The sequence below is a fragment of the Salmo trutta genome, chromosome 25 (genome assembly GCF_901001165.1).
Source record: "Salmo trutta chromosome 25, fSalTru1.1, whole genome shotgun sequence".
Taxonomy (NCBI): Eukaryota; Metazoa; Chordata; class Actinopteri; order Salmoniformes; family Salmonidae; genus Salmo; species Salmo trutta.
Window position 1 is genome coordinate 5,196,282 of NC_042981.1, and position 142,782 is coordinate 5,339,063.

At 45.1% G+C, this 142,782-nt stretch overlaps 4 protein-coding genes across 11 annotated transcripts in view; all 4 read right to left on the reverse strand.

The window, feature by feature from the left end:
• Positions 1-1,602: 1,602 nt before the first annotated feature.
• Positions 1,603-18,044, reverse strand: LOC115161903 (protein salvador homolog 1). Its single transcript, XM_029712721.1, has 5 exons — positions 17,506-18,044; positions 16,557-17,063; positions 4,036-4,306; positions 3,311-3,466; positions 1,603-2,029 (listed from the first exon to the last, which is right to left on the reverse strand). Exons 1-5 carry the CDS (start codon positions 17,597-17,599, stop codon positions 1,807-1,809), a joined length of 1,251 nt encoding a protein of 416 aa, XP_029568581.1. The 5' UTR covers positions 17,600-18,044; the 3' UTR covers positions 1,603-1,806.
• Positions 18,045-19,676: 1,632 nt separating this feature from the next.
• On the reverse strand, positions 19,677-81,781 carry LOC115161896 (ninein). Of its 6 annotated transcripts, none has more exons than XM_029712708.1 (29): positions 81,442-81,781; positions 66,189-66,398; positions 63,643-63,736; positions 60,960-61,102; positions 57,549-57,594; positions 57,172-57,347; positions 56,659-56,805; positions 56,109-56,267; positions 55,697-55,833; positions 54,783-54,923; positions 52,397-52,559; positions 48,160-48,270; positions 47,863-47,952; positions 47,526-47,664; positions 45,990-46,114; positions 45,067-45,303; positions 43,430-44,910; positions 42,987-43,085; positions 40,647-40,716; positions 40,116-40,283; positions 38,753-38,869; positions 38,373-38,486; positions 37,727-37,873; positions 36,861-37,019; positions 36,546-36,686; positions 36,192-36,284; positions 30,433-30,531; positions 22,579-22,695; positions 19,677-21,854 (listed from the first exon to the last, which is right to left on the reverse strand). In XM_029712708.1, the coding sequence occupies exons 2-29, from the start codon at positions 66,375-66,377 to the stop codon at positions 21,639-21,641; spliced, it is 5,118 nt and encodes a 1,705-aa protein (XP_029568568.1). In that variant the 5' UTR covers positions 66,378-66,398; positions 81,442-81,781; the 3' UTR covers positions 19,677-21,638. The 6 variants fall into 6 exon arrangements, with proteins under 6 accessions (XP_029568568.1, XP_029568566.1, XP_029568567.1 ...); XM_029712706.1 differs by having other exon boundaries at positions 21,506-21,854; positions 81,316-81,781; XM_029712707.1 differs by lacking the exon at positions 81,442-81,781 and adding an exon at positions 77,001-77,022 and having other exon boundaries at positions 21,506-21,854.
• A 9,154-nt stretch (positions 81,782-90,935) lies between these two features.
• LOC115161899 (glycogen phosphorylase, liver form) lies at positions 90,936-118,099 on the reverse strand. The gene is made up of 20 exons (XM_029712716.1): positions 117,817-118,099; positions 116,168-116,269; positions 114,530-114,608; positions 112,731-112,834; positions 108,130-108,261; positions 107,549-107,660; positions 105,236-105,318; positions 104,026-104,163; positions 103,840-103,932; positions 102,468-102,614; positions 100,579-100,742; positions 99,971-100,085; positions 99,747-99,848; positions 97,950-98,097; positions 97,573-97,631; positions 96,727-96,868; positions 93,597-93,804; positions 93,023-93,157; positions 92,647-92,713; positions 90,936-91,527 (listed from the first exon to the last, which is right to left on the reverse strand). The coding sequence occupies exons 1-20, from the start codon at positions 118,057-118,059 to the stop codon at positions 91,339-91,341; spliced, it is 2,562 nt and encodes an 853-aa protein (XP_029568576.1). The 5' UTR covers positions 118,060-118,099; the 3' UTR covers positions 90,936-91,338.
• Positions 118,100-132,212: 14,113 nt separating this feature from the next.
• Positions 132,213-142,782, reverse strand: part of LOC115161900 (E3 ubiquitin-protein ligase TRIM9-like) — an 83,335-nt gene continuing 72,765 nt past the window's right edge. For 2 of the 3 annotated variants that reach the window (XM_029712718.1, XM_029712717.1), the window contains 4 exons: positions 141,963-142,101; positions 139,682-139,985; positions 135,385-135,547; positions 132,213-133,770 (listed from right to left, as the gene is read on the reverse strand). In XM_029712718.1, coding sequence (XP_029568578.1) covers positions 133,690-133,770; positions 135,385-135,547; positions 139,682-139,985; positions 141,963-142,101 — 687 coding nt within the window. In that variant the 3' untranslated portion in view covers positions 132,213-133,689. Of the gene's footprint in view, positions 133,771-135,384; positions 135,548-139,613; positions 139,986-141,962; positions 142,102-142,782 lie in introns of those variants that run through there. The other variant, XM_029712719.1, reaches the window with a different exon arrangement.

Below are 142,782 nucleotides of genomic sequence, written 5' to 3' on the forward strand. Positions count from 1 at the left end.
GGTCCTCCAGTACCCCCAACAGTACACCAACCTGGTCCTCCTGTACCCCCAACAGTACACCAACCCGGTCCTCCAGTACCCCAACAGTACACCAACCCGGTCCTCCAGTACCCCAACAGTACGCCAACCCGGTCCTCCAGTACCCCCAACAGTACACCAACCCGGTCCTCCAGTACCCCCAACAGTACACCAACCCGGTCCTCCAGTACCCCCAACAGTACACCAACCCGGTCCTCCAGTACCCCAACAGTACACCAACCCGGTCCTCCAGTACCCCCAACAGTACACCAACCCGGTCCTCCAGTACCCCCAACAGTACACCAACCCGGTCCTCCAGTACCCCAACAGTACCCCAACAGTACACCAACCCCGGTCCTCCAGTACCCCCAACAGTACACCAACCCGTCCTCCATTACCCCCAACAGTACACCAACCCCCCAGTACCCCGGTCCTCCAGTACCCCAACAATACACATTGGTATTGTAACACCTATAACTTGTCAAGCTATCATCAAGCCCTTAATGAGGTGTGCTTGTCCAGGGCAACAACAACGTGTACTGTTGGGGGTACTGGAGGACCAGGGAAACACTGCCCTATGTAGTGCACTACTTTAGACCAGGGCTCTTAGGGAATAGGGTGTAATTTGGGCTGAAGACATGTTTCCAGTAGCTTATGTGTTTTTATAATAAAACAGGTCATATTATAATAAGGATATTGTGATTGAATTCATTAATTATGATGTATAGTGATGCACAGAGCCAAGTTCCTGACATGTAATGCTGTAGTGTATCCTACAAAGCGTCAGGTCTTCATGAAGACCTATTCCATATCAGAACGTCAAATTCTTCTGTAAGACTATTACATACGTTTTAGAGGATTGTCTTATAAAAGGAAGTATTGATGACAATTACAATATATATCACATGAAATTGTTGAAAAGTTCAATAATATCCTTTCTGTTTTATGGGGCGGGCTACAAACACAATTTAAAAAAAAAACATTTATGAAGCAGAATTCATATGGAAACGAGTTCCTAAGGCAACGCTGCTGGTCCTGCTCTCTTTAAAATTCATTTTTAATATCATTTTACAAAGAAAAAAAATAACAGGCAAGTGCTGCTTCTGATGAAAAGGCACAATATCAACCTGCCATCTCATTATAGTCATTTATGAACATTCAAACAAGCAGATCTGTCAGCCTGTAATTTTCCTGTCTTCAGAAAACACAGCCAGGAGCTTCCCTACTGTAGGAACCTACTGCAGCCCGACCCTCAGAGGGGGGGTGGAACTCCCTACAAACCTCAGGGGAACAAGGCCAAAACCTCAGGAGAGCTCAGTACTGTAGTAACCTCAGAGGAGGAGGAGAGCTCAGTACTGTAGTAACCACAGAGGAGGAGGAGAGCTCAGTACTGTAGTAACCACAGAGGAGGAGAGCTCAGTACTGTAGTAACCACAGAGGAGGAGGAGAGCTCAGTACTGTAGTAACCACAGAGGAGGAGGAGAGCTCAGTACTGTAGTAACCACAGAGGAGGAGGAGAGCTCAGTACTGTAGTAACCTCAGAGGGATGGGACAACAATTCACCAGGGCTGAACTTCATATGAACAGTGTAGAATGAGAGTCCTTGAAGTTCCTATGTCGAGCTAACCACAGAGTCCATTCCTCCGTCCAGTCAGTTCAGGGTTGTATTCATTAGTGCATACCGTAACAAACTGTTTAGCAACAACCAACAGGTTTATTATTGGACAAATTCAGGTAGGTCCTTCCTTGTTTTGTCCCCGTTTGCTTCCTAGTGAATTACGACCCAGTTCACATGTTCCCTGTGAAGTTCTTGCCTGACTGCTGCTGGGCCTGAGCGTACCACTGCTGCCTCGGTTTCCTTTGGTCCACCTCGGACAGCAGGGCGTGACGGTAAGCCTCGTAGGACTTGACGATGCGCTCCAGTTCCTTCATGAAGAGCAGCTTCAACATGCCCTGGTATGTGTCCAGATCCACCAGCTGGAACAGCTCCCACTTCAGGATGTGGTCATACCTGGCGGAAGAGAGAGGTGTGTGTGCACCTGAACATCCTGTCTGCCCACATCCTTATACCTGAACATCCTGTCTGCCTCCTCACTGGCCACATCCTTATACCTGAACATCCTGTCTGCCCACATCCTTATACCTGAACATCCTGTCTGCCTCCTCACTGGCCACATCCTTATACCTGAACATCCTGTCTGGCCACATCCTTATACCTGAACATCCTGTCTGCCCACATCCTTATACCTGAACATCCTGTCTGCCTCCTCACTGGCCACATCCTTATACCTGAACATCCTGTCTGCCTCCTCACTGGCCACATCCTTATACCTGAACATCCTTATACCTGAACATCCTGTCTGCCTCCTCACTGGCCACATCCTTATACCTGAACATCCTTATACCTGAACATCCTGTCTGCCTCCTCACTGCCCACATCCTTATACCTGAACATCCTTATACCTGAACATCCTGACTGGTCACATCCTTATACCTGAACATCCTGTCTGCCTCCTCACTGGCCACATCCTTATACCTGAACATCCTGTCTGCCTCCTCACTGGCCACATCCTTATACCTGAACATCCTTATACCTGAACATCCTTATACCTGAACATCATGTCTGCCTCCTCACTGTCCACATCCTTATACCTGAACATCCTGACTGGTCACATCCTTATACCTGAACATCCTGTCTGCCCACATCCTTATACCTGAACATCCTGTCTGCCTCCTCACTGCCCACATCCTTATACCTGAACATCCTGACTGGTCACATCCTTATACCTGAACATCCTGACTGGTCACATCCTTATACCTGAACATCCTGACTGGTCACATCCTTATACCTGAACATCCTGTCTGCCTCCTCACTGTCCACATCCTTATACCTGAACATCCTGTCTGCCTCCTCACTGGCCACATCCTTATACCTGAACATCCTGTCTGCCCACATCCTTATACCTGAACATCCTGTCTGCCTCCTCACTGTCCACATCACAGGGAAGTGTAATCATAATACATAAGATTTGAACAATGCTCGTTTAAAACCCAAAGATGCTTTACAATAAACGCAGCAACAGTAAAATCCCTTTACAATAAACGCAGCAACAGTAAAAGGAGACAATAACCTCTAATATAGCCATCACTAAATCAATAAACACAATAACCTTTTCCAGAATATTTAACCAAGTTGTTAAGTTATGAGAAAGAGTACAGTATGGAGCCCCACTCCCCACTGCCTCAGCCATGGAAACAAGTATCGGAGGAAAGCCAGGTGGATGTTACTCACTTGAGTGGGGCGCGGGCATACACCTGTAGCCAGTCAGGGATCTCTGCCGTGTGGTACGGGTTGGCTGGTACCATCACTGGATGGTTCCTCTCTGAGGGGCGAGGCTGGTATACTACCGGAGGGGGCAGGGGAGGGGGCTGGTCATAACGAGGCACGCTGGAGCAGAAGGAGGGGGGGTTGGACAGTCAGTATGGACAGAGGCTAGGGTTAGGAGTCGAGCTAAATCACGTCAAAAACAAAATGGTTTTAAAAAAACAAAAACAAAGAAGAAGTCTACATTTCCTCCCTTACCTAGGGGCACAGGGGCGCCTCTGCCGCCTACCTAGGGGCACAGGGGCGTCTATGCCGCCTACCTAGGGGCACAGGGGCGCCTCTGCCGCCTACCTAGGGGCACAGGGGCGCCTCTGCCGCCTACCTGGGAGCACAGGGGCGTCTATGCCGCCTACCTGGGAGCACAGGGGCGTCTATGCCGCCTACCTGGGAGCACAGGGGCGTCTATGCCGCCTACCTGGGAGCACAGGGGCGTCTATGCCGCCTACCTGGGAGCACAGGGGCGTCTATGCCGCCTACCTGGGAGCACAGGGGCGTCTATGCCGCCTACCTGGGGGCACAGGGGCGTCTATGCCGCCTACCTGGGAGCACAGGGGCGTCTATGCCGCCTACCTGGGAGCACAGGGGCGTCTATGCCGCCTACCTGGGAGCACAGGGGCGTCTATGCCGCCTACCTGGGAGCACAGGGGTGTCTATACTGGGCCCTCTTGTTGACGTGGTCCACGTAGTAGGTTCCAAACTCAGCCGACTCCACCTTCTCCCAGCCAGGGGGCAGACCCTCTCTCTCCAGGGGGTGGGACCAGTGAGTGGTGTTGGTGTTGTGGTCGATGTAGTACTTCCTGCCTCGGATGGTCCAGTCTACCGTCCAACCACGGGGCAGGGGGAGGTCCTCGCCGCTCGGACTGGACAGGTTCCCCAGAGACTTAGCCTGCATCCGACCGATACCTGGGGACCCAGAGGAGGAGAGAGGAGGAGAGCAGAGGAAGAGGAGAGAGGAAGAGAGCAGAGGAGAGAGGGCAGAGGAGAGAGGAAGAGGGCAGAGGAGAGAGGAAGAGGGCAGAGGAGAGAGGAAGTTAGGAGAACAGTCAGGCTGTGTCCCACTCCCAAATGACACCCTCTTACCCAGAGCAGGGTTTCCCAAACTCGGTCCTGGGGCCCACTGGGTGTACGTGAAGGGTTTGTGCCCTAGCACTACACAGCCCATTCAAATAACCAACTGATCATCATCAAGCTTTGATTATTTGAATCGGCTGTGTAGTGCTAAAAAGTCTAATAGTTTGCCAAATTTCAGTTTGTGACAAAACCATTAAAGTGTAGAGAATCATTGTACCACCTACACCGCTGAGAAATATATATATTTTCCATAATCAAAACCATTGTATTTTCAGCTGGTGGTGTACAAAACTAAAAAGATGCAAAAAAACAAACAACTTAACAACAGGAAGCATAGAAATAGAGCACATTTCAATGAGAATTACTATACCACAAATTTCGATGGAAATGGTCAGGTTACCCCCCCCCCCAAAAAGTACATATTGCAGCTTTAAATGCATACTTTAAAATTGTGAGGCTAAAAATGAAAAACATATCCTTAAAGTGCGATAAAAAAAAGTACTTTTTTTTTAATCTAATGTTACTGTCCCCACTACAACAAAAAATGCATTTTATTTTGTCCTTTATTAACATTTATTAACATTTATTTTTTATTTTATTTTATTTCACCTTTATTTAACCAGGTAGGCCAGTAGAGAACAACTTCTCATTTACAACTGCGACCTGGCCAAGATAAAGCAAAGCAGTTCAACAACATACAACAACACAGAGTTACACATGGAGTAAAACAACATACAATCAATGATGCAGTAGAAAAAAAATAAGACTATATACAATGTGAGCAAATGATGTGAGATAAGGGAGGTAAAGGCAAAAAATGCCATGGTGGCATTTAAGTGAAATACTGTAGAATTCCATTCATTTCTATGGAGGACTGCTCCTAGAAAGCCTCTCAGTGGCCAATACATAACATCAGCAATCCAGGTGTTTATATACGCACACGTCATTGGTTGGTGCTCATGGGTCCGTTAACATGGAAATGATCATTACATTTTACAGGCTCAAATGAGAACTGTAGCATCAAAAAGAGAGAGCAGATATTTTCAGCACATTTGGCAGCTGGGAATCTGATCAACTCTGCTTGGGAGTGATGGACGACAACACGATTGGTGCTCTTAGCCGGTATAGTGAGTGAAAGACTGAAATGTGCACACGTTCCACAGAAATACACTGCTCCGTCCACAGAGAGGGAAGCATTGGTTCAGTCTGTTACAGAGCATTGTCTGAGAGGAGAAATGTACTGGCATAACTAGTAAAATCACCAAAAAGCTTCAATCTATACTAATAACAGTACTGGGAGTAGCCAGCCACCTAGAAAAAGTAGACAGCCAGGACTTCAAAACATTTTGCCCAACTATCAATATTTTTGGTGGCCTCTGGTACATTCTAATGCCTCGATTCCATCCAAAATACACAGCGAAACTATTGAATACTTAATCAAAATTGACCTCCCAGATTAGAAACATTAGTTGTGGTATTGGTGTGTAAAAGGACGAGACTTTACAATTTAAAATAACTGAAAATGTATGAATTCTGTCAATTTAAAACAAAAAAGGTAGGGGAGTGGATCAGAAAACCAGTCAGCATTCTCGTGTGACCATCATTTGCCTCATGCAGCGCGACATCTACTTTCACATCGAGTTGATCAGGATGTTGATTGTGGCCTGTGCAATTTTGTCGCACTTCTCTTCAATGGCTGTGGGAAGTTACTGGATATTGGCAGGAACTGGGACATGCTGTCGAACACGTCGATCCAGAGCATCCCAAACATGCTCTATGGGATTCTCTGCCTCTAACCCCATTATGAGGGCTGAGTCACTGGCTTACTGGTGCTCTTCCATGCCGTCCCTAGGAGGGGTGCTTCACTCGAGTGGGTTGAGTCACTGTAGTGATCTTCCTGTCTGGGTTGGCGCCCCCCTCGGGTTCGTGCCGTGGGGGAGATCTTTGTGGGCTATACTCGGCCTTGTCTCAGGGTAGTAAGCTGGTGGTTTGAAGATATCCCTCTAGTGGGGTGGGGGCTGTGCTTTATATCCTGCCTGGGGGTAAAGTTGATTGATATGGTGAGTATGCAGGCCACGGAAGAACTGGGACATTTTTAGCTTCCAGGAATTGTGTACACATCCTTGCGACATGGGGCTGTGCATTATCATGCTGAAACATGAGGTGATGGCGGCAGATGAATGGCACGACAATGGGCCTCAGGATCTCGTCACGGTATCTCTGTGTATTCAAATTGACATCAATAAAAATGCAATTGTGTTTGTTGTCCGTAGTTTATTCCTTCCCATACCATAACCCCACCTCCACCATGGGGCCCATACCATAACCCCACCTCCACCATGGGGCCCATACCATAACCCCACCTCCACCATGGGGCCCATACCATAACCCCACCTCCACCATGGGGCCCATACCATAACCCCACCTCCACCAAGGGGCCCATACCATAACCCCACCTCCACCATGGGGCCCATACCATAACCCCACCTCCACCATGGGGCCCATACCATAACCCCACCTCCACCATGGGGCCCATACCATAACCCCACCTCCACCATGGGGCCCATACCATAACCCCACCTCCACCATGGGGCCCATACCATAACCCCACCTCCACCATGGGGCCCATACCATAACCCCACCTCCACCATGGGGCCCATACCATAACCCCACCTCCACCATGGGGCCCATACCATAACCCCACCGCCACCATGGGGCCCATACCATAACCCCACCGCCACCATGGGGCCCATACCATAACCCCACCTCCACCATGGGGCCCATACCATAACCCCACCGCCACCATGGGGCCCATACCATAACCCCACCGCCACCATGGGGCCCATACCATAACCCCACCGCCACCATGGGGCCCATACCATAACCCCACCTCCACCATGGGGCCTATACCATAACCCCACCGCCACCATGGGGCCCATACCATAACCCCACCGCCACCGTGGGGCCCATACCATAACCCCACCGCCACCATGGGGCCCATACCATAACCCCACCGCCACCGTGGGGCCCATACCATAACCCCACCGCCACCGTGGGGCCCATACAATAACCCCACCGCCACCATGGGGCCCATACCATAACCCCACCGCCACCATGGGGCCCATACAATAACCCCACCGCCACCATGGGGCACTCTGTTCACAATGTTGATATCAATTTCTCTAAAACGACTTTGGAGGCGGCTTATGGTAGACAAATGAACATTAAATTCTCTGGCAACAGCTCTGGTGGACATTCCTGCAGTCAGAATGCCTTTTATTGTCCCCAGCGCAAGGTGCACCTGTGTAACAATCATGCTGTTTAATCAGCTTCTTGATATGCCACACCTGTCAGGTGGATGGATTATCTCCGTAAAGTAAAAAATGCTCACTAACAGGGAAAAATCAACAAATGTATGCACAACATTTGAGAGAAATAAAACTTTTTGTGCGTATGGAACATTTCTGGGATGTTTTATTTTAGCTCATGAAACATCAGACCAACACTTTACATGTTGAATTTTGATGGATTCTGACTCCTAAACTTGGAATAGTGTTAATTATTATTTTATTTAACTAGGAAAGTTCATATTTCAATAGGATACATGATCATTTGAGTGCCGTAGTCTGGTTTCTACACCAGAAGTTAACGGGTATGTGTAAGAGGAATGTATACGGTGGAGGCAATTAATCTGGAATGTACTGAGTAAAGGAAAGATAATCACATGGTTGCAGGCACTGATAAGGACGGAGAGATGTGGGTTAGTGAGGAATGGAGGGCCGAGGTCAGGTCACTGATATGGGCGGAGAGATGTGGGTTAGTGAGGAATAGAGGGCCGAGGTCAGGTCACTGATAAGGGCGGAGAGATGTGGGTTGGTGAGGAATAGAGGGCCGAGGTCAGGTCACTGATAAGGGCGGAGAGATGTGGGTTGGTGAGGAATGGAGGGCCGAGGTCAGGGCACTGATAAGGGCGGAGAGATGTGGGTTGGTGAGGAATAGAGGGCCGAGGTCAGGGCACTGATAAGGGCGGAGAGATGTGGGTTAGTGAGGAATGGAGGGCCGAGGTCAGGGCACTGATAAGGGCGGAGAGATGTGGGTTAGTGAGGAATAGAGGGCCGAGGTCAGGTCACTGATAAGGGCGGAGAGATGTGGGTTAGTGAGGAATGGAGGGCCGAGGTCAGGGCACTGATAAGGGCGGAGAGATGTGGGTTAGTGAGGAATAGAGGGCCGAGGTCAGGTCACTGATAAGGGCGGAGAGATGTGGGTTAGTGAGGAATAGAGGGCCGAGGTCAGGTCACTGATAAGGGCGGAGAGATGTGGGTTAGTGAGGAATAGAGGGCCGAGGTCAGGTCACTGATAAGGGCGGAGAGATGTGGGTTAGTGAGGAATAGAGGGCCGAGGTCAGGTCACTGATAAGGGCGGAGAGATGTGGGTTAGTGAGGAATGGAGGGCCGAGGTCAGGTCACTGATAAGGGCGGAGAGATGTGGGTTAGTGAGGAATAGAGGTCCGATCAGGTCACATTAAGGGAGAAGGAACCGTTTATTGCCCCGCATCACTTAATTTCTTGCCTTGCAACAGAGATGTAATGTTTAGCGAGAAAGAGGATGTCACCCAAATTGGCGCATATATATATATATATATATATATCCACACTACCACTGGTGGAGCTGTGTCTGTCTGCCTGCAGCTGTATGACCCAATCGGCGAATAAACTTGGTTAGAGCTTTACTAATCTTCTGTGAAATTTTATAAGGTTAATTTAGAACCTAACAGTTAGTGTGTGTGTTCAGTGTAGTTACTCCACAATACTAACCTAATTGACAGCGTAAAATGAGGGAAGCCTGTACAGAATACAAATATAAAAAATATAAAAAATGCATACTGTTTGCAACAAGGCACTAAAGTAATACTGGCAAACAATGTGGCAAAGCCATTAACTTTTTGTCCTGAAAACAAAGTGTTGTTGGATTTGCCCCAGACATACAACATATTATTGAGTACCACTCTCCATATTTTCAAGCAAAGTGGTGGCTGCATCATGTTATGGGTATGCTTGTACTAGTTAAGGACTGGGAAGTTTCAGCATAGAAGCGGAATAGAGCTAAGCACTGGCAAAATCCTAGAGGAAAACCTGGTTCAGTCTGCTTTCCACTAGACATTGGGAGATTAATTCGCATTTCAGCAGGACAATAAACTAAAACACAACGCAAAAATCTATGCTGGAGTTACTTACCAAGACGACAGTGAACATTCCAGAGGGGCCGAGTTACAATTTTGACTTAAATCTACTTCAAAATCTATGGCAATACTTGAAAAATGGTTGTCTAGCAATGATCAACAACCAATTTGACAGATCTTGAAGAATTTAGAAAATAATAAATGGGCAAATGTAGCACAAACCAGGTGTGGAAAGCTCTTAGAGATTTACCCAGAATGACTGGTGCCAAAGGTGCTTCTAACATGTATTGACTCAGGGGTGTGAATACTTATGTAAATTAGATATTTTTGTATTTCATTTTCAATAAATGTGCAAACAATAAAAAAAAGATTTTCACTGTCATTATGGGGTACTGTGTGTAGATGGGTGAGAAATGTTAAATTCAGGCTGTAACACAACGTGGAATAAGTTAAGGGGTAGGAATATTTTCTGCCTCCAGAATGTATTCATACTTCAGAAAGTATTCAGACCCCTTGACTATTTCCAGATTTTGGTAGGTTACAGCCTTATTCTAAAATGTATTAAATTGTTTTAGAAATTGCTAATTTACTTTTACATAAGTACCGTGCCATTTTGTTGAAGCACCTTCGGCAGCGATAACAGCATCGAGTCTTCTTGGGTATGACGCTACAAGCTTGGCACACCTGTATTCGGGGAGTTCCTCCCATTCTTCTCTGCAGATCCTCTCAAACTCTGTCAAGTTGTATGGGGAGCGTTGCTGCACAACTATTTTCAGGTCTCTCCAGAGACAATTGATAGGGTTCAAGTCCAGGCTCTGGCTGGCTCAAGGACATTCAAGACTTCCCCCACAGCATGATGCTGCCACCACCATGCTTTCCCGTAGGGATGGTACCAGGTTTCCTCCAAACGTGACGCTTGGCATTCAGGCCAAAGAGTTCAATCTTGGTTTCTTTAGACCAGAGAATCTTGTTTCTCATGGTCTGAGAGTCCTTTAGGTGCCTTTTGGCAAATTCCAAGTGGGCTGTCATGTGCCTTTTACTGAGGAGTGGCTTCCCTCTGGCCACTCTACCATAAAGGCCTGATTGGTGGAGTGCTGCAGAGATGGTTGTCCTTCTGTAAGGTTCTCCCATCTCCACAGAGGAACTCTGGAGCTCCGTCAGAGTGACCATCGGGGTCTTGGTCACGTTCCTGACCAAGGCCCTTCTCCCCCGATTACTCAGTTTGGCCGGGTTGGCCAGCTCTAGGAAGAGTCTTGGTTGTTCCAAACTTATTCCATTTAGAAATTATGGAGGCCACTGTGTTCTTGGGGACCTTCAATGCTGCAGAAATGTTTTGGTATCATTCCCCAGATCTGTGCCTCGACACAATCATGTCTCAGACCTCTACGGACAATTCCTTCAACCTCATGGCTTGGTTTTTGCTCTGACATGCACTGTCAACTGTGGGACCTTATATAGACAGGTGTGTGACTTTCCAAACCATGTCCAATCAATTGAAATTTACCACAGGTGGACTTCAATCAAGTTATAGAAACATTTCAAGGATGATCAATGGAAACAGGATGCACCTGAGCTCAAGTTTGAGTCTCATAGCAAAGGGTCTGAATACTTACGTAAATAATGCATCTGTTTTTTTTTGTTGTTTTTTTTTAATAAATTTGCTAAAATTATCAAATACCTGTTTTCGCTTTGTCATTATGAGGTATTGTGTCTAGATTTTTTATTTTTTTAAAATCTATTTTAGAATAACATAAAATGTGTCTTGTCACAACTGATTGTCTTAAACGCATTAAGGAGGAAAGAAATTCCACAAATGAACAACGCACACCTGTTAATTAAAATGCATTCCAGTTGACTACCTCATGAAGCTGGTTGAGAGAATGCCAAGAGTGTGCAAAACTGTCAAGGCAAAGGGTGGCTACTTTTAAAAAAAATCTAATATAAAATATATTTTTTGTTTAACACTTTTTTGGTTGCTACATGATTCCATATGTGTTATTTCATAGTTTTGATGTCTTCACTATTGTTCTACAATGTAGAAAATAGTAAAAAAAAAAAAAAGAAATTGAATTTGTAGGTGTGTCCAAACTTTGGACTGGTACTACATAAATTATTTTACACATATTTATCCACTTTTTTTTGGTTGTTGTGTTGGCACAAAACTACAAATATACTGCTAAAAAAAATAAAGGGAACACTTAAACAACACAATGTAACTCCAAGTCAATCACACTTCTGTGAAATCAAACTGTCCACTTAGGAAGCAACACTGATTGACAATACATTTCACATGCTGTTGTGCAAATGGAATAGACAACAGGTGGAAATTATAGGCAATTAGCAAGACACCCCCAATAAAGGAGTGGTTCTGCAGGTGGGGACCACAGACCACTTCTCAGTTCCTATGCTTCCTGGCTGATGTTTTGGTCACTTTTGAATGCTGGCGGTGCTTTCACTCTAGTGGTAGCATGAGACGGAGTCTACAACCCACACAAGTGGCTCAGGTAGTGCAGCTCATCCAGGATGGCACATCAATGCGAGCTGTGGCAAAAAGGTTTGCTGTGTCTGTCAGCGTAGTGTCCAGAGCATGGAGGCGCTACCAGGAGACAGGCCAGTACATCAGGAGACGTGGAGGAGGCCGTAGGAGGGCAACAACCCAGCAGCAGGACCGCTACCTCCGCCTTTGTGCAAGGAAGAGCCGGAGGAGCACTGCCAGAGCCCTGCAAAATGACCTCCAGCATGCCACAAAAAATGTGCATGTGTCTGCTCAAACAGTCAGAAAGACTCCATGAGGGTGGTATGAGGGCCCGACGTCCACAGGTGGGGGTTGTGCTTACAGCCCAACACCATGCAGGACGTTTGGCATTTGCCAGAGAACACCAAGATTGGCAAATTCGCCACTGGCGCCCTGTGCTCTTCACAGATGAAAGCAGGTTCACACTGAGCACACGTGACAGAGTCTGGAGACGCCGTGGAGAACGTTCTGCTGCCTGCAACATCCTCCAGCATGACCGGTTTGGCGGTGGGTCAGTCATGGTGTGGGGTGGCATTTCTTTGGGGGGCCGCACAGCCCTCCATGTGCTCGCCAGAGGTAGCCTGACTGCCATTAGGTACCGAGATGAGATCCTCAGACCCCTTGTGAGACCATATGCTGCTGCGGTTGGCCCTGGGTTCCTCCTAATGCAAGACAATGCTGGACCTCATGTGGCTGGAGTGTGTCAGCAGTTCCTGCAAGAGGAAGGCATTGATGCTATGGACTGGCCCGCCCGTTCCCCAGACCTGAATCCAATTGAGCACATCTGGGACCTCATGTCTCGCTCAATCCACCAATGCCACGTTGCACCACAGACTGTCCAGCAGTTGGCGATGCTTTAGTCCAGGTCTGGGAGGAGATCCCTCAGGAGACCATCCGCCACCTCATCAGGAGCATGCCCAGGCGTTGTAGGGAGGTCATACAGGCACGTGGAGGCCACACACACTACTGAGCCTCATTTTGACTTGTTTTAAGGACATTACATCAAAGTTGGATCAGCCTGTAGTGTGGTTTTCCACTTTAATTTTGAGTGTGACTCCAAATCCAGACCTCCATGGGTGGATAAATTGGATTTCCATTGATTCTTTTTGTGTGATTTTGTTGTCAGCACATTCAACTATGTAAAGAAAAAAGTATTTAATAAGATTATTTCATTCATTCAGATCTAGGATGTGTTATTTTAGTGTTCCTTTTATTTTTTTGAGCAGTGTATATTTCCAATCCTTTTTTAAAACTGGTACCGGGTTACCTTAAAAACAGAACACCATTGTGTTTGTGAGAGTCTCCCATTCCCATAGTAGGGTCATATTAGTTTGTAGCCCGAACAGTTTTGGACCCTACAGACAGGAGTTGACACGTCAGCGGTAGCGACTTCAGACAAGGTCCTATGGCGCTTGTGGGGGGTCGTATACGCTACAGATATTTGTGAGAAGACGGATTTCCAGGATGTCTCCTGATCTGACAGAGCTGTAGCTCTGCCACCTTCCACTGCGGATGGTGAAGACCGACATAAGCAGTGGCGGTGTATTGAGATGCAACGGGTACGTCAAATCGACTCTTAAGGATTTACTGTACATACAGAGAAAGACTTGTGAAGTCAACATTTGAAATGAAGCAGTCTGGGGATGAGGTATTTGACTTGGGTTCGGGCGGTCCCACTCAGTCTGCAAATTACTAGTTTGCAGCCAGACTACATTTTGAAGATCCAAACAGTGAGGTTTAACTGAAACGGCACCACCCCTCTCTCTTAAGGCTCTATCCAAACAAAAAAAAACAAGGATCTGCTAGCTGAGTACCCAGGAGAATGTAGCAGCAAAGAAATACTTGTTTCTAAGCTGTATTGACTAGTTACAATATAGCTCCATGGCCAATGCATTCATGCTCATACTGAAGAGTGGCAGTCCAGGAATTAACCACATCCAATGAGCAGCAGCCTACTCACCACATCCAATGAGCAGCAGCCTACTCACCACATCCAATGAGCAGCAGCCTACTCACCACATCCAATGAGCAGCAGCCTACTCACCACATCCAATGAGCAAAGCAATGTCAACCTATTATTCCCCATATCCTAGTGGACACAAGGTTGTTTGACTCATCTCAGTCATGAAGAAAAATAACTTTGCAGCCGTTTCTGAATAATAAACAATGCCGTGCTGGAGGTTGGTAACATTAAAATAAAACCCAGTCTTGAAACGAAAACCTAAAATAATTTGTATGTCATATCATAGGAATCACACAGATTTGTAGTGGGCAGTTCATATTTGTCACTTCAAGCCCAAATACATTATACTTTAGACTAAAATGATGACTTGACTTAAATCGTTGTGCAACATCACGGCTAAGCTTCGGCCATTGTCTTTCAGCTGGGAAAACGTGGCTTTTTACTGGTGTGGGCATTTAAGGCCTCAGTCATCATTTTCTTCTTGTTGACTAAACTACAACGCTGCCTTATTACTGAGTCATAGCTTTATTATGCTCCTTTATTAAATATGTATCAAATTTCAAAAAGGTGTATGGTAACAGTTGAATAAGTTGAGAGAAGAAAAAGAAGAAACCTGCACACTGCTCTTTAAGCTTTACATATCATCCTCAAGGCCTTCGTCAGAGCTTTACATATCATCCTCAAGGCCTTCGTCAGAGCTTTACATATCATCCTCAAGGCCTTCGTCAGAGCTTTACGTATCGGCCTCAAGGCCTTAGTCAGAGCTTTACATATCATCCTCAAGGCCTTCGTCAGAGCTTTACATATCATCCTCAAGGCCTTCGTCAGAGCTTTACGTATCATCCTCAAGGCCTTCGTCAGAGCTTTACATATCATCCTCAAGGCCTTCGTCAGAGCTTTACATATCATCCTCAAGGCCTTCGTCAGAGCTTTACATATCATCCTCAAGGCCTTCGTCAGAGCTTTACATATCATCCTCAAGGCCTTCGTCAGAGCTTAACGTATCATCCTCAAGGCCTTCGTCAGAGCTTTTCGAAGACAAAAAAAAGAAAAAAGAAGCTCTGACTAAGGCCGATAAGTAAAGCTCTGACTAAGGCCTTGAGGCCGATACGTAAAGCTCTGACTAAGGCCTTGAGGCCGATACGTAAAGCTCTGACTAATGCCGATACGTAAAGCTCTGACTAAGGCCTTGAGGCCGATACGTAAAGCTCTGACTAAGGCCGATACGTAAAGCTCTGACTAAGGCCTTGAGGCCGATACGTAAAGCTCTGACTAAGGCCGATACGTAAAGCTCTGACTAAGGCCTCGAGGCCGATACGTAAAGCTCTGACTAAGGCCTTGAGGCCGATACGTAAAGCTCTGACTAAGGCCCTGAGGCCGATACGTAAAGCTCTGACTAAGGCCTTGAGGCCGATACGTAAATCTCTGACTAAGGCCTTGAGGCCGATACGTAAAGCTCTGACTAAGGCCTTGAGGCCGATACGTAAAGCTGTGACTAAGGCCTTGAGGACGATACGTAAAGCTCTGACTAAGGCCCTGAGGCCGATACGTAAAGCTGTGACTAAGGCCCTGAGGCCGATACGTAAAGCTCTGACTAAGGCCCTGAGGCCGATACGTAAAGCTCTGACTAAGGCCCTGAGGCCGACACGTAAATCTCTGACTAAGGCCTTGAGGCCGATACGTAAATCTCTGACTAAGGCCTTGAGGCCGATACGTAAAGCTCTGACTAAGGCCCTGAGGCCGATACGTAAAGCTCTGACTAAGGCCCTGAGGCCGATACGTAAATCTCTGACTAAGGCCGATACGTAAAGCTCTGACTAAGGCCTTGAGGCCGATACGTAAAGCTGTGACTAAGGCCTTGAGGCCGATACGTAAAGCTCTGACTAAGGCCTTGAGGCCAATACGTAAAGCTCTGACTAAGGCCTTGAGGCCGATACGTAAATCTCTGACTAAGGCCTTGAGGCCAATACGTAAATCTCTGACTAAGGCCCTGAGGCCGATACGTAAAGCTCTGACTAAGGCCGATACGTAAAGCTCTGACTAAGGCCCTGAGGCCGATACGTAAAGCTCTGACTAAGGCCCTGAGGCCGATACGTAAAGCTCTGACTAAGGCCGATACGTAAAGCTCTGACTAAGGCCTTGAGGCCGACACGTAAAGCTCTGACTAAGGCCTTGAGGCCGATACGTAAAGCTTAATAATGAGCAGTGATACTAGCCAGAGCAGTGCATGGGTTTCTTCTTTTTTCCCCTCATCATATTGTATCCAATTGAAATGGGCTCAACTGATTAAAAAAAATGTTAAATAAAATATTAGGTAAGACTTATTTGGGGTGATTTCTGGGATAGTTTAGAATTTTAAAATTGTCCTTTTTAATCCAGGACTAAGACTAACTTATGTCTGGGGAAACCACCACTTTATGCTTACCTGTTGGCGGTCTGTTGGGGGTTGGGGAAGTGTGTTGTGGTGGTAGTCTTTGGAAGTTTGGATGTTCGTTGTGTTCATAGTATCTATAGTCTTCATGGAAGCGTTCAGGTGCTCTGGGCTGCTGTGGCCTGGGTTGAGGCCGTCTCTGCTGCTGCTGGCTGTCGTAGTAAGGCTCCGGAGGCGGAGGGTAGTAGTAGCGTCCAGCGTCTCCGTTCTCAGCCACGGGACTCACGTCCGTGAGGAAAGACTGCGAGGAGCCACCGTACTCGTGGGTTATATCCCCCAGGCTACGTGGTAGGTATGGAGGGGCTGACATCCTATGGCTTTCCCTCCGAGCCACCTCGTGGGGTGGTCTCTGCACAGGGGCGCGCAGGAAGCTCTTGTTGCGGGCCACCACAGGCTCAGGGCTGGGTCCCGCGGGGTAAGATGAGGGTCCTGGCTCCGGCAGAGGGACCTCTGTGCGTCTGGGAATAGTGGGTCCATGTCGGATGAATGAGGGCATGAGATCTGAAACAGACCAACACGTGTATGTGTCAAGAACATTGGGGGGGGACAGACTACAATTCTGGGCATACAGATTAGAGTAAGGACTCATCCGCGCTCTACCAACATCTTTAGTCGTTGGTTAGTAACTAAAGCCTTTCACTCAACAAATTCATGTTTGGAAATCAACAATGGATGACGCTCGGGACCAGAGCTAGCTAACAAGTTAGCTGAATAGCGCTTGGGACCAGAGCTAGCTAACCGCATATATATCAACTTTGGCAAAACGCTAGCAAGCTAGCTGGCTAGTTAGACATGCAGAAAACATAGTAACTATTAAATATTACGTTTACCAAGCTTCTTATGCTTGGGTATCATCATATGATCAAAAACTCACGACTTGTAAAAAAAAAAGTGAACGAAGAGACATTGCTAACCTAGGTAGCTAGTTAGCCAGCCAACTTACTTCTCAGGACTGGTGAGGTCTCCTTCTTCACATATTTCCCGTGTACCTCCGCTGGTTTCGACGCCTCGCTTTTACTTTTCTTTCTCGAAAGCATAACTCAAAAAGGAGACATCAATGCAATGTAATAAACTCGTGGAAAGTTCCCCAAAAACTACGAGCGTCCCTTCCAATCTGCAGTGTGTACATTTTAGCTAACTAACGTTAGATAGCTAGCTAGCTAGCTAGCAAGGCTAATTAACTAGACTTAGCTAGCTAGCTAAACGTTAGTTAACTTACGCATACCTGTTGCTAATTTTCTGGCAATCTAGACAAAAGCCAAAACAGAACGATTGCTTGTATCAACTAACTCTAGCCAGTTTTGCTGAAGTACACTATTTTTTTTCGCCCAGTTAAATCACTGTTTTTCTTCTCCAAGCCAGTTTGAAGTCGCTTTTCCATTCAGTGGATTTATCCAGCCCATGTCATCACCCCACTCCACACAAACTGCTCAACGCCTCCTCAACTCATTCCAGCCAGCCCGCGGAGGGTTGTGGGATGGGAATACCACAGTCATACCGTAGCTACATATGCTCACACTTTAAAATACAATAGGGAGAAAAGGGGGGGGGGGTAAAAAATAGGGAGAAAAGGGGGGTAAAACGTTTTTTTTAAACTATATATATATAAAAAAAAAAAGGTTTCAAATAAGTTTATTTTTGTATCTTTTACTTTTTTTTTTTTTTTTTTTTTTTAATTTTTTTTTGTGGTTTGAAGGGTAGCACTTGTTTGTAGCCAAATAGACCACTGCACCAACCCAAGTAGCCTCTTGTCAAAGTTTGTTTTGAAGGGTTGACCCAACTGAATAAATACATTACATTACATTTTTACATTTTAGTCATTTAGCAGACGCTCTTATCCAGAGCAACTTACAGTAGTGAATACATACATTTCATTTCATACCTACAAATATCCTCACATCCCATATGAGAATGGGCTGTCATTCAGTCATTCATTGTCAGGAATGTTCTCTGGTACAGTGGTTTAGTATCATAGTAAAAAAGAAAGATGAATGAAAACCTTAAAACAAAAAGGTAATGTATTCTAAAAAGGTAGGTATGTGACATGTGGGACATACAGTACAATGTGTAAATATGTAAAAAGAAACCTGACAATAAGTGAACGTCTGAATAACCCTCAGAGCTGTCCTGTAGCTAGTATGAGAATTAATAAAATAGTCCAAAACTGGAGATAAAATGACAAATTATTTTGATAGGCATGGAATGTCATCTGCTATGTAAGCACTCGTTTTCCTCTATAATTAAAAAAAAAAACACTTTGAAACGTTTCTAAATGTCATAATTAAAATAAAAACATCTGCAATGTTTTCATACTTTAAATGAATAAGAAGCTGGTGTAATACTTTACTGACAGTGGTAAAACAAGTGCTGGTGGTGGACTGGAGAGAACAGGACCAAAGGGGTATACTACATGTTACGTTCCCCAGTTTCTGTGTTGTAGTTTGTATATTTGTGAGTGTGTTTCAGGTAATGGCTTCCTGAAATTCTCCAAGCAGCTGATTGGTCGGCCCCATTGCTGATTGGAGAGCTGACCCCGCCCCCTCGTCAGGACGCAGCTTTCTCCAATTAACAACCCCACCTAAAGCTATATAAGCCAGTGTGCTGTTGCTCAGAGGAGGAGACAGAGAGATATTTCCCGAGAGAGAGATATTTCCCGAGAGAGAGATATTTCCCGAGAGAGAGATATTTCCCGAGAGAGAGATATTTCCCGAGAGAGAGATATTTGCCGAGAGAGGAGGGTGATGGCAGAGGGTTATATATGTTGGTTGTTTCTCAGAAAGAGAATTTGGTATGTACTGAGTTGTTGCTGAGAAACCTTATTATGTTCTGTGTTCGTTTGTTGCTCAGAGAGAGAGCTTCTTTAATGTCCTGAGTTTTTCTCAGTTTAGTTGTGTAATTGTTTGTTATTCTGTTTCCTTTGTTCCCAGGGGGGAAGGGGAAGGCACCTAGGGAGTGCTTAGGCAAGAGGCCCGCGGGCATACATATACCCGTAGTAGTTTACTGTCTATGCACACTAGGAAAGACCTGGGCGGACCATCCCCTGTATTTTGGTTAGTGCACCAGGTGGTGCTAGTTAAGTAGTGGGTAGGTAGGAGAGGGGGCTTTGATATTTACTTGCTTTGGTTCCGTCCAGTCCCTTTTCCCCAACCTTACCGCGTGAAGGAATAAATTCCCTGTTAACGGTATTCTCTGCCTATTTGTCATCCTTGCTCACACCTACACTTCCCTACCTTATTCACAACAAGGAGAGTTAAGTTGTAGCAGGGTGTTGCGTTCCCTCTTTCTAGAGGCGTGCGTAACACTACAAAGCAGGATCGAAGTGTTAGATTGCCAATGTGTTTAAATATTCTGATTATAACGTTTTATTTTTGTAATAACGATAAGCTTGAGATGGGCATGGTCTCATTTATTTAACAAACAAAAAAAAAACATTTCTAGAATTAGCTTTCGCAATCAACCATAAAAATCAAGTTATTTCTGGTTGCTTATCAAAGTTAGATGGCTAACTCATTGATCCTTTTTGTAGTATACCGCTCAGGGTAGACGATAACGCTGTAATGTACAAGTATTGGGGCTTGGGTATGCCACTAGGTGGAATGGTAGTGTAATGCTGTAGTTCCGTCCAATGACATAGATGGTTCCATCCATGTTCAGCTCACACCTGCTACATTAGGAACAGGTAAAGTGGTAAAGGACTGGGGGTAGGGGCTCAGGTGGAATGTCAGTGTAACGATCGTGTTCCATCCCTGTCTAGCACCTGGCTGCTACATTAGGACCAGTTGATGGGTAATAAATCAAATCACATTTTATTGGTCACATACACATGGTTAGCAGATGTTATTGGTCACATACACATGGTTAGCAGATGTTATTGCGAGTGTAGTGAAATGCTAGGGGACTGGGGGTAGGGCACAGGTGGGCTAAGGTAGAGTGTAGTCTTTGGCGGCCACTCCGTCCTACTGTCCTCCTCAGACTCCAACCTTGGAGTGTTACTGGACCCCTCACATTCTCCGACAATAAAAAAATAAAAAATAAAAAAATAGGTCTGCAAAAAAAAATATTATTTCACCTGAGAAACATCACCTGTTCTCTCTCAAACCTGCTGGTTAACTCCCTCGTCACCTACTGACTGCAATGCCCTCCTTGATGGTCTCCCCCTCAAAAAGCATCCACGGGATGCAGATTGTGCAGAACAGCGCCGCACAGGAACTCGGAGATCTGCCCACATCACCCCCATTCTAGCCTCCACTGGCTATCCACCCAATTCAAAACCCTCAATGGCTCTGGTCCCCAATAACTCAGTGAACTCCTCAGCCCCAAACAGTCTTCAGGTTCACTCCGGTCAAATGATCAAAGACTCCTTGCAGTCCCAAAGAAACACCTAAAACACTTCTTCAAACTGTCTTTCACTTTATGCCATCTATGTTGTGTTGTCTGTTGGTGTTACGTTTCAAGTTTTATTGTTCTGTCCTTGTCGCCTCCTTTAATATTCTGTGTCTTGTGTATGATGAGATAGATGTTGTTCTTTGTTTTTATATCTCGCTGTAATACTGTGTTCAACCGTGATGGATCTTGACTAGCCATCTTGTTTCAAGAGGACCACAATGGAAATAAGTCCCAGACTTTGTGTGTTATCCTCCATGATTTAACTCATGTATGGCTTTTTCCACTTTTGTGTGTGCTTGTTTTTTATTTTAAACGATTGAATTAATAAAGTATCTTAATTTCTCACCTAATGTCTTTAGTCCTTTCACTAAAGCTTTTTTTCTTTTAATGGTTTCTCTGTAAAGAGCTTTGGGATTTATGAAAAGCGCTCTACAAATGTAATGTATAATATTATAAGAAAGGGTCAAGTGGTAGGGAACTTGGGGTAGGGGACTAGGTGTAGGGGTGAGGGGACTGGGTGTAGGGGCTCAGGTGGAGTGTTAGGAACAGGTAAAATGGTAGGGCATTGTGGGTAGGGGACTAGGTGTAGGGGTGAGGGGACTGGGTGTAGGGGCTCAGGTGAGGTATAGTCTTAGGAACCGGTCAAGTGGTAGGGTACGGGAAGTAGAGGAGAGGGGCTCAGGTGGAGTGTTAGGAACAGGTAAAATGGTAGGGCATTGTGGGTAGGCGTGAGGGGCTCAGGTCTCTGACTATCTTGTTGAGGCTGGAGATCTTCTCTTCCAGTAGATAGTTCTTCTTCTCTGCTACTTTCTGTCTCTGCTCGGTCATCTCCAAGGCCTTCAGCAGCTGGGCGTTCTCCACGTACAGGTCCTTGATCAACAAATCAGCTTTACCGTTCTTATGGTGCTGGAGACAGAACAGAGTGAGAACATGACCCATCAACCAACCAACCAATCACATTAATTTTATAAAGCCCTTTTTAAAACAGCAACTGTCACTAAGTGTCTAACCTTGATACATTTTACATTTGACATTTTAGTCATTTAGCAGACACTCTTATCCAGAGCGACTTACAGTAGTGAATGCATACATTTCATACATTTTTTTTTTCTTCCCATACTGGTCTCTCGTGGGAATCGAACCCACAACCCTGGCGTTGCAAACACCATGCTCTACCAACTGAGCCACACGGGACCCGATACTGTGTCATCATACATTTACACTGCATCGATTCCATACATTTCTTTTATTTTGTAACAACTTGTAAGAGGGCTCAATAAACAACTCTCATGTGACATTATCCAAGTCCAAATAATTGCTAGGCAACCTCACTCAGTAAAAACCAATATAGAAAAAGTGATAACAGATCCTGAGATAACATCGTAAAGAGACCACTGACTGAAGGCTTTAACAGGGGCAGCAGGTTATTAAGAGTGTTGGGCCAGTAACAGAAAGGTTGTGGGCCAGGAACAGAAAGGATGCTGGTTCAGAGCAGACTAGGTGAAAAATCTGTTGACGAGCCCTTGAGCAAGGCCTTAATTGCGCCTTTAAGTTATTTTGGATAAAAGTCTGCTAAATGACTATAATGTAAATAGTAAATCATATATTTTGCCTATAGATTAAAGTGTACCTGATCTTTCAGTTGGGAGACCTTCTCTTTGAGAAGCAGCTTGACGTTATGCAGCGACAGTTCGATCTCCCTCATACGTCCCTCCATCTTCATCATTATCATCATCGCCCTCTCATCCTGGTGATGGAGAAGAGTTATGGAGATGTTTAATCATCTTTACGCACCATCTGGCATGTTTAACCATCTTTATGCATCATCTGGCATGTTTAACCATCTTTATGTATCATCTGGCATGTTTAACCATCTTTATGCATCATCTGGCATGTTTAACCATCTTTACGTAACATCTGGCACGTTTAACCATTTTTACGTATCATCTGGCATGTTTAACCATTTTTACGTATCATCTGGCATGTTTAACCATCTTTACGTATCATCTGGCATGTTTAACCATTTTTACGTATCATCTGGCATGTTTAACCATCTTTACGCATCATCTGGCATGTTTAACCATCTTTATGCATCATCTGGCATGTTTAACCATCTTTATGCATCATCTGGCATGTTTAACCATTTTTACGTATCATCTGGCATGTTTAACCATCTTTATGCATCATCTGGCATGTTTAACCATCTTTATGCATCATCTGGCATGTTTAACCATCTTTATGTACCATCTGGCATGTTTAACCATCTTTATGTACCATCTGGCATGTTTAACCATCTTTATGTACCATCTGGCATGTTTAACCATCTTTATGTACCATCTGGCATGTTTAACCATCTTTAAGTACCATCTGGCATGTTTAACCATCTTTACGTACCATCTGGCATGTTTAACCATCTTTACGTACCATCTGGCATGTTTAACCATCTTTATGCACCATCTGGCATGTTTAACCATCTTTACGCATCATCTGGCATGTTTAACCATCTTTACGTATCATCTGGCATGTTTAACCATCTTTACGTATCATCTGGCATGTTTAACCATCTTTACGTATCATCTGGCATGTTTAACCATCTTTACGTACCATCTGGCATGTTTAACCATCTTTACGCATCATCTGGCATGTTTAACCATTTTTACGTATCATCTGGCATGTTTAACCATCTTTATGTATCATCTGGCATGTTTAACCATCTTTACGCACCATCTGGCATGTTTAACCATCTTTACGCACCATCTGGCATGTTTAACCATCTTTATGTATCATCTGGCATGTTTAACAATTTTGACATATCATCTGGCATGTTTAACCATCTTTACGTACCATCTGGCATGTTTAACCATCTTTACGCACCATCTGGCATGTTTAACCATTTTTACGTATCATCTGGCATGTTTAACCATCTTTACGTATTATCTGGCATGTTTAACCATCTTTATGAATCATCTGGCATGTTTAACCAAAACTAGAGCCCGCAGGACTTGCTTTTTGGAGTGTGGTGTCAAAAAAGCAGAGCATATCTTTATTACGGCCCAGACCTCTCCCCATCTTCACAACCATTGAATCTATATGTTTTGACCATGACAGATTACAATCTAAAGTGACGCCAAGTAATTTAGTCTCCTCAACTTGTTCAACAGCCACACCATTCATTACTAGATTCAGCTGAGGTCTAGAACTTAAGGAATGATTTGTACCAAAAGAAATGCTAATATATATATATTTTTTATGTTCAGGACAACTCTTTGTTAAGGGTTTCAGTGACTTCATTAGCTGTGGTTGCTGATGCATATATGTTTGAATCATCAGCTTACATGGATAAACATGCTTTGTTTAATGCCAGTGGCAGGTCATTGGTAAAAAATAGAAAAGATTAGAGGGCCTAGAGAGCTGCCCTGCGGTACACCTCACTTTACATGTTTGACATTAGAGAAGCTTCCATTAAAGAAGGTTGAAAGAGGTTGAAAAGCCATAAGACATGTTTTTTCAAAAGGTTATGGTCAATAATGCCAAAGGCTGCACTGAAATCTAACAGTACAGCTCCCACAATCTTCTTATTACCAACTTCTTTCAACCAATCATCAGTCATTTGTGTCAGTGCAGTACATGTTGAGTGCCCTTCTCTATAAGCATGCTGAAAGTCTGTTGTTAATTTGTTTACAGAGAAATAGCATTGTATTTGGGCAAACACAATTTCTTCCAACCATTTGCTAAAGGCTGGCAGCAAGCTGATAGGTCTACTGTTAGAACCAATAAAGGCCACTTTACCACTCTTGGGCAGGGGAATTACTTTGTCCTCAGGCTTGGAGGGAAGCCAAAGACTTCCCTCTAGGCTCTGATTAAATATATAACAGATAGGAGTGGCTATAGAGTCAGCTACCATCCTCAGTAGCTTTCCATCTAAAGTTGTCAATGCCAGGAGGTTTGTCATTTATGTATCATCTGGCATGTTTATCCATCTTTATGTACCATCTGGCATGTTTAAAGTGAAAAGAAAAAGAAATACACATATGGTTTAAAAATCACACAAGTAAATAATTTGGAGTACTGTACTGCATGTCTGGCTTTAAACAACGGGTGGGTCTAATCCTGAATGCGGATTGGATAAAAGCGCATTCTGGTCGGTGTCTATTCCACAAATTACCACCAGCTAAATCTATGAAATTAAAAATATTTACTCTGTTCCATTTGACTGCGCAATCCACTGTCTCATCAGCCCAGCCAGGCAAATTATAAACTTAATATCCACAATAAAAAGCATCTAGACATCTAATTTCTTTTAGGCTAACATTTAGTTTTCAACAGCGGAAATTTGCATAAACCCTACAGTCTCTCAGACATTTGCAACATTGTTTCAATATTCAAATTCAATCTCCAATCAGTCCTGTAGTAATTAACGTGTAAGTGTCAACTCAAACAAATGCATCTACGGTTGTTATTCTGTCTGCACTGTTTGACGTGACTGTAAATTAGCCGTAGCTGGATGGCTGGCTAGGGAGCAAGGGATAAGAACGTTTCCTTCCCGTATGGCAATGGAACGAACGACTGGGTCGCAACGGAACGGAACCAATAACCAGCCGGTTTGGGTAGCAACCCTACATTTGGTTCGGGACTACATCTTGTGGAAGGATGAAAATGGTACGAATAAATCCATCAAAATAACATTAATTAAAATATGTCAATCATTATTTGAATATGTTGATAAAAATAATGCCATCGAAGCTGGTGATTGGCGGATATATTGGCACGGTTTGCTGGCCCTTGACTTCCTCTCGGGCCTAACACCCGTGCCAATTATATCCTCCAACTACGGCTTCTTGGGCATTATCACTTAAGTATGACCTGAAAAATGCTCATAGCTGGCAAATAGGTGTAGAAAACTGATTGTCTTCTATGTGGTAATATATTCTTACAATAACAAAGATGTGTTTCAACAGAACAAATCAGAGAGGAAACCATCAGAGCATGTGATATAATGCCAAGGAAGGCAGCCATTGAACACAAAACTAAACACTTTATTTCTCTTGATTCTTTCCAGTGAAATACATTGTAGTGCATTCATGAAAAAGTGACCTCACAGTTAAATAAAATGGATAAAAACAAATTAATAAATATTAAATTATGTTATCCAACTTGTTGATCCAGAAACATAAAAAACACATTCTACAAAACGTAAATACAATACTCAGTCATGATGATTCTAATTTAAATAAAAATGAACGAAACACACACACACACACACACACACACACACACACACACACACACACACACACACACACACACACACACACACAGAGCAAAAGAGAATAAAACTGTGGTTTGACATTATCTAAAAGACCCGGGATTGTATTATTCAGTCTGGACTATCAAAGATCCTGAAGAACCATAGTGACTATACTAACATGGTTGCTACAGCAACATGACACAAGTGATGGAAGAACATGAGTGAAAGCATTCTGATAAATATCATGAACATTTGTTTACAAATCAAAACTGTCATTGGTCCTTTTGAGTTCAATACGGTTGGTAATGAACTGGTCCAGTTTACAATAACCCACAGTACTTTCAGATATACCGTACCTGTAGTGAGAGGTGAGCATGTTCACCAACAAAAGGTTATTAAAATCCTATGTGACAAAGATGAACAAAAATCAGTTGATATTGATGTTGTGGGTTAACTGCCAAAAAATATCAATATGCAAGTTACCTTGAAAAATATTTCACATAATACATTCTGTTGAAACTAGGAATCTACTGCAATCAGAGCATATATCATGAACCTTTGTTTGAATCAACAGTTAAGAGCTGAAGAAAGCACTTTGATTTGAGGAAAATAACAAAAGACTAGCCTGTTTTACTCTCATAGTCTACCACCTAGTGGATGCATACACTCATTAGACATTCCCTTACAATGAGCTGTTTCTAACACCCCATTCAGATCACTGGTCATCTCCTATAAGGACGGAAGGCAGAGTTACACGCTCCCAGAAGTTTACGTCTTCCAGTGCTTCAAGCAAGTGGGATATGGGGAAATTCAGGGAATTCCTGGAAGATTGGGAGAGGCTGGGGTTAGGTGAGGAGGACAGGTTTGGAGGGAGTTAGAAACTGCCAGGTAGGGGCAATTCAGGGGAGATGAGCCTTGGAGAATCAGATGGGGTTAGGTGATGGCGGACAGTCAGAAAGCTAGGAAACTGGACTAGGGGATGTTTGAAACTGCCAAGCTGCAGTCAGAGTCCACCAATCCTCCGGTAGCTGTCTGCATGAGCGGCCCTCTGTTCTGGCATCGCAGCATCCTGGAGAGAGAAGGCAGGTAGACTTCACCAGGGTTCACCCCTTCCATCCAGGCCTCGAGTCCTTTAAACCTTCTCAACGCTTAGCTCGGCTTTAGCAGTGCAATCTGAGCACCAACCCCCACCAGAATAGAAAGTGACAGACATGGTGAATCTAGAGAAAACACAACCAAACCCAGAATGTTCACTCTCCACACACTACGGCTGTCCCAGACAAAATCATAAATCAGGGTCATCCTGTTCTTACGACCAATCGATTGGTTGAAATGTTTCAACTTACACACACACACCTTATATGTTTGAATAAAATCAACTACATATGCACTGAGCTTGTCTGATACTTTAAGCACACCGTTTGATCACACAAATGGACTCAAGAGCCCGATGGTCACACTGGTAACAAAAAAATTACAGCCTCACTCACTCACTCACTCACTCACTCACTCACTCACTCACTCACTCACTCACTCACTCACTCACTCACTCACTCACTCACTCACTCACTCACTCACTCACTCACTGCAGAGAAAAGGCACCACAGCACAGGAAGTGTTTATTGCGCTGTCAGTGCTGAAGCTGCCACATCATTACAGCCATTTAGTTTCTTACTTGTTACTGACTGAAAAGTTCTGTTACTGAAATCCCTCATTTGTTAAGGGGAAGAAAAAAAAAAGACCCCTATTCCCTCAACGCTCTCTTTACACAAAACATGTAAGCATCGCCTGACCTAACCCTAACCCTATCATAATCACGTCAATAAATAAATTATAACAAAACCTGAACACTTGACAGCAAAATGGACGTGGATGACGTGAAAAAGAAACTCGAAACGGGCGAACGCTCCGGAGGGGAAGTCAGATCTGTGGAAGACATTTGACTTAGTTTAGGAAACTACTGGTGAGCAAGTAGAAAGAGGGTATATGAGGAAGCGTTGTGCGATCAAGTAGAAAGAGGGTATATGAGGAAGCGTTGTGTGATCAAGTAGAAAGAAGGTATATTAGGAAGCGTTGTGTGAGTATTTGTGTGCCAAACAGTTGCTGTTAGATTACAATATTTAGTCCGACCATTTGGAACAGTGTAAACACTAAATAAATACCAGAGAGAACTTGGTTCTATTTGTTACGCGCTGCAAGTCCTGCCTCTACCATCTCATTGGTTTTTAAGAGCATATACCCACGTGGGTGATCGAGGTCCACACTCCAACATGTGTGTCCTCATCGCGTCTGGTGTGGGTGGACCAAAACCAACATGCGTGTCATCACGTCTGGTGTGGGTGGACTCAAACCAACATGCATGCGATGGCAGTCTGGTCAGCATGTTAGGCTATTGATTCTAGACCAAATTAAATTGGGATTTCCTCTTCCTCAATTTTCTTAGACAATTCGGCTAAGGGCTGTTTACTGTACCATCCCAGTAGCCTCAGTAATGGTTTATTCCACTGAGACAGGCAGGTGATGGACTGTGCCATCCCAGTGGCCTCAGTAATGGATTATTCCACTGAGACAGGCAGGTGATGGACTGTACCATCCCAGTGGCCTCAGTAATGGATTATTCCACTGAGACAGGCAGGTGATGGACTGTACCATCCCAGTGGCCTCAGTAATGGATTATTCCACTGAGACAGGCAGGTGATGGACTGTACCATCCCAGTGGCCTCAGTAATGGATTATTCCACTGAGACAGGCAGGTGATGGACTGTACCATCCCAGTGGCCTCCGTAATGGATTATTCCACTGAGACAGGCAGGTGATGGACTGTACCATCCCAGTGGCCTCCGTAATGGATTATTCCACTGAGACAGGCAGGTGATGGACTGTACCATCCCAGTGGCCTCAGTAATGGATTATTCCACTGAGACAGGCAGGTGATGGACTGTACCATCCCAGTGGCCTCAGTAATGGATTATTCCACTGAGACAGGCAGGTGATGGACTGTACCATCCCAGTGGCCTCCGTAATGGATTATTCCACTGAGACAGGCAGGTGATGGACTGTACCATCCCAGTGGCCTCGGTAATGGATTATTCCACTGAGACAGGCAGGTGATGGACTGTACCATCCCAGTGGCCTCGGTAATGGATTATTCCACTGAGACAGGCAGGTGATGGACTGTACCATCCCAGTGGCCTCGGTAATGGATTATTCCACTGAGACAGGCAGGTGATGGACTGTACCATCCCAGTGGCCTCGGTAATGGATTATTCCACTGAGACAGGCAGGTGATGGACTGTACCATCCCAGTGGCCTCGGTAATGGATTATTCCACTGAGACAGGCAGGTGATGGACTGTACCATCCCAGTGGCCTCGGTAATGGATTATTCCACTGAGACAGGCAGGTGATGGACTGTACCATCCCAGTGGCCTCAGTAATGGATTATTCCACTGAGACAGGCAGGTGATGGACTGTACCATCCCAGTGGCCTCAGTAATGGATTATTCCACTGAGACAGGCAGGTGTTTGGTGCACCATGAAAACAGAAAATATACTGCGACTGCTCGGCTAAAGAATCTCGGGTCGACCAACAGCCTATCGACCAGTCGACTAAATGGGGTCAGCCCTACTACACAACACACACACACACACACACACACACACACACACACACACACACACGAGAGAACATGAAGATGGCAAGGCAGTGGGTGTGGTGATGAAACCAGGACAAAAAGTCCCAGCTACAGAACCCCCCCCCCCCCCCCAAAAAAAAAAATAGGCATTTCAATTCTTACTTCTATTTTCAAACATTTATATTCCCCAAAGTGAAAATGGAGGGACATTTTGTAAGGTGTCTGTGGTTCAGTTCCAATAATAATAATAATAATAATAATAATAATAATAATAATAATAATAATAATAATAATAATATTTGTGGTTCAGGTCCCATCAGAGTGTAATAAAAGGAGATCAGAAGAGTCAGGTATTCCCATAATCAACAGGATATGATGCAGAGCTGTAGAATGGACAGTGTATGAAGTGTGATAGCAGCAGTAAATAGCTGTTGAACACAGTGAGAGTGAAGATGCTGTATACTAGGTGCTAGATTGTAGATCACCAGATATGCCAGCTGCATTGATTGATTCAAAGAACAAGGAGATCTGAGGATTGACTTCCAGTTAGAGGTGCGATTCGCCTGCAATAGGAAGGGATGGGTAGCCCTGATCTCTCCTACCTGTATGTTCTCTGGGCTGTGGTCGTTCTCGCAGTGTTGTCCTCGCCCCTCACCAGGCATCCTGCGAGGGGAGGGGGGCAGCAGACCACCCAGCTGGGCCTAGAGAGACAAGACTGATTGTTATAAGAGATAATGAGAGAGTCAGGAGAAAGAGGAGCGACAGACAGGAGAGATACAGTCAAGAGAGAGAGAGTCAGGAAAGAGATGGAGGATTTGATAGGATCTCATTATCCGATGCCAATCAACAAGTCTTATTTGGGTCCGACACATAACGGAAAAGACATTAGACAAGACTTACCAATTTACATACATTTAAAAACATTAACATGGAGTGTGGGTGCGCACGGGGGAAAGGCATTGTGTTGTGAGGTGTTGCTTTATTTGTTTTTTGAAACCAGGTTTGCTGTTCACTTGCGCTATATAAGAAGGGAGTTCCATGTATAATACTGTACATTTCTTGAATTTGTTCTGGACCTGGGGACTGTGCAAAGACCCCTGGAGGCATGTCTGGTGGAGTAAGTGTGCATCAGTGCTGTAATTAAGTTGACTATGCAAACTATTTGGGACACATGAATGTTTCTTATAAAAACAAGAAGTGACGCTGTCAGTTTTTCCTCAAATTGTTCAACAGCCACATTGTTAGAACTTAGGGAATGGTTTGTACCAAATACAATGCTCTTAGTTTTAGAGATGTTCAGGACCAGTTTATTACTGGCCAACCATTCCAAAACAGACTGCAACTCTTTGTTAAGGGTTTCAGTGACTTCATTGGCTGTGGTTAGCACATTGGCTAACCGGGCTATCTGCATTGTGCCCCCCCCCCCCCCCCCTCTTTTTACGCTACTGCTACTCTCTGTTCATCATATATGCATAGTCACTTTAACCATACCCACATGTACATACTACCTCAATCAGCCTGACTAACCGGTGTCTGTATATAGCCTTGCTACTCTTATTGTCAAATGTCTTTTTACTGTTGTTTTATTTATTTACCCACACACACACTTTTTTCCCACACTATTGGTTAGAGCCTGTAAGTAAGCATTTCACCTGTTGTATTCGGTGCACATGATGAATAAACTTTGATTTGATTCACCAGCATACATGGACACACATGCTTTGTTTAATGCCAGTGGCAGGTCATTGGTAAAAACAAAAATAGAGAAGAGTAGAGGGCCTAGAGAGCTGCCCTGCGGTACACCACACTTTACATGTGACAGAGAAGCTTCTATAAAAAAATATTTAAAAAAATCCTCTGAGGTCTACTAGATAGATAGCTCTGAATCCACAATATGGCAGAGGTTGAAAAGCCATAACACATGTTTTTTTCAACAGGTTATGGTCAATAATACAAAAGGTTGTACTGAAATCTAACAGTACATCTCCCACAATCTTCTTATTATCAATTTCTTTCAACCAATAAATTAGTCATTTTGAAACAGCACAGTTACAAATAGATGACAAAAAGAAATCAAAACTGGACGGTCTCCAGGAGATAAGATGGGAGGGGTTGAGGGTAGCTGAAGGATGAGATTCCAAAAAAATTGTTTCCGTGAAATGTATATAGTATGTATAAGAGTTGTTGTCGTTGATTAAATTACTCCAACTACGGGAGGGATGGTAGGGTTAGGGGAACATAAAAATATATTTAAAAAAAGATCTATACACACAGCACCAGTCAAAATTTGGGGTTTCTTTATTTTTACTATTTTCTACATTGTAGAATAATAGTGAAAACATAAAAACTAATGACATAACACACATGGAATGATGTAGTAACCAAGAAAGTGTTAAATAAATCGAAATAAAAAAGTTAACGTGGAATTTCTTTCCTTCTTAATGCGTTTCAGCCAATCCGTTGTGTGGTGACAAGGTATGGGTAGCATACAGAAGATAGCCCTATTTGGTAAAAGACCAGGTCCATATTTTGTCAAGAACCGCTCAAATAAGCAAAGAGGAATGACAGTCCATCACTTGGGTTCCCAAGTGGCGCAGCGGTCTACGGCATTGCATCTCAGTGCTAGAGGCGTCACTACAGACCCTGGTTCGATTCCAGGCTGTAACACAACCGGCCGTGGTTGGGAGTCCCATAGGGCGGCGCACAATTGGCCCAGTGTCGTCCGGGTTAGGGTTTGGCTCATTAGAGTTACCAGCCTCAGGAATTGCAGCCTAAATAAATGTTTCAGAGTTCAAGTAACAGACACATCTCAACATCAACTGTTCAGAGGAGACTGCATCAATCACCTCATGGTCGAATTGCTGCAAAAAAAACACTACTAAAAGAGACTAATAATAAGAAAAGACTTGCTTGGGCCAAAAAACACGAGCTGGTGGAAATCTGTACTTTTCGTCTGATGAGTTGAGATTTTTGTTTCAAACCGCCGTGTCTTTGTAAGACGCAGAGTAAGTGAACGGGTGATCTCCGCATGCATGGTTCCCACTGTGAAGCATGGAGGAGGTGGTGTTGTAATAGTGTCACCAGCAAAGCACCCCAACACTGTCTGATTTATTTTGAATTCAAGGCATACTTAACCAGCATTCTGCAGTGATACGCCAGCTATCTATCACTTGTTTTTCAACAGGACAATGACCCAACACACCTCCAGGCTGTGTAAGGGCTATTTGACCAAGAAGGAGAGTGATGGAGTGCTGCATCAGACGACCTGGCCTCCACAATCACCCGACCTCAACCCAATTGAGATGGTTTGGGATGAGTTGGACCGCAGAGTGAAGGAAAATCAGCGCCTAGCATATGTGGGAAGACTTTTGGAAAAGCATTCCTTATGAAGCCGATTGAGGGAACGCCAAGAGCATGCAAAGCTGTCATCAAGGCCAAGGGTGGCTACTTTGAAGAAACAAAAAATATATTGATTTGTTTAACACTTTTTTGTTCACATATGATTCCATATGTGTTATTTCATAGTTGATGTCTTCACTATTATTCTACAATGTAGAAAATAGTAAAAACAATGAAAAACCCTTGAATGAGGAGGTGTATAAACTTTTGACTGGTACTGTATATATGGGGGATGGGAAATGCAGATAATTACATTGATGGAAGCTACAATCTACCCCATTAAAAATATATACATTTAGTCATTTGTGTCAGTGCAGTACATGTTGAGTGCCCTTCTCTATAAGCATGCTGAACGTCTGTTTTGAATTGTTTACAGAGAAATAGCATTGTATTAGGTCAAACAATTTTTTCCAACCGTTTGCTAAGAGCTGACAGGTCTGCTGTTAGAACCAGTAAAGGCCGCTTTACCACTCTTGGGTAGTGGAATTACCTTGGCTTCCCTCCAGGCCTGAGGACAAAGACTTTCCTCTAGGCTAATATAAAAAAATATGACAGATAGGAGTGGCTATAGAGTCAGCTACCATCCTCAGTAGCTTTCCATCTAAGTTGTCAATGCCATGTTTGTCATTATTGATCGATAACAATACATTTTCCACCTCTCCCTAACTTTACAAAAACAGGTTTAGAAATGTAAAAAAAAGTTTTTTTTAAAGATCACATTTAAATTTAAACTGAAATATTACATAAGTATTCAGCCCCTTCACTCAGTACTTTGTTAAAGCACCTTTGGCAGCGATTACAGCCTCAAGTCTTCCTGGGTGTGACGCTATAAGCTTGGCACACCTGTATTTGGGGAGTTTCTCCCATTCTTCTCTGCAGATCCTCAAGCTTTGTCAGGTTGGATGAAAAGCGTCACTGCACAGCTATTTTCAGGTCTCTCCAGAGATGTTCGATTGGGTTCAAATAAGGGCTCTGGCTGGGCCACTCAAGGACATTCAGAGACTTGTCCCGAAGCCACTCCTGCGTTGTCTTGGCTGTGTTCTTAAGGTCGTTGTCCTGTTGGAAGGTGAACCTTCACCCCCAGTCTGAGGTCCTGAGCGCTCTGGAGCAGGTTTTCATCAAGGATCCTGTACTTTTCTCATGGTCTGAGAGTCCTTTAGGTGGCTTTTGGCAAACTCCAAGCGAACCGTCGTATGCCTTTTACTGAGGAGTGGCTTCCGTCTGGCCACTCCACCAAAAAGGCCTGATTGGTAGAGTCCTGCAGTGATGGTTGTCGTTCTGGAAGGTTCTCCCATCTCCACAGAGGAACTCCGGAGCTCTGGCACAGTGACCATCGGGTTCTTGGTCACCTCCCTAAACAAGGCCCTTCTCCCCAGATTACTCAGTTTGACTGGCCGGCCAGCTCTAGGAAGAGTCTGTGGTTCCAAACTTCTTCCATTTAAAGAATAATGGAGGCCACTGTGGTCTTGGGGACCTTCAATGATGCATTATGTTTTTGGTGGCCTTCCCCAGAACTCTACGGACAATTCCTTCTTCCTCATGGCTTCGTTTTTGCTCTGACATGCACTGTCAAATGTGGGACCTTATATAGACCTTATCCTTTCCAAATCATGCCCAAACAAATGAATTAATTTACCACGGATGAACTCCAATAAAGTTGTAGAAACATCAAGGATGACCAATGGAAACAGGATGGACCAGGGCTCAATTTCCAGTCTCATAGCAAAGGGTATGAATACTTATATAAATAAGGTATGTCTAAAAACCTGTTTTTACTTTGTCATTATGGGGTATTGTGTGTAGATTGTTGTATTTAATCCATTTTAGAATAAGGCTGTAACATAAAATGTGGAAAAGGGGAAGGGGTCTGAATACTTTCCGAAGGAACTGTATAAACGCTATCGAATGTTGGCAAGTTATTGATTTCATGAACATTATTTATAAGGCTACATACATTAAATTGGGTTATTTTCAGCCCTTTCCTGGGTAGCTTATCAGAGACGGACAATATGGAAAAGAGCAAACAAAGCAAGAGGAGAAAAAAGTATATTAAACAGTTGGTGTGTGTGCTGCAGGGTTGAAGCCATGAAGCCATGAAGCCATAGGCTTGGCTCTCATCCCTTCCAGGCTTCTGGGAGGGATGGAGGACAATGATCCTGTCATAGCGGATATAAGCAGTGTCTCCACGCGCTCTGGCAGCTTTCATGGCTGGGTTAAGTTCTTTCCTCTTCTGGTGCACAGCTTAAGGATAGTCCTCGTTGAAGGAAGATGTACGTTCCTCCTAAGTTTTTGGCTCTTCCCAGAACAGCTACCTTGTCCTTGACCCTCAGGAACTTGACCACTATCTGCCTGGGCCGGTCACCTGGGCCGGTGGTGGGTTTTCCAGTCCTGTGGCCACACTTCACCTCAATCTTCCTGTGGTCCACCTTCAGTTTCTCCAAGATCCTTTCCCTCACTTTGTGTTCAGACTCCATCCACGACTCGTGGAGATTGTGCAATTTTGTCCATTATTTTATTAGTTGAATCAACCAGTATCTGGACAACTCAGGAAGCTATTTTCTTGTTGTAACAACTGCTTGTAGAACTATTTTTAGTTTGAGAGAGAGTCGAGAGAGAGAGAGAGAGTCGGGAGAGAGACATGAGAGAAAAAGAGGGAGAGAAGAGAGACAGAGGACATAATGTAGTGTGGGAGGGATAGACAGAGACAGATGGATAGAGGCTGTGTTAAAAAGGGGACAAGAGGGTTGGGACAGGTGGCGCCAGTACTAGGCAAACTTTTATTGTGTTTCTGGAAAATTGTTGCCGTTAAATTTTATTTTTTTTACTATTTATATAGGAAATTACAGAAGAGTAAGGAAGAGGGAGAAATGTGACATTAAAAAGAGGACAGGTGTTTGACAGGTAGATTAAAGTCCAGAGTACAAGTGAGGGGGAAGTTAGGGAAGGTTGGCAGAGAACTGACCTCCAGAAGCCAGGCCTGTAGTGGGACCTGTTGGATCTTCAGCCCCTCATTCTCCTGACGTAGACTCTCCAGCTCTCGCTGAACCTCACACACCTGCAAACCACACCATCACGCCGGGCACACAAGACCATCAGTTAACAAGGAAAGATCCTGTATATAACAGACAATGTCAAAAGCTGACTGCTTCAGAAATACAAGTTTCTTGTGAATTATATGTTGAGGTAAGCTTTCCTTTTCTACACAGGTTGATATTATTGATGTACAGGGAAAGTGTAACTCAACCAATCAATCAGCTAACGCTAGCTAGCCAACCAATCAGAGCAGGTGTAAGAGTAGATCCTCCTGTTAGATTACCTTTTTCTGAGCAGAGAGTAGCTCCTGATGCATCATGTCCAGCTCTCTCTTCAGAGCAGTCTTCTCCTGTTCTACAGTCTTCCCCACGCTGGACTGGCCCTGCTGTTTCTGCTGCTTCACGGTTAAGATGGCTGCCTCCAGCTGTGAGGAGATGATACAGGGTTTGATAGAGGTATTCTCATATGCAGGGTGTACCGCTGTCCTCTAAACCTCAAACTTAAAAGATCTTGAGACATTAAGTCAGATATGATTGTTTATATTTTGTCGAATGGATGAATGAGTCCGTCCCATCCATCCATCCCTCTGTAATCTCACCTTGTCCCTGGTGTGGTGGAGCTCCATGGTCAGCCTCTCGTTCTCCTGCCTCAGCTGCTGCTGCTCCTGTTCCACCAGCCTGGCCAGCTCATCCTGGTACAGCTTCTTATGCTGGCTCTGGTATCCACTGGAGTGCAGGGCCATCTCCAGAACCTGGTTCTGATTCAGGAAAACCCATCAGATGTCACAATAACAAATCAGCTGAGAGATTGAGGATTCTCTGACCCATAGCAATATACTATAAGGGACAAAGCTGCTCAGACCACAGCAATTTGACTGGATGCCCGTTTTAGTATTTCTATACCAACCTAACAACCAGTCGTTATGGTGATTAGAGAAATACAATGACTAGAACTGACCAACCTGAAGCCAGCCAACTACCCAACCAACCAACCTCAAGCCAGCCAGCCAGCGAGCCAATCAACCTGAAGCCAGCCAATCAACTAACCAACCAACCTCAAGCAAGCCAGCCAGCCAGCCAATCAACCAACCAACCTGAAGCCAGCCAGCCAATCAACCTGAAGCCAGCCAATCAACTAACCAACCAACCTCAAGCAAGCCAGCCAGCCAATCAACTAACCAACCAACCTGAAGCCAGCCAGCCAATCAACTAACCAACCAACCTGAAGCCAGCCAGCCAATCAACTAACCAACCAACCTGAAGCCAGCCAATCAACTAACCAACCAACCTGAAGCCAGCCAATCAACTAACCAAACAAACAGAAGCCAGCCAATCAACTAACCAAACAAACAGAAGCCAGCCAATCAACTAACCAACCTGAAGCCAGCCAATCAACTAACCAAACAAACAGAAGCCAGCCAATCAATTTACCAACCAATTAGCATGTTATCATAGTAGGCCTCACCTTATCATTGCAGTTCTGCAGCTGTTTGTGCAGTGACATCACTTCCTGTTTGAGGGCGTCCTTCTCCTGCTGTGTCACGCGGAGGTCTGACTTGAGACGGGCGCTCTGGAGGTTGACAGACTGAAGACTTTCCTCCAACACCTGGGTCTGAGAGAGACCACCTTGGTCATGAATAGGGTTACAAAATTCCCCTAACTTTCCTTAAATTCCCCGGTTTTCCAGAAATCCTGGTTGGAGGAGTCCGGATTTCCTTATAATTCCCTTGTGATTCAGGAATCCTCCAGCCAGGATTTCTTGGAAACTTTACATAAATACTGACTGACACTACAAAGCATATTGACTAAACACACAAATCAACAGGAGTCATAGAATTAGTCAATTTTTGCATAATTAATTAGAAATACTTAATTGTCTTTGCAATGTTGAAATGCGTCTTCGGCTTGACACACACAGAACATACTGTCCATTATAATTGATGATGATATTGAATGAAAGGGGTAACTATTTTAATTGTAGATCACTACTGTGTCATAAGTGGTTGACAAGGGTACATCCCAAAAGGCACACCCCCCATATTCCCTATAACAGTGCACTACTATTGACCAGGCAGTGTAAAAGGTTGCCCGACTGAACAGAGTATCCTTACCCTCTCCTGAGATTTGGCTAGCTGGTTGCGTAATGCTTGGGTCTGTTTTTCCAAAGCCTTGCGTTCCTGCAGGAGGAGGGAGAGCTGGCACTCTACAGCCCCCATCTTAGCCACCTACAGATGGACACAGGGAAGAAGAATGTGGTTTTATGTACCGTATAACCAATTTAACCATAATGCATCTAAACCCCTACATCCATGTGTATCATACTGTATATAATATACAGAAACTGCTAGTAGGTCTCTGCAGGTCTCTCTTGCAAAATACTAAACTAAACTGGATAAATAAAAGTTTAATACAAAAAAAACAAACAAGTGAGTTAAAGGATGATTCTATTAGATTTTTACTACATAATGTTTATCATCTGCTCACATCTCACCTTATCTCTGAGGGTATTGAGTTGTAGCACCAGCTGGGCCTTGCCCTCCTCTAGAAGTACAGTCCCTTCCACAGCGTTGGTCAGCTCCACCTCCAGGGCAGACACGCACACTGCCATCTGATACAGGAAAACAAGTCGTTAGGACCCCAATGGCTTTTTCTCTATTTATCCAGTGCTCTCTATCCTCATCTCCTACTTAAAACACATTGGAGAAGAAAACCAGAGAGCAGGGACATGTAATCTTCTTGTCCAATGCAATTTTGAGGAAGAGAATCGAAGAGGAATCGAGCGAAGATGAATTGAGAAACAGGTCGTGACTACAATCAAAAGCCTTAAAGAGATAGTTTGGGGATTTTGTCAATGAAGCCCTTTATCAACTTGCCCAGAGTGAGATGGACTCGTACCCTTTTTTACTCTAGATAAGCATTTGCTTGTTAACCTACTTCTAACTTATTTCATACTGGACTCAAAGAGGACATAACATTATCACTTCACGCGCCAGACCCCAGCTCCACGAGGGGGCTTAGCCCCCCCCCCCAGCTCCACGAGGGGGCTTAGCCCCCCCCCTGGCTCCACGAGGGGGCTTAGCCCCCCCAGTTGAAACTTGAGCCCCCTCAACTTTGAGTTTTATGTCCCAATATAAAATACGATAGGTTGACACAGACTGGGGGGGGGGGGGGGGCTATGGAAAGCCACTGGGGAGGGTAGGTATGACTTCTTTGGGTTTCCATAAAAAGCAAGAAAAAAAAGAAAAAACGCTTCTCATCTGTGGTAGGCTAAGTGAATAACGTGATAGGCTTCCGCCTGTAATATTTGAATAATAAAAAGGGCGGGGTCAAGTTACCCGTTGAAAACTGCTTCACTCAACTCTGCCTCACCATAAGAGTTTAGTTAGCGTCTTAGCTTAGCTGTAAAAAGCATTAAGTGTTATTAGCCATAGCCTATTTAGTTCAAACAAGCATTATTATTATGGTGTACGGCTGCGTTCACATAGGGTAATTCAACTATTACAAACATCCCATCTTGCAGCATATATTCATGACCAAAATGGCCTTGCTTTGTGTGTAGGGCGCTGTCCATTGTGCTGATACAAATTGACACCAAACTATCATTTCAAAAGCACTCAATAAATGGTCTCGGCATTTGAACTTTGTTTATTGTGGTATAGTGTGATATAAGCAGAATTCAACATAATACCAATGCAACAACCCCCCCAAAATCGTGTCCCTCAACAATTTCAACTGTACCCTTAGTCCCTTTATCCTGGGTTTGCCACGACTTAACCTGACTCTGGGAAATAGATAAGGGCTTAACTGCCAAAATCCTAAACCATCCCTTTAAAAACAACTGTGTCCTCATTTACCTTCATCCTCTCATCCCCCGGTACAGTACGTTGCTGGTCTCTGACAGCTTCCTGTCTCTCGCTCTGTCTGAGCAGTTCACCCAGCTGTTGGCTCAACCCCTCCACTCCTGCTGCGTTCTGGGCGTTCTCATCCTCCAGCTGCTGACTGTGGAGACGAAGCACTGAGATCTACGGGGGGGGGAAAATGCAGATTTAGTGGTCATCCCAAATGGAACCCTATATAGTGCACTACTTTGTAACCAGGGCCTGCACCCCATTCCCTATATAGTGCACTACTTTTTACCTACGTCCTATACAATACCCTACTTTGTAACCAGGGCCTGCACCCTATTCCCTGGTCAAAGGTAGTTCACTATATAGAGAAAAATGGCACCTTCTCTGACACCGATCTAGATTTATTAGAGTTGCCATGTATTGCCCGTGTTAGCACAAAGGAACAACGGTCTTAAGTGCAATGCACAGCCCCTAGAACCAAGTCAAAGGGTAACATTAATATCGCTAATAAAGTCTGTTGGTTTACCCTCGTCCTACCTGTCTCTTGAAACTCTCTGCTTTCTTTTGCGCAGAAATCTTCTCCTTCCTGAAATGCTCCAGTTTCAAGCTAAGATAGGGGGTGAAGAAAAGTGCAAGTTAAACGACCCAATGAAATGAAAAATAAAGTTGTACCATATTACGGGCTTCGATACTCTACATCAGTGTTTCTTAGTCCTGGTGACTTAGTGGTACACATTTGAGTTTTTGCCCTAGCACTAACACACCTGCTCATTCCACTAATCAAAGGCTTGATAAGCTGATTAGTTGAATCAGGTGTGTAAGTGCTAGCAGTGATGTAGTGGTTAATCTCACTAGGGTAGGGGGGCACTATTTTCACCTCCGGATGAAAAGCATGCCCAAAAGTAAACTACCTGCTACTCAGGCCCAGAAGCTAAGATATGCATATAATTAGTAGATTTGGATAGAAAACAAAAAACTCCAAAGTTTCTAAAACTGTTAAAATAATGTCTGAGTATAAGAGAACTGATATGGCAGGCGAAAACCTGAGAAATCCATCCAGGAAGTGGGATTTTTTTATGTTTGTAGTTTTCCATTGACTGCCTACACAGATTCCATTGACTTAGGATTCAAATTGCACTTCCTATGGCTTCCACTAGATGTCAGTCTTTAGAAATTGTTTCAGGCTTGTATTCTGAAAAATGAGGGAGTGTCCTGGACCTGCAGTGTCCCAGAGGTTTTTCATGCGCACGACCGAGAGCGCACCTTTCTTGTTTTCCTTTTATATTGACAAAGTTTTTGTCCAGTTGAAATATTGATTATTATGACTAAAAACAACCTGAGGATTGATTATAAACATCGTTTGACATGTTTCTACGAACTTTACTGATACTTTTCGGATTTTTCGCCGGTCTGTTGTGACTGCCTTTGAGCCTGTGGATTACTGAACAAAACTGTGGTTTTTGGATATAAAGAGGGACTTTATCGAACAAAACAAACATTTATTGAGTAAATGGGAGTCTTGTGAGTGCAACCCAACTATGATCATCAAAGTGATAGACTTTAATCGCCATTTCTGACTTGTGTAACTCCTCTACTTGGCTGGTAACTGTTTGTAATGATTTGTATGCTGGGCGCTGTTCTCAGATAATCTCATGGTATGCTTTCACCGTAAAGCCTTTTTGAAATCTGACACCGTGGTTGGATTAACAAGAAGTTAATCTTTAAACTGATGTATAACACTTGTATGTTTTATGAATTTTTATAATGAGTGTGGTGGATGAATCAGAATTAGTTGGGTAACATAGATAATTAAGATGTTTTATTAGTATAATATGCTTATGTGAGATACTTGTCATTAGAAAGAGTCCTTTGGACTTTCAGGTGCACGTTTCCCTTAGCTGGGGCTCAGTCACTTGGGGCCCAGAGAGGGGAGAGGTCAGACTTGTTTTTTACATGTCTCTGTTGCTATGCAGAATATCAGCAAGAGAGGAGGACAGAATGATATGGTCTTCATATGTGAATGTGTCTTTACCTATTCTTAAACCATGTGAAGGGATGGCGTGATTAATGGGGAACCAATTATTTGTCTCCACAATGTCTGTGCGCAGGTCACTCCCCTCAGTGAGCTTGTCCAGGAGTGGGGTCAGGTGGGGGTTTACTTGAGATGGGAGTATCTAGAGTTGACAATTGATTTATGACATTGGATGAAATGGTGCTTTTGTTCTATGAAGTACCAGGGACGAGATTAGAACCTCGTCATTAGGGACCAAACTGAACGATAATTTATAGCGAATGCTATCTGGCTGTGGATACTCCTTTCTAAAGTATAAGGTCCCTTTGTGAACTGTTCCTAAGATATGTGGTTTGTCATGTCAAAGGGGGGTGGATATTTGCGATAAAATATCTCAGTAGCCGTTGTGTTGACTCTTAACGGGTCATTAGAAATGGTGAATCGTTGAAAGTCAAAAGTGCTTTTGCAAAAGTATCTTAATAATTAAAGATGTAGTTAACTCAGACTGGTGTGTTTGTACCTCTCCTCATTTGGTAATGCAGAAATTAGCCACCACATAAGTATTTATGTTTTTGAATTTGGCGCTCTGCAATTTCACTGGATGTTGGCCAGGTGAGACGCTACCGTCCCACACCCCCTAGAGAGGTATAAAAAAAATGTTTTTAAAAATGAGGTGGATAAACTCTGATCTGCAGTTACAGTGAAGAAAGTTGTGCTCCCTATACTTTCAATGCATTTTTGAGGAAAAGGGTGAGTAACCTGCATTTACTTGCGTTTAACCTCCACTAGACCAGGGAAGATTTCTAGGGTATAAAAAAATAATGGTCCCCAGGAGCAGGAAACACTGATGTACATGAACATCTTACAGCATCTCTTCCTGGCTGTCTCTCAGGTCCTCTTCCTTCAGCGTTGAGATCTTCTGTCTGAGTAAAAGGTTCTCCTCTACTAGACGACCCGCCTCACGCCTACAGCCAACAGAGGAAAACAAAGTCAGGAACAGAAGATCTGTACTATGAAACAGATAAATAATGCTAGTAAAAAGCTGTGGAGCTTAAAGGAAATTTGGGGCAAAAAAGGCAAACTCAGCACCATCTTTCATTACAAAATCCACTGATATTGCTAACTACCTTAATGATTTTTATATATATAGCCTGGCGAAGCGGCTTGATGAGCTGACTGAATGGAAGCTGATAATGACCTTTTTACAGGTTTTTAATGGACAAATAGTCAATGCTGGGACATAAACCTTAAACAATGTAACAAAGGAAATTGTTTATAAGTTGATTCAATTACAGTAAAACAGTCTTACCTCTTCTCAGCGATGTCGTCCCGCAGTTTATCCAGTAGACCGCTGAGCTGTTCTCTCTCCTCATGGTGTTTGGCACTCAGTTCCTGCATGGCCTGTCTGTGGGCCTCCTTTAGGCTCTGCCTCTCCTCCTGCAGCCGCTCCTGAAACATCCCCTCATAGTCCCCCTCCAGCTGGAGTCTCTCCCTGTCCCAGTCCTCCCTCAGCCTCCTCTCAGTCTCCTCCTGCTGCTTCAGGCGCTCCTCGGCTAACCTGGTGAGGAGAGCCGCCTCATGACACTGCTGAAGTCGAGCTCGTTCCAGCTCCCACTGCTCAGTGAGCCTGGCCTCGCTGTTCTGCTGCTCCTTGACTAGTCGTAACGTCGCCTCCTCTAACATGGTCTGTAGCGACTCGTTACTCTGCTTGTTCAACTGAGCCTTCTTGCTCTCCCACTCCTCCATGAGTCTCATCTCCAGCTCCTCTCGCTCCGCCTGGAACCTGACACTCACCTGCTCTATCCTAGCCTTCACTGTCTCCTCGTGGATCTGCTTTAACTCCAGCTTTTCCCTCCCCCACTCCTTTAACAGCCTCATCTCCACCTCCACCCTCTCCTCCTGTAGCTTCCCCCGCTCTTCTTCCATCCTGGTCAAAAGGATCTCTTTGTGCTCCTCGTCCAGCTTGTTGAGTTCCACGGCATGTCGTTTCCTTAGCTCCTGCATCTCTGTGTCTAGGCCCTTCAGCTGCTCCTCCAGGGCGGCAGCCTGGGCCTCTAGGAGCTGCTCCTCCAGGGCGGCAGCCTGGGCCTCTAGGAGCTGCTCCTCCAGGGTGGCAGCCTGGGCGCGGGCCTCCAGGAGCTGCTCCTCCAGGGCGGCAGCCTGGGCGCGGGCCTCCAGGAGCTGCTCCTCCAGGGCGGCAGCCTGGGCGCGGGCCTCCAGGAGCCGCTCCTCCAGGGCGGCAGCCTGGGCGCGGGCCTCCAGGAGCCGCTCCTCCAGGGCGGCAGCCTGGGCGCGGGCCTCCAGGAGCCGCTCCTCCAGGGCGGCAGCCTGGGCGCGGGCCTCCAGGAGCCGCTCCTCCAGGGCGGCAGCCTGGGCGCGGGCCTCCAGGAGCTGCTCCTCCAGGGTGGCAGCCTGGGCGCGGGCCTCCAGGAGCTGCTCCTCCAGGGTGGCAGCCTGGGCGCGGGCCTCCAGGAGCTGCTCCTCCAGGGCGGCAGCCTGCGCGCGGGCCTCTAGGAGCTGCTCCTCCAGGGCGGCAGCCTGCGCGCGGGCCTCTAGGAGCTGCTCCTCCAGGGCGGCAGCCTGCGCGCGGGCCTCTAGGCGCTGCTCCTCCAGGGCGGCAGCCTGCGCGCGGGCCTCTAGGAGCTGCTCCTCCAGGGTGGCAGCCTGCGCGCGGTCCTCTAGGCGCTGCTCCTCCAGGGCGGCAGCCTGCGCGCGGGCCTCTAGGAGCTGCTCCTCCAGGGTGGCAGCCTGGGCGCGGGCTTCTAGGAGCTGCTGCTTCAGGCTGCTCACCTAATATAATCAAATAATGGAATAGACGCCATTTACCACTGACTTATCACTGAGCGCATACATTTTTGTATGGGTGGCCGCCAGCAAGAATCGAACCCCATGATTCCCTGCAAGTGCCATGCTTTAACCAATTGGGTCACACAGTCTTCTACTCACTTCCTCCTCTTGCTGGTGCTCCAGCTCTTCCCTCTCCTCAGCCCGCCTCTGCTCCAAGCCAGCCCGCTCCTCCTCTGCCTGCTCTAGCTGGGCCTGGAGCTCCAGGGCTCTGTTCTGGCTGCTGGACATCTCGCCGTGTAGAGCCTGGATCTCCTCCATGTACTGCAGAGACAAGGCTGCCTTCTGGGTCTCCAGGTCCGTCTTCTGCTCCTCCACCTTCTGGCCAAATTCACTCACCTGTAATGACATGGGGAAAGTCATATCCGGCTATTTCAGAACAAAACAATGCAGTGTGGTCTGTGTGGCCCAGGTGGTCTGTGTGGCCCAGGTGGTCTGTGTGGCCCAGGTGGTCTGTGTGGCCCAGGTGGTCTGTGTGGCCCAGGTTTGTGGTTAGAGCCGCTAACCCTGGCGTGCACACACACCTAGCTACACCATCCCCATCTAGCTACACCCAATCCATCTCCGTTAAAGGAGTGGGGAATTCCCCATCTAGCTACACCCAATCTGTCTCCGATAAAGGAGTGGGGACTGCCCCATCTAGCTACACCCAATCTGTCTCCGTTAAAGGAGTGGGGACTGCCCCATCTAGCTACACCCAATCTGTCTCCGTTAAAGGAGTGGGGACTGCCCCATCTAGCTACACCCAATCTGTCTCTGTTAAAGGAGTGGGGACTGCCCCATCTAGCTACACCCAATCTATCTCCGATAAAGGAGTGGGGACTGCCCCATCTAGCTACACCCAATCTGTCTCCGATAAAGGAGTGGGGACTGCCCCATCTAGCTACACCCAATCTATCTCCGTTAAAGGAGTGGGGAATTCCCCATCTAGCTACACCCAATCTGTCTCCGATAAAGTAAACATGGCACAGTGAAATAGGGATTGCTTTAGGAATTCTGTTGAAACACTGGTAGTTAAGTGTCACCTTGCTCTCCAGCTGAGCCTGTAGATCCTCCATCTCTTGGAGGTGCTTCTCTTTCAGCTGCTCCAGCATCAACTCTGCCTCCAGGCTCATGTTGAACAATGGCTGGCCCTCCTCCAAGCCCAGGCCTGGAGACAATCAAATGCATTTTTTACCCCCATCAGCAGTTGTCACAAAGTAGTTGTTTTTTTACAGATACCTGGCATAAAACATCAAACAAGCAATGCAGAAGCACAGGTGGCAAGGATAAACTCCCTCGAAGGAAGGAAACCTCAGAGGGTTGGCCAGTCCTCTTCTGGCTGTACTGGCAAACAGACAGGAGAGGAACCAGGCTCAGAGGGATGGCCAGTCCTCTTCTGGCTGTACTGGCAAACAGACAGGAGAGGAACCAGGCTCAGAGGGATGGCCAGTCCTCTTCTGGCTGTACTGGCAAACAGACAGGAGAGGAACCAGGCTCAGAGGGATGGCCAGTCCTCTTCTGGCTGTACTGGCAAACAGACAGGAGAGGAACCAGGCTCAGAGGGATGGCCAGTCCTCTTCTGGCTGTACTGGCAAACAGACAGGAGAGGAACCAGGCTCAGAGGGATGGCCAGTCCTCTTCTGGCTGTACTGGCAAACAGACAGGAGAGGAACCAGGCTCAGAGGGATGGCCAGTCCTCTTCTGGCTGTACTGGCAAACAGACAGGAGAGGAACCAGGCTCAGAGGGATGGCCAGTCCTCTTCTGGCTGTACTGGCAAACAGACAGGAGAGGAACCAGGCTCAGAGGGATGGCCAGTCCTCTTCTGGCTGTACTGGCAAACAGACAGGAGAGGAACCAGGCTCAGAGGGATGGCCAGTCCTCTTCTGGCTGTACTGGCAAACAGACAGGAGAGGAACCAGGCTCAGAGGGATGGCCAATCCTCTTCTGGCTGTACTGGCAAACAGACAGGAGAGGAACCAGGCTCAGAGGGATGGCCAGTCCTCTTCTGGCTGTACTGGCAAACAGACAGGAGAGGAAGGAGCTACTAACTAGCTCTCATGTTCTTTAGCTTATCAATGTGTTCTTTAGCTTATCAATGTGTTCTTTAGCTTATCAATGTGTTCTTTAGCTTATCAATGTGTTCTTTAGCTTATCAATGTGTTCTTTAGCTTATCAATGTGTTCTTTAGCTTATCAATGTGTTCTTTAGCTTATCAATGTGTTTGACTACATAGCTGTTGTACTGGGCAACATCACTGATCTAAAATAAATATCTAGAAAATCTCCTTGCATCCAAATAATTAGTGATGTGATTACGTGATCAAGATGAAGGATTCTACATCTTGCCTTGCTCAAGCAGCATCTCTATGTCCAGAAACCCTGCAAACGTCTACTCTGAAAGTCATAGGGCATGTTTGGGGACTTTCAGGGAAGATGTTTGCGGGGTATCTGGACATAGAAATACATATATAAAAGGTTAAAAGAAGTGCACTACATAGGAAATAGGGTGCCATTTGGTACATAAACCCCCCCCCCCCAAATGCTGTATGAGTTCAAACCAATGTTCTGCTTCAATGTACCTGGGTCTGACTCCATGCCAGGACTCATACTCCCCAGCTCCTCAGAGAGCGAGGGTTTGAGACAGGGCTGAGAGGTGCGGCCCAAGTTGTGGTACTCCTGCAGCTCTGCTTGAAGCTCATCAATGCGATCCTGCAGCTCCTGCCACAAACACGTTCACAATAAAATCAGTCAAAACAAATATTAGTCATTAAAAATAAAAAAGAGGCAACCTACCTCTGAAGTAGTATGTTTACAGTTAGTTGATGGATAGTTTTAATGATTACTTGGATTGGTTCCAGTGAGACCCATTACCCGCCCCCGCCTCGCGCCTCTCGGGCGGGCGTGCCCTGTGCTTACCCGGCACTGTTCCTCATAGCTGCTGCGGAGCCGTCCGAGACGCTCCTCCTGTAGGAAGAACTCCGCACTGCCTGGGTCCAGGTCCCCAAACTGAGGAAACAGAACTTCTTACAGACAGATACTTCAGAATAGATATAGATTCTCATTCCATTAGCCAGAACTGAAAAACGTGTGACAGATTACTATGGACATCTACTACAGTAGAGGTATATTATTGAAAATGGGGCCCTTTGTGACTGCTAGCCCTGAAAACGGTTAATGTCAATACACAATACTGTAGGAGAGAATGATCTTTACCTTGTCCTTCAGGATGTTATCCAGATTCTTCTGCAGTTCGCTGACTTGGCTTTCTGCCTCCAACAGTTTCTCAGTGCTGTCCAGCAGCTCCATCTCCAGACGCCTACTTTCCTGAAGTTAGAGTAAGGGTTAACGTGAGAAGTGAGGGTTAACGTGAGAAGTGAGGGTTAAGTGTGTGGGTTTAAATAAAATCTGTATATTTTGTGTCATATTTAGCAAACAACAGGTGTAGACTAACAGTGAAATGCTTACTTACAGGTCCTTTGCCAACGATGGAAAGTTGTTTAAAAATGCCACGGCTATATACAGGAAGTACCAGGTAATGCCACGGCTATATACAGGAAGTACCAGGTAATGCCACGGCTATATACAGGAAGTACCAGGTAATGCCACGGCTATATACAGGAAGTACCAGGTAATGCCACGGCTATATACAGGAAGTACCAGGTAATGCCACGGCTATATACAGGAAGTACCAGGTAATGCCACGGCTATATACAGGAAGTACCAGGTAATGCCACGGCTATATACAGGAAGTACCAGGTAATGCCACGGCTATATACAGGAAGTACCAGGTAATGCCACGGCTATATACAGGAAGTACCAGGTAATGCCACGGCTATATACAGGAAGTACCAGGTAATGCCACGGCTATATACAGGAAGTACCAGGTAATGCCACGGCTATATACAGGAAGTACCAGGTAATGCCACGGCTATATACAGGAAGTACCAGGTAATGCCACGGCTATATACAGGAAGTACCAGGTAATGCCACGGCTATATACAGGAAGTACCAGTACTGAGTTGATGTGCAGGGGTACGCGGTAATTGAGGTAGATATGTACAGTTGAAGTCGGAAGTTTACATACACTTAGGTTGGAGCCATTAAAACTCGTTTTTCAACCACTCCCACAAATTTCTTGTTAAAAAAACTATAGTTTTGGCAAGTCGGTTAGAACATCTACTTCGTGCATGACAAGTAATTTTTCCAACAATTGTTTACAGACAGATTATTTGACTGTATCACAATTCCAGTGGGTCAGAAAATTACATACACTAAGTTGACTGTGGCTTTAAACAGATTGGAAAATTCCAGAAAATGAAGTCATGGCTTTAGAAACTTCTGATAGGCTAATTGACATCGTTTGAGTCAATTGGAGGTGTACCTGTGGACGTATTTCAAGGCCTACCTTCAAACTCAGTGCCTCTTTGCTTGACATCATGGGAAAATCATAAGAAATCAGCCAAGACCTCAGAAAATAAATTGGAGACCTCGACAAGTCTGGTTCATCCTTAGGAGCAATTTCCAATTGCCTGAAGGTACCACGTTCATCTGTACAAACAGATGAACGTATGCAAGTATAAACACCATGGGACCACGCAGCCATCATACCGCTCAGGAAGGAGACACGTTCTCTTTCTCCTAGAGATGGACGTACTTTTGTGCAAAAAGTGCAAATCAATCCCAGAACAGCAAAGGACCTTGTGAAGATGCTGGCGAAAACAGGTACAAAAGTATCTATATCCACAGTAAAATGAGTCCTATATCGACATAACCTGAAAGGCCGCTCAGCAAGGAAGAAGCCACTGCTCCAAAACCGCCATAAAAAAGTCGGACTACGGTTTGCAACTGCACATGGGGACAAAGACCGTACTTCTTGGAGAAATGTCCTCTGTTCTGATTAAACAAAAATAGAACCGTTTGGCCATAATGACCATCGTTATGTTTGGAGGAAAAAGGGGGAAGCTTCCAAGCTGAAGAGCACCATCCCAACCGTGAAGCACGGGGGTGGCAGTATCATGTTGTGGGGGTGCTTTGCTGCAGGAGGGACTGGTGCACTTCACAAAATAGATGGCTTCAAGAGGTAGGAAAATTTTGGATATATTGAAGCAACATCTCAAGACATCAGTCAGGAAGTTAAAGCTTGGTCGCAAATGGGTCTTCCAAATGGACAATGACCCCAAGCATACTTCCAAAGTTGTGGCAAAATGCCTTAAGGACAACAAAGTCAAGGTATTGGAGTGGCCATCACAAAGCCCTGACCTCAATCCTATAGAACATTTGTGGGCAGAACTGAAAAAGCGTGTGAGAGCAAGGAGGCCTACAAACCTGACTCAGTTACATCAGCTCTGTCAGGAGGAATGGGACAAAATTCACCCATCTTGTTGTGGGAAGGTTGTGGAAGGCTACCCAAAACGTTTTACCCAAGTTAAACAATTTCAAGGCAATGCTACCAAATACTAATTGAGTGTATGTGAACTTCTGACCCACTGGGAATGTGATGAAAGAAATAAAAGCTGAAATAATCACTGTACTATTATTATGACATTTCACATTCTTAAAATAAAGTGGTGATCCTAACTGATCTAAGACAGGGAATATTTACTAGGATAAAATGTCAGGAATCATAAAAAACGGAGTTTAAATGTATTTGGCTAAGGTGTATGTAAACTTCCGACTTCAACTGTACATGTAGGTAGGGGTGAAGTGACTAGGCAACAGGATAGACAGAGCAGCAGCAGCGTATATGGTGAGTGTGGGATCAGTATGCATGTATGGGAATGTTATGTGGAGTGGGTGTATGTAGTGTGTGTTGGGATGTCATTGTAGCAGTGTTATGGCTTGGGTGTAGAAGGTGTTCAGGGTCCTGTTGGTTCCAGACAGTAGCAGGGAGAACAGTCTATGGCTTGGGTGGCTGGAGTCTGAATGAGTTTTTACCTTCCTCTGACACCCCCTGGTATAGAGGTCTTAGATGGCAGGGAACTCGGCCCCAGTGATGCACTGGGCCATGATCACCACCATCTGTAGTGCCTTGCCGTTGCCATACCAAGCGGTGACGCAGCCAGTCAAGATGCTCGCAATGGTGCAGCTGTAGAACTTTGAGATTTGAAGGGGCCAAATCTTTTCAGCCTCCTGAGGGGGAAGAAGCGTTGTCGTGCTCTCGTCACGACTGTGTGTGGACCATGATAGATCCTTATTGATGTGGACACCGAGGAACATGATGCTCCACTACAGCCCTGTCGATGTGAATGGGGGCGTGCACGTCTTCCCGTTTCCTGTCATCCATGATCATCTCCTTTGTCTTGCTGACGTCGAGGTTGTCCTGGCACCACACTGCCAGGTCTCTGACCTCCCTGTAGGCCGTCTCATCGTCGATCAGGCCTACCACCATCGTGTCGTCAGCATGATGGTGTTGGAGTCATGTGAGGCCACTCAGTCGTGGGTGAACAGGAAGTACAGGAGGGGACTAAGTACACACCACTGAGGGACCCCCGTGTTGAGGGTCAGTTTAGCTCAGGTGTCGTTGCCTATCCTCACCACCTGGGGGCGGCCCATCAGGAAGTCCAGGATCCAGTTGCAGAGGGAGGTCTTCAGCCCCAGGATCCTGAGCTTGGAGGGCACTATGGTGTTGAATGTTGAGCTATAGTCAATGAACAACATTCTTACACCAAAGGTATTCCTTTTGACCAGGTGGGTGAGGGGAGTGTGGAGTACAATAGAGATCGCGTCATCTGTGGATCTGTTGGGGCGGTATGTGGGTCCAAGATGTCTGGGATGAGATGTGTTGATGTGAGCCATGACCAGCCTTTCATGACTATAGATGTGAGCGCTAGTGGAAATACGCATGTAGACAGGTCACCTTGGCGTTCTTGGGAACGGGGACTATGGTGGTCTACTTGAAAGAAGTTAGTTTTAGAGACCGTGTCAGGTTGAACATGGTCAGCGGGGTTAGAGGTAGGGGGAGACAGATTACCAGTTTCTCTGTGCCATCTCCAGATGCCTACGGTCCTGAGAGAGCCAGACCAACCTGCTATACTCTATTGATTTAGAGCAACAATCTATTTGGCAGCAGCAGAACTTTCCATCTGCTTTCTAGTACATCAAACAATATTCAGAAACAAAGTTCTGATTGAGCTGTTACCATGACAGTGAGTGAGAGAGGTGGTCTGTGTTGGTTACCGTGACAGTGAGTGACAGAGAGGTGGTCTGTGTTAATTACCGTGACAGTGAGTGACAGAGAGGTGGTCTGTGTTGGTTACCGTGACAGTGAGTGAGAGAGAGGTGGTCTGTGTTGGTTACCGTGACAGTGAGTGAGAGAGAGGTGGTCTGTGTTAGTTACCGTGACAGTGAGTGACAGAGAGGTGGTCTGTGTTAGTTACCGTGACAGTGAGTGAGAGAGAGGTGGTCTGTGTTGGTTACCGTGAGTGACAGAGAGGTGGTCTGTGTTAGTTACCGTGACAGTGAGTGACAGGTGATCTCTGAGGAAGGTCTCATCGTCTCTGATCTTCTCCATCTCTGCCTCAAGTTTCTCTTTCTGCTGCTGTATCTGGTCCATCTCTTGAATGAGCTCTGACCTGACAGACACCAGCTTATCCCTGTGTTCCTGCTCCAGCTTCCTGCAGAACAAACAGGGGGAAGGGAAAAAAATGTCAATTCGATTCCATTTGACTCCATTCCTAAGATTCCCAATTTATTTTGTCATTTTTACCCCCTTTTTCGTGATTACAATCTTGTCTCATCGCTGCCACTCGCCAACGCGCTCAGGAGAGGCGAAGGTCGAGTCATGCATCCTCCGAAACATAACACACGCTTGCTGAACCCGGAAGCCAGATGCACCAAGGTGTCGGAGGAAACACCGTTCAACTGATGACCGAGGTCAGCCTGCAGGCACCCGGGCCGCCACAAGGAGTCGCTAGAGCACGATGAGCCAAGTAAAGCCCCCCACCCCGGCCAAACCCTCCCCTAACCCGGACGACGCTGGGCCAATGGGACTCCCGGTCAGGAGACTCAGGAGGCCCCATTCGATTCAATTTAATTCAACTTTATTTACAAAATCTTCATTTATCCCCTCAGGGGCATTTAAGAAAGACGTTGCCAGGTTACAAGCACCACAGTTGACGTCTGAAGTTTACATACACCTTAGCTAAATACATTTAAACTCAGTTTTTCACAATTCCTGACATTTAATCCTAGTAAAAAGTCCCTTTCTTAGGTCAGTTAGAATCACCACTTTATTTTAAGAATGTGAAATGTCAGAATAATAGTAGATAATTATTTATTTCAGCTTTTATTTCTTTCATCACATTCCCAGTGGGTCAGAAGTTTACATACACTCAATTAGTATTTGGTAGCATTGCCTTTAAATGTTTTTACTTGGGTCAGGTTTGAAGGCCTCCTTGCTCGCACACGCTTTTTCAGTTCTTCCCACAAATGTTCTATAGGATTGAGGTCAGGGCTTTGTGATGGCCACTCCAATACCTTGACTTTACTGTCCTTAAGACATTTTGGAAGTATGCTTGGGGTCATTGTCCATTTGGAAGACCCATTTGCGACCAAGCTTTAACTTCCTGACTGATGTCTTGAGATGTTGCTTCAATATATTTTCTTAATTTTCCTTCCTCATGAAGCCATCCATTTTGTGAAGTATTGCTACCACCCCTGTGCTTCACGGTTGGGATGGTGTTCTTCGGCTTGCAAGCATCCCCCTTTTTCATCCAAACATAACGATGGTCATCATGGCCAAACAGTTCTATTTTTGTTTCATCAGACCAGAGGACATTTCTCCAAAAAGTACAATCTTTGTCCCCATGTGCAGTTGCAAACCGTAATCTGGCTTTATTATGGCGGTTTTGGAGCAGTGGCTTCTTCCTTGCTGAGCGGCCTTTCAGGTTATGTCGATATAGGACTCGTTTTGCTGTGGATATAGATAATTTTGGACCCGTTTCCTCCAGCATCTTCACAAGGTCCTTTGCTGTTGTTCTGGGATTGATTTGCACTTTCCGCACCAAAGTACGCTCATCTCTAGGAGACAGAACGCGTCTCCTTCCTGAGCGGTATGATGGCTGCGTGGTCCCATGTTGTTTATACTTGCGTACTATTGTTTGTACAGATGAACGTGGTACCTTCAGGCGTTTTGGAAATTGCTCCCAAGGATGAACCAGACTTGTGGAGGTCTACAATTTGTTTCTTCTTGGATGATTTCTTATGATTTTCCCATGATGTCAAGCAAAGAGGCACTGAGTTTGAAGGTAGGCCTTGAAATACATCCACAGGTACACCTCCAAATTATGTCAATTAGCCTATAAGAAGCTTCTAAAGCCATGACATCATTTTCTGGAATTTTCCAAGCTGTTTAAAGGCACAGTCAACTTAGTGTATGTTAACTTCTGATCCACTGGAATTGTGATACAGTGAATTATAAGTGAAATCTGTCTGTAAACAGTTGGAAAAATGACTTGTGTCGTGCACAAGTAGATATCCTAACTGACTTGCCAAAATTATAGTTTGTTAACAAGAAATTTGTGGAGTGGTTGAAAAACGAGTTTTAATGACTCCAACCTAAGTGTATGTAATCTTCCGACTTCAACTGCATAATACAAATTAAATAACAGCCATTAATGAATGAACGGGTCGAAGAGGAACGCCACGGAACATTACCTGAGGTTGAGGTCACGGAACATTACCTGAGGTTGAGGTCACGGAACATTACCTGAGGTTGAGGTCACGGAACATTACCTGAGGTTGAGGTCACGGAACATTACCTGAGGTTGAGTTCACGGAACATTACCTGAGGTTGAGTTCACGGAACATTACCTGAGGTTGAGTTCACGGAACATTACCTGAGGTTGAGGTCATTCATGCGTTCAATGGCAGAGTGATGCTCGTCCACCTCAGCAGCCAGTTGGGTTTTTAACTTCTCCGCTTTGTCCAGGTCAGAGCGAATCTTCTCTTTCTCTCTGCGCTCACGATCAACACGCTCACTGGAAGAAAAAAAAAACATGGAAGCTAATCAAAACACTATACAACCATTTAGAATGTTACAAAACCTGCGATAACATCTGCAAAAATGTGTGTACGCGACCAATAAACTGATTAGAAAATTCCGGTAGTTTTCCCAAAATTAACAAGATTTCCAGAAATCGTTGGAGGAATCTGGATTTCCTGCCTTTCCCCTCCTGATTATGGGAATTTTCCAATCGAGATTTCTGGAAAACCAGGACATTTTGGGGAAGTTACTGGCATTTTGCAAACCTAAACACCAGTGTAGAAATCTCCTCATACTCACAGTAGGTATATCTGATCTCAGCCTTAAAGCTGGCCAGTAGGTATATCTGATCTCAGCCTTAAAGCTGGCCAGTAGGTATATCTGATCTCAGCCTTAAAGCTGGCCAGTAGGTATATCTGATCTCAGCCTTAAAGCTGGCCAGTAGGTATATCTGATCTCAGCCTTAAAGCTGGCCAGTAGGTATATCTGATCTCAGCCTTAAAGCTAGCCAGTAGGTATATCTGATCTCAGCCTTAAAGCTAGCCAGTAGGTATATCTGATCTCAGCCTTAAAGCTAGCCAGTAGGTATCTGATCTCAGCCTTAAAGCTGGCCAGTAGGTATCTGATCTCAGCCTTAAAGCTGGCCAGTAGGTATCTGATCTCAGCCTTAAAGCTGGCCAGTAGGTATCTGATCTCAGCCTTAAAGCTGGCCAGTAGGTATCTGATCTCAGCCTTAAAGCTGGCCAGTAGGTATCTCCTCATACTCACAGTAGGTATCTGATCTCAGCCTTAAAGCTGGCCAGTGCAGCCTGGTGGATGCCATTCTTGGTCATGAGGAGCTCGTTCTCCAGAGCCACAGTCAGCTCACTGAGGTTCACTTTGCCCTCCAGGTTAAAATCCAAGGCCTACAAAACATACATAACTCAGTGTCAACATATCAAGCCCTCGAAATAGGGGATAAAAAAAAACCAACAACCTCAAGTCAAGTGTGAGAGTTACATTGTGTATTGGGAAGGAGACGGGACACCATTATGTTCCAAACAGAGCATTATGGGTACTGTAGCATATCATGCAGACCAGGCAACTGTAAACCCCGCCCATCCAGCACTGCAGGTAGACTTAAGAAAACTAAACCGACTATTTGAATAGAGGTCTGATAGGAAAAAATAAATAGTGTGACCTTTAGTATCTCAGGGCTGTTCTCGATGCCCTCCTCCATCCAGGCATCCAGGACGTCCTCGGCAAGACTGGACCCTGTCCCATCGTCCAGAGTAGAGAACAGACACATCCTGATGGTGCTGGTCATACAGCTGGTCCTACGGCCCGTCTCATCAAACGGCTGCCACGATGGACAGGGACAGAAGAGGAAGGTCAAATTGTCTAAAATATATTGATTCGTTAATTTGTGTCTTCGTTCATGAGTGACTCAAAAAACAGGAAAATGTAATATTTCCTCCACAAAACGTATTTAAAAAAAAAAAAGTAGACAAAAGTTTGGAAGAAATCCCCAAACTATGTTAACCAGAGGCAAGTGCATCCATATGGCTTTGATGGTACAGTACCCATGTCAGGATACAACATGGATTAGAAGGTGAGGTGAGGCACGCTCTTATAAAACAGTTTATTGTACTGCAGATCCATGGTTAAAAACACATTGTGATGTTTCGGTCAGAGAAGTGCAGACGGCGGCTACAACATGGGAATTAGACCTGAGATGGGTTTCACTGTACCTGTGAGGAGTGTAGTCTTTTGAGCTGTCTGTAAGGTGTGGAGGCAGACGGGGTAGGGGGCTTGGCATGGTTCAGAACCCAGGAAGTAAACGCCTGAACGCTCATGATCTCATCACCACTTAGAACCTGGAGGACATCCTCCGTCACCTGGAGACAAAAATAAACAACGATCAGAAACATTTCCCAGCATCTCAAACCTCCACTTGGGATATGTCCAAAATAGCACCCTATTCCCCCCCATTATAGGGAATAGGATGCCATTTCATACCCTTTCCCCTTGGCACTCCACCATATTACTTCCACCTTACAGATCTGCTAACATGGAAGGTTTTAGGGCCAAGAGGAAGGGTTTAGGGTCAAGAGGAAGGGTTTAGGGAGTGAATTGAGACCGTCAGTCTCGTTCTTCACCTCCAAAGCAAAACGGGTTGAATCCAAAATGCCACCCCATTCCCCATCTAATGCACTATAAGAAATGGGGGGGGGGGGCATTTTGGACACAGTCTCTTTCCTCACCTCCAGGCCCAGGTGGTTACAGAGAGCCAGTAGCTCATGGTGGCTGGCACATCCATCCCAGGGCATAGCCAGCTCTTCACAGGCCTGTCGTAACCTCTCCTCCAGGCGGTCTGACAGGGGCATCGTGGAACCCCGCGGGGTGGAGGGATCATCAGGGTTCCACAGGTGCAGCTGGCCTACAGACAAAGATATTTTCAGATTGTTTTACTATTGGTCAGACTCGCCTTAAGACCTTGGCTCCTATAAGGAACAGAGGCCCTTGACAAAATGTCCTCCGTCTCTCTCCTATGATCAGTGTTGCGGTCAATTCTACTTGAAATTGACCCCCAAACCGGACTATCTATTGAAGATAATAAGTATCACAACTTTCCACTCACCATCTGCCTCGTACTCGTCCGTACTGCTTTCATGAGCGTTCCAGCGCTGTGGAAGAAACATAACGTTATGGAAATTACTCAACTCAGAAAAATCAACACTTTAAAAACATGCAGACAAGACGACCCACTTTCTCATGTGCAAGTCAGGTTGAGACAAGATGGGTGGGGGGTTGCAGCAGGGTGTGTGTGTGTGTGTGTGTCCAACGAAAAGGACAACAGAGCTATTGTGACGGCACGGACCCCTCTGAAGGTCAAAGGTGAACCCAAAGCTGGTGATCATGTCAGAGAATTAGAGAGAGAACGATCCATGTTGACAGAGCTGATTGAAACCCTCACTTCTCCAACTGTTTCTCTCTCTCTCTCTCTTTCAGTCTTTCCATTTGTATTTAAGGACAATGCTCCAAGTGAGCCAACATTACCGTAAAGATAGACTTAAAAAAATGTATAAATAGGACACTTTTTTTTTTAAAGGCAAATCATTTAAATTGGTTGTTATAATACACATGATAAACAGAATAATAATTTCCACGTTTCATATTTAGTGTTAGTCTGGTCCTAAGTGTGAGATGGGAAACAGGTTGAACTGGAGCATAGTGATCTATTGTACTGCAACCCAGGCCAGTATACAGGCATCTATTGTCTGGGAGGGAACCACAGTGAAGGAATGAAGAACAGATGGGTCTCTACAACTCTTTATTCTATCACGGGGGGGGCTCATTGTTCCTCTGTCAGACCCCAAAAACCCCTCCCAAATCAGGCAGAGCCCCCTGACCCGTCCCCTGGTGCACCAGGCCGGAGGATGGACAGTATTCAACACAACCCAGGCTGTGTTCCAAATGGCAACCTATTTCCTGTCAAATCAAACTTTATTAGTCACATGCGCCGAACACAACAAGTGTAGACCTTACCGTGAAATGCTTGCTTACAAGCCCTTAACAGTTTAGTTCCAGAAAGAGTTAAGAAAATATTTACGAAACTAAAAATAATAATAAAAACAATAAAATAACAAGGCTATATACAGGAGGTACCAGTACCGAATTAGTCGAGGTAATTGAGGTAATATGTACATGTAGTTAGGGGTAAAGTGACTATGTATAGATAGATAAAGAGTAGCAGCAGCAGCAGCATAAGAAAAGGGGGAGAGGGGGGGGGGGGGGTCAATGAAAATAGTCTGGGTAGCCATTTGATTAGCTGTTAAGAAGCCTTTTGGACCTAGACTTGGTGCTTCGGTACCTCTTGCCGTGCGGTAGCAGAGAAAACAATCTATGACTAGAGTGGCTGGAGTCTGGCAATTTTTTTCCCCCCTCTGCCATCACCTGGAATAGAGGTCCTGGACGGCAGGAAGCTTAGCCCCAGTGATGTACTTGGTCATACGCACTACCCTCTGTAGCGCCTTGCGGTCGGAGGCCGAGCAGTTGCCATACCAGGTGGTGATGCAACCAGTCAGGACGCTCTCGATGGTGCAGCTTTAGAACTTTGAGGATCTGAGAGCCCATGCCAAATCTTTTCAGTCTCGAGGGAGAATAGGTCTTGTCGTGCCTTCATGACTGTCTTGGTGTGTTTGGACCATGATAGTTTGTGGACACCAACTTGAAGTGCTCAACCCACTCCACTACAGCCCCATCGATGAGAATGGGGGCGTGCTCGGTCCTCCTTTTCCTGTAGTCCACGATCATCTCTTTTGTCTTGATCACGATGAGGGAGAGGTTGTTGTCCTGGCACCACACTGCCAAGTCTGACCTCCCTATAGGCTGTCTCATCATTGTTGGTGATCAGGCCTACAACTGTTGTGTCGTCAGCAAACTTGGTGTTAGAGTTGTGTTTAGCCACGCAGTCATGGGTGAACAGGGAGTACAGGAGGGGACTTGGCACATGTGTTGAGGATCAGCGTGGTAGTTGTGTTGTTGCCTACGCTTACCACCTGGGGGTGCCAAGTCCAGGATCCAGTTTCAGAGGGAGGTGTTTAGTCCCAGGGTCCTTCATTTAGTGATGAGCTTTGAGGGAACTATGGTGTTGAACGCTGAGCTGTAACCAATGAACAGCATTTTCACATAGGTGTTCCTTTTGTCCAGGTGGGAAAGGGCAGTGTGGACTGCAATAGAGATTGCGTCATCTGTGGATCTGTTGGGGCGGTATGCAAATTGGAGTAGGTCTAAGGTTTCTGGGATGATGGTGTTGATGTGAGCCATGACCAGCCTTTCAAAGCACTTCATGGCTACAGACGTGAGTGCCATGGGGTGATAATCATTTAGGCAGGTAACCTTCGCTTCTTTGGGCACAGGGACTATGATGGTCTGTTTGAAACGTAGGTATTACAGACTCAGACAGGGAGAGGTTGAAAATGTCAGTGAAGACACTTGCTAGTTGGTCAGCGCATGCTTGCAGTACACATCCTGGTTATCCGTCTGGCCCTGCGGCCTTGTGAATGTTGACCTGTCTAAAGGTCTTACATCGGCTGCGGAGAGCGTGATATGACAGTCTTCCGGTACAGCTGGTGCTCTCATGCATGTTTCAGTGTTATTTGCCTCGAAGCGAGCATATAATTAGTTTAGCTCGTTCGGTAGGCTCCTGTCACTGGGCAGCTCTTGGCTGTGCTTCCCTTTGTAATCTAATGGTTTGCAGGCCCTGCCACATCCGACGAGCGTCAGGGCCGGTGTAGTACGACTCGATCTTAGTCCTTTGACGCTTTGCCTGTTTGATGGTTTGTCGGAGGGCATAGCGGGATTTCTTATAAGCTTCTGGGTTAGAGTCCCGCTCCTTGAAAGCAGCAGCTCTAGCCTTTAGCTCAGTGCGGATGCTGCCTGTAATCCATGGTTTCTGGTTGGGGTATGTAGGTACGATCACTGTGGTGACGACATCATCGATGCACTTATTGATGAAGCCAATGACAGATGTGGTGTACTCCTCAATGCCATTGGAGGAATCCCGGAACATATTCCAGTCTGTGCTAGCAAAACAGTCCTGTAGCTTAGCATCTACTTCATCTGACCACTTTTTTATTGATCTAGTCACTGGTGCTTCCTGCTTTAATTTTTGCTTGTAAGCAGGAAGATGGAATTATGGTCAGATTTGCCAAATGGAGGGTGAGGGAGAGCTTTGCATGCATCTGAGTGTGGAGTAAAGGTGGTCCAGAGTTATTTTCCCTCTGGTTGCACATTTAACATGCTAATAGAAATTTGGTCAAACTGATTTAAGTTTCCCTACATTAAAGTCCCCGGCTACTAGCGTTGTGTGTTCGAGGTGAAAGGACAACCGAAGCCCAATGATCCTACTCATACAATTTTCCCATTTGCAAAATGCGGTGACAGTACTTAAATAATAACTATATGAATTGAAACTGAGGTAATGATTCATCAGAATATTAATTCACTCATCCATATATGCATTCATTCTCAATAGGCAAGTTTTTACCTCACGTTTCCTCGGTACAGTGGAGTCATGGTCCTCTGAGCTCACCACCTCTGAGAAGTCCGCGATGGTCTCGATGAACTCTGGTGTAGAGCGCCGGCCATAGCGCTTACTACCCCGCACAAACTTAGCTTGGACTGGTGAGTCTGTTGAGAAGGAGAAGATGATAATGGTTCATAAGAATAAAATCTAAATTATAAAAATGTTAAAGCCAATTGTCTCCAGTCACTTCTAAAGTAATTCAATAACAAGAAAAAAAAAATTGCGCTCAGTTGGAACGAAAATCCTGATTGCAAACCCGAGCAGTGTTAACTTTGGCAGCTATTTTATACTTAGTTTTAGTCTTTAATCTGAGTCACAGTTTAGTTATTATCAGTTGACAAAAATACTGGACAATTTGAGTTAAACTCAAATTTGAGTTAAACTCAAATCAAATTGATAATAACTAAACTGTGACTCAGATTAAATACTAAAACTAAGTATAAAATACACATTTTAGTCAGTGCATTTTTTCCCTTACTTTCATCATGTGCTCCTTCAGATAGGCTTGCCTAACTAGGCCTACTATCCCCTCATATACCTTAGCTGGCAACATTAATTAACCATATCGGATATAAAACCTACAGGGGGGGGGGGGGGGTAAATAACAGGGATTTCCTGGAGAATGAGCTTTCCAAAAAATGCCAGATGTATTACTGTACTTCTAGTATTCAGTAAAAAGCTTTTTTTTTTTTTTCCAATCTGAAAAACTTTCTCTTGCCAACTGCAAAAGAGGAAGAGCAGTGTAACATGGCACCTTCCCTGTAGCTCAGTTGGTAGAGCATGGTGTTTGCAACGCCAGGGTTGTGGGTTCGATTCCCACGGGGGGCCAGCCCAGAAAAAAAAAATGTAAGTTGCTCTGGATAAGAGCGTCTGTTAAATGACTAAAATGTAAAAAAAAGGCCTATATAAAAGCAAACATCAAAAAAGACATTGTAACACATTAACCTGAATTAGAAACAACTGAAGTGTCCTGACTGCGCATCCGTTGAAAAGAGAGACGGAGACGAGTGATTGAAGTGACCAGGAGCTGTGTGTGAGTGTGCGAGAGAGCGCCAGATCAAACCAATCAGGGCGCAACAGAAAGACGTTAAAAATAAATGTAAAAAAATATATATAAAAAAAAAAAATTTGCGGCCAATGAGAGGATTAGATATTGTGCATGCATGCTTATGATTGAACAAAACAGATTAAAAAAAGGCACTTCATGTCAAACTGAAAGTCCTTTAGTCTCATGTAGAGAATTCCAACTAAAATGATGTAATTTGCTTGTTTTTTCCCCCACGGCGTCTCATTATCGTTGGTAGTTTGTCATGAAAAATAGGTAGTTGGAAAGTATTTTGTCAGAGTTCTTGTTGACAGAATTAACACTGAAACTCGAGGTGAATGTTTTCACTTTCATTCAGACACCAACTGTGACTCATCAGAACACATTAAGCTCCATTGGCAGGAATTTGAAGCGCAGTCATATTTAAGGTAGAGTGATGACCTGTTCCAAAACGTTGACAAGGACTGACTCATCGCGAACTCTTTGGCACCGACAGAGCCTTCAGAAAGTATTCACACCCCTTGACATTTTCCACATTTTGTTGTGTTACAGCTTGAATTTAAAATTGATTAAATTGAGATTTTCTATCACTGGCCTTACTCACACAACCCCCTAATGTCAAAGTGGAATTGTGTTTTCAGAATTTCTTTACAAATGAATAATAAATCAAAGCTGAAATGTCTTGAGTCAGGTCTTTATGACATACAGTGCCTTCAGAAAGTAGTCTCACCCCTTGACTTTTTCCCACGTTGTTGTTGCTGCAGGACAAATTTAAAATTTATTAAATTGAGATTAAATTAAGTGTCACACAATACCCCCATAATGTCAGTGGAAATGTATTTTTACATTTATACAAATTAATAAATAATAAAAAGCTGAAATGTCTTAATGTCAATAAGTATTCAAGCCCTTCGTTAAGTCAAGACTAAATAAGTTCAGGAGTAAAACTTTGCTGAACAAGTCACATGGACTCACTCTGAGAGCAATAATAGTGTTTAACATGATTTATGAATGACTACCTCATCTCTGTACCCCACATACAATTATCTGTAAGGTCCCTCAGCCGAGCAGTGAATTTCAAACACAGATTCAACCACAAAGACCAGGGAGGTTTTCCAATGCCTCAGTCAGTTGGTAGTTCATGACCCATGATGCATTTGGCTTTGCGCCTGAGTATGTTGGATCTACTACTGATGCCTATATGGTCGTCGCGGTTAGTATTGCATAGCATCCTGCTATTTAGTCCAGAAATACAACTGTATTCATTCCTTACCCACGATGCATTTGGCCATTGTGCCTCAGTTTGTTGGATCTACTACTGATGCCTAGCTAGCTGGCATGGCAAGTATTGTAAATAGTGTTAATTGCATTGCTATTCATTACAGAAATACAACTATCTGTAACCAAATTGGATTGGTAACCTCACTCCTCAGCTTGAAATGCATCCACCCGCGGCAGTGCCATCGAATTAGTAGCTTACCTAGCGAAGGCCTTGTCAAGAGGGCGGTGGCGTGGATTTGGGAGACGGGTGAATAAACAGTAAAGGTTTATGAGTGAGGAAGCTATACTGTTGATCAAGCACATTGACTCCTTCCTTACCTGGCGGTGCACACGTTGTCTCCTGACTGGACGGTGCTGCTGTAGTCGTTGATAACACCAGAATTAAAGCATTCTTGAACTGGTCAAAATCAACCTGCAACACAAATTCCACAATGAAACAGTCTTTCTGAACGTAAGGACTACTAGTAGCAATGCCATAAGGGTCAAACCCTAAACGTCCACTGGATGAGTATTACCTAGTCGTGATGTCAACGAGACACCAACTATGTGAACATATGACGTAAGAGGAAGGTAAGATGAATTCCTAATGGCAACAGGATGGGTGCTCAAGTAGAAACATTACTCAGATAATAACATATTGGTCTGGAAATTCCTAACATTGATTTGAATCCTGGATGACATGTCTAAGGGGGGGATGGGGGGAACGAGGGAGGACACACACACACACGTCTGAAGCAGCAGCTGCTGGCCCTGTGCCAATAGATATGGAGATTCTCTTTGTGTTCCGTTGCCAGGCGGATGACTGCTGGCTATAGTGGGGGTTTCCATCCTGGCTTTATTGCTGAGGGGTACCCTGGTCCTTTATTGCTGAGGTGTACCCTGGTGTTTGGGTCAGCCATTATCGCTGCCCTGCTTCTGCTGACCCCCCCCCCCCCCCCCTCCTCCTCCACATGCTTACCAACACACGGACATTGACCACCCTTCCAGGAAAGTCATATGCCAGATTTGGGGAGGTGGTTATGAGTAGTGTAGGTTTATTTTGATGGAGCCACCCACAGATGTATAGAAACTTCTAGGGTATATGCCAGATGTTGTTGAGCAGATACAGTATATGTAGTAAAGTACACCCTACCATTAAAACAATTTGAGTAATAATCACAAAGGATTGTTTTATTTTGATCAGATATGATGAATATGCGATAACAAAAAAAACACTAAAAACCCATTTATCTAGATTTAAAGGCCCAGTATAGTCAAAAACTTGATTTACCTGCATTTTGTATGCATGTATGCGTTTCCACACTATGACGTTGGAATAATACTGTGAAAATGATAATGCCTTTTTTTTTTGTGTAACACCTGTTTGAAAAAAAAACCCTGAAAATTCAGCCTGTTTTGGTGGGAGTTATAGGCCTTCCATGGTGACATCACCAGGCTGTAAATTAGTTAATAGACCAATAAGAAAGAGTTCAGAACCTCTAAGACAATAACAGCTATTTTTCCTTTTCCCCATCCCCACTCAGACCACTCCTAGACAGTCTAGCAAATGTATTGTTTGAAAAATGTCTCTTTGCTAAGTTTGAAAACAATCTAAAATCACAGTAAAGTACTTAATTGTTACCCAGAAATGAAAAACAGCTGCATGAGACCTTTAACCAATGGCCTTCCTACTTCAGCCTTAACAAAGCAAGAGGGCCATTTTCCTCATCAAGCACCCTCTCAAACTGACACACTTCAATTGAGAATGTTGATTGGCCTGGTTGTCATGACAACAGACACCTGGGATGAGGAGGTCAATGACAGGGTCTAATTTCTCTCTAAAACTGGACAACTAACAAAGCACAAGGAGACTGGCCCTGGCTGGCTGGCTCCCTAGCTGGCTGGCTGGCTCCCTAGCTGGCTGGCTGGCTCCCTAGCTGGCTGGCTGGCTGGCTCCCTAGCTAGCTGGCTGGCTGGCTCCCTAGCTGGCTGGCTCCCTGGCTGGCTCCCTAGCTGGCTGGCTCCCTAGCTGGCTGGCTCCCTGGCTGGCTCCCTAGCTGGCTGGCTCCCTGGCTGGCTGGCTCCCTGGCTGGCTGGCTGGCTGGCTCCCTGGCTGGCTGGCTGGCTCCCTGGCTGGCTGGCTGGCTCCCTGGCTGGCTGGCTGGCTCGCTCCCTGGCTGGCTGGCTGGCTCGCTCCCTGGCTGGCTGGCTGGCTCGCTCCCTGGCTGGCTGGCTGGCTCGCTCCCTGGCTGGCTCCCTGGCTGGCTGGCTGGCTCCCTGGCTGGCTGGCTGGCTCCCTGGCTGGCTGGCTGGCTCCCTGGCTGGCTGGCTCGCTCCCTGGCTGGCTCCCTGGCTGGCTCCCTGGCTGGCTGGCTGGCTCCCTGGCTGGCTGGCTGGCTGGCTCCCTGGCTGGCTCCCTGGCTGGCTGGCTGGCTGGCTCCCTGGCTGGCTCCCTGGCTGGCTGGCTCCCTGGCTGGCTCAAAGACCTGAGAGCTGGAGGCTGTATAAAGAGTTCCGAGCTGCTCTGAGGACAGAGTAGAGTCTGTATCTCACTAAAAACATAAGAGCTAAATAAAACTAAATTCACCTCATATGCCCCCTGTACTTTAGGTTTGTGATTCTACAGAGTCTAAGGGAAAGAAACCCTGTCTGTCTACCTCCCTCTCCATCCAACAGCTAGATTACTCTGAGCTGTGGCTGGTGCAGGGGCCTGACCCTGCCAGTAAAACACTAACTTAAGGCTGAGAAGATCCAGAGATTCCAGGTTCTGTTCATTAGTGAACACAATAGTGTTTCTTATTGGACACTTTGTGGTAGTCCCTCCTTGTTTCAGTCCGTTTTCTTCAGGTTGGTGCCTAATGAACAGGTCCAGGTGTAGAGCTTACCCTGTCAGTGAGTCGGTCCTGGTTCTGCAGCAGGGCATGTAGCAGTGCAGGGGTGGCATCCTCCAGGTGCAGGGCCTGGCACAGGCCAGATAGCTCCTCGGGGCACAGCAACCCTGCGCCACTGGTGTCGAAACTCTCAAATACCTCCTTCAGACGCTCCTCGTACGGATCCTGCTGGCCGTCATCCATCCCATAGGACAGCACCCTGCCCTGGACAGACAGGTAAAGATAGAGACACGGTTAGAACAGACGGCACCCTGCCCTGGACAGACAGGTAAAGATAGAGACAGCACCAGGTCCAAACAGCACCTCCCTTCCCACCAAGTCCAAACGGCACCTCCCTTCCCACCAAGTCCAAACGGCACCTCCCTTCCCACCAAGTCCAAACGGCACCTCCCTTCCCACCAAGTCCAAACGGCACCTCCCTTCCCACCAAGTCCAAACGGCACCTCCCTTCCCACCAAGTCCAAACGGCACCTCCCTTCCCACCAAGTCCAAACGGCACCTCCCTTCCCACCAAGTCCAAACGGCACCTCCCTTCCCACCAAGTCCAAACGGCACCTCCCTTCCCACCAAGTCCAAACGGCACCTCCCTTCCCACCAAGTCCAAACGGCACCTCCCTTCCCACCAAGTCCAAACGGCACCTCCCTTCCCACCAAGTCCAAACGGCACCTCCCTTCCCACCAAGTCCAAACGGCACCTCCCTTCCCACCAAGTCCAAACGGCACCTCCCTTCCCACCAAGTCCAAACGGCACCTCCCTTCCACCCCCTCCAGCCTGTACCTGCTGCTGGGATGTTGATCTACTGATCTCCAATCAGCCTTACTGGATGACAAAACCAGGCCTGCAACCCAAATGACATCCTATTCCCTATATAGTTCACTACTTTTGACCAGGACCCTTCGGAAAGTATTCAAACCCCTAGACTTTTTCTACATTGTTGGGTTACGGCCTTATTCTAAATGGATTAAATAAATAAACATTTCTCAAATCGACATCACAATACCCCAGAATGACATCACAATACCCCAGAATGACAAAGTGAAAACAGGATCTTTACATTTTTGCAAATGTATTAAAAATATAAGACCTTATTTACATAAGTATTCAGACCCTTTGCTATGAGACTTGAAATTGAGCTCAGATGCATCCTGTTTCCATTGATCATCCTTGAGATGTTTCTACAACTTGATTGGAGTGTGATTTACCACTTGACTGTGGTAAATTCAATTGACATGATTTGTTAAGGCACACACCTGTCTATATAAGGTCTCACAGTTGACAGTGCATGTCAGAGCAAAAACCAAGCCATGAGGTTGAAGGATTTGTCCGTAGAGCTCCGAGACAGAATTGTGTTGAGTCATAGATCTGGGGAAGGGTACCAAAAATTGTCTGCAGCATTGAAGGTCCCCAAAAACACAGTGGCCTCCATTATTTTTAAACGGAAGAAGTCTGGAACCACTAAGACTCTTCCTAGAGCTGGCCGCCCGGCCAAACTGAGCAATCGGGGGAGAAGGGTGACCAAGAATCCGATGGTCACTGACAGAGCTCTAGAGTTCCTCTGTGGAGATGGGAGAACCTTCCAGAAGGACAACCATCTCTGCAGCACTCCACAAATCAGGCTTTTATGGTAGAGGGGCCAGACGGAAGCCACTTCTCAGTAAAAGGTACATGACAGCCCACTTGGAGTTTGCCAAAAGGCACCTAAAGGATTCTCAGACCATGAGAAACAAGATTCTTTGGTCTGATGATACCAAAATGTAACTCTTCGGCCTGAATGTCAAGCTTCACGTCTGGAGGAAACCTGGCACAATCCCTACGGTGAAGCATGGTGGTGGCAGCATCATGCTGTGGGGATGTTTTTCAGCGGCAGTGACTGGAGACTAGTCAGGAGAGGGAAAGATGAACGGAGCAAAGTACAGAAAGATCCTTGATGAAAACCTGCTCCAGAGTGCTCAGGACCTCAGACTGGGGAAAAGGGTCACCTTCCAATAGGACAATGACCCTAAAACACACAGCCAAGACAACACAGGAGTGGCTTCGGGACAAGTCTCTGAATGTCCCTGAGTGGCCCAGCCAGAGCACGGACTTGAACCTGATCGAACATCTCTGCAGACCTGAAAATAGCTGTGCAGCGACGCTCCCCATCCAACCTGACAGAGCTTGAGAGGATCTGCAGGGAAGAATGAGAGAAACTCCCCAAATAGAGGTGTGCCAAGTTTGTAGCATCATACCCAAGAAGACTCAAGGCTGTAATCACTGTCAGGTAAATATGATTTAATTTATTATATAAATTAGCAAACATTAATAAAAATCAGTTTTTGCTTTGTCATTATGGGGTATTGTGTGTACATTGAGGGGAGAAAAAACGATTTAATCAATTTTAGAATAAGGCTAAGCTATTTAGCTAAGAGGTAATGGATGACAGAACATTGAGTAAACACACAAGCTGTAGACAGACAGAGGAGGATCAGCTATTTCACGCCACTGGACTTTTTACAGGCTGAACTTAACAAGTCACATAAGTCGCATGGACTCCCTCTCAGAGCAATAATAGTGTTTAACATGATTTTTGAATGACTACCCCATCTCTGTACCCCACACATACAATTCCCTTTAAGGTCCCTCAGTCGAGCAGTGAATTTGAAACACAGATTCCACCTCAAAGACCAGGGAGGTTTTCCAACGCCTCGCAAAGAATGGCACCTATTGGTAGATGTGTGTTAAAAAAAAAAACGGACATTGAATATCCCTTTGAGCATTAGGTTATTAATTACACTTTGAATGGTGATTCAATACACCCAGTCACTACAAAGATACAGGCGTCCTTCCTAACTCAGTTGGCGGAGAGGAAGGAAACCACTCAGGGATTTCACCATGAGGCCAATGGTGACTTTAAAACAGTTACAGAGTTTAATGGCTGTGATAGGAGAAAACTGAGGATGGATCAACACATTTTTGTTACTCCACAATACTAACCTAAATGACAGAGGGAAAAGAATGAAGCCCGTACAGAATAAAAATATTCTTAAAGGTACTTCCTGTTTACAACAAGGCACTAAAGTCAGACTGCAAAAAATGTGGTAAAGCGATTACATTTTTGCCCAGAATACAAAGTGCTATGTTTGGGGAAAATCCAACACAACACATTACTGAGTACCACTCTCCATATGTTCAAGTATAGTGGTGGCTGCATCATGTTATGGGCATGCTTGTAATCATTAAGGACTGGGGAGCTCTTCAAGATAAAAGAATCTGAACAGAGCTAAGCACAGGCTAAATCCAGGAGGAAAACCTGGTTCAGTGTGTTTTATACCAGACACTGGGAGATGAATTCACCTTTCAGCAGGAAAATATCCTAAAACAAGGCCAAATCTACACTGGTTGCTTACCAAGACAGTGAACCTTCCTGAGTGGCTGAGATAAATCTACTTGAAAATCTAAGGCATAACTATGGTAAGACCTGAAAATGGTTGTCTAGCAATGATGAACAACCAATTTGACAGAGCTTGACATGTTTTAAGAATAAAATGGGCAAATGTTGCACAATCCAGGTGTGGAAAGTGCTTAGGGAGTTACCCAGAAAGACTCACAGCTGTAATCGCTGCCAAAAGGTGCTTCTACAAAATATTTCCTTGTCAATACATAAAAACATGTTCACTGTCATTATGGGGTATTGTGATGTCATTATGGGGTATTGTGATGTCATTATGGGGTATTGTGATGTCATTATGGGGTATTGTGTGTAGATTGGTGAGAGAAAAAAAAATCTGTTCCATCAATTTTGAATTATGGCGATAACACAAATGTGGAATAAGTCAAGGGGTATGAATATTTTCTGAAAGCACTGCCCTGCTCAAAAGTAGTGGTCATGGTGCCATTTCTGAAGCACTACTTTTGACCAGGGCCCATAGGGCATAGTATACTAGTATATAGTCTTCCCTGTGGCTCAGTTGGTAGAGCATGGTGTTTGCAACGCCAGCATGGTGTGTGCAATGCCAGGGTTGTGGGGTTGATTCCCACGGGGGGCCAGTACAAAAAAAAAAAAAAAAAAAAGTGAAATGAAATGTATGAATTCACTACTGTAAGTCGCCCTGGATAAGAGCATCTGCTAAATGACTAAAATGGAAAATGTATACTAATTTAAAAACCAGGTTATTTCATCTATCAGGACTATGCTCAGACAGCTTTAACCGAGGTCGAGTTATACAACAATAAAATCAAAAAGACACATCTGTTAAAAATCAGACTCAATATAGATAATTGACTGTCACAAAAATCTGACCAAGTCCATTTCAATCATGTCAGACAAAGGAAGCATCACACACACACACACACACACACACACACACACACACACACACGGTGTAGATAGACTACCACCATAACCAGCTGCTCGTTGTCATAGTGACATCATTATGGTACTTCATATAAAGTCTGTATTAGCCAGGTGTCCCCTCCTCCTAGACCGGGGCTACCCACCCATTCAACTCAAGACAATGGGTTGTCCAAACCCATAATCAGTATTCAGCTTCTGCAAGTCTCAGCAGCGAATCTCATTCAAGTGAACCATCCCGTTAGCATTACGGTCAGAAGATCACACATTAATCCCATACCCCAGCTAGTCAGCTACCCCCATAACATCACAGTAAAAACAAGACAAAGACCAGAGGCCTGAACCCACAAAGTGTCCCAGAGTAAGAGTGCTGATCTAGGATCTGTCCATATACCCTCATTCATTCTGATCTAGAATCTGTCCATGTACCCTCATTCAATCTGATCTAGAATCTGTCCATGTACCCTCATTCATTCTGATCTAGAATCTGTCCATATACCCTCATTCAATCTGATCTAGAATCTGTCCATATACCCTCATTCAATCTGATCTAGAATCTGTCCATATACCCTCATTCATTCTGATCTAGAATCTGTCCATATACCCTCATTCATTCTGATCTAGAATCTGTCCATATACCCTCATTCATTCTGATCTAGAATCTGTCCATATAGCCTCATTCCTTCTGATCTAGAATCTGTCCATACACCCTCATTCATTGTGATCTAAAAGGCTAAACTGATCCTAGATCACTTCTGACACTGTGGCTACGGACCCAGACTTGACACTTTCCTTCAATGGATTCCTTTACAACCTCAACAACTACTGTCTTTATATTTTTCTAGTAGGCACCAAGAGGTCAGTAAAATAGACTTGTAGATCAACAAGGTCCTTGTTGGATCCCTGCAGTGGGTCATTGTGGCTGTAGATTGACAGAATCAGGACCAAGGCAGAGCAGACTGGAGCAGGGGGAATCATAAGAGGTTAATCTTCCTTCCGGGAGGGCTACAAAGCCCTCAAGCAGAAACTGAAACAGGAATCATCTGTGGTAAGAACTGTTCAACATTGGTCTGACCTTTCAGAATCTATACTTCAGGTCTGTTTTGATCAAGCAGACTGGGAAATGTTCCGGGTAGCCTCTGGGAATAGTGTCGACGTATACACTGACTGGTTTAACCAGGAAGTGGATAAGAGGATGTTGTTCCTACTATGACGATTAGAACTCATCCAAACCAACAAAAAAAACGTGGATAGATAATGATATTTGCGAAAAACTGAAAGTGCAAACCACAGAATTTAACCGGCAATCACCACTGCACACTGCCCTATCCCACCTGGACAAGAGGAATACCTATGTGAGAATGTTGTTCATCGACTACAGCTCAGCCTTCAAACACCACAGTGGCCTCCAAGCGCATCGCTAAGCTCAGGGCCCTGGGTCTGAACTCCTCCCTGTACAACTGGTTCCTAGACTTCCTGACGGACCGACCCCAGGTGGTAAAGGTAGGCAACACCTCCGCCATGCTGATCCTCAACACCGGGCCCCACAGGGGTGCATTCTCAGCCCACTCCTGTACTTCACCCATGAACCACATGGCTACGCACAACTCAATCATCAAGTTTACTGACGACACAAGTGATCGGCCTGATTAACAACAAACGCCTACAGGGAGGTGAGAGCCCTGACTAAGTGGTGCCAAGAAATAACCACTTCCTCAACAAAACAAAGGACCTGATCGTTGACTACAGGAGACAGCAGAGAGGACCGCAGTGGAGAGGGTCAAAAGCTTCAAGTTCCTTGGTGTGCACATCATGGAGGACCTGAAATGGTCCCGCCACACCAACACCACGGTGAAGGAGGAGGCTGACGAAATACAGCTTGGCCCCTAAGACCCTCAAAACGTCTACAGATGCACCATCGAGAGCATTCTATCGGGCTGCGTCGCCACCTGGTACAGCAACTGAACCCCCCCCCCCCCCCCCCCCCCCGCAACCGCAGGGTTCTACAGAGGGAGGTTCGACGCATCACCGGGGACACAGGAAGGACCTCAGCCACCTGAGCCATGGCCTGGTCTCCTTGCTACCATATAGCAGACAAGACAGGTGCATCAAAGCTGGGACCGAGAGACTGAAAACAGCTTCTATCTCAAGGCCATCAGACTGTTGAACAGGTCATCACTAGCTGGCCTCCGCCCGGCCACCTGCACCTTAGAGACTGCTGTGCTATGTAGACACCTCGATGGTTTCCCCATTTTGTTACATTACAGACTTATTCTAAAATGGTTAAAAAAAAGCAATCACACAATACCCCATAACGACAATGCGAAAACCTGTAGTAAATTAAATTGATTGGACATGATTTGGATAGGCACACACCCGTCTATATAAAAAGGTCCCACAGTTGACAATGCATATCTGAGCAAAAAACAGCAGCACTCCACCAATCAGGCCTTTATGGTAGAGTGGCCAGACGGAAGCCACTCCTTAGTAAAATGCATGACCGCTCGCTTGGAGTTTGCCAAAAGGCACCTAAAGACTCTCAGACCATGAGAAACAAGATTCTCTGGTCTGATGAAACCTAGATTTAACTCTGGCCTGAACGCCAAGCGTCACATCTGGAGGAAACCTGGCATCATCCCTACGGTGAAGCATGGTGGTGGTGGCAGCATCATGCTGTGGGGATGTTTTCAGCAGCAGGGACTGGGAGACTAGTCAGGATCGAGGGAAAGATTAACTGAGTAAAGTACAGAGAGATCCTTGATAAAAACCTGCTCCACAGCACTCAGGACCTCAGACTGAAAAAGTTCACCTTCCAACAGGACAACGATCCTAAGCACACAGCCAAGACAACGCAGGAGTGGCTTCAGGACAAGTCTCTGACTGTCCCTGAGTGGCCCAGCCAGAGTCCGGACTTGAACCCAATCAAACATCTCTGGAGAGACCTGAAAATAGCTGTGCAGCAACGCTCCCCATCCAACCTGACAGAGCTTCAGAGGATCAGCAGAGAAGAATGGGAGAAACTCCTCAAATACAGGTGTGCCAAGCTTGTAGCATCACACCCAAGAAGACTCTAGGCTGTAATCACTGCCAAAGGTGCATCTAAGTACTGAGTAAAGGGTCTGAATACATTTTTTTTAAATATAAATTAGCAAACATTTCTAAAAACCTGTTTTTGCTTTGTCATTTTTTTCTTATTGTGTGTAGATAGATAAGGGGGAAAAAACTATTGAATCAATGAGAATAAAGCTGTAACGTGTCAAAATATGAAAAAAGTTATGGGGTCTGAATACCCACCGAATGCACTGTATATAGTCATTGAACACTGGTCATTTTAATAATGTTAACATAGGTTTATTGTTCTGAAATTGTGTCTGTACTTGGAAACATATGATTAGCATTCCTGCAACATTACATTGTTGAAATTGAATTTATTCTGAGAAATTATGCTAATTGCTTACTTTATATGTGCACACTATGATCAAAATAGCTCAGCCAGCTACTGCATACCTTTTCCTACTTATATTATATACACAAATGTCTACCCGACTCTGATATTGCTCGCTCTGACATTTCTTAATTTCTGTTTTTGTGAGAAAAAAACAAACATGTATTGTACTGTTAGACATTTACTGCACTGCTGGGGCCATCTGCTAATCTGCGTACGGGACAAATAAACAGATTAGATTTAACATCTGGACACCCGCTGCATCAGGTGTATTGGTCATCCCTGGTCAGTAGGCCTATTCAATGAGCTAATGGTTGGCAGAGATTCCGGCGATGGTTCAGAATCACCATGTCAGACATTCCGGCGATGGTTCAGAATCACCATGTCAGCGATTCCGGCGATGGTTCAGAATCACCATGTCAGACATTCCGGCGATGGTTCAGAATCACCATGTCAGACATTCCGGCGATGGTTCAGAATCACCATGTCAGCGATTCCGGCGATGGTTCAGAATCACCATGTCAGACATTCCGGCGATGGTTCAGAATCACCATGTCAGACATTCCGGCGATGGTTCAGAATCACCATGTCAGCGATTCCGGCGATGGTTCAGAATCACCATGTCAGACATTCCGGCGATGGTTCAGAATCACCATGTCAGACAAAGGCTATGTTCCAAACAGCACTATATAGTGCAATACTTTAGACCAGGGCCCATAGGTGGTCCAATACATAATATGGAAAAGTGCACCATTTGTGACTCAGATCACAGTCAGAACAGTTGCACATAAACTTATTGAAGCATGCATTATTGTTTCAGATAGGCCTAACCAAGTAGACACACACTTCTCACAAAAGGTCTACTACTATCATTTCAATGTGAATGATTTACATTGTCACCAGGGCAGTCTTCATTAAACAACATCTGTGTGTTGAGTCAACATATCCATGACAACAGGCGCAACAAGCCCTCAGCACAATGTGGCAGTACAAACAGGCGCAACAAGCCCTCAGCACAATGTGGCAGTACAAACAGGCGCAACAAGCCCTCGGCACAAGGCCAGTACAAAACAACAGGCAGAACAAGCCCTCGGCACAAAGCCAGTACAAAACAACAGGCAGAACAAGCCCTCGGCACAAGGCCAGTACAAAACAACAGGCAGAACAAGCCCTCAGCACAAGGCCAGTACAAAACAACAGGCAGAACAAGCCCTCGGCACAAGGCCAGTACAAAACAACAGGCAGAACAAGCCCTCGGCACAAGGCCAGTACAAACAGATGCATAACAGCCAATAATGCAACCTAGAGCATAATACCCAAGTAATTAAATGTAAGAAATGACTGTTTCATAGGTATACCATGGGGCGGCAGGTAGCCTAGTGGTTAGAGCGCTGGACTAGTAACCGAAAGGTTGCAAGATCGAATCCCCGAGCTGACAAGGTAAAAATCTGTCGTTCTGCCCCTGAACTGTTCCTAGGCCGTCATTGTACATAAGAATTTGTTCTTAACTGACTTGCCTAGTTAAATAAAGGTTAAATAAATATTTAAAAAACTACACTATCATGTGAACGTTAAACTGGGCGGTGAATGTTGCCAAAACAAAATGACCACGCTCTGATAAGACTGTCATAATTATAATACAATTACAGGAAGTAGCGAAATGAAACTAATCTAATCTAATATGACCCATCCAGGAGACTACATCAGCAAAAGTATGTGGACACCTGCTCGTCAAACATCTCATTCCAAAATCATGGGCATTAATATGGAATTGGTCCCCCTTTGCTGCTATAACAGCCTCTACTCTTCTGGGAAGGATTTTCCACTAGATGATGGAAGATTGCTGTGGGGACTTGCTTCCATTCAGCCACAAGAACATTAGTGAGGTCGGGCAACTGATGTTGGGCTATTAGGCCTGGCTCGCTATGGGCGTTTTAATTCATCCCCCAAATGTGTTCGATAGGGTTGAGGTTAGAGGTCGACCGATTAATTGGAATGGGCGATTAATTAGGGCCGATTTCAAGTTATAACAATCGGTAATCGGCATTTTTGGACATCGATTATGGCCGATTACATTGCACTCCACGAGGAGACTGCATGTCAGGCTGACTACCTGTTACGCGAGTGCAGCAAGGAGCTAGCATTATAAACTTATCTTATAAAAAACAATCAATCTTAACATAATCACTAGTTAACTACACATGGTTGATGATATTACTAGTTTATCTAGCTTGTCCTGCGTTGCATATAATCCATGCGGTGCCTGTTAATTTATCATTGAATCACAGTCTACTTCGCCAAACGGATGATTTAACAAGCACATTCGCAAAAAAAGCACTGTCGTTGCACCAATGTGTACCTAACCATAAACATCAACGCCTTTCTTAAAATCAATACACAAGTATATATTTTTAAACCTCCATATTTAGTTAATATTGCCTGCTAACATGAATTTCTTTTATCTAGGGAAATTGTGTCACTTCTCTTGCGTTCTGTGCAAGCAGAGTCAGGGTATATGCAGCAGTTTGGGCCGTCTGGCTCGTTGCGAACTGTGTGAAGACCATTTCTTCCTAATAAAGACCATAACTAATTTGCCAGAATTTTACATAATTATGACATAACATTGAAGGTTGTGCAATGTAACAGCACGGTTCCGTATTTCACTGAAAGAAAAAATGTTTTGTTTGAGATGATAGTTTCCGGATTTTACCATATTAATGACCTAAGGCTCGTATTTCTGTGTGTTATTATATTATAATTAAGTCTATGATTTGATAGAGCAGTCTGAGCGGTGGTAGGCAGCAGCAGGCTCGTAAGCATTCATTCAAACAGCACTTTCCTGCATTTGCCAGCAGCTCTTCGCTGTGCTTCAAGCATTGCGCTGTTTATGACTTCAAGCCTATCAACTCCCGAGATTAGGCTGGTAATACTATAGTGCCTATAAGAACATCCAATAGTCAAAAGGTATATGAAATACAAATGGTATAGAGAGAAATAGTCCTATAATAACTACAACCTAAAACTTCTTACCTGGGAATATTGAAGCACCAGCTTTCATATGTTCTCATCTTCTGAGCAAGGAACTTAACCTGTTGGGGGTAGGGGGCAGTATTTACACAGCCGGATTAAAAAACGTACCCGATTTAATCTGGTTACTACTCCTGCCCAGTAACTAGAATATGCATATAATTATTGGCTTTGGATAGAAAACACCCTAAAGTTTCTAAAACTGTTTGAATGGTGTCTGAGTATAACAGAACTCATATGGCAGGCAAAAACCTGAGAAGGTTTCATGCAGGAAGTGGCCTGTCTGACAAGGAGTCGTTCTTCTTGTCTCTGTTTATTGAAGAGTGGGGATCTTAGCTGTAACGTGACACTTCCTACGGCTTCCATAGTCTCTCAGAGCCCGGGAAAAAGTTGAACGATGACGAGGCAGCCTCAGGCTGAAACACATAATCGCCTTTGCCAAGTGGCCGATAAGAGGACAAAGGAATTAGGCGCGTGCCCGATTCGACCCCGTGCTGTATTTTCTTTCGGCTGTTTACCTAATTGCAGATTCCCGGTCGGAATATTATCGCTTCTTTTACGAGAAAAATGGCATAAAAATTGATTTTAAACAGCGGTTGACATGCTTCGAAGTACGGTAATGAAATATTTAGAAATCTTTTGTCACGAAATGCGCCGTGCGCGTGACCGTTATTTACCATTGGGATAGTGTCTTGAACGCACGAACAAAACGCCGCTGTTGGAACATAACTATGGATTATTTTGGACCAAACCTACATTTGTTATTGAAGTAGAAGTCCTGGGAGTGCATTCTGACGAAGAACAGGAAAGGTAATCAAACTTTTCTAATAGTAAATCTGATTTTGGTGAGTGCTAAACTTGGTGGGTGTCTAAATAGCTAGCCCTGTGATGCCGGGCTATCTACTTAGAATATTGCAAAATGTGCTTTCACCGAAAAGCTATTTTAAAATCGGACATATCGAGTGCATAGAGGAGTTCTGTATCTATAATTCTTAAAATAATTGTTATGCTTTTTGTGAACGTTTATCGTGAGTAATTTAGTAAATTGTTAGTAAATTCATCGGAAGTTTGCGGGGGGGTATGCTAGTTCTGAACGTCACATGCTAATGTAAAAAGCTGGTTTTTGATATAAATATGAACTTGATTGAACAAAACATGCATGTATTGTATAACATAATGTCCTAGGTGTGTCATCTGATGAAGATCATCAAAGGTTAGTGCTGCATTTAGCTGTCTTCTGGGTTTTTGTGACATTATATGCTAGCTTGAAAAATGGGTGTCTGATTATTTCTGGCTGGGTACTCTGCTGACATAATCTAATGTTTTGCTTTCGTTGTAAAGCCTTTTTGAAATCGGACAGTGTGGTTAGATAAAGGAGAGTCTTGTCTTTAAATAGCTGTAAAATAGTCATATGTTTGAGAAATTGAAGTAATAGCATTTCTAAGGTATTTGAAAATCGCGCCACAGGATTCAACTGGCTGTTACGTAGGTGGGACGATTTGGTGCCACCTGCCCTAGAGAGGTTAAACATTAGCTTTCTTACATGGCAAATATTGCACTTTTACTTTCTTCTCCAACACTTTGTTTTTGCATTATTTAAACCAAATTGAACACGTTTCATTATTTATTTGAGACCACATAGATGTATTATATTAAGTTAAAATAAATGTTCATTCAGTATTGTTGTAATTGTCATTATTACACATACATATATAAATAAAATTAAAAATTGGCAGATTAATCGGTATCGGCTTATTTTTGGTCCTCCAATAATCGGTATTAGCGTTGAAAAATCATAATCGGTCGACCTCTAGTTGAGGTCAGGGCTCTGTGCAGGCCAGTAAAGTTCTTCCACATCGATCTCTACGAACCATTTCTGTATGGACCTCGTTTTGTGCACGGGGGCATTGTCATGGTGAAAACAGGAAAATGCCTTCCCCAAACTGTTTCAACAAAGCACAGAATTGTCTACAATGTCATTGTATGCTGTAATCATTAACATTTCCCTTCACTGGAACTAAAGGGCCTAGGCTGAACCATGAAAAACATCCCCAGACCATTATTCCTCCACCAAACTTTACAGTTCGCAATATGCATTGGGGCAGGTAGCGTTCTCCTGGCATCCACCTAACCCAAATTCGTCCGTCAGACTGCCAGATAGGTGAAGCGTTTCATCACTCAAGAGAACACGTTTCCACTACTCCATAGTCCAATGGCGGCAAGGTTTACGCCACACCAGCAGACACTTGGCATTGCGTATGGGGCATCAAAGCTGGGACCAAGAGAATGAGAAATAGCTTCCATCTCAAGGCCATCAGACTGTTAAACAGTCATCACTAACACAGAGAGGCTGCTGCCTACATACAGACTTGAAATCATTGGCCACTAATAAATGGATCACTAGTCACTTTAATAATGTTTGCATATCTTGCATTACTCATCCCATATGTATTGTATACCATCTACTGCAACTTGCCTATGCCGCTCGGCCTTCGCGCATCCATATATTTATATGTATATTGTTATTCCATCCCTTTGCTTATATTTGGGTGTATTAGGTAGTTGTGGAATTGTTAGATTACTTGTTAGATATTACTGCACTGTCAAAACTAGAAGCACAAACATTTCGCTACACTCGCAATAACATCTGCTAACCGTGTGACCAATAACATCTGCTAACCCCGTGACCAATAACATCTGCTAACCCCGTGACCAATAACATCTGCTAACCCCGTGACCAATAACATCTGCTAACCCCGTGACCAATAACATCTGCTAACCCCGTGACCAATAACATCTGCTAACCCCGTGACCAATAACATCTGCTAACCCCGTGACCAATAACATCTGCTAACCCCGTGACCAATAACATCTGCTAACCCCGTGACCAATAACATCTGCTAACCCCGTGACCAATAACATCTGCTAACCCCGTGACCAATAACATCTGCTAACCCCGTGACCAATAACATCTGCTAACCCCGTGACCAATAACATCTGCTAACCCCGTGACCAATAACATCTGCTAACCCCGTGACCAATAACATCTGCTAACCCCGTGACCAATAACATCTGCTAACCCCGTGACCAATAACATCTGCTAACCCCGTGACCAATAACATCTGCTAACCCCGTGACCAATAACATCTGCTAACCCCGTGACCAATAACATCTGCTAACCCCGTGACCAATAACATCTGCTAACCCCGTGACCAATAACATCTGCTAACCCTGTGACCAATAACATCTGCTAACCCTGTGACCAATAACATCTGCTAACCCTGTGACCAATAACATCTGCAAACCGTGTGCATGTGACCAATAACATCTGCTAACCGTGTGCATGTGACCAATAACATCTGCTAACCGTGTGCATGTGACCAATAACATCTGCTAACCGTGTGCATGTGACCAATAACATCTGATGGTGATGTTAGGCTTGTGTGCAGCCACAGAAACCCACTTTCACGATGCTCCTGATGAACAGTTCTCTTGCTTCGAGGCAGTTTGGAACTTGATAGTGAGCGTTGTAACCGAGGACAGACTATTTTTACGCGCTACATGTGGCCTACCACTTCACGGCTGAGCCATTGTTGCACCTAGACATTTCCACTTCACACTAACAGCGCTTACAGTTGACCGCAGCAGCTCTAGCAAGGCATCTGAAGACCCTGCCACGTTGAAAATGTGTCACTGAGCTCTTCAGTAACACCATTCTACTGCCAGTGTTTGTCTATGGAGATTGCATGGCGGTGTGCTCGATTTTATACACCGGTCAACAACGGGTGTGGCTGAAGTAGCCGAAACCACACATTTGAAGGGGTGTCCACATACTTTTGTGTATGTGTGCGCACACTCTACCTTCCCTGGGGAGTCAGCGAGGGTCAAAGGACAGAGAGCCAAATGATCCATGCAGTGACTCGGTTTTATTAACATCTTGCAACAAAGTAACCAGACTAACTTCTGCTTGTTACCTTGTTCAAAACGTGACGACTGGAACATAGATACATTGTAACGAGTCTCGCACGACAGGCGCATTTCTGCCAAGATACTTTTTTGTGATGATAAAGCTTTGAAAAAGTCTAACGGTCTAGTAATGTCGATTTGCAGGCAAGGAAAAATAGGGTTGAAGAAAGCGAAAAACAGGGAGCTGCATGAAGAACATGTTGAAATGTCTTCGGCGGCGTGTAACAACTAAAGCACACCGTTTCATTTGTATTACCTTTTTGGGGAGGGGATCGTTGCCTACAAGCCTGGTAGCTAATGAAGTTGACACGTTGTGAAAAAATTGATAAGTTAAAAACTGCTACAAACTTACCCACAGCAACTCCACTAACTCGGAGGATGCCTATTCCTCCTCTCTGGTCGTGTTTTAGGAAGCCCGCTACAAAAGTTCCCCAACAACGTTCCGTCTTTGCTATGTTGTCTAAAAAAATACACTTACCGAAACTTGATGATTAAACTTATTGTTTTGGGGTGGCGTGTCACGGTTGGCCTACTTTCATTTTTATTTCGTTGTCAAAACGGTTTGTTCTTGTTCAGTACGCTAAAATGCCTTCTGCATCCTGCTGCCTCTCCTTTCAGATTTTGAAACTCTCTTCAGGGAGAAAGGGGTGGTGACGCGTTGAAATGCACTCGAGTCGAACGGATGTCGTCATGGGGAGAATCTCAATCCGATCTGATTCAGTCATTGGTAGAATCTCAATCCGATCTGATTCAGTCATTGGTAGAATCTCAATCCGATCTGATTCAGTCATTGGTAGAATCTCAATCCGGTCTGATTCAGTCATTGGTAGAATCTCAATCCGGTCTGATTCAGTCATTGGTAGAATCTCAATCCGATCTGATTCAGTAATTGGTAGAATCTCAATCCGGTCTGATTCAGTCATTGGTAGAATCTCAATCCGGTCTGATTCAGTCATTGGTAGAATCTCAATCCGGTCTGATTCAGTCATTGGTAGAATCTCAATCCGGTATGATTCAGTCATTGTGAGAATCTCAATCCGGTATGATTCAGTCATTGGGAAAAATCTTCGAATCCTCTCTCATCTTACTCACGTTCAAAGGCTTTATTGGCATGGGAAACCAAAACCCATTAAATAGATAATAAACAAAGTAAAATAAACAATAAAAAAGGGTACAGTAAACATTACACAAAACGTTTCAAAGGGATAGAGACATTACAAATGTCCTATTATGGCTATGTACGGTGTTGTAATGCTGTGTAAAATAGGTCCCGCCCTCTGACCTTCTCCTCCAATGGGTTTTGAGAAGGAGGAGAGGAGAGAGTACGGGAGGAGTATCCAAAGGTGCACCAGCCTGGGGACAGGTGCCCTTTTGAAAAAAAAAAAAAAATCCTCTTCAAGGCCAATGCATCTGTTTAAAACTGTCATTGTTTCAAAATAGCTTTAATGTCAAATATATATATATATATATACACACACACACACACACTCGTTCTCTCCTATGTCTGGCCCAAAGTCAAGATCTCTGCAGTTTACACTTCAAAATTAGGAAAAGAGATACTGAAAATGAAACCAAGACCATGGACATCAAAGTAACCAAGGCAACCCCCTGAAAAGAAGAAGTTGCACAACAAACTGAAAACTGGTTCAAGTGAACAGTCACTCTAGTAAGTCAGCCTATACGACTGTATTTGCCCTCCTTTCAGCGTTGCCATAGCTAACCTCATCCCCCAGGCTCAGCGTTGCCATAGCTAACCTCGTCCCCCAGGCTCAGCGTTGCCATAGCTAACCTCATCCCCCAGGCTCAGCGTTGCCATAGCTAACCTCATCCCCCAGGCTCAGCGTTGCCATAGCTAACCTCATCCCCCAGGCTCAGCGTTGCCATAGCTAACCTCATCCCCCAGGCTCAGCGTTGCCATAGCTAACCTCATCCCCCAGGCTCAGCGTTGCCATAGCTAACCTCATCCCCCAGGCTCAGCGTTGCCATAGCTAACCTCATCCCCCAGGCTCAGCGTTGCCATAGCCAACCTCATCCCCCAGGCTCAGCGTTGCCATAGCTAACCTCATCCCCCAGGCTCAGCGTTGCCATAGCTAACCTCATCCCCCAGGCTCAGCGTTGCCATAGCTAACCTCATCCCCCAGGCTCAGCCTTGCCATAGCTAACCTCATCCCCCAGGCTCAGCGTTGCCATAGCTAACCTCATCCCCCAGGCTCAGCGTTGCCATAGCTAACCTCATCCCCCAGGCTCAGCGTTGCCATAGCTAACCTCATCCCCCAGGCTCAGCGTTGCCATAGCTAACCTCATCCCCCAGGCTCAATAGAATGGAAAGCCAGTCTGCTGGTGGACTACATTATGTCATCACAGCCTACCAGTAATTCATCTATGAGTATATATAGATGTGTCACGTCTTTGTAAGTTAAAATGCACAGCACTAGGTTGCAATTGTTTTGGCCCATTAAAAGGCCTCTCTTGTATGTTCAGAACATTCCCAACTGTCTCATTCTACCCCGATAAAGTCTGAAAGAATGATTAATAACATTTTTTACTTTCTCTGTAAGCCAGAGACACATTTCCATTTTTTTTTTTGTGTGTAATCCTATTGGACAACACAGTTTTCTTGTCTTATCTCTGTTAGTTCTCAGGGGCTGTCCAGACAGAAGAAAGTGACCTTATTTCTGTGCATCATCTACATACCTGTCATTCTCTGCCCATTTCCACGGATACTTGTTGTCTACTCCCACTGGTGTAAGTCGACGAGGTCAGTCTGACCCTATTGATTGATATGGAGAATGTTATACAATGACTGTCAGGAAGCAGAACAACTGTATATACACACATACTGGCCATTACCAGAGTTAGACGTGTCACAGCATCCTGTAAGACTCAGGGATGGGTCGTCAATGGACATTTGACAACAATAAAAATGCATTCTCAGAAGTCTATAGGACTTCATCTGGTTGGTACTGTAACTCATCTGGTTGGTACTGTAACTCATCTGGTTGGTACTGTAACTCATCTGGTTGGTACTGTAACACATCTGGTTGGTACTGTAACATCTGGTTGGTACTGTAACATCTGGTTGGTACTGTAACACATCTGGTCGGTACTGTAACACATCTGGTCGGTACTGTAACATCTGGTTGGTACTGTAACACATCTGGTTGGTACTGTAACATCTGGTTGGTACTGTAACACATCTGGTTGGTACTGTAACTCATCTGGTTGGTATTGTAACATCTGGTTGGTACTGTAACACATCTGGTTGGTACTGTAACACATCTGGTTGGTACTGTAACATCTGGTTGGTACTGTAACACATCTGGTTGGTACTGTAACTCATCTGGTTGGTACTGTAACATCTGGTTGGTACTGTAACACATCTGGTTGGTACTGTAACACATCTGGTTGGTACTGTAACACATCTGGTTGGTACTGTAACATCTGGTTGGTACTGTAACACATCTGGTTGGTACTGTAACATCTGGTTGGTACTGTAACTCATCTGGTTGGTACTGTAACTCATCTGGTAGGTACTGTAACACATATGGTTGGTACTGTAACACATCTGGTTGGTACTGTAACTCATCTGGTTGGTACTGTAACTCATCTGGTTGGTACTGTAACTCATCTGGTAGATACTGTAACATATCTGGTTGGTACTGTAACATCTGGTTGGTACTGTAACTCATCTGGTTGGTACTGTAACACATCTGGTTGGTACTGTAACACATCTGGTTGGTACTGTAACTCATCTGGTTGGTACTGTAACATCTGGTTGGTGCTGTAACTCATCTGGTTGGTACTGTAACATCTGGTTTGTACTGTAACTCATCTGGTTGGTACTGTAACACATCTGGTTGGTACTGTAACACATCTGGTTGGTACTGTAACTCATCTGGTTGGTACTGTAACACATCTGGTTGGGACTGTAAGTCATCGGGTTGGTACTGTAACTCATCTGGTAGGTACTGTAACACATCTGGTTGGTACTGTAACACATCTGGTTGGTACTGTAACTCATCTGGTTGGTACTGTAACATCTGGTTGATACTGTAACTCATCTGGTTGGTACTGTAACATCTGGTTGGTACTGTAACACATCTGGTAGGTACTGTAACACATCTGGTTGGTACTGTAACACATCTGGTTGGTACTGTAATACATCTGGTAGGTACTGTAACATCTGGTTGGTACTGTAACTCATCTGGTTGGTATTGTAACTCATCTGGTTAGTACTGTAACACATCTGGTTGGTACTGTAACATCTGGTTGGTACTGTAACATCTGGTTGGTACTGTAACTCATCTGGTTGGTACTGTAACACGTCTGGTTGGTACTGTAACTCGTCTGGTTGGTACTGTAACATCTGGTTGGTACTGTAACATATCTGGTTGGTATTGTAACACATCTGGTTGGTACTGTAACTCATCTGGTTGGTACTGTAACACATCTGGTTGGTACTGTAACACATCTGGTTGGTACTGTAACTCATCTGGTTGGTACTGTAACATCTGGTTGGTACTGTAACATCTGGTTGGTACTGTAACACATTTGGTTGTACTGAAACTCATCTGGTTGGTACTGTAACTCATCTGGTTGGTACTGTACCTCATCTGGTCGGTACTGTAACACATCTGGTCGGTACTGTAACACATCTGGTTGGTACTGTAACACATCTGGTTGACGCTGTAACATCTGGTTGGTACTGTAACACATCTGGTTGGTACTGTAACACATCTGGTTGGTACTGTAACATCTGGTTGGTACTGTAACATCTGGTTGGTACTGTAACATCTGGTTGGTACTGTAACTCATCTGGTTGGTACTGTAACACATTTGGTTGGTACTGTAACTCATCTGGTTGGTACTGTAATACATCTGGTAGGTACTGTAACTCATCTGGTTGGTACTGTAACATCTGGTTGGTACTGTAACACATCTGGTTGGTACTGTAACTCATCTGGTTGGTACTGTAACACATCTGGTTGGTACTGTAACATCTGGTTGGTACTGTAACATCTGGTTGGTACTGTAACACATCTGGTTGGTACTGTAACTCATCTGGTTGGTACTGTAACACATCTGGTTGGTACTGTAACACATCTGGTTGGTCCTGTAACACATCTGGTTGGTACTGTAACATCTGGTTGGTACTGTAACACATCTGGTTGGTACTGTAACACATCTGGTTGATACTGTAACATCTGGTTGATACTGTAACTCATCTGGTTGGTACTGTAACACATCTGGTTGGTCCTGTAACACATCTGGTTGGTACTGTAACATCTGGTTGGTACTGTAACACATCTGGTTGGTACTGTAACACATCTGGTTGGTACTGTAACATCTGGTTGATACTGTAACTCATCTGGTTGGTACTGTAACACATCTGGTTGGTACTGTAACACATCTGGTTGGTACTGTAACATCTGGTTGGTACTGTAACTCAAATTGCCATTACCGATGCTAGCACTAAGACCGCACTCAACGAGCTGTATGTCACATGTGCAACCAGAGGAAATAAAAAACTCTAGACCCCCTTTACTCCACACAGAGATGAGTACAAAGCTCTCCCTCTCCCTCCATTTGGCAAATCTGACCATAACTCTATCCTCCTGATTCCTGCTTACAAGCAAAAACTAAAGCAGGAAGTACCAATGACTCGCTCAATAAGGAAGTGGTCAGATGACAACAAAGGGAAGCACAGCTGTGAGCTTCCCAGTGACACGAGCTTACCAAACGAGAAACATTACTTCTATGCGTGCTTCGAGGCAAGCAACTCTGAAGCATGCATGAGAGGACCAGCTGTTCCAGATGACTGTATGATCACGGTCTCCATAGCCGATGTGAGTAAGATCTTTAAACAGGTCAACAGACGGATTACCAGGACGTGTACTCCGAGCATGCGCTGACCAACTGGCAAGTGTCTAACTTAGATTTTCAACCTGTCCCTGACCGAGTCTGTAATACCAACATGTTTTAAGCAGACCACAATAGTCCCTGTGCCCAAGAACACTAAGATAACCTGCCTAAATGACTACCGATCTGTAGCACTCACATATGTAGTCATGAAGTGCTTTGAAAGGCTGGTCATGGCTCACATCAACACCATCATCCCAGAAACCCTAGATCCACTCCAATTTGCATACAGCCCCAACAGATGACGCAATCTCTATTGCAATCCACACTGCCCTTTCCCACCTGGACAAAAGGAACACCTACGTGAGAATGCTATTCATTGACTACAGATCAGTGTTCAACACCATAGTGCCCACGAAGCTCATCAGTAAGCTAAGGACCCTGGGACTAAACACCTTCCTCTGCAACTGGATCCTAGACTTCCTGACGGGTCGTCCCCAGGTGGTAAGGGTAGGTAACAACACATCTGCCATGCTGATCCTCAACACGGAGGCCCCTCAAGGGTGCATGCTCAGTCCCCTCCTGTACTCAACCTCTCCCTCATCGACAAAGAAGATGATCGTGGACTACAGGAAAATGAGGGCAGAGCACGCCCCCATTCTCATCGACGGGGCTGTAGTGGAGCAGGTTGAGAGCTTCAAGTTCTTTGGTTTCCACATCCCCAACGAACTGTCATGGACCAAACACACCAAGACAGTCGTGAATAGGGCACAACAACGCCTATTCCCCCTCAGGAGACTGAAACATCGAGAGCATCCTGACTGGTTGCATCACCACCTGGTATAGCAACTGCTCGGCCTCCGACCGCAAGGCGCTACAGAGGGTAGTGCGTATGACCCAGTACATCACTGGGGCCAAGCTTCCTGCCATCCAGGACCTCTATTCCAGGCGATGTCAGAGGAAGGCCCTAAAACTTGTCAAAGACTCCAGCCACCTTAGTCATAGACTGTTCTCTCTGCTACCTCACGTCAAGCGGTACCGAAGCGCCAAGTCTAGGTCCAAAAGGCTTCTTAACAGCTTCTACCCCCAAGCCGTCAAACTCCTGAACAGCTAACCAAATGGCTACCTGGACTATTTGCATTCACCCCCCCCCCTCCTATCTACATGTACATGTTACCTCAATTACCTCGACTAACCGGTGCCCCCCCACATTGACTCTACCGGTACCCCCTGTATATAGCCTCGTTACTGTTATGTTATTGTTGCTCTTTAATTATTCGTTATTTTTCTATTTCTTCTTCTTTTATTTATTGTTTACTTCAGTTTATTTAGTAAATACTTTAACACTTATTTTTTCTTAAAACTGCATTGTTTGGTTAAGGGCTTGCAAGTAAGCATTTCACTGTAAGGTCTACATCTGTTCTATTTTTGCGCATGTGACAAATTTGATTTGGTGGAAACTCCCTCTATCCCATGCCTCCATCAGTCCAATAAGTTTAGATTTATGGGAACAATCTGAAGTAGTGAACAAGTGTAGACTTCAGGAGAAAGGTTTGTGTTTGAAGATTTGGTTTCATTCTAGACTCTTTTCCCCAAAATGGAGATGTGTGAACTCTCTATGGAGGGTGGTGACCAATGATGCTGTGAAGACACAGGAGCAAGGTGAGTTACTCCCTCCAGACAGTTCTTACACCAATCCAATATGTTTTTAAATCCATGACGGACTTTGGTTAAAGTGTGGAGAATCGGGAAATATAGGGAGAACGTCAATGATTCCTCACATCCTCTCTCTCCTCTCCTTCTTCTCAAAACCCATTGGATGAGGTCAGAGGTCCCTCCACTCCAACCTTCTCCTCCAATGGGTTTGAGGAGGTGAGGAGCGGACACAAGGAATCAAGGAAATGCCATTGAGATTCTACCATGCATATTCGTATGTCACTGTTGATGAACAGAAGTCTGTAGCTCCACCTAGTGGTCAACATTAGATACGTCTGTAGTGCCCCTAGTGGTCAACATTAGATATGTCTGTAGTGCCCCTAGTGGTCAACATTAGATATGTCTGTAGTGGCCCTAGTGGTCAACATTAGATATGTCTGTAGTGCCCCTAGTGGTCAACATTAGATACGTCTGTAGTGCCCCTAGTGGTCAACATTAGATACGTCTGTAGTGCCCCTAGTGGTCAACATTAGATATGTCTGTAGTGCCCCTAGTGGTCAACATTAGATACGTCTGTAGTGCCCCTAGTGGTCAACATTAGATATGTCTGTAGTGCCCCTAGTGGTCAACATTAGATATGTCTGTAGTGCCCCTAGTGGTCAACATTAGCAAATGAGCAGACAGTTATGAGTTGATCTACCTTCCCAGTTAGCTATGTAATGATTTTCCATTCCTCAACTTGTCATACTTTTTATATTCAACTGATCTATGGTGCACTCAATTGTTATTTTTCCTGACGTTTTTAATGTCTGTCAGACAGGCCAAGCTTTTCACCTATTGGCATGCCAAACAGTCTGGCCGTGAGGTCAGTGATTGAACATAACTTTAATAATGGATCTATGAGAGAAATGTTTGGCTTGACAACGAAGGAGAGGGGAAAAAAAGCAAAAGATCATCTGTTGCAAAGAGTACAAGCAGATCCGGAACCAGGCTATACCGAAGGCACTATATATAAACACACACACACACACACACACACACTACCGGTCAAACGTTTTAGAACACCTACTCATTCAAGGGTTTTTCTTTATTTTTACAATTTTCTACATTGTAGAATAATAGTGAAGACATCAAAACTATGAAATAAGACATATGGAATCATGTACCAAAAAAGTTAAACTGATCAAAATATATTTTATATTTGAGATTCTTTAAATAGCCACCCTTTTCCTTGATGACAGCTTTGTACACTCTTGGCATTCTCTCAACCAGCTTCACTTGGAATGCTTTTCCAACAGTCTTGAAGGACTTCCCACATATGCTGAGCACTTGTTGGTTGCTTTTCCTTCACTCTGCGGTCCAACTCATCCCAAAACATCTCAATTGGGTTGAGGTCGGGTGATTGTGGAAACCAGGTCGTCTGATGCAGCACTACATCACTCTCCTTGGTAAAATAGTCCTTACACAGCCTGGAGGTGTGGTGGCTAATTTCTGCATTACCAAATGAGGAGAGTTACAAACTTCACACACCAGTCAGAGTTATACTTAGAACTACATCTTTAATAATTAAGATGCTTTTGCAAAAGCACTTGACATTCAATGATGTGCTATCTCTAATGAACCATTGAAAAGTGACTACACAAAAGTACAAAGATCTTTTATAGCCAAGATACACCCCTCTCAACGTACATGACGAACCACAGATCTTAGGAACAGTTCAAAGGTTAAGTTTTGTATGAAAGATATCTATAAAACATAGCAGACAGCAACTGCTGTGTCAACAGTTTTCATTGTATAGACCAGTGTCTGGTCCTCCTACCCCAAACTGGAACCGTCTCTCCCTGGTACGGTATAGAACAGAACTATTAGCTCATCCAATGGCATAACTCAATTGACAACTCTAGACACTCCCATCTCAAGTAAACCCCCTCTTGACCCCACTCCTGGACAAGCTCACTGAGGGGAGTGAGCCTCTAGGTTATACACTATCCCAGGATAAGTGCAACATCAGAGGGGACATACAAGGGTCCAGACACTACCATACACCTTCCCCCAATGCCAAAGGAGGGAGTGACTTGCGCACAGACATTGTGGAGACAAGTAATTGGTTCCCCATTAATCACACCATCCCTTCACATGGTTTAACAGATACATTCACATATGACAAGTATCGCACATAAGCATATTATGCAAATAAAACATCTTAATTATCTATATTACCCAACTAATTCTGACTCATCCGCCACAGAGGTGTAATGGGTTATTGTCCTGTTGCAAAACAAATGACAGTCCCAGTAAGCCCAAACCAGATGGGATGGCGCATCACTGTCCTCACTGGAACTTTCATGGCGGCGTGTCCATGTTCTGAGTCAGACTTTGTATTGCACTAGTCTTTCTCGTAACTGTGTTCATAATATTACTATTAAAGTTGAAAAATAAACATTAAAAAACATCAGATCAGAGAAGATTAGATTTATTTTTTAAGTAACAATACAGATTATTAGAAAATGAAGGGTCATAATAAACCTTTTTTTTTTATAAATTCACTTTCAAGTACAGTATGAGCCAGTTGGCAACTGAAAGACAGGGTAAGACTCTGGTAGCAACAGTATAGCACCTAGAAGATGGGGGTCAGAAAAATAGAACACTTTGTTGATGCTGAAAGTATATAACAGACTGTTATTAAGTAATCAACTGCTTTACGTAAAGAACTCAGTTTATTGAATAACACGTTTTTAGATTTTTCCTTTAAATAACGGAAGGCAATCTGGGGTGAAGTTTCCCCCTAGGTACAGATCAAGGATCAGCTTTCCCATCTCCCAATCCTGACCTTAACCATTAGTGGGGGGGGGGGGGGGCCTCACTTCTCCCTCAGCGCCCTGGCCGTCTCGTCGAGAGCCTCGCGTGGCTCATTGGGGGGTGGGATCTTCAGATCTGTAGGCTCCACCCCCCACACCTCCGTGGCGTAGTCGGTGATGGTGCGGTCGCTAGAGAACTTCCCGGACGCAGCGATGTTCTTGATCACCATCTTGGTCCACTCCCTCGGGTTCTTAAAAAATAAAAATACATTATATAATGCCACTTTACTTTTACATTTTGGTCATTCAGCGGAAGCTGTTATCCAGAGCAACTGAACATCAGCGTATTCAGCTAAGGTACCCAAGACTACATAGTCATTGCAAGTAAACCTTCATTATTTATATATATAAATATAAATGACACTTAGACACTTTTGTCCAAAACGACTTGCTGTAGTGAGTGCATACATGTTTATGGTAGCATGCGATCCCTGTGGGAATTGAACCCACAACTTTGGTACTGCTAACACCACTGTCTTACCTACTGTGCCACAAAGGACCACCTTAGAATGGTAATTGTGCCCAGACATACCTTTTCAGCAGTGTGATCCGTATCAGGCTCTACTGTAATCTTTTCAGCAGGATGATCAGTATCAGGCTCTACTGTAATCTTTTCAGCAGTGTGATCCGTATCAGGCTCTACTGTAATCTTTTCAGCAGGATGATCCGTATCAGGCTCTACTGTAATCTTTTCAGCAGTGTGATCCGTATCAGGCTCTACTGTAATCTTTTCAGCAGTGTGATCCGTATCAGGCTCTACTGTAATCTTTTCAGCAGGATGATCCGTATCAGGCTCTACTGTAATCAGGCTTCAGCAGCATACCCCCCTGCATCCCACTGCTGGCTTGCCTCTGAAGCTAAGCAGGTCAGGTACTGGTTGGTCCCCTGGATGGGAGACCAGATGCTGCTGGAAGTGGTGTTGGAGGGCCAGTAGGAGGCACTCTTTCCTCTGGTCTAAAAAAAATGCCCCAGGGCAGTGATTGGGGACATTGCCCTGTGTAGGGTGCTGTCTTTCAGATTGGACATTAAACGAGTGTCCTGACTCTGTGGTCACTAAAGATCCCATGGTACTTATTGTAAGGGTGTTAACCCCGGTGTCCTGGCTAAATTCCCAATCTGTCCCTCATACCATCTAATCATCCCCAGCTTCTAACTGGCTCATTCATCTCCATTGTAACTATTCCCCAGCTCGTTGCTGTAAATGAGAATGTGTTCTCAGTCAACTTACCTGGGAAAATAAAACATTTTATGCAGTATGTTCCGTATCCACGCTATTAGAAAGAGGTACATGGGGGAATAATGATGATTACCTGATACAATTCGCTGACTTTCTCCTGGCTCTTTATGTAGTCCTCATAGTCTGCAAACACCTTGAAGCTGAAGACAGAGACACAGTCAATGCCAAGACTCAGGAAGGACAGGAGGGACCACAGCAGCCAACAGTACTGTAGCCATAGAAATACAATTACTGGAATGAACATTCCCATTCAAATCAATGTTCTATGATGGGTGTTCCAGTCAAATTGACTGGAGAGGCGTTCCTTTACCCTTCTGGTAATTTTGTTTCTGCATCCCAAATGGCATCCTATCCCTTTTATAGTTCACTACTTTTGACCAGGGCCTGGCCAAAAAGTAGTGCACTATATAGGGAATAGGGTGCCATTTGGGGTTGAAGCCACTACCTACCGGTCATGGTTGAAGAGCATGTTGGTGACGTCTTTGAAGAGCTCTGGTTGTTTGGGGCTGAAGAATCCACTGTTGATCTGATCAATGGCTTGCTTCAGTTCTGGAATATTCTCATAATATGTCATGGCATCGTAGCTAAGAGGAGAGAACAGAGTAGCAACATTTCTCACAACAAGACATCATAGTCACATCTCTAAATTACAACTTGCCTTTCAACCAAAACTGGTAAACAATGTGTTCATGTATTACTTACTCAGTAAATCATACGAGTCAAGTTTCTTATTGAGTTTAGCATCACCCAACTTTATGGCGTGGCCGAGGTAACGTGGCCAAGGTAATGTGGCCGTGGTCGAGGTAACGTGGCCAAGGTAATGTGGCCGTGGTCGAGGTAACGTGGTCGAGGTAACGTGGCCGAGGTAACGTGGTCGAGGTAACGTGGTCGAGGTAACGTGGTCGAGGTAACGTGGTCGAGGTAAAGTTGCATAAAGTAGGACCCTTAGATTAGTATTAGATATATTTGGGAAAACAAACCCTACCCTCTATGTCCCTCTGTGTGTGTGTGTGTGTGTGTTACCCCTCTACGTCCATCTGTGCCACGTCCTCCACCCTCATGCCGAAGATGAACATGTTCTCCTCTCCAGCCTCCTCTGCCATCTCTACGTTGGCTCCGTCCATGGTGCCGATGGTGAGCGCTCCGTTCAGCATGAACTTCATGTTGCCAGTGCCTGACGCCTCGGTGCCAGCTGTGGAGATCTGCTCAGACAGGTCCGTGGCTGGGATGACTGTAGGGGGGAGAGAGACATTACTGTAGGGGGGAAAGGGACACTGCTATAGGGGGGAAAGGACACTGCTATAGGGGGGAAAGGACACTGCTATAGGGGGGAAAGGACACTGCTATAGGGGGGAAAGGACACTGCTATAGGGGGGAAAGGACACTGCTATAGGGGGGAAAGGACACTGCTATAGGGGGGAAAGGACACTGCTATAGGGGGGGAAAGGACACTGCTATAGGGGGGAAAGGACACTGCTATAGGGGGGAAAGGACACTGCTATAGGGGGAAAGGACACTGCTATAGGGGGGAAAGGACACTGCTATAGGGGGGAAAGGACACTGCTATAGGGGGGAAAGGACACTGCTATAGGGGGGAAAGGACACTGCTATAGGGGGGAAAGGACACTGCTATAGGGGGGAAAGGACACTGCTATAGGGGGGAAAGGACACTGCTATAGGGGGGAAAGGACACTGCTATAGGGGGGAAAGGACACTGCTATAGGGGGGAAAGGACACTGCTATAGGGGGGAAAGAGACTGCTATAGGGGGGAAAGAGACTACTATAGGGGGGAAAGGACACTGCTATAGGGGGGAAAGGACACTGCTATAGGGGGGAAAGGACACTGCTATAGGGGGGAAAGAGACTGCTATAGGGGGGAAAGAGACTACTATAGGGGGGAAAGGACACTGCTATAGGGGGGAAAGGACACTGCTATAGGGGGGAAAGGACACTGCTATAGGGGGGGAAAGGACACTGCTATAGGGGGGGAAAGGACACTGCTATAGGGGGGAAAGGACACTGCTATAGGGGGGAAAGGACACTGCTATAGGGGGGAAAGGACACTGCTATAGGGGGGAAAGAGACTGCTATAGGGGGGAAAGAGACTACTATAGGGGGGAAAGGACACTGCTATAGGGGGGAAAGGACACTGCTATAGGGGGGAAAGGACACTGCTATAGGGGGGGAAAGGACACTGCTATAGGGGGGGAAAGGACACTGCTATAGGGGGGAAAGGACACTGCTATAGGGGGGAAAGGACACTGCTATAGGGGGGAAAGGACACTGCTATAGGGGGGAAAGGACACTGCTATAGGGGGGAAAGGACACTGCTATAGGGGGGAAAGACACTGCTATAGGGGGGAAAGACACTGCTATAGGGGGGAAAGGACACTGCTATAGGGGGGAAAGGACACTGCTATAGGGGGGAAAGGACACTGCTATAGGGGGGAAAGGACACTGCTATAGGGGGGAAAGGACACTGCTATAGGGGGGAAAGGACACTGCTATAGGGGGGAAAGGACACTGCTATAGGGGGGAAAGGACACTGCTATAGGGGGGAAAGGACACTGCTATAGGGGGGAAAGGACACTGCTATAGGGGGGAAAGGACACTGCTATAGGGGGGAAAGGACACTGCTATAGGGGGGAAAGGACACTGCTATAGGGGGGAAAGGACACTGCTATAGGGGGGGAAGAGATACAGAAAAACTGATCCATCTCTAATACAGGATACAGTTTATAGTGCACTACTTCTGACCAGGGCCCAATTTACATTTATATTGATCATGTTAGTCATTTAGCAGACTCTCTTATCCAGAGAGACTTACAGTAGTGAGTCATTTAGCAGACTCTCTGATCCAGAGAGACTTACAGTAGTGAGTCATTTAGCAGACTCTCTGATCCAGAGAGACTTACAGTAGTGAGTCATTTAGCAGACTCTCTGATCCAGAGAGACTTACAGTAGTGAGTCATTTAGCAGACTCTCTGATCCAGAGAGACTTACAGGAACAATTAGGGTTCAGTTCATTGCTCAAGGGCACAGACATTGTTTTACCTAGCCGGTTTGGGGATTCAAACCAGTGACCTTTCGGTTGTTGGCCCAATGCTCTTATCCGCTAGGCTACCCTGCGCATTTGGGACGCACATTTAGAGCTACCTGTATCTAATAGAGTAACTAACAAAATCAAGGAAACACTTGAGTAAATGAGGGACACAAAGTATATTGGAAGCAGGTGCTTCCACACAGGTGTAGTTCCTGAGTTAATTAAACAATTAACATCCCATCATGCTTAGGGTTACGCCCCCACAGGATGACAATTCCCTCATCCACAGGGCACGAGTGGTCACAATGGTTTCATGAGCATGAAAACGATGCAAACCATATGCCATGGTCGTCTCAGTCACCAGATCTCAACCCAATGGAACACTTCCGGGAGATTTTGGAGCGGCGCCTGAGACAGCGTTTTCCACCACCACCCCCCAAAAAAACAAAAGAAACAAAAACACACCGAATTATGGAATTTCTCGTGGAAGAATGGTGTCGCATCCCTCCGATAGAGTTCCAGACGTTTGTAGAATCTACGCCAAGGTACACTGAAGCTGTTCTGACTCGTGGTGACCCAAAAACCTTTTTAAGACGCTTTATGTTGACGGTTTCCTTCCTATTTTTGGCAGTTACCTGTACATCACTAATACTCCCACAAGGAAAATGGTGATACTTTTCCCCTGAAGGTAAGTATTATGTTGGCAGCATCATGTTATGGGTATGCTAGTCACTGGCAGGGACTGGGGAGTTTGTCAAGATCAAAATAAATATGAAAAAAGAGCAAAGCCCATGACTTTCACTAGTGACTGTAGATATATACAGTACCTGTCTCAGCCAGAGAGACCCTGTAGTTCTCTAGATAGATACAGTACCAGTCTCAGCCAGAGAGACTCTGTAGTTCTCTAGATAGATACAGTACCTTTCTCAGCCAGAGAGACCCTGTAGTTCTCTAGATAGATACAGTACCTTTCTCAGCCAGAGAGACCCTGTAGTTCTCTAGATAGATACAGTACCTTTCTCAGCCAGAGAGACCCTGTAGTTCTCTAGATAGATACAGTACCAGTCTCAGCCAGAGAGACTCTGTAGTTCTCTAGATAGATACAGTACCTTTCTCAGCCAGAGAGACCCTGTAGTTCTCCAGGTAGATGACCTTTAGCTTGCTGCCCACCACAGGGTCTTTGTTGACCACCTCTCCCACAGCCGTGATCAGCTTGATGATCATCTTGGCCATGTGGTACCCTGGCGCAGCCTGTAGAGGGAGACACAGAATCTTTCTCAATTGAGCTTTCCTCCATTCCTGGGGCTGCATCCAAAATGGTACCATTTTTCCCTATATTTAGTGCACTACTTTTAACCAGGGCCCCTAGGGGTCATATTGCCTTTGAACGGGGTATGGTAGTAGGTGCCAGGCGCACTGGTGTGTGTCAAGAACTGCAACGCTGCTGGGTTTGTCACACTACTTTTTACCAGGGCCCCTAGGGGTCATGATAGTGCACTACTTTTTACCAGGGGCCCCTAGGGGTCATGATAGTGCACTACTTTTTACCAGGGGCCCCTAGGGGTCATGATAGTGCACTACTTTTTACCAGGGGCCCCTAGGGGTCATGATAGTGCACTACTTTTTACCAGGGGCCCCTAGGGGTCATGATAGTGCACTACTTTTTACCAGGGGCCCCTAGGGTGTCAATTAATTTCACTAGGGTGTCCCCTCTCCTCACTTCCTTCTCAAAATACATCTGAGTAGAAGCGCCACAGTTCCTCCCATCGAGCCTTTTCCTCCAATGGGAAGAGGCTGTGAGGAATAAATTAAATGCACAGGGAGAATCTCAATTGTATTTCCTTGATTCCTCGTGTCCGCTTTCCTCCTTCTCAAAACCCATTGGATGAGAAAGTCAGGAGGTCTTTCTCTCTTTCTGATATTGAGATAAAGAGTTGAGCGAGTTCAGTACGTACCTTGCCACCAATGATCACAGTCCGGGGAACAAAAGGTGCTTTTGGGTTCTTCCTGATGCCTTCAAAAAACAAAACAAATAAACAAAATATTTGATCAGATTTTAAACAAAAGGTGTTACTTATAACGCCTAAATTAAGCCTTCATAACCCTTTATAAAAGGCCTACGTAGAAGCTTCACAGATCATTTATAACCAAGGGTCATCATAAGGCAGGGAGGTGAGGATCCCAAATGGCACCCTATTCCTCATTTGACAAAACTAGTGCACCACACACACACACACACACACACACACACACACACACACACACACACACACACACACACACACACACACACACACACACACACACACACACACACACACACACAACGTACGGTTGTACATGGTGACGATGTGAAGGCAGTTGAGGAGCTGGCGCTTGTACTCATGAATCCTCTTGACGTGAACATCAAACATGGAGGATGGGTTGATTTCCACCAGGTACTCTTTCTCCAGGTAGCGGGAAAACTTCTCCTTGTTATCCTGGGCACAGAAAGACATGACTTTATACACATGGCATTCTCTTCCCTGGTAGTGAATGTACTCCCTCTGACCAGGGCCCATAGGGCTTGTCACAAGCAGTCAATGGGGTAAAGTACGTAAGTAAAAATACTTAAAAGTTCAACTTAAGTAGTTTTTTGGGGCATCTGTACTTTACTATTTATATTTTTAACTACACTCCTAAAGAAAATATGGTACTTTTTACTCCATTCATTTTCCCTGACACCCAAAAGTACTCGTTACATTTTGAATGTTTAGCAGTACAGGAAAATGGTCCAATTTAGTCACTTATCAAGAGAACATCCCTGGTCATCCGTACTGCCTCTGATCTGGAGGACTCACTAAACAGAGAACATCCCTGGTCATCCCTACTGCCTCTGATCTGGAGGACTCACTAAACAGAGAACATCCCTGGTCATCCCTACTGCCTCTGATCTGGAGGACTCACTAAACAGAGAACATCCCTGGTCATCCCTACTGCCTCTGATCTGGAGGACTCACTAAACAGAGAACATCCCTGGTCATCCCTACTGCCTCTAATCTGGAGGACTCACTAAACACAAAAGCTTTGTTTGTAAATTATGTCTGAGTGTTGGAGTGTGCCCCTGGCTATCCATAAAGAAAAAAATTGCAGTCTGGTTTGCTTAATATAAAAAATGTGAAATGATTTATACTTGTAATTGCAAAAATATACTTAAGTAAAAGTACATTTACTTTTGATACTTATGTATATTTAAAAGCAAATACTATTTTACTTTTACTCAAGTAGTATTTTACTGGGTGACTTTCACTTTTACTTGAGTCATTTTCTAGTTATCTTTACTTTTACTCAAGTATGACATGGTACTTTTACCACCACTGAAAGTAGTACACGTTCGGGTTCCATTTGGGGCGTAACCCTGTTGAACCAATGGGATCAGTTTGATAGGATGATCTTATGAAATAGTAGCATCAGCAACATGTACCAAGGAACAAACCCAATTATATACGGTCAACTTCCTGTCTGCTCTGCGTTTGCATGGAATTATATACGGTCAACTTCCTGTCTGCTCTGCGTTTGCATGGGATTATATACGGTCAACTTCCTGTCTGCTCTGCGTTTGCATGGAATTATATACGGTCAACTTCCTGTCTGCTCTGCGTTTGCATGGGATTATATACGGTCAACTTCCTGTCTGCTCTGCGTTTTGCATGGAATTATATACGGTCAACTTCCTGTCTGTTCTGCGTTTGCATGGAATTATATACGGTCAACTTCCTGTCTGCTCTGCGTTTGCATGGAATTATATACGGTCAACTTCCTGTCTGTTCTGCGTTTGCATGGAATTATATACGGTCAACTTCCTGTCTGCTCTGCGTTTGCATGGAATTATATACGGTCAACTTCCTGTCTGCTCTGCGTTTGCATGGGATTAAGAGTTCCACACTGATGTGTATTCAGTGTATTTATTCAGTTGGTTGGATTGTTTGCCTGGCTGGAACATTGTTTTTATCCATATGGGGGGTAATTTTCTGCCAATATTACTATTGGGAAATGGCATGGTTCTTCAGAACAGTAGATCTCACAAATATGATCCATTATAGGTCGTGTGTGTTGACTGTTGTTAATGAAGGGGAGACGTAAGCTTCACCTGCTTGACTTTACAGACATCTCTAATGAAGGCATCATCGTCTACCAGCTCATTGAGCTTCTGTAACTGGCTGAGGTCCTTCACATATTCCTCCCCAATGGCCTAGAAACATGTAGACAAAGTAAATGAAGGTGACATAGCAAATTAGGGAAGAAAAATTGCATTCAAAAGATACATGAATATCAAAAAGAGAGAAAACGGCCAATCAAAGATGCCAATCAAACCTCAGCAATGAGCTCAGCCAATCCCGGGTTACAGAGGAGGAGCCAGCGTCTAGGAGTGATGCCATTGGTCTTGTTCTGGAACTTCTCCGGTTCTAATTCGCTGAAGTCTCGGAACCTTTCAGAACAAAAAAGGAAATATATTTTAGAATCTAGAAGGACGTTTTTAGAAGACGGTAGAATCGTGTTCAATAAGGCTCACCGTAGCAAAACAACAATGTTCCAGACTGTTTCAATAAGGTTCACCGTAGCAAAACAGTTGTTCAGAAGGTTACATTTAAAAAAATATATATTTTTATTTAAACTAGGCAAGTCAGTTAAGAACAAATTCTTATTTACAATGACGGCCTAGGAACAGTGGGTTAACTGCCTTGTTCAGGGGCAGAACGACAGATTTGTACCTTGTCAGCTCTGGGATTCGATCTAGCAACCTTTCAGTGACTGGCCCAACACTCTAACCACTAGGCTACCTGCCGCCCCTGGTTTCAGACAGTTGGAGTTTCTCTTACATAGTATTCCTACTAAACACAACCTAGAGAAGTTCCATCGCACACATCTGAGAGAACGCTGCTACTAATCAGGGAGAATACAGTAGAGATGAACCATCTTACACATCAGTCTTGATGATGTTGGAGTGTATCTCAGCTACTCCGTTGACGACGTGAGATCCCACGATGCACAGGTGAGCCATGTTGACCCTCTTGCCCCCGTCCTCCTCGATCAGAGACATCCTACGTATCCGGTCCATGTCCTCTGGGAAGAGAGCTGAAATCTCCTGGAGCAACACCAGAAAGATACGGTCAGCTGGTCCCAATCCGCTCCATATCCCTCCGAAATCACATGAAGGTGCCAATCTGAACAGTCTGGTTATTGACACAGTACAAGCAGCATGTCTATGGATGAATTAGGGCCAAGAGGAGGAGTAGGGAGTTGATGGTGACCGGATGAGTGTCCATGCGTCTTGTAAAGGGGATACACTTCAAGTCCTTCAGTATCAATGTATTCATATGCTTAGCAGGGAGCACAGCCCAGTCTATAGTGGTACATCAGAATACCACCCACTGAACCCAGTCTATAGTTGTACATCAGTCAGAATACCACCCACTGAACCCAGTCTATAGTGGTACATCAGAATACCACCCACTGAACCCAGTCTATAGTGGTACATCAGAATACCACCCACTAAACCCAGTCTATAGTGGTACATCAGAATACCACCCACTGAACCCAGCCTATAGTGGTACATCAGAATACCACCCACTGAACCCAGTCTATAGTGGTACATCAGAATACCACCCACTGAACCCAGTCTATAGTGGTACATCAGAATACCACCCACTGAACCCAGTCTATAGTGGTACATCAGAATACCACCCACTGAACCCAGTCTATAGTGGTACATCAGAATACCACCCACTGAACCCAGCCTATAGTGGTACATCAGAATACTACCCACTGAACCCAGCCTATAGTGGTACATCAGAATACCACCCACTGAACCCAGTCTATAGTGGTACATCAGAATACTACCCACTGAACCCAGTCTATAGTGGTACATCAGTCAGAATACCACCCACTGAACCCAGTCTATAGTGGTACATCAGAATACCACCCACTGAACCCAGTCTATAGTGGTACATCAGTCAGAATACCCCCCACTGAACCCAGCCTATAGTGGTACATCAGAATACTACCCACTGAACCCAGTCTATAGTGGTACATCAGTCAGAATACCACCCACTGAACCCAGCCTATAGTGGTACATCAGTCAGAATACCACCCACTGAACCCAGTCTATAGTGGTACATCAGAATACCACCCACTGAACCCAGTCTATAGTGGTACATCAGTCAGAATACCACCCACTGAACCCAGTCTATAGTGGTACATCAGTCAGAATACCACCCACTGAACCCAGTCTATAGTGGTACATCAGTCAGAATACCACCCACTGAACCCAGTCTATAGTGGTACATCAGAATACCACCCACTGAACCCAGTCTATAGTGGTACATCAGAATACCACCCACTGAACCCAGCCTATAGTGGTACATCAGAATACCACCCACTGAACCCAGTCTATAGTGGTACATCAGTCAGAATACCACCCACTGAACCCAGTCTATAGTGGTACATCAGTCAGAATACCACCCACTGAACCCAGTCTATAGTGGTACATCAGAATACCCCCCACTGAACCCAGTCTATAGTGGTACATCAGAATACCACCCACTGAACCCAGTCTATAGTTGTACATCAGAATACCACCCACTGAACCCAGTCTATAGTGGTACATCAGAATACCACCCACTGAACCCAGTCTATAGTGGTACATCAGTCAGAATACCACCCACTGAACCCAGTCTATAGTGGTACATCAGAATACCACCCACTGAACCCAGCCTATAGTGGTACATCAGAATACTACCCACTGAACCCAGTCTATAGTGGTACATCAGTCAGAATACCACCCACTGAACCCAGCCTATACAGTACATACGTCCAGATGGCCCTGGTTGATCCTGTAGATGATCTGGAGGTGTCTGGGCAGCAGGGTCTCTAGCAGTCCAACGGGCCAGCGCTCCAGAGCCTCAGGAAGCACAGTGTGGTTGGTGTACGCAAAGGTCCGCTTGGTGATGGCCCACGCCTGATAGAAAAGAGCAATGGTTCTAATAGCACAGTACACACTGAACGACGTAGCCTGAACGACGTAGCCTGAACGACGTAGCCTGAACGACGTAGCCTGAACGACGTAGCCTGGTCACTGGCCACTTTAATAATGTTTACATACTGCTTTACTCATATGTCTATACTGTATTTTATTCTAATAGCACAGTACACACTGAACGACGTAGCCTGAACGACGTAGCCTGAACGACGTAGCCTGAACGACGTAGCCTGAACGACGTAGCCTGGTCACTGGCCACTTTAATAATGTTTACATACTGCTTTACTCATATGTCTATACTGTATTTTATTCTAATAGCACAGTACACACTGAACGACGTAGCCTGAACGACGTAGCCTGAACGACGTAGCCTGAACGACGTAGCCTGAACGACGTAGCCTGGTCACTGGCCACTTTAATAATGTTTACATACTGCTTTACTCATATGTCTATACTGTATTTTATTCTAATAGCACAGTACACACTGAACGACGTAGCCTGAACGACGTAGCCTGAACGACGTCGCCTGGTCACTGGCCACTTTAATAATGTTTACATACTGCTTTACTCATCTCATATGTCTATACTGTATTTTATTCTACAGTATTTTAGTCAACGCCACTACGACATTGCTCATCCAAATATTTATACATTTCTTAATTCCATTACTTAACTTTTAGATGAGCGTATTGTTAGATACTACCGCACTGTTGGAGCTAGGAACACAAGCATTTCTCTACACCCGCAATACTATCTGCTAAATATGTGTATGTGACCAATAACATGTGATGGCTTCAGATCTGTTTTGTGCTCTATAGCCAACTTCTGTGGTTGTACACGACCAGGCTTCGACAGACGAGGCTCTTGTTCACTACCAGGCTACGACAGACGAGGCTCTTGTTCACTACCAGGCTACGACAGACGAGGCTCTTGTTCACTACCAGGCTACGACAGACGAGGCTCTTGTTCACTACCAGGCTACGACAGACGAGGCTCTTGTTCACTACCAGGCTACGACAGACGAGGCTCTTGTTCACTACCAGGCTACGACAGACGAGGCTCTTGTTCTATGACATAAAGCTGCTTTAAGGTTCAAGGTGCTGTGCTACATGGCTTTTCACTCATCTACCCAAAATACCACACACACAAAGACTTATTATAGGAGTTGGACAATGTTAGGTGTTTTATTTTCGTACATACGCACCGTGTCCCAGTCGAGTTTCTCGATGTCCACAAAGACCCTCATGAGCTCTGGGATGGCCATGGCAGGATGAGTGTCATTCAGCTGGATGGCCACCTGTCAACACAAAAAAATTAAAATAACCAACTGTATTTTTTTGTTGTTGTTGTTAGGATTCAGTGGAGTCATGATAATCAGGAAGTAACCTACTTTCTCTGGGAAGCTGTCGAAGGAGACCGGGCCGGTGGAGCCCTTCTTGGAGTTCTTGAAGCGTCGCATGATGTCCTGGAGGGTTGCAGCCACCACAAAGTACTCCTGCTTCAGCCGCAGCTCCTTCCCTTCAAAGAACTACAACAGCGCAGGAATCAAGGTGAGCGTGCCAAAATGGCACCCTATACGTTATAGTGCACTACTGTAGACCAGGGCCCACTGGGTAGTACACTACAGGGCCCATAGGGTAGTACACTACAGGGCCCATAGGGTAGTACACTACAGGGCCCATAGGGTAGTACACTACAGGGCCCATAGGGTAGTGCACTACTGTTGACCAGGGCCCATAGGGTAGTGCACTACTGTTGACCAGGGCCCATTGGGTAGTGCACTACATTAGACCAGGGCCCATTGGGTAGTGGACTACTGTTGACCAGGGCCCATTGGGTAGTGCACTACAGGGCCCATAGGGTAGTGCACTACATTAGACCAGGGCCCACAGGGTAGTGCACTACTGTTGACCAGGGCCCATTGGGTAGTGCACTACTTTAGACCAGGGCCCATAGGGTAGTACACTACTGTTGACCAGGGCCCACAGGGTAGTACACTACTGTTGACCAGGGCCCATTGGGTAGTGCACTACATTAGACCAGGGCCCATAGGGTAGTACACTACTGTTGACCAGGGCCCATAGGGTAGTACACTACTGTTGACCAGGGCCCATTGGGTAGTGCACTACATTAGACCAGGGCCCATAGGGTAGTGCACTACTGTTGACCAGGGCCCATAGGGGTAGTACACTACTTTAGACCAGGGCCCATTAGGGAAACATCCACAAATAGGATTGGGAGAAAACAAGAGGTGCCAAGTGAGAATTAGAGAACACGCACACACACACGCGCACACACACACACACACACGCACACGCACACACACACACACGCGCGCACACACACACGCACACACGCGCGCACACACACACACGCACGCACACGCACACACACGCACTTGGTAGAGCATGGCTTTTGCAACACCAGGGTTGTGGGTTCAATTCCCATGGGGGGACCAGTGTGTGTGAAGAAAAAAAAATAAAAATCAATGAATATGTACGCACTCAGTACTGTAAGTCGCTCTGGATAAGAGCGTCTGCTAAAGGACGCGAGAGAGAGAGAGAGAGCAGGAGGGAGAGAAAATGGACACCATAACTTACGTTATCGTTGGGGTAAAGCACACGAGAAATATTCTCCGCCAGATTCCTGTCCAGAACAGCTTGGATGTAATCTCCAACATTGACTGAGGAGACATAGAATGACACATAGACGTGATTTACAGGGACCTTAATAGGAGAAGACACAGACGTGATTTACAGGGACCTTAATAGGAGAAGACATAGACGTGATTTACAGGGACCTTAATAGGAGAAGACATAGACGTGATTTACAGGGACCTTAATAGGAGAAGACATAGACGTGATTTACAGGGACCTTAATAGGAGAAGACATAGACGTGATTTACAGGGACCTTAATAGGAGAAGACATAGACGTGATTTACAGGGACCTTAATAGGAGAAGACATAGACGTGATTTACAGGGACCTTAATAGGAGAAGACATAGACGTGATTTACAGGGACCTTAATAGGAGAAGACATAGACGTGATTTACAGGGACCTTAATAGGAGAAGACATAGACGTGATTTACAGGGACCTTAATAGGAGAAGACATAGACGTGATTTACAGGGACCTTAATAGGAGAAGACATAGACGTGATTTACAGGGACCTTAATAGGAGAAGACATAGACGTGATTTACAGGGACCTTAATAGGAGAAGACATAGACGTGATTTACAGGGACCTTAATAGGAGAAGACAGACGTGATTTACAGGGACCTTAATAGGAGAAGACATAGACGTGATTTACAGGGACCTTAATAGGAGAAGACATAGACGTGATTTACAGGGACCTTAATAAGAGAAGACATAGACGTGATTTACAGGTACCTTAATAGGAGAAGACTCGTAGATTTCTGTTTCTCAGGAGAAGAAACGGCTTCATATTATTCACTAGACTCACTGGTTCAATGCTGTCATCATTTAGGCCTCGATTCTAACTTGATCTGTGTGACATTGTTTCCTCCGTAAAGCGTACATTGCCAAAAACAAGTCACTTAGTTGACAGGTGACTAAAGTGCTTGCATCTCAGGTTAGCCCTGGTCCAGGGCGTTAATACAGCTCACTAACACAGCCTTCTTCAAGCAAGCCACACTAACACCATGGACCAGAGCTAGCTCTGAGTAGGCAGGGTTAAAAAGGCAAGTCATCTGCCTGGCCACTGTCATGACGTGGCCCTTTCTGGGTATAGAGTGTGGCATCCCCCTCTCTCTCTCCCTCCTACACCCAGGTTCTGTTATCTCAGGTCATAAATTCCTGGAGGAGACTCTCTCCTCCTGACCATGCAGTATAGAGAGAGAAAGTTTCACAGTAGAACAAAGGAACTTCTTCTACATCACAGAACTTGAGAACTGAACAATATCCATGTTTTGGAGAAGCCAGCTACGACCCGGTCCGTTTTGTTTCATGTTTGTGAAAGACAATACAGCCACATTACCATAACTCTGTTTATACAGGAGCCTCTGTTATGAGGTTTGCGTCTAATTATTGTATAAAACGAATGAGTAAAGATGAAACTATTTGTGAAATGATGTTAATGTGATTTTAAACCGTTAATGTGAGAGAATTGTATTCCCTTTATAAGTTGAACTAAGTCATTGGCCACGCCCCCATGAACACAGACATGATTTGGCTCATGGGACAGCCCTTTTCTACTGTTCCGAATAAAACCCCCACCTGTAGAAATCCTCTTCAGACCACACGTACCTCAGTCAGCTGAGGGGGCGAAGGTTTGTATAGAGACCACAAACACCTCAGTATGATCTAAGGTTGTAATGGTTGTTGAATTCCTAACCAAACCACGTGGAGCATTGGCTACACGGTGGAAATGGTTCAACTCTGAGACTATGAATCCCAACAGAATAAGAGCAAATCTTAGATACTAATTACTACACACCCACTTCCCATTGTCCACCAAGCCGTCATATCGGCTTAGCCCACTAGGGAACCTCCCCTATCATTTCCTTGTAACCAGATCTACTGTTTGTGCATTTCTGTGATTATTTAGTTAATCATTTATTTACTAAGACAATTGATGTATGGATGATTCATAGTAAAGGCTGGGTTCATGCAGATAACCAACAGTTTACGACGTTTGGAACGAGACTAACGTGAGGTAAAGAATAATTCATTAATTAGAAGACTAATTGATCAGATATTAAAATATCTGAAGAGTTATATTAGGAAAATTATAACTTTGTAATCTGAAGATTTTCCTTGGTGACTCGACTTCCTAGTTAATTACAATTTACATGATTAGTTTAAATCACGTAATAATAATAATTAGAGAATTGATTTGATAAAATAACACAGTCTTCAATTGAATGATGCCAAAGACACGACACACCACTTACAGTCCGTCAGGTTGAAGTCATTGGGAGCTCTGGCAGACCACAGCCTCATGGTGTTGACTGTGTTGTTCATATATCCAGGGATGGGCGTGTCATAAGGCATAGCAAGGACCACCTATAGAGGCAAGGCATGTGGGGGGGGAAAGGGATTAAGATTAGGTTGAAGATTAAGATTAAAATGTAAGATTTATTTATCGTCTCAAAACTTAAAACTTCCTTCCAAATAAGATTAAGGGTCAATTCAAGATGATAAATTAATAAATGCCAAGCTCAATAAAATCATAGATATGCAGGTACTGTACTTAGTGAGTCAACACATGGGAAGAATTGGGAACACTTGAATTTAACATTATAAATATCAGTAACACTTTTTAGCAAGGTTGACTAATGACCAAAACAATCTTTACCACCACAATGGCCCTTAGTTGCTGTTATACCTGTGTAGTGACCGTGTAATAACAACTGACAATGTAAATACATTAGAAAATCCATCTAAAATACCCATAGATATGCAGATAAACTTAGCACTATTATCAGCATGTAACAAATTAAAAGGTAGTATTCATTATCATGATTTGAAGTACCTGTGTGTCCACCCATTTGGCCCCTTCCTTAGACTCCTCCACTCTGCCATAGAAGTGCACTGGTAGCATGTACTCAGGGCGGGCCTTCTCCCAAGGGTTACCATGACGCAGCCAATCGTCTGCTTCTTCCACCTAGGAACAAGCCAATCACATGACAACATACTGTATAAAGGTTTACAGTGAATTTCAAATCGAAGTGCGACTAAGCAAAACTTGAATGGGTCAATACGTCTATGAAACCATAGCCTGGTCTCAGATCAGTTTGTGTTCTTGCCAACTCCAGCGCTCATTGTCAAGCCAATGGCAAAACACAAACAGAGTGGTACTCAGGCTAATATAGCTGTAGATGGTCCATGTACAGCAGTAGTAGTAGTAGTAATAGTAGTAAAGTACAGTGTAGTATAGTTACAGTACACATACAGATAGACAGTACAGTATGGGTACATTACAGGTACAGTACAGTATGGGTACATTACATTATAGGTACAGTGCATTATAGGTACAGTATGGGTACAGTGCATTATAGGTACAGTGCATTATGGGTACAGTGCATTATGGGTACAGTACAGTATAGGTACAGTGCATTATAGGTACAGTATGGGTACAGTGCATTATAGGTACAGTACAGTGCATTATAGGTACAGTACAGTATGGGTACAGTGCATTATGGGTACAGTACAGTAGGGGTACAGTACAGTAGGGGTACAGTACAGTATGGGTACAGTATGGGTACAGTGCATTATAGGTACAGTACGGGTACAGTACAGTATGGGTACAGTGCATTATGGGTACAGTACAGTATGGGTACAGTACAGTATGGGTACATTGTTTTAGAGAATTTGTCAGTACGTCCAAACGGCCTAACAACTGCAGACCACGTGTAACCACACCAGCCCAGGACCTCTACTTCCGGCTTCTTCACCTGCGGGATCATCTGAGACCAGCCACAGCTGATGAAACTGTAGGTTTGCACAACCAAAGAATTTCTACACAAACTGTCAGAAATCGTCTCAGGGAAGCTCATCTGCGTGTTCGTCGTCCTCACCAGGGTCGTGACCTGACTGCAGTTCAGCGTTGTTACCGACTTCAGTGGGTAAATGCTCACCTTTGATGGCCACTGACCTGCTGGATAAGTGTGGTCTTCATGGATGAATCCCGGTTTGAACTGTACCGGGCAGATGGCAGACAGCGTGTATGGTGTCGTGAAGTCCTCCATGGTGGGGTTATGGTATAGGGCAGGCATAAGCTACGGACAGTTGAACACAATTGCATTTTAAATCAAACGACAATTTGAATTGACAGAGATACCGTGACGAGATCCTGAGGCCCATTGTCGTGCCATTCATCCACCACCATCACCTCATGTGATGATAATGCACAGCCCCGTATCGCAAGGATCTGTACACAATTCCTGGAAGCTGAAAATGTCCCAGTTCTTCCATGGCCTACATACACACCAGACATGTCACCCAATGAGCATGTTTGGGATGCTCTGGATCGACATGTACGACAGCGTGTTCCAGTTCCCACCAATATCAAGAAACTTCACACAGCCATTGAAGAGGAGTGGGACAACATTTCACAGGCCACAATCAACAGCCTGATCAACTCTATGTGAAGGAGATGTGTCGCGCTGCATGAGGCAAATGGTGGTCACACCAGATACTGACTGGTTTTCTGATCTACGCCCCTACTTTAAAAAAAAAGTATTTGTGACCAACAAGATGCAATTCTGCATTCCCAGTCATGTGAAAACCATAGATTAGGATCAAAATGAATGCATTTCAATTGACTGCTTTCCTTATATGAACTGTAACTCAGTAAAATCTACGAAACTGTTACATGTATATTTTTGCTCAGTGTAGTTCAACATCTGGTTTTGGTAGATTAAGTTGAAAGTTTTTCCATCCCAAAACTGACCACTTAAATGACCCGCGTAAGAATTTTATATACAGAAAAACTAAATTAAAACGCAGATGACTGTAATTTCATCCATATTAAAGAGATAATCTCAAACTATGGCAATAAAGTCATTCATCTACTTCCCCAGTGGGCATGCTAACTGTTCCTCTAGACTTTGTGCTAATGCCAGTCATTATACTAAAGCTAGTTAGCATTGTCTAGTGAAACTACTGTACTTCATTCATACTGAAATGGTATTATGTTGCAGCTAGCAATATTAATAAATTACTTTTTTCCCCACAAATCCAAATAAATATATAACTATACTGAACAAAACATTTTACTGAGTCACAGTTTGTATAAAGGAAATCAGTCAATTGAAATAAATTCATTAGGCCCTAATCTATGGATTACACATGGTGGGGCAGGGGCGCAGCCATGGGCGGGCATAGGCCCACCCACTGGGGAGCCAGGTCCAACCAATCAGAATGAGTTTTTCCCCCCACAAAAGGGCTTTATTACAGACAGAAATACTTTGTTTCATCAGCTGTCCAGGTGGCTGGTCTCAGACGATCCCGCAGATGAAGTTGCCGGATGTGGAGGTCCTGGGCTGGCGTGGTTACACGTGGTCTGCGGCAAATTCTCTAAAATGACGATGGAGGTGGCTTATGGTAGATGAATGAACATTCAATTATCTGTCAAGAGCTCTGGTGGACATTCCTACAGTCAGCATGCCAATTGCACACTCCCTCAAAACTTGAGACATCTGTGGCATTGTGTTGTATGACAAAACTGCACATTTTAAAGTGGCCTTTTATTGTCCCCAGCACAAGGTGCACCTGTGTAATGATCATGCTGTTTAATCAATGTTTAATCTTGATATGCCACACCTGTCAGGTGGCTGGACAATCTTGGCAATGGAAAAATGCTCACTAACAGGGATATAAAACACATTTGTGCACAAAATTTGAAAGAAATAAGCTTTTTGTGCCTATGGAACATTTATGGGATATTTTATTTCAGCTCATGAACCATGGGACCAACACTTTACATGACTTTGGGCGGCAGGTAGCTTAGTGGTTAGAGCGTTGGACTAGTAACTGAAAGGTTGCAAGATCGAATTCCCGAGCTGACAAGGTAAAAATCTGTCTTTCTGCCCCTGAACAAGGCAGTTAACCCACTGTTCCCAAGTAGGCCGTCATTGAAAATAAGAATTTGTCCTTAACTGATTTGCCTAGTTAAATAAAAGGTAAAAAATAAAACTTTATATTTTTTTTCAGTATTATTATTATTAGTATTATTATTATTATTATTATTATTATTATTATTATTATTATTATTATTATTATTATTATTATTATTATTATAATAATAATTTGCGGACGAGGACCCGTTTGCAAACCCCTGCTCTAGATAACTAAATACTACAGCTGAGCTTCTCATTCTAAAACGTTTCACCATTCAGTCAGTGTGATCTGACTGAATGATGGTCTATAGGGCCCCCCCCATCCTCCAAAATATAAATTTCCCCACAGACATGACCTGCAGCTATTATTACACAAATGAAAATCTTTCATGAACGCTTTTAATTTCGAATAAAAAAACAATAGGCCATATATAATTGTTTTGAACACATTTGTGTAATAATATCTATATATTTTTTTGAATCAGTTGGGGGCCCCCTGGGCAGCCGAGGTTCATTTCAATTGAAATCCACCCGTCACACTGTTGCAATCCAGGCTGGAGCCATAGAGAGGAAGGACATGGTTCGCCACACTGTTGCAGACCTGGAATCTTTCAAATACATTTTAGCTTTTGCTCTAATCTGACTGGACTCTTAGGTGCCAGATGGACAGGATTATTCTATTGCTTCCACTGCATCAAGCAAGCCCAGATAAAGTATTAGAAATGATTTCGAATAGTATTTGAACCCAGGTCTGCGGTGTTGGTCAATCATTAAACACAGAAAGAGGTTACTGCTGCCTGTCTTCTTCGCTCTCTGTTGAAGTGGTGAAACACAGGCACTGGTCCCAAATAGCATCCTGTGCACTATATAGTGCACATCTTTTGAACAGAGCCCTACGGCCCCTGGTCCAAAGTAGTACACTTACATAGGGAATAGGGTGCCATTTGGGACCAGTGCCTGTTGCGATAGCCTTCTCAACCTCTGAGCCAACCAATCGACTAACGTGTTGTGGCCCTTGTTTGATTCTGGAAACAAACTACAGTACATACACACCGGAGGGGTTTTGCCCTTTTGAATTTGGGCTGTGTGTTTGCAGTGCAATGCACTTTTGAACGCTGAACTAGATTGTACTGATTATTCATTGACTGAAGTGGAGAGAGGCATGCATGAAACCAGTCCTGTACATACTGAATAGGGTTGTAGAAGTTATACTCTACTGCAAAGAATGAAATCCTTGTGGTTTGTCATTGTTAAAATAAGCTAGCTATATATATATATATATATATCTACACATATATAATATTTTTATGGTATATATTTTTTTATGGTGTGTATATATATATATATTTTTTTTCTTTTTCTAATAGGGTAAGACAGTTTAAATAAGCTCATGAGGCATTTATAAATTATGTTCTCCAAGAATCAAATGATATATCTCAATAATTTAGTCAACCAGACAATCCCAGATTGCACCTTTAAAATGCAGTAGACTAACGCAGAAAAGTGTTGTTACCTGCCAACCGTTCTTGATCTTCTGATTGAAGATTCCGTACTCATAACGGATACCGTAACCGTATGCTGCCAGACCCAGGGTGGCCATCGAGTCCAGGAAACACGCTAGATAGGGAATTTAAATGTATTATTAGTCAATGTATCAAAAACACTAACTGATGAAGTATAAAGATACAGTGGATGCAAAGAGAATCTGTATGGCGTAAGGGGGTAAAGTATGGCGTAGGGGGGTAAAGTATGGCGTAGGGGGGGGGTAAAGTATGGCGTAGGGGTGTAAAGTATGGCGTGGGGGGGTAAAGTATGGCGCGGGGGGGGTAAAGTATGGCGCGGGGGGGGTAAAGTATGGCGCGGGGGGGGGGTAAAGTATGGCGCGGGGGGGGGTAAAGTATGGCGCGGGGGGGGTAAAGTATGGCGCGGGGGGGGTAAAGTATGGCGCGGGGGGGGTAAAGTATGGCGCGGGGGGGGGTAAAGTATGGCGCGGGGGGTAAAGTATGGCGTAGGGGGGTAAAGTATGGCGTAGGGGGGTAAAGTATGGCGTAGGGGGGGGGTAAAGTATGGCGTGGGGGGGGGGGTAAAGTATGGCGTAGGGGGGGTAAAGTATGGCGTAGGGGGGGTAAAGTATGGCGTAGGGGGGGTAAAGTATGGAGTAGGGGGGGTAAAGTATGGAGTAGGGGGGTAAAGTATGGAGTAGGGGGGGTAAAGTATGGCGTAGGGGGGGTAAAGTATGGCGTGGGGGGGGTAAAGTATGGCGTAGGCGGGGGGGTAAAGTATGGCGTAGGCGGGGGGGTAAAGTATGGCGCAGGCGGGGGGGTAAAGTATGGCGCAGGCGGGGGGGGTAAAGTATGGCGCAGGGGGGGGTAAAGTATGGCGCAGGGGGGGGGGGGAAGTATGGCGCAGGGGGGGGGGTAAAGTATGGCGCAGGGGGGGTAAAGTATGGCGCAGGGGGGGTAAAGTATGGCACAGGGGGGGGGTAAAGTATGGCGCAGGGGGGGTAAAGTATGGCACAGGGGGGGGTAAAGTATGGCGCAGGGGGGGGTAAAGTATGGCGCAGGGGGGGTAAAGTATGGCGCAGGGGGGTAAAGTATGGCGCAGGGGGGTAAAGTATGGCGCAGGGGGGTAAAGTATGGCGCAGGGGGGTAAAGTATGGCGCAGGGGGGTAAAGTATGGCGCAGGGGGGTAAAGTATGGCGCAGGGGGGGTAAAGTATGGCGTAGTATTTGTTAGTATCTGCTCTGGAATATTCCTATGGAGATTAGTTCTAGCGACTATAGGAGTTGGCTCTATAGAACAAACAGATCTGGGACCAGGCTACGGTGAGGTTGTCATTTGCTTTGTTTGTGGCATAAAGATCTGTTCTCATGTCAAAAAAAGGCTGCGTTTACACAGGGAGCCCAATTCTGATCTTTTCCCACAAATTGGTATTTTGACCAAATCAGACCAGCACTTTTTTGGGGGGAGAATTGAGCTGCCTGTGTAAACACAGCCAAACTATAACACAAATCAAAAAGTGAAGTGTAATAAAGTGTGTCTGTGGTGCAGCCAACAAAACAGCCTCCTACGGTTGGGTAAACTTCCTGTTTTGGCCAGCCAACAAACAGCCTCATAGTGTTAGGTAAGCTTCCTGTTCTGGCTTGCAGACAGGAGAGGCTTGCTGTAGTTTTCCACCCGATGACGATCCACTGTATTCTGTACTACAACCCTGTAGCCCAGTCCCCAGGTCCATTGGTTCCGTGTTGCCAACTTCTTTGGTCATGAACCACCATAGAAGTTAGCAAGGGCACATACACGGTCCGTACTGTACCTGCCAGTCTGCCCAAGCCTCCGTTCCCCAGCCCTGCATCTTCCTCCATCTCTTCCAGATCTTCCATGTCCAAACCCAGCTACACAACAAACAGAGACTTCAAAAATAACAAACTCAATTCAACTTGTTCAAGCAATACAAAAAAAAGGGACAGCCCCATATTAGTGTTTAATAATGTATGAGCTGATGCATCACATTATCATGCATGACTAAGGTGTGTTAACCTGCATGACTAAGGTGTGTTAACCACGCTTAACCTGCATGACTAAGGTGTGTTAACCACGCTTAACCTGCATGACTAAGGTGTGTTAACCAGGCTTAACCTGCATGACTAAGGTGTGTTAACCAGGCTTAACCTGCATGACTAAGGTGCGTTAACCAGGCTTAACCTGCATGACTAAGGTGTTAACCACGCTCAACCTGCATGACTAAGGTGCGTTAACCACGCTCAACCTGCATGACTAAGGTGCGTTAACCACGCTCAACCTGCATGACTAAGGTGCGTTAACCACGCTCAACCTGCATGACTAAGGTGCGTTAACCACGCTCAACCTGCATGACTAAGGTGCGTTAACCACGCTCAACCTGCATGACTAAGGTGCGTTAACCACGCTCAACCTGCATGACTAAGGTGCGTTAACCACGCTCAACCTGCATGACTAAGGTGCGTTAACCACGCTCAACCTGCATGACTAAGGTGCGTTAACCACGCTCAACCTGCATGACTAAGGTGCGTTAACCACGCTCAACCTGCATGACTAAGGTGCGTTAACCACGCTCAACCTGCATGACTAAGGTGCGTTAACCACGCTCAACCTGCATGACTAAGGTGCGTTAACCACGCTCAACCTGCATGACTAAGGTGCGTTAACCACGCTCAACCTGCATGACTAAGGTGCGTTAACCACGCTCAACCTGCATGACTAAGGTGCGTTAACCACGCTCAACCTGCATGACTAAGGTGCGTTAACCACGCTCAACCTGCATGACTAAGGTGCGTTAACCACGCTCAACCTGCATGACTAAGGTGCGTTAACCACGCTCAACCTGCATGACTAAGGTGCGTTAACCACGCTCAACCTGCATGACTAAGGTGCGTTAACCACGCTCAACCTGCATGACTAAGGTGCGTTAACCACGCTCAACCTGCATGACTAAGGTGCGTTAACCACGCTCAACCTGCATGACTAAGGTGCGTTAACCACGCTCAACCTGCATGACTAAGGTGCGTTAACCACGCTCAACCTGCATGACTAAGGTGCGTTAACCACGCTCAACCTGCATGACTAAGGTGCGTTAACCACGCTCAACCTGCATGACTAAGGTGCGTTAACCACGCTCAACCTGCATGACTAAGGTGCGTTAACCACGCTCAACCTGCATGACTAAGGTGCGTTAACCACGCTCAACCTGCATGACTAAGGTGCGTTAACCACGCTCAACCTGCATGACTAAGGTGCGTTAACCACGCTCAACCTGCATGACTAAGGTGCGTTAACCACGCTTAACCTGCATGACTAAGGTGTGTTGAGAAATTCTGTCTCTTGTAACAGTATTCGTTAAGTCTCTAGGCTCCAGTAGTTCCTGCCTGTAGACATGCCATTGGTGTGCTCCAGACGTCTGTCAGCTCCGTCTCACCTGGTAGATGGCCTCGTCACAGGCGTTCTGCAGCCCCAGGTTAATCATAGTGTTCTGGAGGGTTCTGCCCATGTAGAACTCCAGGGAGAGGTAGTACACCCGCTGGACAATGGGAACAGGGGTTTATTCATTAGGTGGCAAAACATAAATCAACAACAACCCAAAAAAAGTTTTGCAATGCAAAACCCGTTTATTCAAAATAGAAAACTTTTTGAATGAAAAATAAAACAAGAGAGAGTTTGTATTGAACAAAGTCAGGTATGTCAATCCCAGCTTTAGTTCTGTTCTCTGTTAGCTTCCTAGTGATGAACACATCCCAGGAACATGCAACAAACAGTACTAATACAACACTGGCGCGTATCAATAAAAAAAAAAGGTTCAGAGTCGGAGTGTAAGCCTTCTCATTATGATGTCAACACTGATCCGAGATCAGCTCTTCTACTCTCAGGTTCTTCCGGAATACAACCAGGCCATCAAAACTATGATTTCATGAGAGGCCTACAGCTTCATGGTAAGGCTAAATATAGTCTTTATCACAATTTCTCTCTCCTTCCTCCCAAAGTGTACAGTTATTGAACTCCCTTCACTAAATTCAAAAAGAAAAATGACTGATATATGAAATAATGGTGGAAACGCCCACTAACCTACGGTCTCCACCAATCCAATGCTATTAGATTTGTAGAAAGTAGATTACATTTCAGGAGGAAGGAGATATTATTGGGAAGCATCCAGAGGGTGTAAATTGCAGTGGCGGTTCTAGACCATTTCAACTGGGGGGGGGGGGGGCCCCAAGCTGGGGCCAGTTGTACTGTTAGAGGGGTCAGTTACATTAGACGTTATTGTTGTCATATCGTTTTCTTCACTGCATTGCAGGCATTAGCAGGCAAAATACCATGTTCATAATCATTAGTGTTCAAAAAAGAAAGATAGCAAAAATTTGTTATGTAAAAATTATTTCATACTCCACATTTAGGGGGGCCACAAGGGGGTCCAAAATTGTTGTCACAGGGGCACTGGCCCCCCCAGAAACGCTAGTGGTAAATTGATGATAATGATGACGAGGAGCAGCAGACAGAAACATTTATTAAAAGGGGGACGGGGCAGTGACTAGTGATGGACATTCCGAGTCTTTTCGGATATCCACAGGATTTGGCTCCGTTCACATAAAAATATCCGGATAAATTGGGTCCCAAACAGCTCTTCATTCAAAACTCTTGAAACTCGACCTTTAACATTTTTTGAAATCGCAAATCTCAAATGTAATCCGAAAAAGTTGGGTACCATGTCAGATCGTGATATGCACGTTCAAATACATATTTACCTAACCCCACATTTCTGGGGGGGGGGGGACGCGGTGCAGAAATGAGCGTGGACCGGATCGACGTGCTCTCTCTACCATTTATTATTTTTTGCAGTGAGAATTCACCATCTTCAGATAATTATTTTTGTAATTTATTAGCAGATAATCGTTGTTTGAAGTTCAAAAAAAGTAGTTAGTAGTCGCAGTATGCAAATCAGGGAATCAACGCGAACGACCCATCACCAGCTAATACTGGACCAGATAAGGACAGCACAAAACAGACAGGTAGCCAGGATAAATTCTCCAAACAAAAGTACAGCATGATATTTGGAAAAGTCAACAACTTTACCTTGGGATCGGTCTCATAGTAGAACTGCTGGGTTCGGATCCATCTTCCCACCAGGTGATCTCGAACCGTGTGCGCCAGGGCGAAGTAATAATCCCGCTGCGTCGCTACGTTCCGGTCTTTCACCAAAGTAAAATGAAGATGTCGGTTAAAACCTTTCTTCAACTCGGCGACGTTCTCCACCCCGACAATTCCTCTGATACTGATCTGTTTACGCTTCTCCTGGTCAGTGAGAGGAGCCGCCATGCTGCTGGCAGTCTTTAAATTTCAACTGAAAAGTGGAGAAATGAGTTTCAGGTAGTTGCTTTTCTGTGGCGTGAGTCTCCTCCTCTTCTATCCGCTTTAATGTCCATTGGTGCATGGAGGAGGAGGTGTGTCGCTTCCCAACCTCTAAACCTCTGGCAGAGGAGCGCAGAGAAAAATATTGGACAAAATGTTTTTGGGACACCTATCATTTTATTGAATATTCACAGATACAGAAAAACACCAAGAGAAATCAGTAATAATAGCAACACACCAAGTACAGTAATAACAATAATCATAACAATAGCAACATTTATCTTTATTGACATATAAGTAAACAGACAATATATGTAAAGTATAATCAATGTTTAAGGACATTGGACCTTTTGTATAATCCGCCAAGCAGAGCATCAATTGTATTACTTTAGATTTCAGACGCACATTGCTTAAGCGCCGCATTATATACATTGCTAGAACTGCCTATTGTATGTCGCCCAGCGACCGTATGTTAAATGATGCTAAACTAGGAGGGTTATGAAAGGTTGTTTTGAGGGACTGCTAGGACAGATTGTGTTTTTCATACCACCACTATCCACAGGGGGGTTCCTGTACTCAAACTTGTATTTCATTCAACTCACATCTTCTTGGATGTGGCACCTTATGACTTAAATGATCAGACCACTTAGTCTATACAGCTGGTTTAGAGAAACTACAATGAGTACATTACACCAATAGTTCAACATCAACCTTCCACTACCGACACTATCTACACATTTTGTATTTGGTTGAATCTAATATAAATTCAGTCTCAAAATTGCATAAAAACTAGTTTACAAAAGAATGATAATTTAATTTGTATCCTGGAATAGTTATATAACATTGTGGGATAATGAGCATCTTTGTCTTAATTTGGCTTAGATCAGAGATGACCCTCCCCCTCTCTGTCTCCCCCCCCTCTCTGTCTCCCTCCCCCCCTCTCTGTTTCCCTCCCCCTCTCTCTGTCTCCCCCCACTCTCTGCCTTCCTGCCCCCCTCGCTCTGTCTCCCTCCCCCCACTGTCTCCCTCCCCCACTCTCTCTCTCTTACTGTCTCTCTCTCTTACTGTCTCCCTCCCCCTCTCTCTGTCTCCCTGCCCCTCTCTCTGTCTCAGTCCCCCTCTGTCTACCTGTCTGTCCCCCTCCGTCTACCTGTTACTCGTTCCCTCTCTCTGTCCCCCTCCCCCATCTCTCTCTGTCTCAGTCCACCTCCGTCTACCTGTCCGTCCCCCTCCGTCTACCTGTCACTCACTCACTCACTCACTCACTCTCTCACTCTCTCACTCTCTCACTCTCTCACACACACACACACACACACACACACACACACACACACACACACACACACACACACACACACACACACACACACACACACACACACACACACACACACGTGTCCAGTGACCTCCTCAGTGCTGGGCCTGTGTAGATATTTTTGGGCAGTGTGGGAAAGAGTCTGTCTAGTTGTCTCCATAATGACTAAACAAAGAGGTGAACAGAAAAACAACTATGTGTTTAGAGAGTTGGCAATGGCATTAATGAGTTCCAGGGTGAAATGTTCTCTAGATACAGATCTTGGATCAGCTTCCTCTCCTCCAATCCCAACCTTAACCAACCATGAGGAATATGCAAAACTGACCCAAGATCAGAATCTAGGGGAAAACTTCAACCCTGTCTCAGAGCTCTACTGTAAATGTCCGTAGAGCTCTGAGACAGGATTGTGTCGAGGCACAGATCTGGGGGAAGGGTACCAAAAAAAAAATGTCTGCAGCATTGAAGGTCCCCAAGAACACAGTGGCCTCTATCGTTGTTAAATGGATGAAGTTTGGAACCACCAAGACTCTTAGAGCTGGCCGCCCAGCCAAACTGAGCAATCGGTTGGAGAATGGCCTTGGTCAGGGACGTGACCAAGAACCCGATGGTCACTCTGACAGAGCTCCAGAGTTCCTCTGTGGAGATGGGAGAACCTTCCAGAAGGACAACCATCTCTGCAGCACTCTACCAATCAGGCCTTTAGAGTGGCCAGACGGAAGCCACTCCTCAGTAAAAGGCACATGACAGCCCACTTGGAGTTTGCCAAAAGGCACCTAAAAGACTCTCAAACCATGATGGTCTGATGAAACCAATATTGAACTCTTTGGCCTGAATGCCAAGCGTCACGTCTGGAGGAAACCTGGCACCACCCTGACGGTGAAGCATGGTGGTGGCAGAATCATGCTGTGGGGATGTTTTTCAGCAGCAGGGACTGGGAGACTAGTCAGGATCGAGGGAAAGATGAACAGAGTAAAGTATATCAAAATATATCTCCATAGGCCTACCAACACCCCAATATATATCCATAGGCCTACCAACACCCCAATAAAGCTCCATAGGCCTACCAACACCCCAAATATATCTCCATAGGCCTACCCACACCCCAAATAACCAACACCCCAATATATCTCCATAGGTCTACCAACACCCCAATATTTCTCCATAGGTCTACCAACACCCCAAATATATCTACATAGGTCTACCAACACCCAAAATATATCTCCATAGGTCTACCAACACCCAAAATATCTCCATAGGCCTACCAACACCCACACATGTATCTTCATAGGCCTACCAACACCCCAATATATCTCCATAGGCATACCAACACCCAAAATATATCTCCATAGGTCTAACAACACCCCAAATAACCAACACCCCAATATATCTCCATAGGCCTACCAACACCCCAATATATCTCCATAGGCCTACCAACACCCCAAATAACCAACACCCCAATATATATCGCCATAGGCCTACCAACACCCCAATATATCTCCATAGGTCTACCAACACCCCAATATATCTCCATATCCTACCAACACCCCAAATAACCAACACCCCAATATATCTCCATAGGTCTACCAACACCCCAATATATCTCCATAGGTCTACCAACACCCCAAATATATCTCCATAGGCCTCCCAACACCCCAATATATCTCCATAGGTCTACCAACACCCCACATATATCTCCATAGGCCTCCCAACACCCCAATATATCTCCATAGGTCTACCAACACCCCACATATATCTCCATAGGCCTACCAACACCCCAAATATATCTCCATAGGCCTACCAAAACCCCAAATATATCTCCATAGCTCTACCAACACCCAAAATATATCTCCATAGACCTACCAACACCCCAAATATATCTCCATAGGTCTACCAATACCCCAAATAACCAAAACTCCAATATCTCCATAGGCTTCCCAACACCCCAAATATATCTCCATAGGTCTACCAACACCCCAAATATATCTCCATAGGTCTACCAACACCCCAAATATATCTCCATAGGCCTACCAACACCCCAATATATCTCCATAGGCCTACTAACACCCCAATATATCTCCATAGGCCTACCAACACCACAAATAATCAACACCCCAATATATCTCCATAGCTCTACCAACACCCCAAATATATCTCCATAGGCCTACCAACACCCCAATATATCCCCATAGGCCTACCAACACCCAAAATATATCTCCATAGCTCTACCAACACCCCAAATATATCTCTATAGACCTACCAACACCCCAATATATCTCCATAGGCCTAACAACACCACAATATATCTCCATAGGCCTACCAACACCACAATATATCTCCATAGGCCAACCAACACCACAATATATCTCCATAGGCCTACCAACACCACAATATATCCCCATAGGCCTACCAACACCCAAAATATATCTCCATAGCTCTACCAACACCCCAAATATATCTCTATAGACCTACCAACACCCCAATATATCTCTATAGGCCTAACAACACCACAATATATCTCCATAGGCCTACCAACACCCCAAATATATCTCCATAGGCCTACCAATACCCCAAATATATCTCCATAGGCCTACCAATACCCCAAATATATCTCCATAGGCTGACCGACACCCCAAATAACCAACACCACAATATATCTCCATAGGACTACCAACACCACAATATATCTCCATAGGCCTACCAACACCCCAAATATATCTCCATAGGCCTACCAACACCCCAATATATCTCCATATACCTACCAACACCCCAATATATCTCCATAGGCCTACCAACACCTCAAATATATCTCAATTGGCCTACCAACACCCCAAATATATCACCATAAGCCTACCAACACCCCAAATAACCAAGACCCCAATATATCTCCATAGGCCTACCAACACCACAATATATCTCCATAGGCCTACCAACACCACAATATATCCCCATAGGCCTACCAACACCCAAAATATATCTCCATAGCTCTACCAACACCCCAAATATATCTCTAGAGACCTACTAATACCCCAAATATATCTCCATAGGCCTACCAATACCCCAAATATATCTCCATAGGCTGACCGACACCCCAAATAACCAACACCACAATATATCTCCATAGGACTACCAACACCACAATATATCTCCATAGGCCTACCAACACCCCAAATATATCTCCATAGGTCTACCAACACCCCAAATATATCTCCATAGGCCTACCAACACCCCAAATATATCTCCATAGGCCTTCCAACACCCCAAATATATCTCTATAGGCCTACCAACACCCCAATATATCGCCATAGGCCTACCAACACCACAATATATCTCCATAGGCCTACCAACACCACAATATATCTCCATAGGCCTACCAACACCACAATATATCTCCATAGGCCTACCAACACCACAATATATCCCCATAGGCCTACCAACACCCCAATATATCTCCATAGCTCTACCAACACCCCAAATATATCTCTATAGACCTACCAATACCCCAAATATATCTCCATAGGCCTACCAATACCCCAAATATATCTCCATAGGCTGACCGACACCCCAAATAACCAACACCACAATATATCTCCATAGGACTACCAACACCACAATATATCTCCATAGGCCTACCAACACCCCAAATATATCTCCATAGGTCTACCAACACCCCAAATATATCTCCATAGGCCTACCAACACCCCAAATATATCTCCATAGGCCTACCAACACCCCAAATATATCTCTATAGGCCTACCAACACCCCAAATATATCTCTATAGGTCTACCAACACCCCAAATATATCTCCATAGGCCTACCAACACCCCAATATATCTCCATAGGCCTACCAACACCCCAAATATATCTCCATAGGCCTACCAACACCCCAATATATCTCCATATACCTACCAACACCCCAATATATCTCCATAGGCCTACCAACACCTCAAATATATCTCAATTGGCCTACCAACACCCCAAATATATCACCATAGGCCTACCAACACCCCAAATAACCAACACCCCAATATATCTCCATAGGCCTACCAACACCACAATATATCTCCATAGGCCTACCAACACCACAATATATCCCCATAGGCCTACCAACACCCAAAATATATCTCCATAGCTCTACCAACACCCCAAATATATCTCTAGAGACCTACTAATACCCCAAATATATCTCCATAGGCCTACCAATACCCCAAATATATCTCCATAGGCTGACCGACACCCCAAATAACCAACACCACAATATATCTCCATAGGACTACCAACACCACAATATATCTCCATAGGCCTACCAACACCCCAAATATATCTCCATAGGTCTACCAACACCCCAAATATATCTCCATAGGCCTACCAACACCCCAAATATATCTCCATAGGCCTTCCAACACCCCAAATATATCTCTATAGGCCTACCAACACCCCAATATATCGCCATAGGCCTACCAACACCACAATATATCTCCATAGGCCTACCAACACCACAATATATCTCCATAGGCCTACCAACACCACAATATATCTCCATAGGCCTACCAACACCACAATATATCCCCATAGGCCTACCAACACCCAAAATATATCTCCATAGCTCTACCAACACCCCAAATATATCTCTATAGACCTACCAATACCCCAAATATATCTCCATAGGCCTACCAATACCCCAAATATATCTCCATAGGCTGACCGACACCCCAAATAACCAACACCACAATATATCTCCATAGGACTACCAACACCACAATATATCTCCATAGGCCTACCAACACCCCAAATATATCTCCATAGGTCTACCAACACCCCAAATGTATCTCCATAGGCCTACCAACACCCCAAATATATCTCCATAGGCCTACCAACACCCCAAATATATCTCTATAGGCCTACCAACACCCCAAATATATCTCTATAGGTCTACCAACACCCCAAATATATCTCCATAGGCCTACCAACACCCCAATATATCTCCATAGGCCTACCAACACCCCAAATATATCTCCATAGGCCTACCAACACCCCAATATATCTCCATATACCTACCAACACCCCAATATATCTCCATAGGCCTACCAACACCTCAAATATATCTCAATTGGCCTACCAACACCCCAAATATATCACCATAGGCCTACCAACACCCCAAATAACCAACACCCCAATATATCTCCATAGGCCTACCAACACCACAATATATCTCCATAGGCCTACCAACACCACAATATATCCCCATAGGCCTACCAACACCCAAAATATATCTCCATAGCTCTACCAACACCCCAAATATATCTCTATAGACCTACTAATACCCCAAATATATCTCCATAGGCCTACCAATACCCCAAATATATCTCCATAGGCTGACCGACACCCCAAATAACCAACACCACAATATATCTCCATAGGCCTACCAACACCCCAAATATATCTCCATAGGCCTACCAACACCCCAAATATATCTCTATAGGCCTACCAACACCCCAAATATATCTCTATAGGTCTACCAACACCCCAAATATATCTCCATAGGCCTACCAACACCCCAATATATCTCCATATACCTACCAACACCCCAATATATCTCCATAGGCCTACCAACACCTCAAATATATCTCAATTGGCCTACCAACACCCCATATATATCACCATAGGCCTACCAACACCCCAAATAACCAACACCCCAATATATCTCCATAGGCCTACCAACACCTCAAATATATCTCAATTGGCCTACCAACACCCTAAATATATCTCCATAAGTCTACCAACACCCCAAATATATCTCCATAGGCCTACCAACACCCCAAATAACCAACACCCCAATATATCTCCATAGGCCTACCAACACCCCAAATATATCTCCATAGGCCTACCAACACCCCAAATATATCTCTATAGGCCTACCAACACCCCAAATATATCTCTATAGGTCTACCAACACCCCAAATAGGTCTCCATAGACCTCCAAACACCCCAAATAACCAACACCCCAATATATCTCCATAGGCCTACCAACACCCCAAATATATCTCCATAGGCCTACCAACACCCCAAATATATCTCTATAGGTCTACCAACACCCCAATATATCTCTATAGGCCTACCAACACCCCAATATATCTCCATATCCTACCAACACCCCAAATAACCAACACCCCAATATATCTCCATTGGCCTACCGACACCCCAATATATCTCCATAGGCCTACCAACACCCCAAATAACCAGCAGTTGGAAGATGGATGATGACCATCCAAATCACCCTGTAGAGTGCTTTGTTTGATTCCTAATGACATAAAATAAATGAATACGCTTACAAAAAGGATGCCTCAAGACATAAATCCTCTGTAGTTAGCCCATTTGAAAGGGTTTTTAAAGGGATTTTGAATGGATTTTAAAGGCATGTTAAAGGGATTTTAAATGGACCCAGGTCAAATGTAGTGCCCTAAATAGGGAATTGGGTGCCATTTGGGACACAGAAACTGTGTGCTGAAGTAAACACTACAGTAGGTCTAGAGTTGTTTGAGACTTGTTCTAGAGTTGTTTGAGACTTGTTCTAGAGTTGTTTGAGACTTGTTCTAGAGTTGTTTGAGACTTGTTCTAGAGTTGTTTGAGACTTGTTCTAGAGTTGTTTGAGACTTGTTCTAGACTTGTTCTAGAGTTGTTCTAGAGTTGTCCTTGAGTTGTTTGAGAGATGTTTGAGAGTTGTTCTAGACTTGTTCTAGACTTGTTCTAGAGTTGTCCTTGAGTTATTCGAGAGTTGTTTGAGAGTTGTTTGAGAGTTGCTCTAGGTGAAAAGACTACCATGAAGGTCGAACGAGAGATAGCATCCTGTCTTTGTTTTTTGAAGGTTTTGTAGCCCATCAACCACTAGCGCTAGCCTGGGTACCAGTCTGATTGTACTATCATTCTACTTCTTGCCACTACCTGTCAACAGCACTGCTTGTTGACAACCAGGAAACAGCACTGCTTGTAGACAACCAGGAAACAGCACTGCTTGTAGACAACCAGGAAACAGTCCTGCTTGTAGACATCCAGGAAACAGTCCTGCTTGTAGACAACCAGGAAACAGTCCTGCTTGTAGACAACCAGGAAACAGTCCTGCTTGTAGACAACCAGGAAACAGTCCTGCTTGTAGACAACCAGGAAACAGCCCTGCTTGTAGACAACCAGGAAACAGCCCTGCTTGTAGACAACCAGGAAACAGCACTGCTTGTAGACAACCAGGAAACAGTCCTGCTTGTAGACAACCAGGAAACAGCCCTGCTTGTAGACAACCAGGAAACAGACCTGCTTGTAGACAACCAGGAAACAGTCCTGCTTGTAGACAACCAGGAAACAGTCCTGCTTGTAGACAACCAGGAAACAGCACTGCTTGTAGACAACCAGGAAACAGCACTGCTTGTAGACAACCAGGAAACAGTCCTGCTTGTAGACAACCAGGAAACAGCCCTGCTTGTAGACAACCAGGAAACAGCCCTGCTTGTAGACAACCAGGAAACAGCACTGCTTGTAGACAACCAGGAAACAGCACTGCTTGTAGACAACCAGGAAACAGTCCTGCTTGTAGACAACCAGGAAACAGCCCTGCTTGTAGACAACCAGGAAACAGCCCTGCTTGTAGACAACCAGGAAACAGCCATGCTTGTAGACAACCAGGAAACAGTCCTGCTTGTAGACAACCAGGAAACAGCCCTGCTTGTAGACAACCAGGAAACAGTCCTGCTTGTAGACAACCAGGAAACAGTCCTGCTTGTAGACAACCAGGAAACAGCCCTGCTTGTAGACAACCAGGAAACAGCACTGCTTGTAGACAACCAGGAAACAGCACTGCTTGTAGACAACCAGGAAACAGCCCTGCTTGTAGACAACCAGGAAACAGTCCTGCTTGTAGACAACCAGGAAACAGCCCTGCTTGTAGACAACCAGGAAACAGCCCTGCTTGTAGACAACCAGGAAACAGCCCTGCTTGTAGACAACCAGGAAACAGTCCTGCTTGTAGACAACCAGGAAACAGCCCTGCTTGTAGACAACCAGGAAACAGTCCTGCTTGTAGACAACCAGGAAACAGTCCTGCTTGTAGACAGCCAGGAAACAGTCCTGCTTGTAGACAACCAGGAAACAGCCCTGCTTGTAGACAACCAGGAAACAGCCCTGCTTGTAGACAACCAGGAAACAGTCCTGCTTGTAGACAACCAGGAAACAGTCCTGCTTGTAGACAACCAGGAAACAGCCCTGCTTGTAGACAACCAGGAAACAGCCCTGCTTGTAGACAACCAGGAAACAGCCCTGCTTGTAGACAACCAGGAAACAGCCCTGCTTGTAGACAACCAGGAAACAGCCCTGCTTGTAGACAACCAGGAAACAGTCCTGCTTGTAGACAACCAGGAAACAGCCCTGCTTGTAGACAACCAGGAAACAGCCCTGCTTGTAGACAACCAGGAAACAGCACTGCTTGTAGACAACCAGGAAACAGTCCTGCTTGTAGACAACCAGGAAACAGTCCTGCTTGTAGACAACCAGGAAACAGCCCTGCTTGTAGACAACCAGGAAACAGCCCTGCTTGTAGACAACCAGGAAACAGCCCTGCTTGTAGACAACCAGGAAACAGTCCTGCTTGTAGACAACCAGGAAACAGCACTGCTTGTAGACAACCAGGAAACAGCACTGCTTGTAGACAACCAGGAAACAGCCCTGCTTGTAGACAACCAGGAAACAGCCCTGCTTGTAGACAACCAGGAAACAGCCCTGCTTGTAGACAACCAGGAAACAGCCCTGCTTGTAGACAACCAGGAAACAGTCCTGCTTGTAGACAACCAGGAAACAGTCCTGCTTGTAGATAGCTAATACCTTCACTTCATGGGATATTCCATTCATCATTAAATTCATATTAAGTAAAAAAAAGAAGAAAGAACAACAATGTTATGTAAAAAATCCACAAACAAAGATACTCTCTATCTAAACATCAATAATCAATCCATCTATACATCTCCTTCACATAAAGAGCATTTTCAAGAACAATAGTACAAAAACTATTGAGATCCCCTTAGTTCTATGTCTTAGATAAGAGGTTCTCAAACTCATAATCAGAACACAACTCTAGTGAGATAAAAAATAGCATACAAGGACTTCTACTGGGGACTTTGGCAGTGCGTGGCCGGACGAACCAAGTCTTTGGCCCTGGGAAAGAACGTTTTAAAGACCCATCTCTTGGCAACAAGAAAATGTTGCCGAATTTCCTGCAATTCTACTCATTTTGCCACGAGGCAGAAAGAAATCATTGCCATTTTAAAGCTTAAATTACTGTGCATTTATGTTTGTAAAAAAAAATATTTTGGGGTATTGAGTTGAAAAATGTACAATTGGTGTAGTACTGTAGATACCAATATCCCTGTAAGTCCTGCTTGTAGACAACCAGGCACAGGGTTGGGAACAGAAAATTGTAGATTAATAAAATGACATTGTATTTTATTGTATTACACTCTCTAAACTTATTCCGCAGATCCCTTCGTCCAAAATTATTTTAATCTGTTGTTGTTAGTAATATTGACTATATGTAAAAAAAAGTATGTGGACACCCCTTCAATTTAGTGGATTCGGCTATTTCAGCCACACCTGTTTGCTGACAGCTGTATAAAATCGAGCACACAGCCATGCAATCTCCATAGACAAACATTGGCAGTAGAATGGCCTTACTGAAGAGCTCAATGACTTTCAACGTGACACCGTCATAGGATGCCACCTTTCCTACAAGTCAGTTCGTGAAATTTCTGCCCTGCTGGCGCTGCCCCGGTCTACTGTAAATTCTGTTATTGTGAAGTGCAAACATCTAGTAGCAAGAACGGCTCAGCCGCGAAGTGGTAGGCCACACAAGCAAACAAAACGGGACCGCTGTGTTTTTCATGGTTCGGGCTAGATCCCTTAGTTCTAGTGAAGGGAAATCTTAACCCTACAGCATACAATGACATTCTAGACGATTCTGTGCCTCCAACTTTTTTGCAACAGTTTGGGGAAAGCTCTTTCCTGTTACAGCAAGACAATGCCACTTTGCGCAAAGCGAGGTCCATACAGAAATGATTTGTTGAGATTGGTGTGGAAGAACTTGACTGGCCTGCACAGAGCCCTGACCTCAACCCCATCGAACACCTTTGGAATGAATTAGAACGCCGACTTCGAGCCAGCCGTAATCGCCCAACATCAGTACCTGACCTCACTAATGCTCTTGTGGATGAATGGAAGCAAGTCCCCACAGCAATGTTCCATCATCTAGTGGAAAGCCTTCCCAGAAGACTGGAGGCTGTTATAGCAGCAAAGGAGGGAACAACTCCATATTAATGCCCATGATATTGGAATGAGATGTTTGACGAGTAGGTGTCCACATACTTTTGGTCATGAAGTGTATATATAGAGATCTGACAATGGATACCCTACAGTACCTCTGCGGACCCCACTTTGAGAACCCCTGCCCTAGTTAGTGCACTACTTTTGACCAGAGCCCTATAGCCACTGGTGTAAAGTAGTTCACTCTATAGGGTATAGGGTGCTATATGGGACGCTTCCCTAGGATTCAGTCATCTACAGGAAGAGCATTAGTACGCTGCGTTGCAGTAGCACCTTATTCAAAACAGACAATGTAGGAGTGAAACCATCAAGCATTATAAAAATGTGTTCTTAACTGACTTGTCTAGTTAAATAAAGGTTAAATAAAAAATATAAATACATTATCACCAACACCAACACACCCAACACCACCACCACCACCAACACCAACCCAACACCAACACCACCTCCAACACCAACACCATCTCCACCACCACCACCAACACCAACCCAACACCAACACCACCTCCAACACCAACACCATCTCCACCAACACCACCAACACCACCTCCACCACCAACACCATCTCCACCTCCAACACCACCTCCACACCCAACACCACCTCCACCCCAACACCATCCCAACACAACACCACCTCCACACCCTCCACCAACACCACCTCCACCACTAACACCACCTCCACCCCAACACCACCTCCACCACCAACACCACCTCCACCACCAACACCAACACCACCAACACCACCTCCACCACCAACACCACCTCCACCACTACCTCCACCACCTCCACCCCAACACCACCTCCACCCCCAACACCACCAACACCACTTCCAACACCCCCAACACCAACACCACCTCCAACACCACCTCCACCACCCCCAACACCACCTCCACCACCCCCAACACCACCCCCACCCCCAACGAACAGGACGCACGAACAGACAGACATATATTCAGCGTTTATATCCATCTCACTGACAGATGTACTGTGGAGAAACAGAGGATGCCAAAGAGCCCTGGTCAGAAGTAGTTCATTGTATAGGGAATGCCATGTGGGATGTACCATAGGTTTGAATAAATAAAGGTCTTCTTAGTAGAATAGAATAAGTCGACTGTATTTCATTGGTTACAAACTACGGATAAGACTCAAGTTCAAAAAGCAAAGCCACTGGTAGCGTCAAATTTACAGAATACAATAGAAATACAGTCCATGTCTGCAGTCCGTCAAACATGGCAGTCCGTCCCACATGGCAGTCCGTCCCACATGGCAGTCTGTCCCACATGGCAGTCCGCCCCACATGGCAGTCCGTCCCACATGGCAGTCCGTCCCACATGGCAGTCCGTCCCACATGGCAGTCCGTCCGACATGGCAGTCCGTCCCACATGGCAGTCCGTCCCACATGGCAGTCCGTCCACATGGCACCCGGTTCTCTATGTGGGGCTCGACATTTGACCAGAACCCTACGGGCCAGTTTGAGAGCAGCAAACATCAATGTGCCCTGGTCAACAGTAGTGTACTACCCTGTGGGCCCTGGTCTAATGTAGTGTACTACCCTATGGGCCCTGGTCAACAGTAGTGTACTACCCTATGGGCCCTGGTCTAAAGTAGTGTACTACCCTATGGGCCCTGGTCTACAGTAGTGTACTACCCTATGGGCCCTGGTCAACAGTAGTGCATTACCCTGTGGGCCCTGGTCTAATGTAGTGTACTACCCTATGGGCCCTGGTCAACAGTGGTGTACTACCCTATGGGCCCTGGTCAACAGTAGTGCACTACCCTATGGGCCCTGGTCTACAGTAGTGCACTACCCTGTGGGCCCTGGTCAACAGTAGTCCACTACCCTATGGGCCCTGGTCAACAGTAGTGTACTACCCTATGGGCCCTGGTCAACAGTAGTGTACTACCCTATGGGCCCTGGTCAACAGTAGTGTACTACCCTGTGGGCCCTGGTCAACAGTAGTGCACTACCCTATGGGCCCTGGTCAACAGTAGTGTACTACCCTATGGGCCCTGGTCAACAGTAGTGTACTACCCTATGGGCCCTGGTCAACAGTAGTGTACTACCCAATGGGCCCTGGTCAACAGTAGTGTACTACCCTATGGGCCCTGGTCAACAGTAGTGTACTACCCTGTGGGCCCTGGTCAACAGTAGTGTACTACCCTATGGGCCCTGGTCAACAGTAGTGTACTACCCTATGGGCCCTGGTCTACAGTAGTGCACTACCCTATGGGCCCTGGTCAACAGTAGTGTACTACCCTATGGGCCCTGGTCAACAGTAGTGTACTACCCTATGGGCCCTGGTCAACAGTAGTGTACTACCCTATGGGCCCTGGTCTAAAGTAGTGTACTACCCTATGGGCCCTGGTCAACAGTAGTGTACTACCCTATGGGCCCTGGTCTAAAGTAGTGCACTACCCTATGGGCCCTGGTCTAATGTAGTGTACTACCCTATGGGCCCTGGTCTAAAGTAGTGTACTACAAAGGGAGTAGGGTGCTATTTGGAATTTAGCCTATTGCTTTCTGTCAGGGATCATTACATTCGTCAGCCAGTCCTCCCCCACTGGGAACATCTGTTCAACGTCTAGTTTTGATATACATTTGGTTGACTTGTCAACGTGAAATCAACAAAAAATGTCAGCATGTCATTGGATTTAAGTTACAAGTTTGGTGAAACAAATGACAGAATTCCCCTACGTTGATAACTTGTTTTCAAATCCAATCAGTTTTTCGCATTGATTCAACGTCATCACATAGAATTTTTAGCTTGAAATGACGTGGAAACAACATTGATTCAACCAGTTTTTGCCCAGCGGGCCTCTTCAGCAGGTAGATGAGTTTCCTCTTCTGCTCCCCCTGGCTGTCATCAAGGGTAATCCACTCTTGTTCCTTTCTGCAGTCTCATGAGAGACAGTGTTAGGTGGGACAAGGTGGGACAAGGATTCTGTTGAAATGTTAGTGTGGAGAAGTGGTTTGTACAGACTATGTTAACAGGGTCGTTGTGTGTGTGTGTGTGTGTGCATGTTTGTGTGTGTGCATGTTTGTGTGTGTGTGTGGCTGAGAGATACAGAGAGAGAGAGAGACAGAGAGAGACAGAGAGAGAGAGAGAGAGAGACAGAGAATGTCTAAAGTTAAAGGTTCTATGATGACATTATGCTGTCTTCTTCAGAGATCTAGAACCAGAACTAACAGGGCAGGGTTCTAGAGTCCAGAGGGGTTCTAGAGTGTGGTGATGAGTAGTAAGTAGTCTTCTTGGATTGGTTGGATGGATGAATCTAGTTCACTTTTCAACCAATCATAATAATTGACATGTTTAGACAGGGCAGTAAGCCAAATCAGAGTTCCATTTCCTGTTGTGAGTTGGGTGTCCATGGCTCAGTTGGTATGTACAGTAAATGTATGGCTGAGTATTGAGAGTATCTTGTACTGTACAGTCAAGGCTATGGGTCCGGACCGTCCAGTGGTCTGTAGAGGTCAGGAGCATTGTCTTGCGTCAGGCACTGACGTCTCTCCAACCCAACGCTAGTTCTGCGATCAACAGGCGAAGGTTGCACTATCTGACGTATGACAATGGGCCTGGTTGGTCTATAGAAGCTAGGGAATAGGGACCTGGTGTTGTGTACATGGCTGTGAGTTGAATGAGCCCTAAATGGAACCCTATTCCTTATATAGCAGACTACTTTTAGCATGAGTCTAGCTAAGAGTAGTGCACTATATAGGGAATAGGGTGCCATTTGGGATTCACACTTAGAGAGCCCAGAAGGTGAGCAGCCATTCTCCGAGTCCCAAATGGCACCCTATTCCCTATATAGTGCACTACGTTTGACCAGAGCTCTATGAGCCCTGTGTACTATGAAGGGAATAGGGTGCGCTATAGTGTGCCATTTGGGACGTAGCCCTTGTCTTGTCTTGCTTCACTGCAGTGCTGAGTCAACTCCTTAATACACCAGACAGGTCTGCTTCCCCTGGAGTGTAGAAGTCAGGAATGGGCAGGCCGGTGTGCAGGGTCACCTACAGAACAAACAAAATCATAATCTTCCTCCTCCCCCTCATCCTCCTCCTCCTCATATCCAAGCAGCAGAAAATAGTATTTCTCGAAGCAGATCGAACATCTATCTGTATATAGATGTCATTGCAGGTATTGAACAGCAGGTGGAGTTGTTGAACTAATGAGAAATAGACTGAGCTATTGTATCACTGCTGCTGGTGTCTGCATGAGGCGTTAGCAAGCACTGTATTACGATTACCAATAGAGCCATAATACCCATAACACCTAGCAATCAAACAGGGAAATGGTTCCAATCATTTTTCCACCAGTAATTTTTTCCATAGGAGATTTTAGAAATACTTTTTTATTTTACCTTTATTTAACCAGGCAAGTCAGTTAAGAACAGATTCTTAATTTCAATGACGGCCTAGGAACAGTGGGTTAAACTGCCTTGTTCAGGGGCAGAACGACAGATTTGTACCTTGTCAGCTCAGGGATTCGATCTTGCAACCTTTCAGTTACTAGTCCAACGCTCTAACCACTAGGCTACCTGTCGCCCCAACTTCATATGAGGGCTGTGTTTAGTGTAGGCTTACTTTGGTATGACGTTTTGACAACCGTGTAAATCTCTCTAGGACAAGAACTTTTATCAATATTTTCGCCTGTATTTACCCCTGTCGCCCTCCACAAAAATCGAATGCTAATTAGTTGCTAATGTGGCTATCATACAGAACTACAAATGCCTGTCTCTAGCTTCGCGTCACTGACAATACCAGTTAAAAGTTTGGACACACCTACTCATTCCAGGGTTTATCTTTATTTTTTGACTATTTTCTACACTGTAGAATAATAGTGAAGACATCAAAACTAAACTCAGCACAGAAAGAAACGACCCTTTCTTTCAAAGATAATTCGTAAAAATCCAAATAACTTCACAGATCTTCACCAGGAACGCACAATCCCTCCATCAGTGCTCAGACTGTCCGCAATAGGCTGAGAGAGGCTGGACTGAGGGCTTGTAGGCCTTTTGTAAGGCAGGTCCTCACCAGACATCACTGGCAACAACGTCGCCTATGGGCACAAACCCACCGTCGCTGGACCAGACAGGACTGGCAAAAAGGGCTCTTCACTGATGAATCGCAGTTTTGTTTCACCAGGGGTGATGGTCGGATTTGCGTTTATCGTCGAAGGAATGAGCGTTACACCGAGGCCTGTACTCTGGAGCGGGATCGATTTGGAGGTGGAGGGTCTGTCATGGTCTGGGGCGGTGTGTCACAGCATCATCAGACTGAGCTTGTTGTCATTGCAGGCAATCTCAACGCTGTGCGTTACAGGGAAGACATCCTCCTCCCTCATGTGGTACCCTTCCTGCAGGCTCATCCTGACATGACCCTCCAGCATGACAATGCCACCAGCCATACTTCTTGTTCTGTGCGTGATTTCGTGCAAGACAAGAATGTCATTGTTCTACATTGGCGCTATAACGTTGTTTCTACGTTGGGGCTATAGCGTTGTTTCTACGTTGGGGCTATAGCGTTGTTTCTACGTTGGGGCTATAACGTTGTTTCTACGTTGGGGCTATAGTGTTGTTTCTACGTTGGGGCTATAACGTTGTTTCTATGTTGTTTCTATGTTACCTGTACGTTTCGGTTGAGGCTGATAGCAGGGTAGTAGAGCCCCTCGATGCCTTCGAAGGCCACAGGACCCTGCTGTTCATCGTTGATGAGGAAGATGAGGATCCCTCTGTTGAAGTCTAACAACACTCCTACTGTAGTCCCTTTACTGACGCCCCCATCCGTCCTGGAGAGAAACACACAATGTCAAATACATACAGTATGCATAGTATACAGTATTCAGACCCCTTCCCTTTGTCCACATTTTGCTACGTTACTGCCTTATTCTAAAATTGATAAAATAATATAAAATTCTCATCAATCTACACGCAATACCCCATAATGACAAAGTGAATTACAGGTTTTCATGAAATTTTAGCAAATGTATAAAAAAAACAAAAATACTTTATTTACATAAGTATTCAGACCCTTTGTTATAATACTCAAAATTGAGCTCAGGTGCATCCTGTTTCCATTGATCATCCTTGACATGTTTCTACAAATGTATTTGAGTCCACCTGTGGTAAATTTAATTGATTGGACATGATTTGGAAAGGCACACACCTGTCTATATAATGTTGCACAGTTGACAGTGCATGTCAGAGCAAAAACCAAGCCATGAGGTCGAAGGAGTTGTCCGTAGAGCTCCGAGACAGGACTGTGTTGAGTCACAGATCTGGGGGAAGGGTACCAAAAATTGTCTGCAGCATTGAAGGTCCCCAAAAACACAGTTGCCTCCATCATTCTTAAATGGAAGAAGTTTGGAAGCACCAAAAGTATTCCTAGAGCTGGCCGCCCGGCCAAACTGAGTAATCGGGGGAGAAGGGCCTTGGTCAGGGAGGTGACCAAGAACCCGATGGTCACTCTGACAGAGCTCCAGAGTTCCTCTGTGGAGATGGGAGAACCTTCCAGAAGGACAACCATGTCTGCAGCACTCCACCCAAATCGAAAAACCTGTTTTTTCTTTGTCATTATGGGGTATTGTGATGTCATTATGGGGTTTTGTGATGTCATTATGGGGTATTGTGATGTCATTATGGGCTATTGTGATGTCATTATGGGGTATTGTGATGTCATTATGGGGTATTGTGATGTCATTATGGGGTATTGTGATGTCATTATGGGGTTTTGTGATGTCATTATGGGGTATTGTGTGTAGATTGATGAGGAAGAAAAAACGATTTAATTCATTTTAGAATAAGGCTGTAATGTAACAAAATGGGGGAAAAGTCAAGGGGTACTTTCCGAATGCACTGTATAACACAACTGTTTGATGTAGAAACACCGGATATTCATCATAAATTATAAAAAAAAAAAAAATCTTTATGAATTATAAAAAATATTAATAATGACAAAGAGAACGCATGTTTACATTTTTTTTATAAATAAATGAAATACAGAAATATCTAATTTACGTTTTCACACCCTTGAGTCAATACTATGGTGAGAAAAAAAATATATATTTAATCACTTTATAACACAACAAAATGTGGAATAGGTAAAGGTGTGTGAATACTTTCTGAAAGCACTGTAAATACCTACAGTCCTTTTTTTCTCTTCTTCTTAATTAAAAAATAAAAACTTGCATTGTTGGAAAAGGACCGTAAGCATTTCACTATGTCTACACCTGTTGTTTACCAAGCATGTGACAAATACAATTAGATTTTATTTGAGTCCTACTGACACATCTTAAGCATACAGGTCATAGAAACAGTATCTTCACAGTCGTGTAACCGGTGTGAAATGGTCAGCTAGTTAGCAGCTAGCTGTGTTTAAAATCGGTGACGTCACTCGCTATGAGACCTTGAAGTGGTTTCCCCGCGGCTTTTGTGGAGCGATAAGTAACGATGTTTCGAGGGTGACTGTTGTCGATGTGTTCAGAGGGTCCCTGTTTCGAGCTCAGGTTGGGGCGAGGAGAGGGACGGAAGTAACACTGTTACATTGGTTCCGTGACCTGGAACACTGGTTGCTGTGGGAAAGGAGGAGGAGGTCAAAGGGGGGTGAGAGTAACCGGTGTGAAATGGCTAGCTAGTTAGCAGTGTGCGCTAGTAGCGTTTCAATCTTTGACGTAACTCACTCGGAGACCTTGAAGTAGTTGTTTCTCTTGCTCTGCAAGGGCCGCGGCTTTTATGGAGCGATAGGTAACGATGCTATGCGGGTGACTGTTGTCGATGTGTTCAGAGGGTCACTAGTTTGAGCCCAGGTCAGGGGCGAGGAGAGGGATGGAAGCAACACTGTTACACTAGCCAGAGTGGATTGGTTGGTGTTTCATTATACAAAGCCTCTCCATTAGCTGTTGGTGTGGATGCATCAGGTGTACCAGGTGACCTACCTGTAGGTGTGGATGCATCAGGTGTACCAGGTGACCTACCTGTTGGTGTGGATGCATCAGGTGTACCAGGTGATCTACCTGTTGGTGTGGATGCATCAGGTGTACCAGGTGATCTACCTGTTGGTGTGGATGCATCAGGTGTACCAGGTGACCTACCTGTTGGTGTGGATGCATCAGGTGTACCAGGTGACCTACCTGTCGGTGTGGATGCATCAGGTGTACCAGGTGACCTACCTGTTGATGTGGATGCATCAGGTGTACCAGGTGACCTACCTGTCGGTGTGGATGCATCAGGTGTACCAGGTGGCCTACCTGTTGGTGTGGATGCATCAGGTGTACCAGGTGACCTACCTGTTGATGTGGATGCATCAGGTGTACCAGGTGACCTACCTGTTGGTGTGGATGCATCAGGTGTACCAGGTGACCTACCTGTTGGTGTGGATGCATCAGGTGTACCAGGTGATCTACCTGTAGGTGTGGATGCATCAGGTGTACCAGGTGATCTACCTGTAGGTGTGGATGCATCAGGTGTACCAGGTGACCTACCTGTTGGTGTGGATGCATCAGGTGTACCAGGTGACCTACCTGTCGGTGTGGATGCATCAGGTGTACCAGGTGACCTACCTGTCGGTGTGGATGCATCAGGTGTACCAGGTGATCTACCTGTCGGTGTGGATGCATCAGGTGTACCAGGTGATCTACCTGTCGGTGTGGATGCATCAGGTGTACCAGGTGACCTACCTGTTGGTGTGGATGCATCAGGTGTACCAGGTGACCTACCTGTTGGTGTGGATGCATCAGGTGTACCAGGTGACCTACCTGTTGGTGTGGATGCATCAGGTGTACCAGGTGACCTACCTGTTGTTGTGGATGCATCAGGTGTACCAGGTGACCTACCTGTTGGTGTGGATGCATCAGGTGTACCAGGTGACCTACCTGTTGGTGTGGATGCATCAGGTGTACCAGGTGACCTACCTGTTGGTGTGGATGCATCAGGTGTACCAGGTGATCTACCTGTAGGTGTGGATGCATCAGGTGTACCAGGTGACCTACCTGTCGGTGTGGATGCATCAGGTGTACCAGGTGACCTACCTGTTGGTGTGGATGCATCAGGTGTACCAGGTGATCTACCTGTTGGTGTGGATGCATCAGGTGTACCAGGTGACCTACCTGTTGGTGTGGATGCATCAGGTGTACCAGGTGACCTACCTGTCGGTGTGGATGCATCAGGTGTACCAGGTGACCTACCTGTCGGTGTGGATGCATCAGGTGTACCAGGTGACCTACCTGTTGGTGTGGATGCATCAGGTGTACCAGGTGACCTACCTGTTGGTGTGGATGCATCAGGTGTACCAGGTGACCTACCTGTTGGTGTGGATGCATCAGGTGTACCAGGTGACCTACCTGTTGTTGTGGATGCATCAGGTGTACCAGGTGACCTACCTGTTGGTGTGGATGCATCAGGTGTACCAGGTGACCTACCTGTTGTTGTGGATGCATCAGGTGTACCAGGTGACCTACCTGTTGGTGTGGATGCATCAGGTGTACCAGGTGACCTACCTGTTGGTGTGGATGCATCAGGTGTACCAGGTGACCTACCTGTTGGTGTGGATGCATCAGGTGTACCAGGTGACCTACCTGTTGTTGTGGATGCATCAGGTGTACCAGGTGACCTACCTGTTGGTGTGGATGCATCAGGTGTACCAGGTGACCTACCTGTTGGTGTGGATGCATCAGGTGTACCAGGTGATCTACCTGTAGGTGTGGATGCATCAGGTGTACCAGGTGACCTACCTGTTGGTGTGGATGCATCAGGTGTACCAGGTGACCTACCTGTTGGTGTGGATGCATCAGGTGTACCAGGTGACCTACCTGTCGGTGTGGATGCATCAGGTGTACCAGGTGATCTACCTGTTGGTGTGGATGCATCAGGTGTACCAGGTGATCTACCTGTTGGTGTGGATGCATCAGGTGTACCAGGTGACCTACCTGTTGGTGTGTGAGTTGTTGTGCATAAACCAGGAGCGGTTGTTGTCCACGTACATGGCCCAGGCCCTGTCGTCTTTACCCAGCATCACGTCCTTCAGCACGTCGCCGCGGGCAACCCCGAACGCAGGGTCCGGGTGGTTGTCATAGCGATCCACCGTGATCTCCCAGTAGTGCACACCGCGGGAGAAGCCGGAATTACCCATGACCACCCTGTCATCGTAGCTGTTGCACGTCACTGTCAGGTTGTCATTGGAGAGGATGATGTCAGGGTGGGCTGACGCAGGGTCAAAGGTGAACCAGGCAACTACAGGAAGTAGACACACACATACAGACAGATAAAGAGGTTCAGTCTTCTGTTTTTCCACCATAAGGAACCATCAGCATGGTGAAAACACCTAACAGAGGAGATGAGGCTAGAAACTGGTGGTCTGAGGTGGGGTTAGACCAGCGTTTCCCAAACCCGGTCCCGGGGACCCCAAGGTGTTCACATTTTAGCTATCATTCCAGTCTTTGACAAACATTGTCTTTGGCATATGACACAGCAATACAAGGAGTGGAATGACAACCAATCTCTGGCACATACTGTCAAATAAACTATTATTATAAATACATGACAGATATTACAAATATAATACTCCATTAGACACTCAAGGAGAGGGAAGTTGCTATCTCTGTGGGCACTCTATGGGACCTGATACTGTTACCATGGTAATTGGAACATCAGAACACGAGTGTTCCCATGGGAACATAATATAAGTAAAAAAAAATGTTGATTGGATGTTCCCAGTGAAACCTGAATAACTGAAGCCCTCATTAGACAGCAAACTGCTCACCCCTTGGTTATCAATTCAATGATTGGTTGCTGTGATGACATTGGCAATGATCAGGTTAGGAGTGGAGCGGAGTAGAGCCCAGGAGACATTCAGCAAGGAGAGGGTTAAAGGGTGTGTGAACCATCCATACCTGTGGCCAGTATTTGCATTTCACATGGAGATTGTCCAGGTGCAATGAGAGAGAGAGAGAGAGAGAGACAGAGAGACAGAGAGAGAGAGAGAGAGAGAGAGAGAGAGAGAGAGAGAGAGAGAGAGAGTAAAGGAGGTGAGAGTGGAGGGTGAGTGGGGAGGGTGGTAGAGACTGTAAAAGCCGTGTTGAGTTTATCAGGGAAACTGCTTCTTTTCAGTGGCCGTTTTAGTATCACAGAGAAGATCCAAGCATATTCCAACCAGCCTAGGGATTCTTTTCCAAACCAACGACAAGGGCTACGTAGATTATTACAGCACTCGTTCCCCTAGACTATTTTCCAGACGGTGAGAAAATTAAAGGCAAAACAAATCCTGGTTGCCTGGCATCAGAATCTATCCGGACATGTCTGTCTTGTTTTCTAGATACATTATTATCTTTGTTAAACCAACAGCTGCATAGGAGAACATCAAAAGAGACAATCCATTCCAAAATCATGTCACACAGAGAGAAGGAGCTGTCTGGATTTCACAGGTCCACTGAAGCATGACAAGCTTCTCTTGTCTGTCTGTCTGTTCGTTCGTACGTGTAGAGCTGAGCAGCATACACAATGGGAAGGCAGGTGGCAGGCAGGTGTAAGGGAGGGTGGAAATACTGTGTGTGTGTGTGTGTACCAAAGCTGGGTTTAAACAGTATTATACATTTTTCAAATACTTTGAGTGTTTGCTTGAGCCCATTCAAGCACAGCTAAAGTGTTCGAAAGATATCAAATACTATTTATAAACTGGTTGGTTTGAGCCCTGAATGCTGATTGGCTAACAGCCATGGTATATCAGACCGTATACCACGGATATGACAAAACATTTATTTTTACTGCTCTAATTACGTTGGTAACCAGTTTATAATAGCAATAAGGCACCTCGGGGGTTTGTGGTATATGGCCAATATACCACGACTAAGGGCTGTGTCCAGGCACTCTGCGTTACGTCGTGCCTAAGAACAGCCCTTAGCCGTGGTATATTGGCCATATATCACACCTCCTCGGTCCTTAATGCTTAATTAGAACCCAGGTCTGCTAGGCTGCTGTCTATATGCTCTTTAGATTCACCATCACCAATCAGTATGTGCTTTAGCCAACTCCTGTCTGCGTTGGCTCATTGCCATGCTAAACATACATGTCTAGGGCATGACAACGAGTTGGCGACACTACAGCACATACAGTATGATTGCATCCCAAATGGAACCCCTATTCCCTTTAGAGTGCACTACATAGGGAATAGGGGGCCATATGCTCTATAGAGTGGGCTCAGGTAGGGCTTACTCTCGGAGGTCTGCATGGCCAGTATCTTGCTGTACTGTCCTACTCCACTGGCGTTGAAGCCTTTGACCCTGGACATGTAGGTGCTGTTGTAGTGGAGTCCATCCACCGTGCAGATCGTCTCCGTCCCCACGTACACTTCCTGTAAGAACCATGACAACTTCCTGTTAGAACCATGACAACTTCCTGTTAGAACCATGACAACTTCCTGTTAGATAATCATCACACTGGTATGATGGTGGCTAGCCTCATACTTCTGTTTGGAAACAGAATGGAAGGATGGTTGTACGAGGCTAGACGATGGCAGCTATTTGTCACAACAGAGATTGTAGAACTGACTAAATTACAAGAGTATAAAACACGTTTAATTAGCTAATGTAGCAGAGGTGATTTGTTGGTGATGAGGTAGCTCTGCCTGAGACTTGTAAGCCCAAATGTCATCCTTGGACCTTGAGAATGTCCTCTTGGTCTAACGGTTAAGATGTGAGCTTGTTAAACAACACACAGTCCAATAACGAGAAGATAAATGAAACAATATCAACCAAGGCTAACAGAGGGAGGGGTGCTCTATCTATCTATAATTACACTGGCCCATTTAGAGACTTTTAGACTTAGTGCTGATGAGAGAGAGAGAGGAGGAGGGGGGGGGGGGGCAGAGAGCGAGACGGAAGAAGAGAGAGAGGGAAAGGGGGGGCAGAGAGAGAGGAAAGGAGGGAACGAGAGGGCGAGAGTTGGTACACTTGGGTTTAGCTGCCTGAGTAAAGCAGCATCAGTAGTACTTGCAGTAGTTGTGGTAGTAGTAGTAGTAGTAGTAATAGTGGTA

Coding starts and splice junctions, on each gene's coding strand:
- LOC115161903 (XM_029712721.1), bottom strand. CDS start 17,599: ATGCTTTCGAGAAAGAAAAGTAAAAGCGAGGCGTCGAAACCAGCGGAG. Junction 4,307..16,556: donor CCCCAACAGACCGCCAACAG/GTAAGCATAAAG, acceptor CTGGGTCCCCAG/GTATCGGTCGGATGCAGGCT. Junction 3,467..4,035: donor AGACACCCCTGTGCTCCCAG/GTAGGCGGCATA, acceptor CTTCTGCTCCAG/CGTGCCTCGTTATGACCAGC.
- LOC115161899 (XM_029712716.1), bottom strand. CDS start 118,059: ATGGCGGCTCCTCTCACTGACCAGGAGAAGCGTAAACAGATCAGTATC. Junction 112,835..114,529: donor AGGCTTGGGCAGACTGGCAG/GTACAGTACGGA, acceptor TTCCCTATCTAG/CGTGTTTCCTGGACTCGATG. Junction 91,528..92,646: donor AAGTCAGCGAATTGTATCAG/GTAATCATCATT, acceptor TTATTTTTTAAG/AACCCGAGGGAGTGGACCAA.
- LOC115161896 (XM_029712708.1), bottom strand. CDS start 66,377: ATGGATGACGGCCAGCAGGATCCGTACGAGGAGCGTCTGAAGGAGGTA. Junction 61,103..63,642: donor GACAACGTGTGCACCGCCAG/GTAAGGAAGGAG, acceptor CCTTCTCAACAG/ACTCACCAGTCCAAGCTAAG. Junction 57,348..57,548: donor GGACGAGTACGAGGCAGATG/GTGAGTGGAAAG, acceptor CTTTGTCTGTAG/GCCAGCTGCACCTGTGGAAC.